General features: G+C 36.3%; 8 protein-coding genes and 2 long non-coding RNA genes across 30 annotated transcripts in view; 7 read left to right on the top strand and 3 right to left on the bottom strand.

Moving 5' to 3' along the window:
• The window catches only part of bgna (biglycan a), a 23,887-nt gene extending 316 nt beyond the window's left edge, over positions 1 to 23,571 (top strand). Inside the window, exons 2-10 of one of the 2 annotated variants that reach the window (XM_087263108.1) lie at positions 1 to 103; positions 2,074 to 2,214; positions 6,453 to 6,710; positions 12,657 to 12,769; positions 13,164 to 13,377; positions 13,545 to 13,655; positions 15,190 to 15,283; positions 15,547 to 15,685; positions 22,969 to 23,569. The exon at positions 1 to 103 is cut by the window's left edge and continues 14 nt beyond it. In XM_087263108.1, coding sequence (XP_087119234.1) covers positions 6,470 to 6,710; positions 12,657 to 12,769; positions 13,164 to 13,377; positions 13,545 to 13,655; positions 15,190 to 15,283; positions 15,547 to 15,685; positions 22,969 to 23,166 — 1,110 coding nt within the window. In that variant the 5' untranslated portion in view covers positions 1 to 103; positions 2,074 to 2,214; positions 6,453 to 6,469 and the 3' untranslated portion in view covers positions 23,167 to 23,569. 2 annotated transcript variants of the gene reach the window in all.
• Positions 23,572 to 23,749: 178 nt separating this feature from the next.
• Positions 23,750 to 27,328, top strand: plaat1l.1 (phospholipase A and acyltransferase 1l.1). Its single transcript, NM_001123263.1, is given in 4 exon segments — positions 23,750 to 23,851; positions 24,948 to 25,068; positions 26,349 to 26,647; positions 26,741 to 27,328. Coding segments are annotated over 4 exon segments (513 nt in total). The 5' UTR covers positions 23,750 to 23,833; the 3' UTR covers positions 26,816 to 27,328.
• Positions 27,329 to 32,207: 4,879 nt separating this feature from the next.
• On the top strand, positions 32,208 to 38,080 carry plaat1l.2 (phospholipase A and acyltransferase 1l.2). Its single transcript, NM_001123322.1, is given in 4 exon segments — positions 32,208 to 32,267; positions 32,678 to 32,798; positions 37,374 to 37,672; positions 37,763 to 38,080. Coding segments are annotated over 4 exon segments (513 nt in total). The 5' UTR covers positions 32,208 to 32,249; the 3' UTR covers positions 37,838 to 38,080.
• Positions 38,081 to 43,433: 5,353 nt separating this feature from the next.
• On the top strand, positions 43,434 to 61,118 carry dedd (death effector domain containing). Of its 2 annotated transcripts, XM_087263147.1 has the most exons (6): positions 43,434 to 43,640; positions 47,537 to 48,214; positions 53,193 to 53,297; positions 56,139 to 56,276; positions 58,411 to 58,836; positions 60,794 to 61,118. In XM_087263147.1, the coding sequence occupies exons 2-5, from the start codon at positions 47,653 to 47,655 to the stop codon at positions 58,818 to 58,820; spliced, it is 1,215 nt and encodes a 404-aa protein (XP_087119273.1). In that variant the 5' UTR covers positions 43,434 to 43,640; positions 47,537 to 47,652; the 3' UTR covers positions 58,821 to 58,836; positions 60,794 to 61,118.
• Positions 60,878 to 67,322, bottom strand: ugt5e1 (UDP glucuronosyltransferase 5 family, polypeptide E1). 3 transcript variants are annotated; one of them, XR_015496721.1, is made up of 3 exons: positions 67,097 to 67,322; positions 62,186 to 65,080; positions 60,878 to 62,115 (listed from the first exon to the last, which is right to left on the bottom strand). XR_015496721.1 is itself a non-coding variant. In XM_087262541.1 (2 exons), exons 1-2 carry the CDS (start codon positions 67,265 to 67,267, stop codon positions 63,479 to 63,481), a joined length of 1,773 nt encoding a protein of 590 aa, XP_087118667.1. In that variant the 5' UTR covers positions 67,268 to 67,322; the 3' UTR covers positions 60,878 to 63,478.
• Positions 67,323 to 71,301: 3,979 nt separating this feature from the next.
• Positions 71,302 to 119,417, top strand: atp2b3a (ATPase plasma membrane Ca2+ transporting 3a). 13 transcript variants are annotated; one of them, XM_087263135.1, is made up of 23 exons: positions 71,490 to 71,933; positions 74,043 to 74,596; positions 80,309 to 80,506; positions 82,719 to 82,976; positions 84,563 to 84,688; positions 93,928 to 94,056; positions 94,311 to 94,376; positions 94,575 to 94,613; positions 96,746 to 96,910; positions 100,058 to 100,272; positions 100,721 to 100,963; positions 101,311 to 101,552; positions 103,295 to 103,529; positions 104,138 to 104,317; positions 105,216 to 105,303; positions 105,648 to 105,754; positions 106,685 to 106,876; positions 108,283 to 108,496; positions 108,617 to 108,828; positions 112,100 to 112,207; positions 112,292 to 112,474; positions 114,735 to 114,821; positions 118,015 to 119,417. In XM_087263135.1, exons 2-23 carry the CDS (start codon positions 74,389 to 74,391, stop codon positions 118,417 to 118,419), a joined length of 3,900 nt encoding a protein of 1,299 aa, XP_087119261.1. In that variant the 5' UTR covers positions 71,490 to 71,933; positions 74,043 to 74,388; the 3' UTR covers positions 118,420 to 119,417.
• Positions 89,224 to 98,932, bottom strand: LOC141375590 (uncharacterized). 3 transcript variants are annotated; one of them, XR_015497705.1, is made up of 4 exons: positions 96,717 to 96,885; positions 92,285 to 92,354; positions 90,169 to 90,357; positions 89,224 to 90,088 (listed from the first exon to the last, which is right to left on the bottom strand). It is a non-coding gene; the product is annotated as an uncharacterized LOC141375590 (long non-coding RNA). The 3 variants fall into 3 exon arrangements; XR_015497706.1 differs by lacking the exon at positions 96,717 to 96,885 and adding an exon at positions 98,864 to 98,932 and having other exon boundaries at positions 89,243 to 90,088; XR_015497704.1 differs by lacking the exon at positions 96,717 to 96,885 and having other exon boundaries at positions 89,243 to 90,088; positions 92,285 to 92,407.
• Positions 119,418 to 122,856: 3,439 nt separating the features above from the next.
• si:dkeyp-110g5.4 lies at positions 122,857 to 129,531 on the top strand. Of its 2 annotated transcripts, NM_001123261.1 has the most exon segments (5): positions 122,857 to 123,012; positions 123,409 to 123,997; positions 125,559 to 125,678; positions 127,097 to 127,216; positions 128,858 to 129,528. In NM_001123261.1, coding segments are annotated over 4 exon segments (1,182 nt in total). In that variant the 5' UTR covers positions 122,857 to 123,012; positions 123,409 to 123,424; the 3' UTR covers positions 129,227 to 129,528.
• Positions 129,532 to 135,821: 6,290 nt separating this feature from the next.
• On the top strand, positions 135,822 to 142,773 carry igf3 (insulin-like growth factor 3). 2 transcript variants are annotated; one of them, XR_015497181.1, is made up of 4 exons: positions 135,822 to 135,937; positions 137,768 to 137,915; positions 140,356 to 141,931; positions 141,977 to 142,769. XR_015497181.1 is itself a non-coding variant. In NM_001115050.2 (4 exon segments), coding segments are annotated over 4 exon segments (582 nt in total). In that variant the 5' UTR covers positions 135,834 to 135,868; the 3' UTR covers positions 142,263 to 142,773.
• LOC141375589 (uncharacterized) overlaps positions 140,200 to 144,179 on the bottom strand; it is a 9,321-nt gene continuing 5,341 nt past the window's right edge. Inside the window, exon 2 of the long non-coding RNA XR_015497678.1 lies at positions 140,200 to 140,531. This is a non-coding gene — a long non-coding RNA (uncharacterized LOC141375589). The remainder of the gene's footprint in view (positions 140,532 to 144,179) is intronic.

Here is a 144,179-nt window from a genome sequence, read left to right as displayed (position 1 = left end):
CCTCAACCATGAAGAAAAACTTCCTTATATTAAAAGAGCATATCCTGAAGTAACATCAGTCTTAGTGGGAAAACCTGGAAGTCTGTGGCAGGATGTGTTTATTGTATGTCAAAGAGCTGAGCTACATCTATATCAATAGAGCATTTTAAAGTGTCTAATGCGTGATATCTATCTATCTATCTATCTATCTATCTATCTATCTATCTGTCTGTCTGTCTGTCTGTCTGTCTGTCTGTCTGTCTGTCTGTCTGTCTGTCTGTCTGTCTGTCTGTCTGTCTGTCTGTCTGTGTCTGTCTGTCTGTCTGTCTGTTTGTCTATATATATGTCTGTCTGTCTTTATCTGTGTCTACATATCTCTCTGTCTTTGTCTATATATCTATCTGTCTATATATCTTTGTCTATATATGTCTTTTTGTCTCTATATATTTGTCTGTTTTTGTCTATATATCTCTTTTTTCTGTATATATTTGTTTGTTTTTGTCTATATATCTGTCTTTGTCTAGATATCTGTCTTTGTCAATATATCTATCTGTCTCTATATATCTTTGTCTATATATTTGTTTGTCTTTGTCTATATATCTGCCTGTCTTTGTCTATATATCTATCTGTCTATATATCTTTGTCTTTATATTTGTCTGTTTTTGTCTATATATCTGTCTTTGTCTATATATCTGTCTGTCTTTTTCTATATATCTATCTGTCTCTATATTTATGTGTCTATATATCTGTCTTTGTCTATATATCTGTCTGTCTCTAAATATCTGTCTGTCTTTAATTATATATATGTCTTTGTCTATATATCTATCTGTCTTTATATCTTTGTCTATATTTGTCTGTTTTTGTCTAAATATCCGTCTGTCGATATATCTGTCTGTGTTTTTCTGTATATATATCTGTCTTTGTCTATATATCTGTCTGTTTTTGTCTGTATATCTGTCTGTCTTTGTCTATATACTTGTCTGTTTTGTCTATATGTCTGTCTTTGTCTATATATCTGTCTATCTTTGTCTATATATTTGTCTATTTAGTCTATATATCTGTCTCTCTTTGTTTATATATTTGTCTGTTTTTGTCTATATATCTGTCTGTCTTTGTCTATATATCTGTCTATCTTTGTCTATATTTGTCTGATTTTGTCTATATATCTGTATGTCTTTATCTATATATTTGTTTGTCTGTCTATACATCTGTCTGTCTTTGTCTATATATCTGTCTTTGTATATACTGTATATCTATCTGTCTGTCTGTCTCTCTCTCTCTCTCTCTCTCTCTCTCTCTCTCTCTATATATATATATATATATATATATATATATGTCTATGTATATATATATATATATATATATATATATATATATATATATATATATATATATATATATATATATATATATATATATATATATATCTGTCTTTGTCTATATATCTATCTGTCCCTACATACTGTATCTTTGTCTATATATCTGTCCTTGTCTATATATCGGTCTGTCTTATTCTATAAATTTTTATGTCTCCATATATCTTTGTCTATATATTTTGTCTATACATCTGTATGTCTTTGTCTATATACCTGCCTGTGTCTGTCTGTATACAAAAATATCTATAAACTATACAACAGTTTATCTGTCTGTCTGTCTGTCTACAACTATATCTGTCACTATATTTGTCTGTCTCTGCCTATCTGACTGTCTATTAATTTATATATTGTCTGTCTCTATCTGTCTGTCTATATGTCTTTCTGTCCTTTTCTGTCTTTCTGTCCTATTTGATTACATGTATAGCGATATATGCATAAGCCCGACTGTTTTGCAGCTGGACCCGTAGTGCTTAAAAATAAGTAAAATAAAGGATGATTTTAAACTAAATTAATTCAAAAGAATTACAAAAACTGTGCTAACTATAGTATTTGGGTGGAATTATTGGCCCACACACTCACACCATCCAGTTCTCTCTCTCTCTCTTTTTACCCATAAGAAAGAGAAACAGTGGGAGGGAAAGACAGCTTCAGTGGGAATGTCTCAAATACAATTTTTTCCCCCTTTTTTTTGCAAGCTGTCCTGTATTTTGAATTGCAGGTACTTCTCAGTGCTATGCGACTGCTGGCAGCCGAGGACATAATAGACAGTAATCAAAAACAATGATCAAACCTTAAAATCTGCTTGCCATCAGACACCTCAAACGGAAGAATTCATCTCCAGATATATCTCACACAGCAGGTAAGGAGCTTCAATGCTCGTATTTATCTTGTTTCCTTTTTAGTTTTGTGCTCCTGGTGCATTTCTAGATGTTTCCGCTGTGACCAGTTCAGTTTTAAAAGCTTCTTGAGGTTGAAAAATAGAGACTAAAGTAGTTTTTAAATCTTTGAGCAATACTGTTTTTATTTTTCATCACTCTCTTATCCACATCAAGTCTTTAGATTTCTAACATTCTATAAATGTAACATTAATTATCCAATCTCATTTCTTTAAATGAGAGATACAAGTCAGATTTGCCTAACCAGTTGGGATTATCTAAATATGTTATATATATATATATATATATATATATATATATATATATATATATATATATATATATATATATATATATATATATATATAGATCGATCAAGCACTTATGAAATTGCTGACTGTTTTATTAGACTAAATCAAAGACTTTTAGAAGCTGAAAAACAAAACACATCTTTTATTCATTAGTAGGATTGTTCAGGGCGGCGGTGGACATCATCAGGCTGTGCACGTCATCATTTTGTGAGCTTAAATCAGCTACCAGTTTATTACATAAGAGTGTTGTCATATTTTAAGAGGATATGACTTTGGGACATTCAGTTTCTTTATTTCATGAATCAGGGTGGCTCTCCAAAAACACAATCTGTTAAACTGCCAGTAATGTGGTTCTTCTGCCATTCTGTGGTAAAGGGTGTGGGAGTGAATTTAGAGAGAGGGAGAAAGAGCTCAGAGGTTGTTTAAAACCACACGCACAACACGTGGCACACAAAAAAGAGATTTTTTTCTGCAGATCTGGACAGTCACAGAATCTAATATAGGGATTAGTGTGTCCACAAAATAAAAAAGATCCACATATTGTTAATTTATTTATTTATTTTTTGTGTGTGTGTTTGTGTTTTTAATAAGCTTTTAGTTTTACAGACTAAAAGCCAGGAGTTTTCTATTAATAATTTACAGTTTTGTATTTTTATTTTTCTCATTTTTAGGAATCTAGATATAATTTAAACAACATATTTAATTTTTACTAATTAAATGTTTAATAATTATTTAATACTTTATTATATTTTTAATTTTTGGAAGTTTTATTTCCCAACTGAATATTAAATAAATAATATTTATTTCGGTCATTTCAATAGTGATTTTAGTACTTAAATCTATTTATTTAATTGAATTTTAATATTTTTAGTTACTCAATAACAATTTAAAAAGCAAAAAAAAAAAAAAAGAGATTTCCTTTATTCTCAAAATGTTTTCTTTAAATCTGTCCTGTTTTTAGCATTCTTTAACAAACTGTGCTCAGATTTCTAAACAAAAGGTGAGTTTGAAACATTCTTATATCTCACTAAACTATCTCAGCTATGCAATCCACATCTATTTAAGAGCTTTATGCTCTTAATATATCAACAATTCTCAAATTTATTTCCGTTTTAAAATCCCCTAAGGAATTTTAGACTAAACACGTGAGATTGTCGATGTAAAATAAGAAACTAAACACAGAGTCTGTAAGATAAACAATCAAAGAGCAGCATCTATGCATGCAGGATTAAACTCCATTGCATCTTAGTGTTATTAATAAATCAAGTTGCATTATGTGCATTTATTACATACATCTTTTATGTTTCTACTGAAGCAAATGTATCTAAATAACAGGATGTATTTGTGCTCAAGTCTAGATCTTATACTGACGTTGCATCAGTATGGTTTCAGCTGTAATTCAGCTGGGCAAATGACACCAAAATACACTCAGATGATGTTACACCCGTTCTGGGGTGGAAGGAAAAAACTGACTGTAAATATAGCACAAAGACAGGTTACGAAAATACACATTTGCACACGTTGATGCATCTGACCCAAACACGTCCTTCCCTGACTCAGGTTTTAGTTTTAGTAACAATGAGATTTTTTCCTATTGTCGATGTGGAGAGCAGATTGGTTTATTGTGACAATCAGCTGCATTTACAGGGCTTAAAGGGACGGTTATATAAAAATGAAATGTACTCACCGTTTAATCACCCTCAAGTGGTTATAAACCTTGATGAGTTTCTTTTTCTGATAAAATAACATTTTTAGAAACTGGTAACCAGTTGCATTTAAGAAAAAACAAATACTCTAGAAATCAATTGCGGTTTCCAAAAGTGTTAAAAATGCCCTTTTTGTTGTCTTTAACTGAAAATAGAAACACAAATAGCTTTGAGCAAGTGAGTGGAGAGTAAATGATGACAGAATATCCAATTTTAAGAGAATATTAGAACTATCAGCTTGTGGACACAAAGAACCATATATACAGTTGAAGTGAGAATTATTAGCCCCCCTGAATTATTAGCCCCCCTGTTTATTTTTTTCTCCAATTGCTGTTGATCGGAAAGAAGCTTTTTTTAAACACATTTCTAAACATAATAGTTTTAATAACTCATTTCTAATAAATATTTTTTTTCATCTTTGCCATGATGACAGTAAATAATATTTTGCTAGATATTTTTCAAGACACTTTTATACAGCTTAAAGTGACATTTAAAGGTGCTAACTAGGTTAATGAGGTTAACTAGGCAGGTTAGGGTAATTAGGCAAGTTATTGTATAATGATGGTTCTGCAGACAATAGAAAAATAAAATAGCTTAAAGGGGCTAATATATTTGACCTTAAAATGATTTGAAAAATTTTAAAACTGCTTTTATTCTAGCCGAAATAAAACAAATAAAACTTTCTCCAGAAGAAAAAATGTTATCAGATATACTGTGAAAATTTCCTTGCTCTGTAAAACGCAGAAAAGATAATTCAAAGGGGGGCTAATAATTCTGACTTCAAATATACACACACACACACACACACACACACACACACACACACACACACACACACACACACACACACACACACACACACCAATAGGGCCAATTTCTTCTAGTCTATAGAAAGTTGCAAGCTGAAAGTTGAAATGCACCGTTACTTCAGTCTATAGATCTTGGGACCATCGAGTCTCTCTGCTTAGAAGACCTCAGCGATCAAACTGATGTTTTGGGGTCTAAAGATCACAGAGATATTTAGGAGCCGTTCCACTCAGGGTTTGAAAACAAACTATGTAATTTTAAAGCCAGTGTGATCTGGAAGTTGCTGGGTTCATCTAAAGAACAACATGGTGCAAAAGCAAAACAAACATTGCACATTTCACAGAGACTTTAAAACTTGATTCTGGTTTGGACTGTCAGCTAGTGAAGAGAACATAATATGAGGGAAATGCGATCAAAATTGTGCGTGCCAGCCATTTTGAATTGGCTTATTCCCATATAATTCAAATTTGTGTGTGCCAGCCATTTTGAACCATCTGAATTCATGTTTTATTAGCTTATTTCCATATAATTGGAATTACAATAATCAATCCGCAATCACACTCTTAAAATGATCAAAAACTCTTGGTTTTGATAACATAAAAGTGGTGGAAACTAGGGCTGTTCAATTAACTGAAATCGAATTGCAATTTGAAACATTGTGATCATCTAATCGCAGGAGGCAGCGATATGGAATATATATGTATTATTTAATTTACCTTGCCCATAGCAAATGCATGACTGTTGTCTGTATGTGATAGTCTTACTAGCCAATTGAATGAGCCTACTTTCATTCTGCCCAATCAGAACTGTTCAATCTGCCTCTTATCAGCCATGTTAGTTTGCAGAGTGTTCTGTATTTTTAAAACTATTATTTTTTTGGTTTGTATAATGAGCTACGTTATCTCCATTATTTGAGCTGAACTTGTTTACAGAAAGGTAAGGTCATTTTATTTACTCCAAAGAACAATGAGTTAAATTTTTGAATATTTATAAACAAATTTGAATAAATGTTTAACTTAAGTAAGTTAATTTCTTTTAAGTTTCTTTTTTAACACTTAAGAAGCTACGATACAGATTATTGAGCTGAGTCTTGGCTACAAAATTAAATCGCTAATCAAATCACAATTGCAATGTCTGTCAAAAAATTGCAAGAATATATTTTCCTCAAATTGCACAGCCATAAAAGAAACTCAATTTCAAGGGGCAACAGGAGATCTTTAAAATGCTAACGTTAGCCTGATGGCATTGAAAACATTCGTCCTTAATGCAAATTGCCATCCAAAGCTACGCTTCCTCCATTACATTACACATTACACATACAGCATCACTATAATACGTCACTCAGGTACTTTTTTATAATACGTTTTTCCTTCTCTGTCTTTGTCTCTTTGTTTGCAGATTAAAAAGTAGCAGCCATGTTGTCAGTCTGTGTGGCGTTTCTGTTTCTCTGCACTGCCCACCTACCAATAGACTCCAGTGCTCTTCCCTTCGAGCAGAAAGGATTCTGGGACTTTGGCAAAGATATCGATGTGAAAGAGCTGATGATGATGATGGACCAGGAAGAAGGGTCTGCCGTGGAGCCATATAAACCTGAACATCCCACATGTCCATTCGGCTGTCGGTGCGAGCTCAGAGTCGTACAGTGCTCAGATTTAGGTGGGCTTAAAATGATATGTGTTTGCAATGCGTCTTGGTATAGACAGACAAGATAATGACTGTTTAGTCTGAGAGGTTTTTCTGCTAGACCCAAATTTTATATTGAACAGCACGGTGCCAAAGTTTTTTTATGGCACAAACGCAAACAAAATATTCTGCAAAGCATATATGTCTACTAAAATTGCTGCTAAACTGTAAATCAGTCCTGACAGCATAAGTTTGTAGTTCATTGTTCATGTTATAACTTAATCGTATAAGTTATGCAAGCTGCTTAAGGTCAGTTTCACATAATATAAGTTCAATAGACTCATAAAGTTAATTTGAGCTTAAAAATGTAAGGCAAACAGGATTTGTTTACAGTGTATGATATGCAAAAACAAATTGGAAAAGGTTACACTTTATTATGATGGTCCCTTTTCAATTTTCTGTTGAAATGAATTAACTTTTCTAATGCATGTCAATTAATATAAGTCCTAGGTCGCAAACTCGATTCCTGAAGAGCCGCTGCTCTGCACAGTTTTTCTCCAACCCTAGTCAAACACAGCTAATTCAGGTGTTCAAGACTGTTAAGCAGGTGTGAGTTGGAGGTGGTTGGAGCCAAACTATGCAGAGCTGCAACCCTCCAGGAATGGAGTTTTAGACTATTGATCTAAATAGAGTTGGAATATTGGTATATTGGAATATTGGTAAGTAGCAGAGTGTTAGTAGACTTATACTAAGTTAGTTAATCAATGTTATTCGAAAAATTAAGTTGATATAACATTGCAAAATTATTGTTAGTTTGTAGAATACTTATGCTCGGTTTATAGTTAGTAGAATATTCTTACGTGTACTTAAAGTTATTTATAATCAGTAAAAATTTTATACTAAATTCTTTGTTGTAATTTAGGATTATTAGAATACAAGGCAGTAGAATTAGCATGGACGAAGAGGATGTGTCTCTGCCAAAAACTACCAATAGGGTATATGTGGAAGTATGCTGAAGGACTTTTAATTTGTCAGTAACCTGGGTTAAACGTTTCAGCTGAACTGTATACCATCGCAAAATCAGTCTGTTTTCTTTAAAAATCAGCGATCTCCACTGGTCTGAGTGATATCTGATATAAAGTGGGTCTCTAATTGCACAAGAAGCACTGCATTAAATCACATTTTTTCCTGCCATGTCTTTAAAATATGAACATTTATTTCTCTCCAGTAAATTCAATGATGGACATGTGCGAGTAAACGGCTTTTCGTCTAGTTTTACGCTTGAGCAACTAAATGAATGCCAAGGTCTATTTAATTGATTATATTTAAATCACATTACAACATTGAAGCTGCAAAAGAAACCATATGAAATGGAAAAAAATTCACATTAACCGTTCACCAAAAGTTTATCACTATGGTAAGAAACACTAGCTCGGCATATACCCTATTACTAAAATGCCCTACCAATAATTTAATCGACTTCAAAATAAAATAATTCTCCATCAACTCTTAGTAACCTACTTGTTCACAAAGGATTAAAGTCAAGTTTGCTATGAGTTCACTATAATACTATTAACCAAGGCTTGGCAATTAATCGAATATTCAATAATCAAGATTAAATAATTAAATTGCGTCACACACCTCTATAAATTTCTCTACATTCATACATCTTCAAAGCCAGATTGCAGTAAAATAATGTAAATTGACTCTTGCAGCATGGACTGTGATTCATTTATTGTTGTTTGTATTATTACGTGTTTATTTTATATTATTATGTTCTTTAATAATGTTTTTGAAAGTGCAAAAACAATTTCCACGCAAACCCCACCAATGTCAAGAGCGAGTCTACGTCCTTGTCAAGATAATTTTTACTAATTGTACTTGCAAAGAGGGCGGCTTAGTCGTTAGTCCTGTCGGCTCACAGCAAGAATTTTGAGTCCCAGTTGAGTCAGTTGGCATTTCTATGTGGATTTTGCATGTTCTCCCTGTGTTAGTGTGAGTTTTCTCTGGGTGCTTCCGTTCCCCCCAGAGTCCAAAGACATGCACTATAGGTGAATTGAATAAACTAAATTGGCCGTGGTGTGTGAGTGTGTATGGGTGTTTCCCAGTACTGGGTTGCAGCTGGAAGGGCATCCGCTGCGTAAAACATATGCTGGAATAGTTAGCGGTTCATTCTGCTATGGCAACCTCTGGTAATTAAGGGACTAAGCTAAAGGAAAATGAATAAATGTACTTGCAAAGTTACTCATAGCCAGTAGAACAGTTTTGCTCAGTAATCAGTCTGTAGCTGGAAGATCATCATAATAAAGTGTTCGTGGGGACTTCCGGAGGAGGAGGGATGAGTAGGCACAGGTTTAGTCTCACTCTCATACCTTTTATACTTCTTATTTACTCTAAACCCCACATTTTACTCCTCTTTAACTTCTAAATGGACAAAATCTTTACACTACACAACTAAACTGTGAATTATGGCAACAAAATCAGCTAAACCGAACAAAAAGAAGCAGAGAACGGAGGCAAATGGAGATTAGGGCAAGGAAGTTAGCATGATGGTTGTCGCCAAACTCTTAGAAGACCATCGAGCCACTCTTTCAGCCGACTTTATAAATACAGTTTCACTCGAGGTAAAACTGGATAAAGTGTTCGCAGATATTAGTCTGGCAGTTTAGTTATAGTCCAATAACTGCTAGTTGATGTTTAGTCAATAAAATGTCTAAAATGGAGGCAAGATTTGTTGTAGAAACATTTTTGACTCAGAAATGGGTATATTACACTGTTACAAAAACTCTACTCTATTTTGTAGCACTTTGAAAATGTAGGTTTTATTTACAATTTACAAATAAAAAAAATAGTTTACCAAGGCTGCACGGGGAAAAAAATGATGTAGAAAAACCTTTCCCTAATAACAACAAAAAAATGGCAATCCACACTTTTAAAAACTAAATTTTCTTATATAATATACTCGTATAATGTGAGGAAAAATGTGGAATTATTTAGATTATTTAGCGCTATTTTTTGACGGTGTAATCAAAGAAAACTTGTGACCCCCTTTTTAGGCTCTATTTGATAACCACCAGTGTAAAGAATGAAGCTACCCTGGTTTGTGATTAGGTTGGATGAGTTACATGATATCCCCTTTATATCATCCATGTTATCCCAAAATTACTAGTCTGTGACATGGAGCAAACATCAAAGACCTGCCTATCATTTTTTCCCATGAGATTTAAAAAATGTGGTATGAATGAACAGACTGTAGTATGAAACGAAAAGATATGAATGTGAGTCATGAGTTTTATCTATAAAATTAAAATATAAATCAAAGTTGTGGCTGAAAGTAGGGAAAGTGAGGAGGACATTTTGGCTGAACGCTGCATAGAAATGTCAGGTTTTACCATCCACATCAAAGGCCAGAATGAGATCAGGATCAAATTTTAGCTTGAGAACGGATACCAATTCAGACACACCGCTAATCTGGCCTGTCCACATCAGACAGCACATGTGGTGTGTGGTCGGTCACCTGAGAAGACAGACATTCTGGTTACTCTGCTCGGTACAGCAAACGTGCCATAAACTATGATGTCGGTTTCACCAGGAATGATGAATTTAAAAAGCTAAATGGACAATTTCTGCGGATGCCAGGTACCACCCAAGCACAGTTGCCCTCTTTTAAATCGGTCTTTTATGAAGTTCATAAAACACTCCTCTTTCTCTCTCTCTCTCTCTCTCTCTCTCTCTCTCTCTCTCTCTCTCTCCACGTTGTAATGTGCTACGTGGAGCCATGGTCATCTGGCTCCATCTTAATTATATGGGAAGCTCAGATGGGAATGCTAGCACACAACAACACGGCACAGCAAACACACGAAGCCCAGAGAATTACCAAACATTTCCAAAATTATAGCCCGCTGAAAAGTTTACTAGTGACCCTGAGTAACCCAAAGACTCAGATGGTAAATACTTAAGAAATTGTTTCTTAAATTTACTGCCTACTCAAAGCATCCTAATGTTATAAGCAAAGTCCGGTGAATATTCAGCTTATTTTTATGAATGAATGCAAATATATTTTCCTTCAGTATGCGGGCTGTCCAGAGATATTCACTTCACTAAAACAGTTTGTTAACTTGTTAACACGAATGACGCAGTGGCGCAGTAGGTAGCGATGTCGTCTCACAGTAAGAAGGTCGCTGGTTGAAGCCTCGGCATGGTCAGTTGGCTTTTCAGTGTGGAGTTTGCATGTTCTCCTTGCGTTCTCGTGAGTTTCCTCCGGGTGCTTCGGTTTCCTTTACAGTCCAAAGACATGCGGTACAGGTGAATTGAGCTAAATTGTCCGTAGTGTATGAGTGTGAGGGATGGGTTGCAGCTGGAAGGGTATCTGCTGCGTAAAATATATGCTGGATAAGTTGGCGGTTTATTCCGCTGTGGCGACCCCAGATTAATAAAGGGACTAAGCCGAAAAAAAATGAATGAATGAACTTGTTAACACATCTGTTATGTTGGAATTTATCATAATTTATTATAATCAAAACTACACTGGTGTGTATTATAACTTCCCAGGTAGCAAAGAATTCCAAACATGGCCTGGGTTATCAGATGTGGCTCCATCTTTAAGGTGAAACACAACACTTGGAGCAGATGTCAAATGTAGTATTTGGCCCAGATGTAAAAAATTTATATGTGTGCCACGTAAGTTTGACCCACTTTTAAAATACCTTTTTAATTATTTTTGAGTAAAGAAAAAATTCTACCAATCAGGTCACTTCGAGAAAAAATGCGGCCATAAAGCAAAATGCTTCATGGGTTTATCAAATTCATTGCAATCGTGACACACCAACATATCTGACCCAGTTCAGGCTCAGTTATGGGTTATTATCTTGGCTGAGACTTTGCCCAGATATGGTCCATGTTTTGCCCTTGTATGGAACCCAGACTTGGTCCAATCATGTACTGTAATTCACTGCAGCCTATGGGCCAAGCAAAAGCTGGTAGAGTGGGCCATATCTGGGCCAGAGTTTTACAGTTCGTCACATTATTATGATTTATTAGCCTTAACGAAGCAGAAATAAGGAAGCAGATTACCAAGAAATTGCAATGTAAAATATAGTTATCTGGAATACTCAGTCCTGATTGGTCAGTCGTAACGGGGAGCGGATGTATCTAATATTTGCAATGGCAGGGTACGATACAGGGGTGTTAGGGGGAGATTGAACCCCCCCAACATTATCGAAAAAGTTAACCTCTCCTAATGCCCAATCAAGCTTCAATGTATAATTTGCACCTAGCGCATCAGTATCACACACATTTTACCAGTACTATGGTAGCATCGCTATACCAAGGCCTCAGAAATACTGGCGGTGCCGATTGCACATTATCTAAGGCTTCAGTTAAAGCGCACACCTGAATCTGTTAATTTCTGTTCCTGGAAATATGATTTAGTAGCTACCACAGCCGCAACAATCTCTTAAAAGAACCACTCACAAAGTGAAATTTTGGATTAATCTGGATTGTTACCTGATAAGACTATGTCTTTGTTATATTTGTTACATTTTGGCTAGCAACATTTTTGATTATATAAATATAACTCTCTTTTTTCAATCTTCTTAACGTGACTATAGAAACAGGGCTACATTTGATCCATCAGGCATTTAGTGAAGTGTGGGCATTACAGGTGCTGGAAAGGAAAGGGTATAACTGATGTCAGCTACAAAGAAAAGTCATTTTAGAGAAAAAGCATGTTCCTCAAAAAACTAAATATTTTTTGGAATTACTTGCATTAATAAATTACACAATGACATATGTGTAATAAGAAAGTAAAATAGATTTGTTTTATTTCATGTGTTTTGTTTAAACTATATTGAAATGTATTAGTTACCATGGAAAAATATCAAGTCAGCCTAGATGCATTCTGTTTTATTTATTTTTCTTTCATATCTAACTTCTCAGAATTGATCATTTCATGTTTCTTTGTTCATTATTCTCCAACAGGTTTAGGTTATGTGCCATATGATATTCCTGCAGACACACTGCTGTTGGACCTGCAGAGCAATAGGATCACAGAGATTAGGGAGGGAGACTTTAAGGGACTCTCCAACCTCTATGTGAGACTTAACATATTTTTATTTCATAATTTGCATAAAGATTTGGTGAATGAACTAAGAAATACAAAATTGTGTGGATACTTTACCTCATTATTTACTCACTCTCAAGTCACGAGCTTCCTTTTTTCTGCTAAACTCAAAAGAGGATATTGAGAAGAATGTTGGAAACTTATAGCTATTGATATCCATAGTAGGAAAAATACTATGTAAGTCAATGACAGTTTCCACAACTCCTCAAACAACTCTTATTTTGTGCTAAAAAAGAACCTTAAATATGTTTGAAACAAGTGAATGGTGAATAAATAATGACATATTTGAGTAATTATAACTATACTTTAATAAGTTTTTATGCCTTTCCTCCAATCAGTTATTTATAACCCCTGTCCAATTTCAGGCCCTGGTCTTAAGATATAACCAGATCTCCAAAATTCATCCAAAGGCATTCCTCCCTTTGAAACGTTTGCAGAAGTTATACATTTCACACAACCTTCTGACATCCATGCCCAAAAACCTGCCTTCATCTCTAGTGGAGCTGCGGATCCATGACAATCGCATCAAGAAAGTGCCGGCATTTAGCTTCTCAGGCCTTCACAACATGCATGTCATTGGTAAGACTGTGCTAATCACCTCATGGATGATTCATGAACGTAATGCTGAGGTTATACAGCAGTTATGTAAAGCTGCTTTTGGCAGTTTACTCATAAGTTGTTTGATATAAATAAAACAAAAAACTGTGTCTGCTTCAAACATTGTTTTTTTGTTGTTGTTGTTGCAGAGATGGGTCGTAATCCACTCCAGAACAGTGGTTTTGAACCTGGAGCATTTATGGGTCTTAAACTGAACTACTTGCGTATTTCCGAAGCAAAACTCACTGGGGTTCCCAAAGGTAACATATAGTCTCAAAAAACTAGTCATTTTGAAATACATATATAGTCATATATACACACACACACACACACACACACTCAGTTGAAGTCAGAATTATTATTATTTATTTTTTTTAATATTTCCCAAATTATGTTTAACAAAGCAAGGAAATTTTCACAGTATGTCTGATAATATTTTTTCTTCTGGAGAACGTCTTATTTGCTTTATTTCGGCAAGATTTTTTTTTAAAAACCATTTTGTAAATGAAACAATTTACCTGTGACTTTACGCTGTATAGAAGTGTCTTGAAAAATGTCTACTAAAATATTATTTACTGTCATCAGGGCAAAGATAAAATAAATCAATTATGTTTAGAAATGTGTTGAGAAAAAAATCTTCTCTCCGTTAAACAGAAATTGGGGAAAAACATAAACAGAGGGGCAAATAATTCAGGGGGTTTATTCATTCAGACTTCAACTATGTATATATATATATATATATATATATATATATATATATATATATATATATATATATATATATATATATATATATATATATAGGAATATATAGGAACAGTGCAATGTGTACGTTGGCATAAGGCCGCAGGCGTTGGCATAAGACGATACAGTATTACAGTCTATTACAGTCTACAGTATCTGTTACAATTGGTATTTCACAATAATTAACCCAGAAAAAAAGCAACGCAATCACTCTCAAATTGCTGTTGTGTTTGCGATAAGAAAAAACGCTAAACATATGCAGACATTTCTTCTTTCTTCCTGCCAACACAACACACATTCCTAATATGTGAGTTCCTTTTCACACTCAATACACCACAATTATATGATATAACTTCAATACAGCACTACAACATGCAAAAGAGAGAGATCGACATAGAAAAAAACTTACCTGTTTAATAATGATTTGATCAGCTGTAGTTTAAAATTACGCTGTTTGATTCCTTCTCCAAGGTCTTATAATGTGGTCTCTGTCACCATCTTGTGGATGAACATTGTCAACTGTCTTTGCTCAGTATGACAGGCTAATAGCCGCTGACGTGCTGTCTCTCAGAAATTATAAATATTTAAAATAGGCACTATCCTTATGAATAAACCTCATAGTTGCAATCTACAACTACATTCTCAACTAAAAAAAGCCTCATAAATACATTATGTTGTCCAACAACTGCAATATTTGTCAAACTGTAGAGTGTCCTGTGACTGTTGCTGTATGTGGGCGGAGTAATACACAAGGGAGAAGGGTGAAGAGGCGGTATGAGTGCTGTTACTGGCAGAATATTGCATATATATATATATATAGAGCAGTTGCTGCTTAATATTTGAAGCTTTTTATTTTAAGCTGTCGTGTGGTGAATTTAATGTCTTTGCTGAATAAATGTATTCATTTCTTTTCTTTTCTTTTTAAATCTTTCTTAACTTTAGCATCACAGTTTTCACCAATAAAAAGAGCAAAAAAAGCAGAAAAAACAGTAGCTAATAATAATAGCTCCTGCATAACAGTTTTTTTGGAATGTGTCTTATTTTTGTCAGACCTTCCCGGCAGTCTTCATGAACTTCATTTGGACAATAATCAGATTCAAGCCATTGAGCTGGTGGATCTCAGCCAGTACACCCAGCTGCAAAGGTGAACTTTACACATCTCTATTTATTTAGTGTCATTAGCATACAGTAGTCAGCATTTGAAGTGGATCAAAAAGGGTTTTTCAGAATTTACCCAAGACAACAATGGGTGCCGTTCAATAGTTTTAGGACAAGTTTGATGAAAGGTTTTGAACCACTTTAAATGTTGACTATACAGCATGTATGTAAACAGATTGCACTTGTATTGGATGAATTAGTATGTTTTGGGTGTCCTCTAGTGGTGAAATCCTCCATCTTTGTGTTTAGGCTGGGACTTGGCAGTAACCAGATTCGCCACATTGAGCACGGTGCTTTATCTTACCTCACCAACCTGAGAGAGCTGCACCTCGACAACAACCGCCTACCCAGTGTGCCCAGTGGTTTGTCTCATATGAAGTATCTGCAGGTGTGTGTATACTGATTCAACACTTTGGTATTTCATTATTCAGTTTTTTTTTTTTCTGTTTATTTATGGTCTGTTGGCTTTTCAACTGCAGAAGATTTAACTGCACTTTTGCAAAATGACTTTCACTGATATTTTAGCAGTTTGAAACAATGTGGTTGATATGATACGGTTATCAGCTGGAGTGCCCACAAGTCACACTATAGTGCACTCCAGCTACTGTATACTTCAGGGGTCACCAATCTCGGTCCATGAGGGCCGGTGTCCCTGCAGGGTTTAGCTCTAGCTTGCCTCAACACACCTGCCTGGGTGTTTCAACTATACCTAGTAAGACCTTGATTAGCTGGTTCAGGTGTGTTTGATTAGGGTTGGAGCTAAAATCTGCAGGAAACCGGCCCTCCAAAAACACGTTTGGTGACCCCTGCTATACTCAATCAGCCATTCACTCGGCAGCTGATGATCATCTGATACCAAGAAGACTAAATGCTGGTCAATGTAAGCTCTGTTTTAAATTCATTCATATTGAATGATTTTTTCACTGCTAGGGGTTTGTATTTCTTATTTCTGACTGAAACTAGTGCAGTGGATGATTATCTGAGCACATATTCCGAACTTGTCCCAGTAAACTGCACTTATTTTAATAACCCGAGATGCTCTGGGCATGGAGGAGGTCTTGCAACCATTTTTAAAAATGTGTTTGGTTGTCAGCCTATGCCTGTTGATACTTTCTCTAGCTTTGAGCTACAACTGTTTCAGATAAAAGAGCAGTCAGGATCTGTCCTATGTGCATTAGGCTATCAACCTCCCAGATCAGCTAATGACTTTATTAAACAGTTTGGTAATTTGATGAGCAGTTTTTACCCAGATATGATAACATTTTAGTTTTGTGTGATTTTATTATTCATGTCTGCTGCCCAATTGATAATCTAGCAAAGGATTTTTTCAATCTTATTAACCCTTTTTATTTGACACAGCACGTAAAAGGGCCCACCACAACTGTAGGCACACACTGGATTCGGTTCTGTCATATGGTCTGTCAGAGTGCAATATTGCTCTACACAACGAGGCGTTGGCATTTTCAGATTATGAAGAAGTCACATTTGAGATTGCTTTCAACCATAAAATAAGCAACTCTTCTATGTTTTCCTGGTGGTCTTGTAGATTTTAAAGCTCTTCTGTTGATGTTTTTGATCAATTGTACTTTAATAATTAATAGATAAGAACCTTCACCTACTCTTTATCTGAATGTTAATCAGCTGCTTGATTTCACTGCTCTTCCTCTTCAATTTTAGACTGTTGCTCCAAAAAAAAAAATTAACTATAAAGCCTACATCTGAGCCCTGGCTGAACGAGGCCACTCAAGCAAGGAAAAGGGAGATAAAAAGCTGTTGTCATTTGAGATCTTTAAGAAAACTCTCTCCACTTATCAGGCTTCTGTGAAGGAGGCTGAAAGGAAATATTTTTTTCTGACTTATTAATAATCAAAATAAGCCTGATGTTTTATTTCGCTGCATAACTTCTGTTTTTAACCCTGGGACAAATATGATGAATGATGGAGAGGAGAGACGGTTATACACCCAATTCAGTGGATGGGGTTTATTTGGAGGCAATGATGGTAAGGGCAGAGGGAGGGAATTTGGCCAGGACCCCAACTCTTTTAAGAGAAGTGCCTTGGGATATTTAGTGACCACAGAGAGTCAGAACCTCAGTTCAACATCTCCTCCAAAAAACAGTGAGGTGAGCTGTTCACTGAAACCTAGGGGGTTTATTTTGATAGTGATCTGAAATTCCTGATAAATAAACAAATAAATATTGATGTAAAATCCATTTGTTTTTTCATTTACGACTTGTGGCAGAAGTTGCTTCTCTGTTTTTATGATCTTGAGACTGTGTTTGATGCTTTTATTCTGGAGATCCTTGACTATTGCAACTCTTATGTGGGTGTCTGCCAAAATGACCTCAATAAACTGCAGTCATTGCAAAATGTGGCTGCGAGGCTTCGATCAGGCTCTTGTAAGCTGAAGCATTTATCCCCAGTTCTATCCTCACTGGGCTGGTTGCCTGTCAGGTTTGGGATTGATTTTAATTTATTAGTTTTTGTTTAGAAATCCTCTAAAGGCTTGGAAACCTGCTTATTTATCAGGTCTCCTGCATGTATACAGATCCAGTAGTTTATTTAGGTTAACAGAACTGTCTTTGCTGTCTGTACTAAGGACCCGGTGAAAGCAAAGAAGGGGATCAGGCTTTCACTGTTATTGCTCCAAAGTGCTGGAATAAGCTTCCACCACACGCTTCAACTTTACATGTTTTTAAAAACCTCCTGTAATTGCATCTTCTTCATTTAGCTTTTGAGCCATTAGAATCTTGAAGGGTTTGTGGTTATGTTTTAGTTAAGTATTCTTATCGTTTTGATTGTGTTCAGCACTTTGGGCAATGCTCGATTGAAAAAAATGTTATCACTCGCACATTTAATGAGTATTATCAATGGTTATCAGCTGATAGATATGGGCCAGTAGGGGCCTTCTGCACCTACTAGGTGATAACAGAAGGCTGTTATCATCCATCTTCATGGTTAATCAGCAATACTAATAGAGAAGACTCCTGATCCGTTTTTAGATTACTGTGATGGTTGGGTTTAGGGTTTGGGTAGGAGTAAACGTTAATAAAATACAGTTAATGGGAAATTTCATAAATAATAAAAATATCTCTTGTTAACGTCTGGCCGTAGCCGTATGTGATCTATAGGTGATTACCATATGGATGGATGACAACAGCCTTCTGAACCTAGTAGGCGTATATCTATCCGCTGATAACCACTGATAACACCATTCAGTCGAGTGATAACATTCAAATCAGTTGAAATGTGCTATAAATAAATAACTTAGTACATAAATAATAAACTTTGAGGTCAACATAATCAAATACACTTCACTGAACATGTAATATACATATAGTAGGGGTGTAACCACTGTTTGGATTCATTCCGAACTATTATTATACATAGGTGACTGCTCGGTTCATGCACTCCCACAATGAATGCAGTCAGTCCAGATGTGCCAATTACTGGAGTTTGACAGAAAAGACCACAGCAGAGCAAATTCACAAAGAACGCATCTTTGCATCTGAAAACACAAGATGCAGCATTCAGAAGTGGTTCCGCCTATGCCATGTTGCCATTGTCATGCCAATTTCAAGTTCTTCTCATTGGTCCACTGCTGTGAGACTGACATTAATGAGCCCCACTGCGTGTAAATCTGAAACTTTTGCATCTTGACACATTAACTATGTTTCCATCCTCCTATTTTTATGTGCACTTTGGATATGCACATTAAAAAAAACGATTTATGGAAACGCCAAGATTCGCATCAATTTTAAAAATGCGTGTAAAAGATGTATGCGCATAACTGAGTAGGATCAACTTTTTATTTGATAAGATGCACATAGACTATGATGGAAACACTTTTACTGAACAAATTCCAGTATGTGCATTAAAAAAGGTCTTGTGATTTTGTTATGAGATCATGTGATGATAAAAATGTGTTTGAATATACAAACCAGCAAGCTGAGCACACTGTAGAACATCTGAAATATTGTTTTAGTCATTCTAAAACGTTGTAACCATTTCAGTATTAGTGTTATTCTATTTTTAATTACCTACAACTGTCGAGAGCGTCTGCGCTTCGCATCTCACACCTTCAAACGCCACCACGCGATCACTGCATTCCAGCATTGTCTTCTAAGGTGCAAATCATTTATTAAATAAGGAAAAGATTGACAGAGCTTCTCCAACCGCAGCAAATTCCATTCATACTTTTGATGTTTTGGTGGCAGTTATTCAGGAAGTGATGATTTTGTTCTCTCTGACTCGTTGGATGGAAAAAATTGAGTTTTGTGCATAGATTTAATTTGCATCTTTGGATGGAAACATAGCTAGTGTCTATAAGTTGTCCAAAATCATGCTCATTGTTGGCGCAAAAGGCTAGTGGTTAGCGCACTGACATATGGTGCATTAGCACTTCAGGGCGTCCCAGTTCAAACCCAGGCTGAAGGACATTTCCCACCCCCTGAAAACTGAAAAGCAAGCACTAGGGATTTTTTATTATTCCCGTTGTACTGTACCGATATGGAAATGTAAACTCTGTGTGCTGTAACACGCCTTACACATAGACATGGAAATGTTGGACACTATAAACTGTATAACTTCAGGTTAACTATTTAATATACTTTCCAAACTATAGAGCTGCTTTGTAAAGATAATTATTGGGAAAAGCGCTATACAAATACAACTGAATTGAGTTGACTTGCTTACATATTCTATCGTGCATTGGGTTAATCATCCTGCACATTACACGCACACACACACACACACACACACACACACACACACACACACACACACACACACACACACACACACACACACACACACACACACACACACACACACACACACACACACATCAGTGCCAAGTCATTCATGTTATGTACATTACATAGTGTTCCTTGTTCCTGGATCCTCATTCCTTGTTTTGTCATACATTCATTTTCTTTTGGCTTAGTCCCTTTATTGATCTAGGGATCGCCACAGCGGAATGAACCGCCAACTTATTCAGCATATGTTTTAAGCAGCAGATGCCCTTCAAGATGCAACCCATCACTGGGAAACATACACACTCATTCACACTGCTACACTACGGACAATTTAGCTTACCCAATTCACCTACCACATGTCTTTGGTCTGTTGGGGAAACCGGAGAACCAGGAGGAAACCCACGCAAACTCTTTTGTACCTCAAACATCTTTCCCTCAGTAGCATATGCAGCCCTAAATGAGAAGCAGCCGTCCATCGTTAGGTTTAATCGTACCTTCCGAAAATATTGTCAACGACTAAGAGGCATTATATGTTTAGTTTTAGGATGAACACATTCGTTCACAGAGATAATCAAAGTCAGTTTTAAATCTGTCGTTATGCTGATGCACAGGCGTTTGTATCTCCTTTTTTGAGAAGAGCACAATTTCATTTGAATGTAAAGCGACAGTCACCAAAACAGCACAATTTAGCTCAAAGCCTAAAAGGGCTAGTTTCAAAGAGTTATGAAACTAAAATTATGTGCTATTTTAAGCTGAAACTTCATATACACACTCTAGGGACCTCATAGACTTTTTTACATCTTGTAGAAGGGGCATCATAGGTCCTGCTTTAAATATAAAGAATCAGTAAGACATTAATCTGTCAGCAGAAAGCAAAATTAGTTGACATTTTCTTACTGAATCAAAAATTGTACAATGATAAATTCATACATCAAAAATATTCAAAACAGATGTACTAATAATAAAAGAAATATATAATAATAAGATCCAATACAGATAAATATGTAAATACTAATATACCAATGGTACAGCAATAAAAAAGAAAAGGAAATAAATCTAAATCAAATAAAAAGCTACAGCATATAAACATGAACATTTTCTTTGTGTTCTCCATTTATGAATAAGTCAGGGCCAATGAAAATAGACCAGGTGTAGGGTTTTTTTTTATCACATACTTTAATTTTTTTTTTAACATTTGAAGGAAGAGTTGACAATTTTGCATATTCATTTATTCATTCATTTTTGGCTTAGTCCCTTTATTATTCTGTGGTCGCCACAGGAGAATGAACCGACATACTGTATGTTTCATGCAGCGGATGCATTTCCAGCTGCAACCCATCACTGGGAAACACCCATACACACTCTTTCACACACATACACTACGGCCAATTTAGCTTATTCAGTTCACCTTGAGCGCATGTCTGTGGACTGTGGGGGAAACCAGAGCACCTGAAGGAAACCACGCAAACACGGGGAGAACATGCAAACTTCACACAGAAATGCCAACTGACCCAGCTGGGACTCGAACTAGTGACCTTCTATCTGTGATGCCATTACCGCATACAGTAAATCTGATCTATTACATTTTAAAAGTCTGTATCAGATCATGCATCAAATGAATATAATTGTGTGGAGAAGGATTTTTCTAGTTCAGCGTTATAAGCCTTGTAGCAATTATTAAATAGAAGGAAAGTTTATTTGTGAAGATATTCACCGGCTATTTTAGTAGGAACAACTTACTAGTACCTGGTTGGACCCCTTTTGCCTTCAGAACGGCCATAATCCTTGGTGGCATAGATTCAACAAGGTACTGGAAATACTCCATAGAGATTTTGGTCCATATTGACATGATAGCATCATCATGATGCAAATCTTATGTTCCACCACATCCCAAAGCTGCTCTATTGGATTGAGAACTGGTGACTGTGGAGGCCATTTGAGTACAGTGAACTCATTGTCATGTTCAAGAAACCAGTCTGAGATGATTCGCTCTTTATAACATGGTGCGTTATTCTGCTGGAATTAGCCATCAGAAGATGGGGGTACACTGTGGTCATAAAGGGATGGACATGGTCAGCAACAATACTCAGGTAGGCTGTAACGTTGACACGATGCTCAGTTGGTACTAATGGGCCCAAAATGAGCCAAGAAAATATCCCCCACACCATTACACCACCACCACCAGCCTGAACTATTGATACAAGAAAGAATGGATCCATGCTTTCATGTTGTAGACACCAAATTCTGACCCTACCATTCAAATGTCGCAGCAGAAATCGAGACTCATCAGACCAGGCAACGTTTTTACAAACTTCCATTGTCCAATTTTGGATGAGCCTGTGTGAATTGTAGCCTCAGTTTCCTGTTCTTAGCTGACAGAAGTGGCACCTGGTGTGGTCTTCTGCTGCTGCAGCCCATCCGCCTCAAGGTTCAATGTGTTGTGCTTTCAGAGATGCTCTTCTGCAGACCTCGGTTGTAGTGAGTAGTTATTTGAGTTACTGTTGCCTTTCTATCAGCTCGAACCAGTCTGGCCATTCTCCTCTGGAATCAACAAAGCATTTGCGCCCACAGAACTGCCGCTCACTGGGAATTTTCTTTTCTTTTTTTGGACCATTCTCTGTAAACCCTAGAGATGGTTGTGCGTGAAAATCTCAGTAGATTTCTGAAATACTCAGACCAGCCTGGCACCAACAACCATGCCGCGTTTAAAGTCACTTAAATCACTTTTCTTCCCTATTTTGATGCTCGGTTTGAACTGCAGCGGATCATCTTGATCATGTCTACATGCCTAAATGCATTGAGATAAATTGGAGGACATTATTCAATATCTTTGAAAAAATTCAGAAATTGATTATGGATATTTTTGCAGTGTATTTATTGTATGGTAAATAAACTGAACTGTGCTTTCTTTACAGGTTGTTTACCTTCATTCAAACAACATCACCAATGTTGGGGAGGATGACTTCTGCCCTACAGGATTCGGGCTGAAGAAGGTCTTCTACAACGGCATCAGTCTGTTTGACAACCCAATCAGGTACTGGGAGGTGCAGCCCTCTACGTTCCGCTGCGTCAGTGACCAGATGGCCGTACAGTTTGGCAACCACAAGAAATAAACCACTAACAAAACCAATCCAAGAGGAGAACAAGACAAAAATGAGCCCATAATTTGTGTAAATCGTCAAGATATTTGAGCGAATAAGATGTACAGAGGCATAAATCAGAAGAAACGTGGACTTCATTTAAACAAAGGTGGTTGTATAACCACTGGTGTATTCAAAACTATTGATGTGTGTGTAATTCCCTGCTAACATTAATGAATATGTACTCCACAAGAAGTGCCTTTTTTGATCAGTTTAGTTGACTTGAAATATCTAACAGCTTCATTTGCTTAGTTTCGATTGATTGCGTCTTTAACTAATGAGATAAATTCTCAGTTTGTCATTCTGGCTGGCTGATTGTCCCTCATTCATTATTGTAATACTGTAATAAAGTGGATTTATTACGTGGATCACAAAACAGCCGGTCTTAAAGGTGACCTTATTTTCTTCTAATTTAAATGTTGTGAAATGATCCTAAGAAGTGCATTTTGAGGCATTATTAAATACGCAGAAGTGGCAGTACATTTGAAGGTGGAGTAAACAATTTAGACTGGAGGAAGACAGTCTTCTTAAACAAGTCATTCTGCTGATTGTTTTCGTGTGGCCACACTTTAAAGGCTTGGCAGAGAAACTTAATTCCTTTCGCATGCAGTTTCTACTCTTAACGACTTAAACAGGAGAGATGGACTACCAGGAACAGGTAAGACTGCACGTTTACTGAATCATCTGATGTGTGGTTTAAATATTTCAACTTCAAGTTTAGAAACTTGTCAAATCTGTATTATTTCATGTCACGTTAAGATTCACAAGGATCCATTATATTCTTCATTTAGAATATACTTGCAATATTTTCTAAATATTATTTATTAAGCAACAGAATTATTTCAAGTGGCTTACGATTTTTATGCAACTATAGTACAACTCAAGTTTTATGTTGAAGTTAAACATTAAAAAAATAAATAAATAAATAAATAAACAATGTATTTTATTTGGAAATTTTCAGATTTTTTTTACAATTACTCCACATTAAAATAAATATTCTTTTATTTTTATGAAAGCTGTACACATTTAGGGTACAACAGTCATCCTTTTGGTCAATTTTGACCTGTCTGAAACATTTTTTTACCACAGTCTGGCACACACATTCACACTTCAACATCCGCCCTCAAACACACACAATAACCATCTGCTTCTTTAACTTTTACAAATACTTGCTAAAAACATTTTGCTGGTACTTTTACCATTAGAAAATAGACCCTTTACTTTAGTCAAAAGTGAAAAAGTTTGCCTCATTGATGAAATACTCCAGCGATGAGGGAAATCTTAGACCAAGGAGTGTGCATATTCTGTCCTGGAGGGTCGGTGAACTGCATAGTTTAGAACCAACTTCCTTCAACACACCTTTCAGGAAGGTTTTGTATACCTAGAATGAGCTTAATTAGCTGCCTTAGGTGTGTTTAAATGGGGTTGGAACTAAAATATGCAGGACACCAGTTCTCCAGGACTAAGTTTGAGCATCCCTGACCCAGACATTCAAAGTTTATGATAAAGATAAGGTTCCTTCATGCAAAATAGATTTGAGAGCTTAAAGATGGGTCATTTTTAAGCTACATGACTTGTAAGAAAACATGAGGGTTAAACTATTTTCTAGTTTCACTGTAACCTTATGCCACTATATGATTTTAAGAATTAAGTTCCTGAAAGAATGCTGCTGTCATGTTGTCAAACTTGTGAAGCCTGTAACTTCAGCTGCGTACTGGCAGAAAATCCTGACTGGCTGAAAATGTGATGCACAGGTTGAAAATGTTATATCCAGTGCGCAGCTCGGAGATTTAATCGAGTTTGCGTATCCCATTGGCTACTCACACTGGGGCGTGTACGAGGGAGACGGATACGTCGTGCACTTTGCTGTTGCTGGTAAGTTAATAATTAATAAATAATTCCTTACTTCCAGCAATTGGGAAGGGGGATATCCTCAACCACCACCAGTGTGCAGCATCCTAGGTTTAAAGGGTGATGGGGACGGTCATGATATGGGAAGTATTAGCATAGAAGGTGGACAGATAATAGGCATGTATTAACAACGTTCCCCAACTAATAAGCATGTTCTTGCAAAGTGTCTATGACAATATTAAATGTTAACATATTTTATAACTAAGAATGTTGGAAACCCATGTCAACATGGGGAGAAATTGCAACTCCACACAGATATGCCAACTGGCCTAGCCGGGACTCGAACCAGCAACCTTCTTGCTGTAAGGCGACAGTGCCAACCACTGAGCTACCATGCCGCCCCTACATTTAATATTTCATACACATAAATACTGAGACTAACATTTTAATTGTTAAATGGTTGAAATGTTGCGGGCATGAAAAACTATTTAATTAATTATGAAAGATGTTAGCTCTGCTGTCATTTATAGATTCCAGTTGGATGTTGTGCAATAAGGAAGTCAATTAACACCTCTCTTCCCCATTCTGATGCTCAGTTTGAGCTTTAGCATCTTGGTTGCACTCCACCCCACTTTTACTCATCCTCCAACTCCCCTGAGCACTTCCTTTCAGGGGAAATTCCCACCATCATTAAAAAAAGAGCATTCCACTTTCATTTTGAGCATATGTCCACTTGACACACAAATGACAAATTAAAAAAAAAAGTAACAAACCTAAATGTCCTGTGTGTGTGTGTGTGTGTGTGTGTGTGTGTGTGTGTGTGTGTGTGTGTGTGTGTGTGTGTGTGTGTGTGTGTATATATATATATATATATATACTTTATAATAACTACACACTATGAATCATTTATTAAGCATTAGCAAATAGTGAATTCATTATTTGTTAAGCATTAACTCTACATTAATAAATGTTAGTAATCAGTTTATAACTGCAGCTATTAATGCTGTATTCTTGACTTACAACCACATGTATAATGTGCTTAATAATTGTACTTTCATACTTTGTTAATGATTTATTTTTCATTACTTAAATAAAGTATTGCATTATTTACAAACCAGTTATTTAAGCATAGTTGGTGGTTTTTTAAGATCATTCAGAATGAGTTAGCAAATGGACCCTTTGCACAAATTTGTATCTTTTGAAAAAGTACCACCCCAGTGACAGCTCACACACCTTTATTTCTGAGAGTGTGTGTGTCACTTTATAAGTAGGCTAGTCTTCAAATTTGACTTTTTTCATTCCAGATGAAAGTAAGGTGATGAGTAAATTTCGGGGATTTCTGCAGACCATCTTTCCTGCTTGTGGTGATCTTTTGCTGGGAGAAACTAAGATACGGCGTCAGCTTCTGTCAGAAGTAAACGTACCTAAAGGAGCGATTGTTTCAGTAAGCAATAGCCAGCACGATCTACAACCTTCACCTCCAGAAGAAATCAGAGGAAGACTAAATGGCTTAGTGAACAAGGAGTTCACTTACAAACTCCTTACTTTTAATTGTGAACACTTTGCCACATTTGTACGCTCTGGAAAAGCTGTGTGCAATCAGGTGAATTCATGAATCATGTATTCATTTTCAAATAAATTGTTCTGTGCATTTAAATTATTCTAACATGCTTAAATTGACTGCTTTGTTTTACAGATTCCAGGAAAAGAAAAAGACAATGAATGTGTGGAGGCTACAAAACTATTTAGTCTCTTTGTGCCAGCATGCTGACCTACTGAATGCCAAAGTAGAGATTAGCACAAAAATAATTTGTTTTATTATGAATATTTTACCACACAACTCAAATGCTTCCAGAATGTTTTTTTTCTATCTTTCCTAATATTCTTCTTCAATGACACAAGATGTCTTCAGTATCGCTTGCATTTTTTTGCCAGTTAGATCTGTTGGCTGATTTTAGGCACTTTGGAGAGAGTTTGCAGCTAAACAATCTTTTTTATTTCCAGAAAGAATGTAATCAAATTGTATGAAGAATAGTTTTTTTTTTTCTGACTGTCCCTTTTCACTTTTTAAACTGGCATGGCACATATCTTTACTTATATTTTCAACTGCATACAGTACTTATATTTGTGTGTATAGAGGTAGCCTCACTGTAAAACCCAATAAGTGAAGGTTGAGGAAACTGATTGCAACAAACCATTTAAGTTTAAGAACCAATCCTAATGAGTACTGTGAACTTAATCCATTTGAGTAAACAAAGCAATTTGAGCGCAGTAAACCCCAATAAATAGAGAACTCAAACCAACTGAGTACTATAAAACTCAATAAGTTAAGACAACTCAAACCGTTTGAGGAAACCGATTGCAACAGACCATTTGAGTTAAAAAACTAATGTATATGAGTACTGTGAACTTACCCCATTTGAGCTGAAGCATTTAAGGTATTTAATTAACTCATTACCTTCAACACTGAGTTCAAAACTCTTTTCAAATGAGTAGAATTAATTTTCAGTCAATTTTGAGTTAATGAATGTTGGAGGACCGACACGGCGGAAAACACTTTCTTTTTATACAAATGCAACTGGCGCCATCTGGTGTTTATGAATTTATCTATTGTATTATTTTTCTCTGAATGTTTGTTATATGTTACATATCAATACAATCGTTTTCTAGTGTTCATCTTTGCAATACCGATAGTTTTAGATGTTTTGTACAACATTTTGGTCAGCTGGAGGTTATTTTTTTATTATAAACACTTCAGTTTCTTTTTTTGAAATATGGTTAATATGACAAAATTAAAAAAAGAAATAAAGCATGGCTTCATAAATCTGACTTCTTACATTTCTGTTGGAGGACTTAATGATGGCAGATGGAAAGAAAGGTAATTTCAGAGCAAGAGCATGTTTCTACAAATTAATATAGTTATAAAGAGTATACAGGAACTACCCATTAATCACACATATATGGTCACACAATAAGGTTCATTAAATAATGTTAATTAATGCATTTACTAACATGAACAAACAATGAACAATACATCTACTACTGTATTTGTTCATTTTAGTTAACGATAGTTAATGAAAATACAGTAGTTCATTGTTAGTTCATGTTAACTCATGGTGCATTAACTAATGTTAACAAGCATGGACTTGGATGTTTTTAATGCATTAGTAAATGTTTAATTATGATTAATAAATGCTGTACATTTTTGTGTGTTGTTCATGATTAGTTCATGTTAGTAAATGCATTAACTAATGAACCTTATTGTAAAGTGTTACCCATAATATAAATACAATGTGTAATAACCATGTAAATAAGTTAGCTTTTATTTCCTGTTAAGTTTCAGCTATCTTGTTTTATTTAGTCTACAACATTAAATTTAAAACCGAAACAACATTTGATCCACATAGATTTTTTTCTTCTTCAATTATTTAGCTCTGATCATTTTAAATGCACTGATTTTATTTTCAGATCTCCATTCTGGGAAATGTTTTTCTTCCTGTTTGTTCATTATTCTTCAACAGGTTTAGGTTATGTGCCATTTGATATTCCTGCAGACCTGCTATTGGACCTGCAGAGCAATAAATAGGATCACAGAGATTCTTCAACCTCTATGTGAGACAAAATATTTTTATTTCATTATTAATTGTGTGAATGAATTGAGTAATTAATATTGTTAATATGCGTGTCAAATTGATTCACCTCATCATTTACTCACACTAAATGATGAGTTTCTTTTTTTCTGCACAAAAATACTATAGTGTAAGTCACTGGCAGCTTCTGCTACTCTACAAAATATTTGTTTGTGCTAAAAAAAAAGAGAGAAAAAAAAGAACAAAAGACAGGTTTGAAACAAGTGGATGGTGAATAAATGGTGACAGAATTACATATTTTAGATGAACTATACTTTCAAAAGGATTTGTTTTTACACCTTTTTTTTCCCAATCAGCTATTCATAACCCCTGTCCCGATTCAGGTCCTGGTGATATAACCAGATCTCCAAAGTTTATCCAAAGGCATTCCTCTCTTTGAAACATTTGCAGAAGTTATACATTTCACACAACCTTCTGACTTCCATGCCCAAAAACCTGCCTTCATCTCTAGTGAAGCTGCGGATCCATGACAGTTGTAATCCAGAACAGTGGTTTAGAACCAGCAGAATTTATGGGTCTTAAGCTACTCATTATTTTAGGAAAATTCGCAGCGGTTCCCAAAGGTAACATATAGTCTCAGAAACAAGTAGATTTAATTTAATTTTCAATTCTCTTTTCTTATGATTATCAGTGTTTAAAACAGTTGCTGCTTAATATTTTTTTTTTGTGGAAACCATGCTACATACATTCCTTTTACTTGGTCCTTTGATCAATTTAAAGGAATAGTTCACCCAAAAAAAAAAAAGAAAGCAAAAAGAAAATTATGCCATCATTTACGCACCCTTACGTTGTTCCAAATCAGTTTTGTGTACAGCACTTACCTTTTAAATTGTAGTATTGAAGTTTCTACCAATAGAATAAAAAGATATAAATATCCATATTTTAAACTGTAACACTATTCCACAATATTGCTTTCATTCATTCATTTATTTTCTTTTTGACCTAGACTAGTCCCTTTATTCATCTGGGGTCGACACAGCAGAATAAACTGCCAACTTTTCCAGCATATGTTTTACGCAGCGAATGTCCTTCCATCACTGGAAACATTCATTCACTCTCACTCAGACAAATACACTACGGACAATAGCTTACTTGACCTATGCCACATATCTATAGACTTGTGGGAGAAACTGAACACCTGGAGGAAACCCACTCAAACACGGGCAGAACATGCAAACTCCACACAAAAATGCCAACTGACCCAGCCGGGGCTCAAACCAGCTACCTTCTTGCTGTAAGGCGATTCTGCTACCCACTCTGCCACCATGCTGCCACAATATTACTGTTTTTACTGATTTTATTTTTGAATTACATTGTGCCTGGTAGGGTAATTATAAGGAATAGAGGTGTATTTGTGTTTCACAAAATTCTCTTCTACACAGACTGCTCCTCATTCTTTTCTGAACACAATGCAGCTCATTCTGACCCATATGGAATGTGTCTCATTTTTGTCAGACCTTCCCAGCAGTCTTCATGAGCTTTATTTGGACAATATTCAGATTCAAGCCATTGAGCTGGTGGATCTCAGTCAGTACAGCTGCAGAGGTGAACTTTACACATCTCTATTAATTTAGTGTCAACAGCATGCATGCAAGGAGATTGTATTATGATAACTTCTACAGTAGTATGTTTTAGGTGTTTTCTAGTGGTGAAATCCTCCATCTTTGTGTTTAGGCTGGAACTTGGCAGTAACCAGATTCACCACATTGAGCACGGTGCTTTATCTTACCTCACCAACCTAAGAGAGCTGCACCTCGACAACAACTGTCTACCCAGTGTGCCCAGTGATTTGTCTCATATGAAGTACCCACATTTCTACTGATTCAACACTCTCCTGTTTCATTATTCATTAAATTTCACGTTTTTTTTATGGTTATGAGTTTCATTATGGGACTTTGAGCTCTGCTCTGCTACTTTCAACTGCAGTTTAACAAAATTACTTTCACTGACATGTTTTAAAACAATATATTGTATAAGAAATAGAGAATTCAATGCAATCTCACATCAATTTGTAATACTTTAGTTATTGACTATTTTTTATTAATTTAAACAATCCTATTAAAATATTTTAGTATGATTTGCTTAGCCCCCAATAAGGGGTGCATTTTAGGCTGGGGTTTGGGGTAATGTCTCCTTTAAAATATTATGTTTTTTCATCCGAATGAAATTCTATCAATTCAAGCAAATTAGCCACTTTCCTAACAAAACATGATATAGTTATGTTTCCTCGTAATATTAGGCTGGAGAATTAAGTCTTTAAAGTAAATAACATAAAATGTATACTGGTAGTTTATTACCAGGTTTTTACCATAATTTACAACACAGTCCCAGAAAATATTTCTCTTCAAACAATTAAAAATGTCAATGAAAATCACCTTTTTCTAAACTTTTTAACATCTAAACTTGTTGGAGGAACAATTAAGGTCCATGATACAATTCAAAATCATGAATGGAAGAAAACAAAACATTAATCACAAAATATGGAAAACTTTAAGAGTACATGTATTTTACAATGTATGTCATTATGGCAAATAAACTGAACTGTGCTTCCTTTACAGGTTGTTTACCTCCATTTAAACAACATCACCTAAGTTGGGGAGGATGACTTCTGCCCAACAGGTCTTCTACAATGGGATTAGTCTCTTTGACAACCCATCAGGTGCTGGGAGGTGCAGGCAACCCTGTACAAAGACGCTGATGTATGGACATCATTCAAAAGAAAGAGGACACCATTTAAACAAAAGTGCTGAGACCACTGGTGTATTTAAAGCTATTGATCCCTGCTAACATTAATGAATATGTACTCCACAAATGAAAGTGTCTTTTTGATCAGTTGACAATTGATTAGTTGAAATTTATGAGTTGAAATATCTAACGTCACCGAAAAAAATATTCAAAGATGATCCAAAGATTGATTTTTTTAGGTTAAGTGATTGTAAACAATCAGCAGCCAGAATGACAAACTGATAATAAATCTCATTTTTTAAAAGATTAAATCAATGAATAAGCAAATGAACTTCACTAAAAAAACGATGTCTACAAAAATGTTGCAAACAATTTATTTGGGCTGAATTTAAACAAACAAATTAAGTTAAACTTTCGTACTTAGTTGAATTAGTTTGTTTAAATTTAGCCCAAATAAATTATTTGCAACAATTTTGCAGACATTATTTTTTAGTGAGCTTCATTTGCTTATTCATTGATTTAATCTTTTAAATAATGTGATGGATATCAGTTTCTCTGGTCGGCTGGTTGTCATTCATTCATCATGGTAATACTGTAAATAAAGTGTTTAGTTGTGGATGTTTATCACAAAACAGCCAGTCTTAAAGGGGACCTTAATTTTGACCTTATTCTAACTTAAATGTTGTGAAATGATTCTTAGAAGTGCATTCGACATGATTCATTTAGCAGAGGAGGAGCAGCTAAACTGAAGAAGTCATCTCAAACAAGTCATTCTGCTGATTGTTTTCGCGTGACCACGCCTTCAGTGCGTGACAGAGAAATTTAAATCCTGCGTGTAGTTTCTGCTCTTGACGACTAAAAACACGAGAGATGGACTTCAAAGAACAGGTATGTTTGCGCAATTACTTTATCTGAGGAATTATCTGATGTGATGTTTGATCAAGTTCAAGTTTAAAAACTAATATATGTATCACCTGTATTTTTATGTCACGTTAAAACCAACGAGGTTACATTAGATTCATGTCAGATAGGCTATAGGTTACTTGCAATATTTATTTTGCGACAGAACTATTTAGAACGAGCTGAGAGTATTATGTAAATAGCCTACCTCTATAGTTTAAAGTTAGTGGCTTTAAGATGATCTAAACAATAATTTTTACCATAAATGTATGCCATAAAAAATGACATAAATCAAGTTCCTCAAAGAATGCAGGCGTCATGTTGTCAAACTTGTGAAACCTGTAACTTCAGCTTCTTACGGGCGGAATCCTCCTGACAGTTTGAATTGTCATGCACAGGTTGAACACCTCATAACCACCGCGCAGTTCGGAGATTTAATCGAGTTCTCGTATCCTATTGGCTACGCACATTGGGGCGTGTACGACGGGGATGGATACGTCGTGCACTTTGCTGTTGCGGGTAAGAAGCATACGATATTATAGGCCTATATACTCTACTAATTATACAAAAACAATGACAATATCATGCTGCTGTGTAGCCTATTATACAAAGTGGACAGCTAGTGACAAACTTACCCCAACTGCTGAGAGTGCTATATATTTCATTGATATAAATACAGCAGTCAACATTCGAAGCAAATTAAAAATGCTTTTCAAAATTGTTCTAGGACTAGAATGGATGTTGTTCTATTGGACAAGTTTGACAAAAGGTGGGGATCCACTTCAAATGTTGACTTCTGTGTTCAGTGTTGCGTACTTGGGTAAAAAAAAAGCAATATATTACAATTTGACGTCTTATCTCTTTAAAAAAAAGTATAAAAAAGGCAAATAACAATAAAATAACATAGCACATATGCCTGTATATTTACATTGCATCCTTTAAAAGAAACTTACACATTAAGTTTTTTTTTTTTAAAGTGACTACAGCTTGTAATATATAACTTTTTTCTCAACACTGTATTTGACATTGATATGTTAAATATTGATGTAGCTATAACATATGGCAATATGCAGATTACAAATATTACCTACAAGTTCATGTTTGAATTTCACAAGTCTAAAAGTGTCATATGAGCTTAAACGTATATGCAACATCTATTAAAAATATTGTTTACTGTCTATTTACGTACATCATTTCTAACCATTAAAATGAGACATATGTGCATATGTTAAAAATATACGTCATAATAAAAGTGCTAATAGTTCACCGCAAAATAAAAATTCTGTCTTTATTTACTCACCATTAACTTGTTCCAAACCTGTTTATTTTTTTTCTTCTTCTGTTGAACACATAAGAAGACATTTTGAAGAATGTTGGAAACCACTCACTTCCTTAGGAAAAACAAATAGTAGGTAAGTCGGCGCTTACCGGTTGCAATCATTCTTCAATATATATTTGTTTGTGTTCGACAAAACAAACAAACAAACAAAAAAAAGCTCAAAGGTGAGTAAATGATGACAGAATATTCATTTTGGGGTGAACAATCACTCAAATCTGGAAACATTCCTTTGAGATTTTGCTCTACTTTGACATGATAGCACTGCACATTTGTTGGCTGCCCTTCCATAATGTAAATGTCCTGTGGCAAATCTGGTTTCAGCACCTCAAAAGGGCTCAAATGGATTTAGATCTTGGGATTGTGACGGTCATTTGAGAATAGTGAACTCATTGTCATGTTCAAGAAACATGACACACTATACCACTGGAATTAGTCATTACAATATACAGCCGCTATTGTATACACTACCAAACTAAATTTTTGTCATCGATGCCAGTTGTTGGAGCAACAAATAATAACTTGACTTCTAGTTGGTTATTTGTAAGGTAGATCATTTGTAGCAGAAGGTAGATTTTTCAGATGAATCATCTGTTGAACTGCATCCCAATCATCACAAATACTGCAGAAGACCTATTGGTCTTACATCCAACATCAACAGCGTGAGGTATCAAGACATTTGTGCTGCTCTTTACATTACAAACCACATGAGTGGGCAATTTCTTCAGCAGGATAGCGCTCCTTCTCATACTTAAGCCTCCACATCAAGGCAAAAATTGTCAAGGTGCTCCAGGATTGGCCAGCCTAGTCACCAGACATGAACATTATTGAGCATGTCTGGGATAACATGAAGGAAGCGATATTGAAGATGAATCCAAAGAATCTTGATGAACTTGATGAAATGAAAATATAAAATAATTGAAGCTAGCTTTAGATATTCAGATGCATAAAATTAAAATATGTTACATGTTGATTCTTTAACATGATTCACAAAGAGGGTATCATCCCATACAAGACAAAACTATAATTCATCTAAGTTATGTAAGCTGTACGGGTCCAATACCAGAAATGATTACTTCAGCAGTCTAAAGTTCAAGTTCCTCCGGGTGCTCCGGTTTCCCCCACAGTCCAAAGACATGCACTTGTTAGTTGGTGATTCATTCATGACATATACATGCCATTACCACAAGAAAAATCAATACTGTCGTTTATAGTAAATACTGTTGTATACACTATAGTGGTTTTCAAACCATTAATGTGAAGTGTATTACACAGCTTAATCTCTTTATTAATCTGGCGTTGCCAAGTGAAATGAACTGATAACTTATCCAGCACATGTTGGAGCTGGAGTCCTTCCAGTTGCAACCCATCACTGGGAAACATCCATACACATTCATTTACACACATACACTATGGACAATTTAGCTTACCCAATTCACCTATACCACATTTTTGGACTTGTGGGGGAAACTGGAGTACCTAGAGGAAACCCACGCGAACAAGCGGAGAACATGCAAACTCAGAAATGCCAAGGCTCGAATCAGAGACCTTCTTGCTGTAAGGCGATTGTGCTACCTACTGTGCCACCGAGCTGCCCTTCATTATCTATATAATAGTTAAAAACTCTAGTCTTTACTATAAATATTATTGTTTTATATGGGTGTGTAAAATCATATGGTTTACATGATTTACCACAAATACTGCAATAAACTGAGGAATGTAAACATTTCATTTAGTGAAATGTTAAATTATTGTCACCTGACATGATTTACTAACTATTTATGTTTTCTAATTTTGAATACACATACTTTTCTAATCATCTCGACTTACATCAATCTTTTGGCATCAACTTACATCAAAAAAATGTGTTGTAACCTGATTAACATCAAATTTTTGTTCATGATATTTTGACGTATACAGCTAAAGTTACAATTCTTAGCCCTCCTGTGATATTTCTTTTTCAAATATTTCCCAAATCAGAGCAAGGAATTTTTAATAGTATTTCCTATAAAATTTTTTCTTCTGGACAAATTCCTGATTGATTTATTTCTGCTAGAATAAAAGCAGTTTTGACTTTTTTTTTTACATTTAAAGTCAAAATTATTAGTCATGGGGCGGCATGGTGGAGCAGTGGGTAGCACAATCGCCTCACAGCAAGAAGGTCGCTGGTTTAAGCCCCGGCTGGGTCAGTTGGCGTTTCTGTGTGGATTTTGCAAGCTCTTTCTGTGTTCGTGTGGGTTTCCTGTGGCGACCCCAGATCAATAAAAGAACTAAGCCGAAAAGAAAATAAATGAATGGATTATTAGTCATTATTAGCTGCTCAACCTCCTGTCTGTAAGCAGACTCCAGTCCATCTTTGATAACTGTAGTGTCCTTCACATGCTTCAGAACTTTCACAGAGGGATCTGTTGAGGTGCAGTTATTTGTATAGATGATGAAGAACAGTGGGGAGAGAACACAACCCTGAGGAGCACCAGTGCTGGTAATGAGGGTCCTATATATGCGTTTGCGCAGTCTTGCCTTTCTATCAATTAAGTTAAATTCTTGTTTATTTGTAAAGCACTTTTACAATGTAGATTGTGTCAAAGCAACTTAACATAGGAGTTCTAGTACATTGAAACTGCATCAGTCCAGTTTTCAGAGTTGAAATTCAGTTTAGTGTGGTTTAATTTTCACTGCTGAAAGTCCAAACACTGAAGAGCAAATCCATCAATGTGCAGCTCCACAAGTCCCAAATCAAGCAAGCCCATTCCTCCTCTGGCTGGAGAACACTGGATGCCCATCGTGGAGAGTTGCAGGTGTGAAAGGGAGATCAGGGAGAAGATGATCCAGAATTCAGTCACTTTAAACCTGTTTCTTTCCCATTCTGATGCTCAGTTTGACCTTCAGCCGTTTGTCTTGACCATGTCTAAATGCATAGACTTGCTGCCATGTGATTTGCTGTTTTAATATTTGGTTTACATCTTCAACACTACTTCTTTTTTACATTTACTAACCCTCGACTTGTTTTAAACCATTATAACTTTCTATATTTAGCTGAACACATAAGAAGATATTTTAAAGAGAGTTGGAAGCTGGTTATTATTGACATCTATAGTAGAACTATCCCTTTATGAAGCAGTTAAGAAGTAAAGGCTATTTGTAAAGCAATTTGAAATGATGTGATGGGACTCACTGTGACACTTTATTTAGACAATGAAGCTGATGATGATAATAATAATATAATTACAATACCATATTTACATGTATAAATGGATATGTGAGTTCATTATAAACTATAGTTTTGTATAATTTTATAAATGATTTCGGTCCCACTTTATATTAAGTGTCCTTAACTACTATGTACTTGCATCAAAAAGCAAATACAATGTACTTACTGTTCATAATGTATTTGAGAACACTTGTGGTGCTCTTGAGTTGGGATAGGGGTTGGGTTATGGACAGGTTTGGTGGTATGGGTAGGTTTAAGGGTGGGTTAAGGTGTAAGGAATGGTCAGCAGTGTATATACAAATGTAATTACAGATGTAAATACATACAGGTATTTAATCAAGCATAAGTACATAATAAATACATGTATTTACACAATAAGTACATTGTAATAAACTTTTAATTCCTGTGTAAGTACATATTAGTTAAGGCCACTTAATATAAAGTGGGACCGTGATTTCTTATTCTTGATTTCTTATATTGCTCTTATACAATTAGCAGCTCTCTTGTGCTCTTACAACAGTCTCATATTTAGCTTTTTCCATTCCAGATGAAAATAAGCTGATGAATACATTTCGGGGATTTCTGCAGACTGTCTTCCCTGTTTGTGGTGATCTTCTGCTGGGAGAAACTAAGATACGGCGTCAGCTTCTGTCAGAGGTGAACGTACCTAAAGGAGCGCGTGTTTCAGTGAGCAATAGCCAGCACGATATTCAGCCTTCACCTCCAGATGAAATCAGAAGAAGACTAAATGGCTTAGTGGACAGGGAGTTCACTTACAAACTCCTCACATTTAATTGTGAACACTTCGCCACATTTGTACGCTCTGGAAAAGCTGTGTGCAATCAGGTAAATTCATGAATCATGCATTTCAATAAAAGTGTTGTTAATGTTTGAATTGTTCTAATATATGCTTATATTGACTGCTTTGTTTTACAGATTCCAGGAAAACCAAAAAACAAGGAATGTGTGGATGCTACAGAACTATTCAGCGCCTTTGTGCCAGCATATTGACCAACTGAATACCACAAAAATAGTTTTATTATGTTTCACTCTGGATATTTTACAACAACACATGAATCCCTCTAGAATTACTTTTTTAAGACATAAGGAAATGTTTCTCACTTTCTTCAGAATCTCAGCTTTTTTGGTCTCCCAGGCTGGCCAGGTGGATCTTTTAAATGGGTTTAGGCACTTTGGATTGGAGATATCAGCTTATTCCAGCTAAGGAGTGTCTTTGTCCCAATAAAAATGTACTCAAATTGTATAAAAAAAATGTTTCTGACTGCCAATCTGATTTCTCCAAGTAGGACGTGTTTCTGGATTAACATTTACAGTATGTTGATCCTGGAGCAGCATTCCAATCAGAATTAAGGGATATGTTTACAGTTTATGTTCAGTTTACTGTAGGTTTACGGTTAGGTTAAGTCCTTCTTAGGGCTCGAAATTGCAGTTTTTTTGCTTGCATTTGCACCCAAAATTTTATCTATGCGACCTCAAAATATATTTGGGAGCATTTGTGCGAGTGAGTGCATAAAATTGGTACCGTGCGACAGGTTTTCACTGCAAAATGATCAGCGCGTGCATGTATTTAGGACACATTCACGCAGAATGCATCTTTGCATCTGAAACGCAGCGCTCAGGAATAGTTTAAAACACTTGTCATATCAACTTGCTGCAATAAACAAAGTTTGTAATGCTGCGATGGAACTAAATACAAATTGATTAGTTAATATCAGTGGTCAATCACTCAGTCAATGCCTTCTGCCTTCAGATGACAGGGAGCTACAACCGCAAAAATGTAAAGCGCTGAAGATGAGGGAATGAAATCTATACTGACAGATTTTGTTTTAGTAACCACCTAAAGTTACAAATAACGGCACATCTGATCAGTGATCATAAGGTGAATGTTGATCACTTTTCAAAGAGTGGATAAAAGATTTCCATTGGGTTAAAGTCCACTATGAAAATGACTAAAGCATTTACTTTAAAGCTTGTGGGAAGAACTTTGCAAATAACATTTGCCACATCTACACAATTTAAGTGTGAGAGGTTCTGTCTAATAATTCAGTCCTTCATCATTCAAATGGAACAAATATGTTAATATAAAAATTGTAGTAACAGTGTTCCTAATTGGTGGTGCGACAAAATTTTGGCTGGTGCAGCTAAATTTTTCAAATTTAGAGCACCAGTGCTACCAAGCAAAAAGGTTCATTTTGAGCCCTGCCTCTGATTTTGAGAATAATTTACATTTATTATTGGGTTTAGGGGTAGGGAATAGGTATGGATTATATTTTCCAACAAAAATGATGTTCCAGGATCAATACTGTTAATCCAGGATCACAGCGTACTTGGCAAAATCATGATGTTCGTTTCTGGCAGCACTTGTTTTTTTTTAACTAATATGGCACATACCTTCACTAATATTTACCATAGTATACGCTACAGTTACTCATTTCTGTTTGTGTAAATGTGTGTGTTTGGTTTTAGGGAAGTTTTGTTTTGAAACCATAAGAATGTCTAATGTCAATTCTTAGTTTTTTTTTATTAATAACCATAAACTGATGAACATTCTATCAACTAAACATTCAAAAATGTAAATGGGCTTTTAATTATGACACACCCATACTATCTTTCCCAGAATACATTATATGTTATCCTATTACGGGGTTGTTGGTTGCTTGATTACAAGTAAAGTTTATTTATAAACTAATTCTGAGAGGATCACATGCTTATGATTGACCATGGCTGGTCGTGCATTAGCTAACACATGATTCTCTGATCAGATGATTCCCAACACACTATAAAAACCCAATTTTCTTACCTCAGTTATCTTCAGCTTGAAGAATCCCATTTCCACCCCTATGCCTCCTCTAGTTTCCTGAGTAGGACGGCATGGTGGCTCAGTGGTTAGCACTGTTGCCTCACAGCAAGAAGGTCACTGGTTCAAGAGTTTACATGTTCTCTCCGTGCTCACATGGGTTTCCCCCGGGTTCCTCCCACAGTACAAAAACATACGATATGTTAATTAATTAAACCAAATAGACACAGAAAATTAACTCTTAATCAGGCTCTTATTTATACCTTTCAGTCAGCAGTTCATCCTTCCATAGCAAAACCAGTAGTCCTAATAATCTGTCCTAACTAAACCAGGGAAGTTCATGAGACCAACCTGTTCAAACTCCCCTCTCGCCCTTCAAATTGGAGGGAGCCCTGGGCTGGAGGATCTTCTGAGCTCAGGGCTCTCTCCCAAGACAGCATGCCAAAACATGCCTTGTTTCAATCATCAGCTAATTGTGAACTCTTAAACTGGTTGTTGAACATCTAAGGTGTGTAATTATTTTCATGACACAGCTAGTTTCAGTCATGTCTTGACCAATACAGTACCATACAACTATACTCTACTAGTATATAACTAAATACTAGTTATTTCACAGCCTGTCAAAACAGCTAATAAAAACAAAACAAAAGGCTTTGGTTGAGATGCGTATGAAATTAGTCCAACCCACAGGAGCAGTTAAGGAAAAAATCTAACAAGTCTTGAAATACAACATGTCAACTCATCTCATCTCTAGGTGTGGTAGACCATTTTGAGGGGTTGTAAACAAAAACAATGGTCCCAGTGTGTTTCCTGTTTTATATTTTTAATTTCTAGAGCTTCCGAGAATCCAAAAAGAGCCACATACTGATAAATAATGTTATGGTAGATGTTTTAAATTAAGTTATGATTGAATTGTCTTTGAACAGTTATAAACAAACAGGAAATGTTCATAGGCCAGTGACATCACCATATTGAAATGGTCTTCCATTTTATTGGATCATTAGAAAATAATGCTTACCACCTTGGATATGGATTACTTTCTAATAATAAGGGGTCAATTGTCAATTAAAGCTTAATTTATAAGTATATTTGCTAAAATTATATTTTATGTTGTACATTTTTTATCCATATGCATCTTGAAAAGGAATGAAACAGAAAAGCCTCCTGCAATGATCTATTATCATGGAGATCTTAAAATGGGCTATATGCACAGGTAGTGTTTTTGAGCCATTGATAAACTTCCAGTGAAAGCTTAATGTGACTACTTTTAATTTCATAAGGTTCCTTTTACAGCATTAATGTTGTAATCTAATTACAATATATTCAATTAAATAGACTTGAGCATTCATTTAGTTGCTCAAGCGTAAACGCGATGAAAGACTGTAACCGCAAGTGCTGTCAGGATAAGCAGGTGAGTGCAGAAACGGCATTGAAAATACTGGGATAAAATAAACTGTCATATTTTAAACACATGGCAGGGGGAAATGGAATTGAATGCAGTGGTTCTTGTCCGGTCTGAAACCCACTTTATACAGTATATGGCTGTGAAGATCGCTGATTTTTAAAGGAATAAGACTTTAAATGCGGCAATGTTATAATAGAAAGACAGTTCTCTGGAAGCGCTGAGGCTGGCTGAAATTCAAAGTCTATGTGCATATACCCCATTGACAGCTGTAATAATAACTAGTAAGCTAATCAATTTATTGTGTTTTGGATGAAATTGCGGTTATCATGAGGCTTTTTCTTAAGGTGAAGTGGGCAATGTTGTGTTTTTCATAATTTTCCTACACCATAAAACAAATATTTCTGTTCTTTACATTGATCCATTGTCAGTTTCCTTTTCCTTACTTAATACGTGTAATTGCTGAAAATTACACTTGTTTTATTTTCATTTTCATCCGCTTTTCCGAGACTGAAACGCGGGGGAAACAATCTTATGAGTGAACCCGACTTCCCTCTCCCCAGACATTTCCTCCAGCTCCTCCAGGGGGATTCCATGCCGTTCCCAGGGCAGCCAAAAGACATAGTCCCTCCAGCGTGTCCTGGGTCTTCACCGAGGTCTCCCACTGGTGGGACATGTCTGGAACACCTCCCTAGGTAAGCAACCAGGAGGCATCGGAAACAGATGTCTGAGCCACCTCAGCTGACTTCTCCCGATGTGGAGGAACAGCAGCTCTACACCGAGCTCCTCCTGAGTGGTAGAGCTCCTCACCCCAGGGGCGAAGCAACCTAAAAGTGACGGGGAAGTATCCCCCCGTCCCCCTCACTTTTAGAGACCGATCAGTTAGAAACAGGTAATTAAAAATGTAAACTTCTGGATTTCGTACAGCTACCCCCCTGCCTCACCCTGTCTATAAGGGTGGGCCCTGCCACCCCAATAATATCTGGATGCAGCCTTTTTGATGCAAGCTGAGATTGCGTCACTCAGCCATGCAACAATGCACTTGGAGTTAGTGACGTCACTGTGACGGGGAGGGTTAGGGGTGGGGTTTGGTGAGCCCATTAAAAAGCATTGGATGCAGCTCAAATTGCACTGCACCAGGTCTGCATCCAGACCCCCCTCTACCACCCTGCGAAGAAAACTAATTTCAGCATTGAACTCCTCTGCCTGGGGTAAGGACTTTCCTTCAATTTGGAAATGGCAAACCACCTTTTTCCGTTGGAGCATTATGGCCTAGGACTTAGACTCAGGTTCTCATAACAACCGCGTCACACTCGGCACAAACCGCCCCAGTGCATGCTAAAGGTCCATGTTCAATGAAGCCAACAGAACAAAATTGTCTGTGGATAACATGAAATCCTGTGGTCGACAAACCGGACCCCCTCCAGCCCAAGGCTGCGATTTGAAATTCCATGCAGAAAAATTATGAGCATAATTGGTGGCAAAGTATTGGTGACTGCAGGAGTCCAAGGTGCACTGGAAACAAGTCTGACTTATTGCCGGCAATGTGAACCAAACTTCTACTCTGTTCATACAGGGACTAGAATGCCCTTAGCAGAGCGCCTCTGACCCTATACTCCCAGAGCACCTTCCACAGAATGCCATGACACGAGAGACACGGTCGAATGCCTCCTCCAAGTCCACAAAACACATGTGAACTGGTTGGGCATACTCACAGGAAGTGCATAATATGTGAATTGAGAGGTCCCGAAACAAATCGTGGTAACAGATCCGGCATGTTACCTGCGGATGTTGAGGTGTCGTGCATTGAAAGCGTAGAGCGGTGGTTGGGGGATGTGGGGCATTGGATGGCGGAGAGGGACGAAAGTGAGTAAGGTTGGCAAGTCGCGGAAGAAAGTGAAAGTGAACAACGGACGGGAGAGGAGGGAAGTTGAGGAGAGGGATCGGGTAAAATGAGGTGTCGGATCCAGCGTTTTCGGGCACAAATTAAGCTCTACTCCCAGGCATGACATTCATGTGTGTAAAATTTAATTCTACTCTTTATCAGCCATAAAAAGAGATTAAACTAAATTGCAACGATTATAAAGCTTTATACAATGCTTAAGGATTTTAAACATATTTTTATAATACACGATAACAAGTAGGCCTAATCTAATTTTATTTTGATGAAACTGTGGTTACCATGGTGATTTCACAAAGTAAACGGTGTGATGTACTGTAGTGATTTTCATTATTATAATTAAATATTTATATTCTTTACAAAGACCACTGATTAACTGTGTTTTTTTCTTGTGAATTCATGAATAACATCAGTGAAACCTTGTTTAATACCCACCAGCAGAATGCATTGTCTTTTCAATAAAGACGAACTGTTTCCTACATTCCCCGGATGTTGCCCCACGCTTGCTCATGTCCCGGATGTACCTACATTTTAGTAGAGGAACAAAAAATGGGCTCATTACCAAGCTTCACCAAACCGTTTAAATTATCCCCACACACGATTATTGTAGATGTATGAGGACCGGAGCGCACTTTTGAGCAGAGTCCACGTCTGTAGTCGCCGTACCTGTAAAGTGATTCATGAAATTGAAGAGGTAAGGCAGTTGTGTACATTCAGTGTTGCTACACGCTGTTGACGTTAGCAAGCCAGCAGTCGGTTGCTAAGCGAGTTTATATCGATACCAAATAACGTTTAAGTATATTTCACAACATTAAAACACTCGAGAGGATCGCAGTTAAATATTGACTTGGAAATTATAAAGAATCTTAAAATAACACGGTCTTCTTCAGCCCCTCCTTGTGTATGCTAAGCAGCAGGCTAACACAGCTGTGTGGATAGATTTCAGGAGATTGCTGATTGTAACTGCTTCATCATCTGTCTCTCTATTAAGAGTTTGTTTAAAACCTACATGTAGTAAACAGTACTTTGTTACTGTTTCGAAAGCCATGATATGGAGTCAAATGTTTGATTCATTATCCTGTTATTTTGATTGTCGCCATCGTAAACCTGCTAGGTGTTAATTAGTAAGCTAACTTAATTATGTTGTAACACTGTTTCTCTGCCTTAATATTTAATCTGGAGTTGTTTAATAGTTTAAAAACATAACAATTGACCAAGCATGCTTGTTTTCTAGGGTAGCTATACCCAATCTAAAGCACTATTTGTACATAAGGTTATTGTAAACATGTATAAAAGGTGTTCTTTACAAGTATAGATATAGTATAATAGTATATATATATAGTATAATACATTTAAATATTAATTACACCATATGAAATGTTATAGACATGTTATAACATACTTTTTATTGTCTATGCAGATGATTTAAAACCATACAGATAATTTATTCCAGTGCTTTCCACAGGTTTAATATATACTTGCGGTTGTGGCAGAATTGAAACACATTGATCCAAATCACATAAATAGTTAACTAAATGTGACAAACAATACATATTAAATTTGTAAATAATTTAGTTTATTATACACTGTTATACTCTGTTTCTTTTCAATGAGTCAAAGTAAAAAAAAAACATCCACAATTTCTCTTATTTTTATGCTATTCACGAGCCATGTGCACCCACTGACAGGTCAAATCTGCTTATCTTTCTTTCAAGTTCAAAGCAATGTTGAATGCCAAAGCATTTTAAATATTTCTCCAACATGGACCACACCACACTTTGAGCTAGACTTTATTGTAGGGATGAAAGGGATGATAAGGAAACATAGGGTTGAAGGGAAGTAAGAGTATAAGCAGTAAACAGGTCGGTAAGTTGATCGGGCGTCCCACGATGATACCCAGAGACTCAGTGTGTGAGTACTGTCTCTGTAATATTTTGGTAGAGTAATTGAACCCCCCAATTCAACCTAGGAGTGAAGAGAGGGTTATAGGATTGTTAATGGGAAGCAAGAAATTAGAGGCAGGGAGGGTGAGTTTGAGAGAATGAGAGGAACAGTGATAGAGGGCTGGTCTGCCTTATATAAGTTTTCAGGGAGTTGGTCATTGGTTAAGGAGAAAAAGTGGTTCTGCTGCTTATCCTTTGTTAACAAGTTAACTCCATATAAAATAGCCTTTGTAATATATTAACATGATCAAAATGAAATAATCAGCAAATTAAAAATGACATCAAAAGAAATAAAAACAGACAATATCTCTAAAAATGATCATAACTGCAATATTAAAACCTGTAGATTTTTGAAATAAGGCAAATGCATTGATTAACCATTACTAATGGTGTACATTTATTTTGCAGCCAGTTTAGAACAGTTGTTTTGTCCTCTTCAAGCATATAGTAAATTTTTTCTATAGAGTCGTAAAAGATGGTAATAACAGTAAAAAAAAAAAAAATGTTACTAAATACCATAAATGTATAGATATCGCTCTGAGCATGCGTCAATAGCGTTGACACATTTCTAAGTCACGTATGTCATTCAAACGCACTAGTCAACCACAAAGCCAATATGAAAATGCTGTACTTTAGCGCTGTGTACGGGTGTAGTAATGAGCAAACAAAGAAAACAAAGCATAAAGGCAGAAAATTTCATGGATAAGATTTTGTTTTTTACGTTTTTGTGTTACGAACTTTTATGCTGAACAAGTAATGTTATTGATGATAATACAGTCACTTACTGCATTGACCATCAGGCAAAATAGCACCAACTCGCAATAAATACAAGGCTTGTACTAGTTTTGTTGAATAAAATCAGCAAACAAGGTAAATGAAATATGACAACAAGATGCTGTAGTGCCAGAAACTTGTATTATTGTCGCCTAAGTGAGCAAGTCGTTTATAATGAAGATTAATTCACAAACGAATTGCTCTCTTCATTAGAATTAGAAGGTTTCAGGACATGAATTGTACCAAATTTAACAGGACAGGGGAATAATACATTTCCATGCACACTAACACAGTCTGTTTCTCAATGCGCATTCTTCAGCGGTTTTGCAACCTTGGGTTCTCGCGTCATCATCAGCTGCCAAAGTTCAGTACCAATACCGCAAGAACAGGACGCATGAAACATTCCGGATGTGTTCTTGATATGGAGGACGCTCCAATGCAGACTTGAGCACCGAACTCGCTCTAGAAGTCACAGAAGTCAGGCCTCCAGTCTGGTGGGAAGTGCAGCATTTTATTTAGATTTATTATTAAAGTTCAGAGATAATACTTATTTATCTCAGGAGTTTCCCTAAATGAAACAGATAATATATACATCACCATTAACATGGTAATAAAGAAATAAACAAATTAAGACTGTTTGCTGAAATTCATATTAAAATCAGTTTTATTTAGGATGTGCAGTGTATATTAATAATGTTTTTAAGCATAGTATATATTTTGAAAAGGGGAAAAACAATAAATAGTTGTATGAATGCTGTGATGTTTAAATAATTTTCCATATAAAACCCGTAAAGGTCACGTGACCATCAGGAAGAACGCAGCATCTCATTCCTCTGAGGTTCTCCCTCAGAGTTCTTCTGAGGAGTGAGGACATCTAGCAAGACCGGTCTCCAGAAGAACGCAAGTACGTTCTCAGCGTTCTTGGAATTAAGAAACTGTCACAGTCTTTGTCGCAATGGTCACTTATCCATCGATGTACAAAAGTGATGTAAAATGCTAATTTTCGCATTTTAAAATAATATTAAGGGAAAATTCCCTATCGTAGATATATGTATATCTGGCTCCCCATGGCCAGACCTTCACTACACCTTGGTCCCACATTCATTTCAAAGGAGCACTACCCTGTACTAAAATGGCAGCTCTATTGACCCATTCCTTTCAATAGACAACAACAGTGTAGGTGACATCTAATGTAAATAATATCTATGATTAAATATACTTTTGCGACTATTAATGTACCTGGGTGGTTGGCCCAAGTAAAGTCTATATGTGGAAAGCACTGTATGCTGATATAATTTTGATGTGAATGTCTTTAGTGTGTGAATGTCTTTAGATGCTAGCAAAATTACGGGTTACAGGTTTTTATTTTTGACATTTTGACTACATATAAGGCTGAACTAAAAAAGAAGTAAACCAAAATAAACCCCTTTTTAATTACTGATGATTATACAGTAGATTATAATTAGAAAATAATCTGAATGTTTAATGTGTAGTAGATGTAAGAATTTAAGATCTGTAAAACTTCTGTAGATGTGCCATCAGAATATATAATCTACATGTATTTCTATTTACAATAGGATTAGGACTGTAATCAAAATATAATCAGTGTTTTAAATTTCTGAATATAATTTAATGTGACATCTGGATTTTGCATCACTGCATGATTGAGCAACATCAGGTCTGACAACAAATCTAGAAAACATAGTTGAGCAATAGACCAGCGTCAGCTCAAGTAACAGAGTAAAATTAACCAGACTATGCAATTATTTGTCCTAGTTTGATTGTCATCTTTATTCATCATGTCTCATGTATATATGATCCTGCATTGGAGTCAACACCCCAAAGCTTTAACATAAATCCTGTTGTCCTGCAGAGTGAAGTTGGAGGTGAGAGTTGCGGCCGAGCGTGTTGACACAGTTGGAGCTGCTTGACACCACTGACAGGGCCTTCCTCCATCCCCCTCACCCGTCATCCGCCTAGCGAAGAGTGATGACCTCACAGCAGCATGGGAATGCCAACCCTGCCCTCCTCTCGCCACAGAACTCCTCATCCAGTCAGGGCAGGCAGCACATTTCACGTTCCCCGATAGAGTCGTACTCCCGCTCCGGGCTCTCTTCTCCTCGGAGAGGCTGGGTAGCGGCGTCTTCATCTGGAACAACTCATGGTAACTCTCTTGCTCTTTCTCTAAGCCGACTGGCTCCAGCATCCAGCAGTAATTCCTCCTCGACTCGGAGACCTGCGTCTGGCCGTGTGGAGCCGTGGCCAGAGGAGGCTGTGGATGACGCGTATGGGCTTTACTCTCTTCACCGCATGTTTGATATAGTTGGCGCACAGCTGACGCACCGTGACGTGCGCGTGCTGTCCTTTCTCTTTGTGGACGTTATTGATGAGTATGAGAGAGGAGGCATAAGGAGTGGACGGGACTTTTTGCTTGCGCTGGAGCGTCAGGGGCGATGTGATGAGACGAACTTCCGGCATGTTCTTCAGCTGCTCCGCATCATCACTCGCCACGACCTGCTGCCGTACGTCACGCTGCGCAAGAGACAGACAGGTTTGAGATCTTGCCATTGTTTTTATTCATGCAGAGCTTATGACTAGAAACAGAGAATCTGTGGCCAGATTTTTTTTTTTTGGAAATTATGGACCCTTTTCACTAGAGCTGCGCAAAATATGCGCAAAAATGCGTTTTAGCATTGGTATCGCAATGTGTGCATTAGGGTGGGCTACTGAAACCCGGTGCCACAAATATAACTGGTATGCACCAGACCAAATCAGCATGTGAATTTTGATGCCTTATTTCAGTGCCACTGGTGCTGCAACAAGGGCGGAATTTGTTCTTGTTGCTAAGGTATAGAAGGCAAAGCGCACAGTACGACTTCCTTCATCTACATACATGATCGTGTTCTATTTTTATATATACAGGGCTAATAGTATTCCAGCATCGTGCCGGATCTCTGGCGTGCGACCGTGAGGGAAAACAATTCTATATTTTAGAGTTTGCATATGCGGTTTAATTAGGGATGCTCAAAATAACCAATTAACGGTTAGGACAGATTAAAGGCTGATTGATACTTCTGCGTCAAACGCCGGCATATGCTATGGCGCTGACGCATAGCCCTTCGCCGTGGCCGTCGGCGTCGCTGACGTGCACCTCTCAAAAATTGTAACTACACGTCGCAAAGGAAAACAGCAGCGAAGAAACTCGACACAGTGGAACATTTACACCTCACTGCCAACTAGCGTTTTGGAAGTGTTAATGCAGACCGACAGAGACAGTGCGCAGAAGTATAAATGCACAGCTACGCGCGTTGCATGCGCCGTGGGTCACGCTGGTCACTTGACGCAGAAGTATAAACCAGACTTAATGGGAAGCGTGCTTTTGTAACCCCGATTAATGGTATCAGTTAAGCGATTAAAAAAAACAACATTATTTTAAATATTTTTAAAATTTGGCTGCATAAGGGACCGATCACAGCGAACACAATTTTTACGTTGAGAGGAGCATCTGTTGAATGGTTTACTAACGGCAGTGAGTGTTTTATGCGCTGCTTATTCGGCCTGGGCGCCTCACATTTTGCTGTTGCATGTTGCGTGCTCGAGCCGAAAAAGCGTGTTACATCAGTCGCGTCTTTTTCATTCTTCAGTCAAATGAAAGCACTGCAGGGTTTCTGTTGAGGTGACAGCAGGGTTTTTGTTGTCAAGGCAACTACGGCAAACTTTTAATGATGGAGGAGAGATTTGTGGTCGCTGTTTCAAGTTATCCAGAGCTGTATTACTTTACAGCTCTATCTTGAATATCACAATATTATAAAAATTTACAATTATAACATCGACAGCAACTCGCGCCCAATACGGGTCAGCTGATTTAGTCGTTTTCTAGTGACAAAAGAGCACCGCGCTTTTTTTTTTTTCTTGTCAACATAAAAGGCAGTGAGGTGCGCCTCGCGCCAACACATATTTGTTAACCCTCGAGACAGTAACACGTGCAAACACACTTGTCTACAGACGTGTTGTCAAAGAAGCAAAATGAAAGAAGGATATTTCTGGTCACAGTTTGACACGAATGCGTTGACATAAACCAGCGCTGATGCTGATCACCTCTGTGCTGCAAGGAGCCACGTCATAAAATTAACAAACAGGCTATTGATGATTTAGTGTACAACCAATCAACCAACCCTTTTTCCATTAGAACAGTTATTAATAGTTCTTATATGATATCAGTTTTTAAAATAGCCTACATAATCTACAAATCAAACAAATCCAAAGATTTTCTTGATTTTTATGCTAACTGATTTTTATGCACCAAACTGAGGCTTTTATTTTACAGCTTATAAAACTTGTATGCAAATTAATGCAATTTCATATATAAACAACAAAGTTGTTATACAAAAAGTCAACATATGAGCCTTGAGGTTCATTGTCATTTTCTTTCATCACAAACAAGTCATAATCGTGAGACAATCTTTAATCTAATGACTTTTATTAAAAACGTTGACAGAGGTTTTGTGAAATAATAATAACAGCAGAGCATTCATTAAATGCATATTTCCTGTGAAGTGATCGATTTGAGCCTGAAATTTATTTGATAAAAGAAAAAAAAAAACATGATTGGACAAACAGCAGACTCTCAGCCTCCTCCACTGTACTAGCTCCATCTTCTGGTCCAAATGTCTTTAAAAAAAAAGAGTTTGCAGGACTTTGCTTACAACCCAAAAAAAGAAAATATAAGTGAAAATGGGCTTGATTTAACTTCTAATCTTCAGTTTAGCAGTTCAGTTCTTAAGCACTTTCAGCACTTGTTATTTAAGCACTTTAAGCAATGGTGTTACTGTTTAGAAGAAAACACTTTATTTGACATGGTACTTTTAAATAAACGGTGCAAAGCATAATCATTGAAGAGAGTCTATCTCAGTCTCAGTTTACCAGTTTTTAAGCACTTTAAGCTCTTGTTACTTTATTTTTGTTATTATCATGAATATTTGAAGTAAGTCCTTCTGTGCAGTTTCTCTTCAACCCCTCAGTTCAGGCTCAGGATTTTTAAAAACTTTAACCCCTGTATATATGACTATATTTTACAAGCAAAGTTGCGTGTTGGGGGGAAACATGTCAAACTTAATGAAACATTTAAGGGCTCATGAATTAACTTAAAAGTCAGAGAAATGCAGTTTTTGACAGTTTGCGACATCATCTGGCACTTTCACTGACTATGTTCATATGGACATCAGTACTCTGATTTTAATATGATTAAGAAAATACTCTGATTAAAAGTCTACCATGTAAATAGATTTTAGATTACCTTAAAGGACCACAGACACTCGCACCGTGAAATGCAGAAGTTTTTTCTTTCCAATCGGGGTTTGCACCAAACAGCAATCCTTACTTCATACTTCAATACCTCAGTTTGTCTCGGGCCATGATAAATTATGTTCCTGAATAAAAGTTAATCTGCCGAACTGCAGTTAAAGTCGAAAAATGTAAAATAAAACCGAAATTACATTAAGTTTCCGAGGAAGCGTGGATAGCTTGCTGATGCAATGACCTTAATTGATCTATGTGCTTTAACATGAGAAACGGGCTCATGAAAGAAACATTTAAGAAAGGAACTCATGTAAGCACCCTAATCATATTATTGTCGTATTCAGATTAAGGCAAATCACTAGATTACTGATGTCCATGGCATATAGTCACAAGCAGCAACAATAGAAAAAAGGATTTTACTGATTTTGATGGCCACAGCTTAGTAGTAAACTAATGTAATATTAATTGTATAATGCAAATCTTGCATTCATGCTAACAAACAAATGATAAAAAGAAATATATTAATTCAATTTAAATATATCAAATATGAATTGATGTATATTTGAAACGTATATATTGTTCTATTACAATGATTTGTCAAATAATTTTGTGGCTTAAAAGTATCGGTCCAGGCACCGTTTTGACACCGGTACTGTTTTAAAAGTATCAATTTAGCATGGGTATCGAACAAACCCCAAACGATACCCAGCCCTAGTGTGCATCCACTATAATCACATCACATAGATATGCAATTGATTATATTTGAGCGAGAGTCACAGTTCTTGCCGAGTTTAACCATAATGGAGTAAAATTTTATCATTTGGATGTTTTTAAGGCTTGAGAGAGATTAAAGTATTCAGACACAGGACATTTTACCATTTAATTTAATACAAAAATAATTGTATTGAATTAATTATACAATAAAGACTTTGCAGTGTAATGTTTTACATTTATATATATATATATATATGTATAAAACCACAAAGGATGTACTGCTTATTTCACTTTAAACTTTGCTTTTTTTTATCTATGCTTGTAATTTAATAAATTGTATGCATGATTCACTTCCCTACAGAATCATTCCGATCAATCTAAAGGAATACATTTGATAATACTTTAGTGACTAATTCTCACTATTAACTAGTTGCTTATTAGCATGCATGACATTGAAATATTGGCTCCTTTTAGCATTTATAAACTACATAGTCATGGTCACTACATGGTCCTATTCTACGTCATATCCAATACCTACTTTAATATTTATTAAAAAATTAAAAGCTTATTGAAGAAAAAGTCATAGTTAATGGATTTCTAATAGCGAGAATTGAACCTTAAAATGAAGTGTGACTATAAATTCTTTACAAATAGTTCCATTCAATCAATTGTGTATATCCAGTATATCACAATGTATATTGCAAAAAAATAAAATACCGGAATGTCACATTTTTCCAATATCGTGCATCCCTACTTTTCACATTTCCGGAAGTCATCATAGTTGGGTAAACGCTCAACAGCAGTGGATGGGCGAGTAAACAAACAATATTTTTACAAACCTTTTTGCTGAAATAATAAAAGAAAAACTGAACAATGGTGTTAAGACTTTCAGAAAAAGGAAAAAAATTTGTGAGACTAATTACGGCAACCAGATAAAAGAGGCAACGTCAAAATTACCGTCCTGCCCCTGTACACACTGCACTTGAAACACTTTGCAGAAGCGGTAAATAGTTTTTTGTAATTTGATGCAAAGACGATATATTACTTATAAATATTAAAAACTTTCAGGGAAATGCGTCAGAATTCTTGTGAAAAGGGTCCATTGTGTCCAATTCATTTACTTGTGTAATTTGTGTAAAGTATATTTATTCTGTTTTTAAATTAATAGCAGTAATAGTCAGTGTTTATGTGATTTATGTACAATACAGTTTGTAAAGTCAGATTTTCTGTCTTTTAGTAAATATATTATATGAGACAAGTGGTTCTAATTGGGTTTGTTTTGGTAAGCTTACAATGCAAAACTTTTATTTTTTTATTTTTTGCATGTGTTTAGTTACTATACTCTCAAGCAAAAAATCTGTTTTCAAAGTTCTTCACAGGTATAGCAAAAATGTCTGCAGTTTCTGTCCAGCTCTTGCTTATGACAGTTGATTGTTTGCACTGAGGCTACAGTTGCATCACACAATTTGTTTTTCTTGGTAAGGGAAGTATGTAATATTCTGGATATTCTTTTCTAGTGTGTCCAGATCCGGTGGATAAATATTTGGAAGAGACGTCAGTCCGTTATGTTTCTCCCAGAGGAACAGCAGATGCCCAGCAGGGAACTCCTCACAGAAGAACAGGTGTGTCCTTCATTTAGGATCTGAAATTATACACTGGTTTGTGCACCAAATGTGAGCAAAAAATTAGAGATGATGACCAATGATTGGTTTTATTAAAAACTAAAAGGATAGTTCACCCAAGAATAAAAAAAATCTGTCATCATCATTCATCCTTCACTTATTTCAAACTTGTTTGAATTTCTTCTTTTGATCACAAAAGAGGATGTACTGAAGAATGTTGAAAAAACAGCCATTGACCTTCATTGTTTTTAATTTCTAACTATAGAAGATTTGTCAGTGGCTGCTTTTTTTGCAACGTTCTTCACAATATCATTTTTTTGTGTTCAACAGAACAAAGAAAAATACATAAATGTTTTGAACCAGTAAATGGTAAGGTAATTTTTTGTTTTTTTTGGTGAGCTGTCCCAAAAATGAAGCATATTTCTATAATTGGTAATAGGTATTTTAATGTCTGATTCACAGATTAATGACTCCATCTTGTGGAGTTTTATAATAATGGGCAATAACACCATTACTGCACTGCATTTGGGAACAAATAGCTCAACTACTTTCACAGCAACTTGTTCTGGTTTAAACTTTATGTAACATAAGAGGCATTAAAGGCATAGTTCACCCTAAATTCAACATTCTGTCATTATGTACACACCCTTGTTTAAGTCATTTTTCTTCTTTCGATAACAAAAGAAGATTTATTGAAGTATTTTGCGAACTTGTAACCATTAATATCCATAGTAGAAAAGTTAAATACTATGCAAGTCAATGGTAAACAGGTGTTTTTAAAACAAAGAAACTTAAACTGGTTTGAAACAAGTAAAGAGTGAGTACTTTAATATTTAAATATAGTTTGAAACTGAAACAGTGTAGGGTCACATAATCATTGCCTAAACAAATAACTTGCATAAATTAAATAAAAGGGCCTGGTGTGTGTTAGAAATAAAGCACCTTAATTAATTCTCTCTCTCTGTTGTTTATGCTTAGCATTAGACTGGTAAAGTCCTTCTCATCAATAGTGCCATTTACTCACTCGGTTGTGGCTTTGGCATGATCCACCTTGCCTAAACCTCCACAATATCTAATGATAATAAATATCATATAACTTTAATTTAATAAGCATGCTTTAATAAGCTTGCAAATAATTACAGGTCTGTGGAAATTAGTTATTTTTTATCTCTGCTTATGTTCGCTAATTAGTACAGGTTCTTTAAGCCCAGAGATAGAAATAATGCTGCATCAGCAGGGGTCTTAATTAATATTAAAATTCTGATAAACATGCTGGTTAAAATAGACTCTCTTGCAGTGATGTATTTCTTGTTTTGTTTAGTACATTCTGGACAATGTATACTTAATCCAGCCAAACATACCGACTAATATACATTTTTTCAATGCATATTGGTTGTTGAGTAATAACTTGTATGTAGTATTAAAAATAGATCTTTTGAAAAAAAATCTTTTTTTATTAGTATTTTTTTTAGTATTTCAAACAATTTCTAAAAATGTTTGGTTATTATTTTGTAAAGGGTCCAATGTAATTGTATAAATACATAATCTTTTGTTTAGCACCGTGGTCTTTTGATATGAGCAGCTCATATGAACTGTCTTGGATTAGTTTGGACGGATCTATAGCTAAGTTAACAGTAAAGATGAAGATTTACTTTTGATTTTAAATAAAAGTCCACACCACAACTATAAAGAAAATTATTTAGTTTGATTCACTCTTTTTTTTTGTTTGTTTGTTTATGCTGATGAACAAAAAAAAAGACATCCAATCAGAAACTATCCTTGTCTAACGAGCTCAAGCATTAAAAGTGACAGACAGCACAACTTCATCATATATAAAAAGTCATTTTTGCACTGATGATTTAGGCCGGGTCTGTGTCTGCTCAGAATTCATTGTTAAGATACTATGCCACACTAAATGGTCTGAAAAATCATAGTTTTGTGGTTTTGTGCAGTTTCAGATTTGGATTTGGATTCTGTACCTATATATTGTCTCTTGTTCTAGGACTGGCCAATAGTCAAGATAAAATACCTTTTCTGAGAATTCAATTAATTAAATTTGAATTGAATTTTATATATTGGTCACATAGTGTATACATACATAAAAATGAACTAATTTATATGCATTTATTTTTCTGTTTTCATTAAGAATTTCAGGGTAAATATTTTATTAAGAATGTAGAAATATATTTAAAAAAAACTGATTACTAGCCCAGCATTAACCAATGCTAAATAAAGTGCAAAATGTAAACCATTGCACTTTCAAGCTTTCTCACAATGCTTTTATTCACTTTTCTAACTGCATTTCCATAGTGTCATATGATAAAAAGTAATAACATAAACAATGTATTTTGTGACATCACAAAATAAACAATAGAGCGTGATATGAAATGACATAATTTTTATTTTACCTATATGATATACACAATACACCATCATATTGCACAGCCCTACCTTGGTGTTGACATAAATATTGTTATAGTTAATGATTTTGATGTGAAAGAGGCTTAGTTAAAGCTGGCAGAAATTCTAGAATGATTAAAGGCTGGAATATAAAATACAATGTTTAAAATATGAACTTTTTTACTCTAGGCCTCCAACACTTCAATAATTACTGATAAGACTGGACATAACACACTAAATAAATAACTCTGGTTTTCACAGGTTTTTAAAAAAAAATAAAAAAATCACTCTCAAATGTGAAGAAAAGGGCACGATTGCTAGGAGATGCTAGCTCATTATAATAAACGTTTGATATTCTATGATTGGATGGATTCAGTCTGAAACTTGAGCATTCTGAAAATGAGACCTTGGTAGTGATTTTTATTATGTTTTGTTTGCCAGGACCCCAGCCCTTAATATGCTGTCCTCCATCAGGACCCCAGGTATGTCCACCACGTGCTAAACCCGCCCCACCTCCACCAAGCAGAAAAAGGAAGAGATCTCACACAACTGCTGACTGCAGAGAAAAACAGACCTGTGGTAAGATGACAAATCTGCTCAACTTAGAACGGTAAAACTGTGTGCATTGGATGTCATGAGTCATGACAACTGCAAAGTTTATGACGCAAAACAAGAAAGTTTGGCTCTATAGAATGAGCCCATTAATCATAGGATTTACACAAAAATGTAAAAATGTGCCATTGACCTGTGCTTGTAGACAAATAAACACATTAGTTTAATAGCTTTGTCTTACCTTTTTAAACTTTTTTTCTGTATTCATAAAATGAATAGTCTAGTTATTTATTTTTTTATTATTAAAGGTGCCATATACTGCATTGGTTTAATAAGGCCAATTTTTCTATGATATCTACATAGTAGGTTTATGGCTTCAGTAAGTTCAAAAAATCTTCTGAAACATTTTTAAAAGCTCATTACTCCTGATACCTTTGAATTCAGAAGGCCCATGATTGACCAAATATGGCTCGTGTCGTGAATATTAATGAGCTCCGCTCTGACATGCCACTCGAACGCCGAGTTCAGACTGCATAATTTTCAAAGTAGTCGTGTCACAGATGTTTTCACACTGCAGGACTATCTGGGCTAGTGTTTTGTCGCTGCTTTGTTAACACTGCAAGATGTATCTGCGACAGGGGCTTTCACATTGCATGACTTTACAATAGGAAGAATTGTCGATAACTTCGTCCAAATAACGTCTCATAGCCAAAAATACGTAGTATATGTTTTGTAATTAACTACATAACGAGAGAAAGCTTTAATAGAAAATGTATATATTTGCTCACCTGGGTTTGAAGGGAATTAGCAATTTCTCTTCAACTTTCTTTTTTAACTCTCTGTATGAAACGTCAAACAGACACTGTGCCAAATTTACACTAGTTTTTCCTCCATTTCTTGGGTCCAAATAAATCAAAAAAGAGCGATTTTACTTTCTCCCTCATCCTCCCGCTGGCCTGCAGGTACACACAGACAAGTCAATGCTGCTCTGTAATTGGCTGTAGGTAATCGCTGTTGTTATTTTCAGTCAAAACTCATTTCACACGGTCTGATTTAAATCGCAGACAGCTCCAGATATTTAGCACGCCAAATATTTCACAGGCATCTGTGACTCAACGGCGATTCTCTCAGATTGCGTCTTTGATAGTTCATACTGTATGATTGTCACTCACGTGCACGAGCACCGATTTGCCTGTGATTTCAGGAACTTGTCGGCGAGTCAAAATTGGGGCTAAAATCATGCAGTCTGAACTCGGCATTACAGACACACACACACACACACACACACACACACACACACACACACACACAGAGCATAATATACGCTGAACACAGATAAATATAAACCCATCAGAGTAACGTTAACTTATTTTGCTCAGCAGATCTTTTGTGGATAAAGTCTAAATCACAATTAAACTTGACAAAGTGAGAGTGATAGAGATGTATTACATTGTATTTTAAAGCTAGTCAAAAAAACTTCTGCATGAACAGATGACAGTTGATCTGAGTGATTTGGCATGATTCGGCAATCTACATGTGTTGGAAACATAGGCGTCACTCTGCATATGAGTTGTGTTCTTGATGATGTAGCTGCTCGTCAGGTCCGGATTAATGACCTAAAGTAGGCATACATGCAAATGCAAAGGCCTTGACACAAGTTTTGTCACAGTTTGTTTTGTCCTTTAATTGGCCCGTTGTTCACTGGGGTTTTACACTCGTGCAATTTACATCAGAACAAGGAAACAGTGGTGTCTGAGGCTCAGAGTATGCACATTCCATATAATGATCTCTCATTATTCTAGCTATCCCTTGGTATACCCAGATTTCCATTTTAGGGCACCTTTAAGTAATCCCTATGGTGTTTTCCTGGCAGTTTCTTTTTCATAAGTAGCTTGTTTTTGTGCAAGAGCATCCGCTGGCCTTGAGAGGAGATTTACTATTGATCAAAGAATCATGCTTCCCTGACAAGATGTACATGACAATCACAGTTTTTAATTGTGACTTCATTTTGAATTCTGATGGAGCCCTACAGAGCAGCTTCACTATCAAATAGTTTTTCACATGTATGTGCCATTTGAGTGTTTGACCACAGACAAGCAATGTTCTTAAAACCCAAGTATGCTAATCCAAGATGCTTTGAATCTTGTTTTTCATTTCACAGACATAAGACTGAGGGTGCGTGCCGAGTACTGCCAGCACGAGTCTGCTCTTCAAGGCAATGTCTTCTCCAACAAGCAGGAAGCTCTGGAGAGGCAGTTTGAGCGTTTCAATCAGGCCAACACCATCCTTAAGTCCCGCGACCTAGGCTCCATCATATGTGACATCAAGTTTTCAGAGCTGACCTACCTGGACGCCTTCTGGCGGGACTACATCAACGGCTCCCTTTTGGAAGCCCTGAAAGGCGTTTTCATCACAGACTCTCTGAAGCAGGCAGTCGGTCATGAGGCCATTAAGCTCCTGGTGAACGTGGATGAGGAAGATTACCAGGCTGGCCGGAGGAAGTTGCTGAGAAACCTGGTGGCAGGAGGTGCTGGTGCAGGAACAGGGAGCAGGGAGAGTCCCTTGTCCTAGTGGTGGGACTGACTCGGTAAGTGGAGGAAGTTCAGAAAGACCCCGATGAGCAGAGTTCGGACACTAATAAGAAGGTATACATTGGGGGGAAAAGAAGAGTGAGGAATGTAAACAGAGAGCAAGTGACTCTTAAAAACAAACAAAGAAACATAAAAAAACAAGATACCCTTAAGAGGCCGGGATTTGCATCTTTAGCAAATGTGGTTGGGAAGAGGTGTTAAAAGTGTTTTGGAAAGTTGCGTTATTTCTATTTTATTTTGAGTATCTCAAGTTGTGGAAATAAAAGATGAAGGGGGAGGTATTGGATAAAGAAGGCATTTAGTTTCTTTTGTCTTTATTCCTGCGTAATTGACACTAATTTGTTTTTAGGCTTGTGTGAATTAGTTATTTTTAATTTTTACATTTCCATCAGTTCTTGCACAACCATTTGCTCTTAGTGAACTTCTCCTCTTTAAATGACGTTTTCCTCAAAGTTGAACAAATTGAATGGGTTGCATAAAGTTTGATTTGACTGATTGGCCTGTGGAATATCGCATTGCTTCAACACATTATGAAACTTTTCACGTGTCAATGAATAAGCATTTATGTTCAAGTTTTTCTGAATGTTAACTTGCATTTCATTCTTTTCATCATGAAGCAGAATCTCCAGCACAGAGTTTTCACATTAAATTTTCATTGCACACTGCAACATTGCACTTCAATTCTGATTTGTGACTGCTTTAAAGAGAAACGTTGCACAACTGTGTTCTTAAGATTCTGGAGCATGGAGAGTTGTTTATTTCAGAACGGTTTATGAAATGCTGTGTTGCAGCTTGTTTTGATGCACGTCACTGTAATTTTCTTGAACTTTTTCCTGGAAAAAACTCACTGGTTTACTCTTGTTTTAATTCACATTCTTCATAGGTGCTCTTTGCCCGCATTTGTCTGAAATGATTGAGACATTTGGTTCTTTAGGCTGATTTAATATGAGTGTTTGGACCAAAATGTAGCTCTCAAATTAATCTTCATTGTTTATTATTGGTTGGATTTCTGAGCAGAGAGTTTGTTGCACCACTAATAGTATAATACAGAGAAATGCCTTTGTAAAGTTGGAATGCATGTGACAGCAGTGTTTGATTAAGGCTTTGTATATTCCCAAAGGTGCAAATTGGCTGCTACTTCTATTCAGTCTCAAAAAGAAATATGATTTGGTAGTTATGAGAGCCCCAGTTATAAATATTTGGACTGTTTTTGGACTTGAGGATGCAGTATATGAGACTGCAACGTGTTCTTTTCACAAAACTTTATGCTGCTCTTTTATAGATGTTTTGATGTGCTGCATTTATCATTTGTGTTGATTTGGAATTCAAGAAAATGAAGGATTGGCCTCTCCCAGGGTTTTTAAGTCCAACATGTCTTAAAAGTCAACACAAAATGTGCCAACCTGAAGCGCAACCCTTGACTGAAGTGAAACTAATATACCTGAGCAACCTGCAATCGCAAGAAGATGTGTAATTTTGACTGACTTGATGTTTTTGCTATACTTAAAAAAAAAAATACCAAAGCTGTTCCCAGACATTCATTCTCTCCTTAATCTCTCTCTCTTTCTTATTCATTCTCTCCTCTTCCATCTGTTAAGAAGTAATGAAACTGTTGAAATATTGAAAGAAAACTGGTGACTTGTGGGGTGAGTGGAACAGATGTTTAGAAAAGTTAGCTGTGGATCAATTACTGCTATTATTATTATTATTATTATTACAGAAGGAAGAAAAGCGTTTTGTAATGTTTTCCTAATGGAACTAAACAAAGTTACAGACTGGTATCTATTATATAGGTTACATGTTCTATTGATTGTGTTCAAGTGTTTGTCTTTATATCTTGCATGTATATGACATCGGTCCCCTTAAATATCACACAGTGCAAATTGAGCTGTGGTCTGTAGATTTGAGATACCTAGACATTTCTAACCCCCTTTTATACTTTGTTTTTCATAGAGAAAGAAATGGGATTGCTACTTTTTGGAGAGGTGAGATGAGTTTTCTCAAAGTGACACAGTAGAACAGATGAAGACGGAGCACTTTATTTTTTACTCTCTCTCAAGTATTTCACCTATTGTAACCATATATAGTAACACACCATTCCAAAATGTAGGAGCATCAGCAGCATCGGCCATCTGTCGCATTATGACTCTGATTTTTGACTCATTTTATTTTTGTTGACCATGCCGGTGGTTGTGTTAAGTGAAATATTTACGTGCAAAATAGACAGCTGGTTCATTCAATGTCTGTACAAATCAATAAAACAAACTGAAAAACACAATCTGTTGCAGTTCCTTTTTTTTTTTTAAACAGAAAACAACAACAACACTGTTAGCAACACATTAGCCGACAAACATTTTTCATAAACCTAAAAAATTTCCATAGATCAGTAGTCTCAAATTCAGGGCCTACTCACACTATGCTGTTCGAACTGCGTCCAGGCCCGTTTCCCGGATCGCTTGAGAAGTGTGAGTGCTCTGAATTAGGTGTGAGCGCGGTTTACTTGGGCTTTGGCGCAGTACGCTTGCGTAAGTAAAAAATGTGCCAGAGCCCGAAACTAAAAGCGAGATTTGACTTTTAAGAAACTGTTTATTAAATTTATTAATCTTTTTTTATGTTCAATGATCGCAAACTGTTGTAGTTTATTAAAGACGCAAACCCCTTACTGCACAACAGCTGCACCTTTAGCAAACCTACTCATTCCTGCAGCACGAGGTCTTTATGATTATGAGCGTCAAAAGTGGCTGATCTGTTCGGTGAAATATTTGACTGCGTGTCACTGCATATCAAACGACGATATAACTAAAGAAATCTCCATTGTGCTGTGCGAGAGCGCCTCTAACCAGCGCATCATCGATGACGTAAGCATGCCCAGGCCCCGAATGTAATGTGAGTCTGGACCATCGGGGGAGACAGGAAGGGGGACAAGCGTGCTTTGGCCTGGTTCAAGGCAACTGTACATAGTGTGAGTACGCCCTCAATTCCTAGGGGTTAAAGCTCTGCAATGTTTAGCTCCAACCACCTTCAACTCGCACCTGCATAATAGTTTCTAGTGGTCTTGAACGCTTTGATTAGTTGGATCAGCTGTGTTTCGTTAGGGTGGAGCAAAACTGTGCAGAGCTGCGGCTCTCCAAGAATCCAGTTTGAGACCCATGCCATAGATGAACATTTCCTAAAAGTTTAAGCAAACGCTGTCCAGTCCTACTCCGATAGGACTGCTGTCTTGCATATTTTAGCTTTTACTCTGATTAGACACACCTGAACCAGCTAATCAAAATCTTAAGTTGTGGTCAAACTGGACTTTACTCCATATAGACTTCCATTCATACACATGCAAATGTGTCAGACCAACCAACCAGGACACCCGGAAAAAACCCCACACCAACACTGGGAGAACATGCGAATTCCATACAGAAATGCCTACTGGCCTAGCTGGGACTCGATCCAGTGACCTTCTTGCTGTGAGGCCACAGTGGTAACCATTGAGCCACTGTGTCATCCTTCAAATAGGACGGTTTACCCAAAAATACAAATTCTGCTATTAATTACTCATGAGTCATTGTTGTTCCAATCACCTGAGATAAAAACAAAAATGACTTAATCTTCTCTCCTGCATCAGGTAGCCAGGGTGCCCATTTAATACAGTATGACCTATTGCTATTAGAGTGAGCAGCGCAAGCATTGTAATGCTCATAGTAAATGCACACCGTGTCCTGACATTGATGAACAAAGTTGTTCTTGAAACTTTATATGTTTACCAATAAACCAATAAAGTCACAGAATGTTTTGGTCCCTTTTCTAAACTTTGATCATTGCTGTATGGGACGTTCTACCAGAAACGTACATTATCTGTCTCTGAAATTAAAAACAAATAGTCAGTGAGTAAAAAGTATTTCATCTCAAAAATTTCTAGAATGGAATAATAGTTGATTTCTGCAAGCTGTTCTGTAAATGAATATGTCCTTCATTTGGTTCTCAGAGTTTTGTTCTTTATTAAAATCACTTTACAAACGTAGAAATACTGTCATAGTCCTTGTTCTCAGCCCAACTGAACCTACAGCTTTAATAGTTTTGTAATGTTAAAAAACACTTCAAAAATAGCAAGTTTAAACTATCATTCACATAAAATTATAAATAAATTCTACAAATAAATACTACAAATATATAATAGCCTACAAATAAATTTACAATTGCCCCCATGTTTCAGTCAGTCCTGTCAAATCTGCATTAAATTAAACATACAATGCATGTAATAAACCTTTAAGGCTATGACTTGGAAGTGACAATCTTTGATGGAGAAACTGACAATGATCAAGGATGCGTTCTATCAATGAACTGTATGATTTGATGCCTTGTTTTTGTATGATTTTTTTAAATTTAAATGTAAGACCCCGTCACATTTTTTATAAGTGAAAATGTATGTTTGTGGAGTGTCCCATATAAGGACGGTCAGAAAACTTTTGGATTTTATCTAAAATATAATAATTTGTGTTCCGAACCTGAATGAAGGACTCAGCAACATGATTGGAACATCATGACGGTGAGTAATAAATAACATAATTTTCATTTCTGGGTAAACAATTTAATGGCACTTAACTAATATAAAAAAAAAGGAAAACTAGTGTTTCCAAAGTTGCCTCTTCACTCTTTTTTAGCTTTTATTTTCCTGACACACGCTCTCAACAAAGCTCTGCTTATCAAGATCAAGAGAAGACCTGCTGCTGTACACAAACTCATTATTAATGCTAGCACATCCAAGCAGTGGTAGGAATACCAAGGCAGCTTGTAGGACTCTGTGCGCAAGTGCGCTGCACCCTTATGCCTCATGACGAACTCCAGCCAGAAGATGGCACTGTCCAATGGCTTGAGTGGTGTGTCGCGATGCAGGCTTGACATCTTGCGCATGTTTTTCTGGTACGATTGTTTTTCATCTAGGATGTCTTTCAAAGCTTGGGTCAGGATATCAACATCTAGGGTTGCGACGTCAAGCATCCGAGCCACCCCTCTGGCTTCCAGGCGAATTATGTTGTCAAATTGGTCGAAGATGAGCGGTAGTCCGAGCATGGGCACTCCGTGGTAAATAGCCTCATAAATTCCATTCGTTCCTCCATGAGTGACAAAAGCTTTAGTTTTAGGGTGGCCCAAGAGGTCATTCTGAGGCAACCAATCCACTACAAGTGTATTGTTGCCCAATGTAGATGGCTTTTCCCCAACGTGCCTCCAGATTACTTTTTGGGGCAACTGAGCAAAGGCAGAGGCAACAATCTCAGATATGTCAGGAACCAGACTTCCCAGAAGAGTACCCAAAGACATTATGACCACCCCGTGCTCTCCAGAGCTCTCGACGAACTTATTTAGCTCATCTGGTAGAGGCTTGGAGGGTTTGCATTGGAAACCCCCAATGTAGACCACATTGGGCATAGTAGGACGAGGAAACTCGAAAACAAAATCGACTCGCATGAGCCACAGATCTGCTCCTTGGATAAGAGCGTATACATTGGTGTTGGGGTCTATGTATTTACTGATAACTCCTTGATACAGGGGCCTCGTCAGCATGTGGTCTATGTATTGGCCAATTCCGAAGTGCAAGATATTTTTTAGTTTGTTTGCAAAGCTCATTTTGTCTGTCACTCTGGATCCGATAGTCGGGATGTAGGAAAGTGGCGAAGGTGCGATCGCAAAGTGCCCTTCTGCGTTTGTAATCCATCGGACGTTGAACACCATTGGCAGACCCAAGTATGCACCCAATATGACCCCTCCTGCAAAACCAGGATCAGTTAACATCAAATCATACTTGGACTCTTTAAGTGTTTTGATAAGCTTTTCATCCTCCAGGACGACCCTCACCATCTCAGCTGTAGACCTGTGAGACTCTTCTAATAGTGTTATTATCTCTTTCTGCAGGGCTAGGAATGACCAAATTGAGCCTTTTCCTCTTTGAATGTCAATATTCCTCTTCAGAAAGGATGCCATGTACTTGGGGTCCTCCAGGCTGCTGAGGTGATTGACTTGGATGGTTATGGATGTGTAGTGGGTGGCGTTTTCTGGGATATACCAACTGTTGGCTGAACGGACCACTGTCAGTTTATGACCTCGCTGATGAAGCTCTTGTAGAAGAATGTTCATGTTAAGCCAATGACTTCCATCCACAGGGTACACTAGGATCTTTCCAGCCAGGGAAAGTGATGGGAGACTCCAAATAAACGCAACAAGGACACTGATCTGAGGATGCAGCAGCATTGTCTGAAAAAATATATAGGATCAGTTGATCGTTTTGACTGGGAAACACAACTTTTTGCATTTGTAAGTAATTTAAATATATATTGTGATGCCTCTGTTGTTGTATCCGCTTGATAAGTCGTGACGTATGAAAGACTGTTTCCGGGTCCAAGCCCATACCCATTTGAATTGAGAAAATATTCATTTATGGCCACTTTTTAGTCATATCGCACAATAAATTTAAATTTCTCTGGACTTGCTACATCACAGACACCAATATTTGAACAATTTGTAAAAAATAAACCACTTTCTGGCCATCATATATATATATATATATATATATATATATATATATATATATATATATATATATATATATATATATATATATACACACATACACACACACATGGAGTGGGCCATTTATATGGATACACCTTAATAAAATGGGAATGGTTGGTGATATTAACTTCCTGTTTGTGGCACATAAGTATATGTGAGAGGGCAAACTTTTGAAGATGGGTGGTGACCATAGTGGCCATTTTGAAGTCGGCTATCTTGGATCCAATGTTAGTTTTTTCAATAGGAAGAGGGTCATTTGACACATTAATTTTATTGGTATTTCACAAAAAAAAAAACAATGGTGTGCTTGGCTTTAACATAACTTTATTCTTTCATGAATTATTTACAAGTTTCTGCACCTAAAACTACGGATACTGGAAGCCTGAGCTGGCTTTTCTCCTGCGGTGTTGCTATCAGTGTGTGAAGAATGGGAGAAGAGGGTTGCATTGACAATCCAACGCAATGGGCAGCACATTGAACACATTTTATAAGTGGTCAGAAACTTGTAAATAACTCATGAAAGAATAAAGTTACGTTAAAACCAAGTACACCATTGTTTTTCTTGGGAAATTCTTAATAAGTTTGATGTGTCAAATGACCATCTTCCTATTGAAAAACAAAAGTTGGATCCAAGATAGCCAACTTCAAAATGGCCACCATGGTCACGACCCATTTTCAGAAGTTTGCCCTCACACATATACTAATGTGCCACAAACAGGAAGTTAATATCATCAACCATTCCCAATTCATTAAGGTGTATCCATATAAATGGCCCACCCTGTACATTGCGATTATGAATTTCGAAAATATTACATTGCTTTGTAAACGTTTATTTTTACCATTTGTTGAGTCTCACCATACAGTTTGATAGAGTGCTTGGACCTGGAAGGCCGATTTGCGTCACGTCACACTTAACAATCGGATAATATATTATATCTTGCACTTGGATAAAAAAAAAAATGATTGCAACATGTTTGTTCTTGATCTTGTTTTTATAGTAATCGCTTTAGGCTACCCTTTACTTAAGTCCATATTATTATCTGAAAGAGTCTTTAAATGTTGACCGGACACTGTTTTAAGATCTCAGTTAAACCCTACAGATTGATTGTAAATGAGCAACTAAACATACATGGGAAATGTAACTAGATCAATTTCCCACATGTTTGCTAAACAGATGAGTTATATAAAGGCTATTTAAACAAGACTAAGTTCAGGTCAATTCATGTTTATTTCTATAGCGCTTTTACAATGTAGATTGTGTCAAAGCAGCTTAACATAGTTCTGGTAAAATCCAGATTTCAGAGTTTAAGTTCAGTCAAGACTAAGCATTTGAATACCAATGACTGCAGCCCCAAAATCTATGTGCTTGTTTAACAGGCTGCACAGTTAAAGTAATTTGCACAAATATGCAATACTGTGTAGTACTACTGAATATCCTATTACATACCTAAAAAAGGCTGCAGTTGTACATTGTTCTAAATGGCATTATTTAATTGTCTTCATTTTATGTTTAAATGCACACTAACTGAAGCACATCTGCAGAATGAAACATTTTAATGTACAAAAAAGCTGACGTTGTATATTGTTCTGAATGGCATTGTTCAACAGTCTCCATTTTATGTAATATGTTCTCTAACTAAAGTACTTCTGCAGAATTAAACATTTTGAAGCATGCAGGCAAGTAATGAGACCTTTTACCTTGTCCTTGTTGACGCCCTGAAGTTTTGCAGTGTGGAAGAAATCCTTAGCAGTGCAGTTTGTATTCCTGATCTGGCAGGCAGACTCGTGAAGGTTTACTGCCAAGAGTGAGCGATGTCTTGCGCTTATGTTTTCAAGTCCTTTTCTTGTTTTAAAAGTGGTGGCTAGCATAGGTATTGGACCAGGAACAGGAGTAAGGTGTGAGGATGAACTTTGGCCCAGAATTGTACTTCCTCTGCATGTTTGTTTAGCTTAGCCTCAAAGGGGGGGCTTGATCTGAATCATGTGTTTGGTGGAGAGGCAATGGAAAGAAAGTGGGAGAGGCATACAGCACATTCCTTTATTGTTAAAACCTTAATTTGACTTATTAAAACAGGGATTTGAGAACAAGTATGAAACAAAAGAAGCATAGAACCAAAATGAAACTGTTCCAGTCCTGACTGAACAAAAATTAGTGCAATTATGAATATCCATTATTCAGAACCAGGCAATCTTCTTAGAAAGAAATTAAATCCTGAATAAACTCAGCTGCCTTTATTACAAAGTTTCAGTACAGTGAGGCTCCTATATTCAATATTTATGTTAGAAAATGGCAATGACTAGCTTTAGAAAGCATGTAGCCCTGCTGAAAGCAGAATGCGATGTAATTCCTCTCCAGTAGAGGGGCTAACATTGCCAGAATTAGCTTTTTTAAGCAGAAAACCTGCACACAAAAACAAACATTAAAAAAACGCGGTCCACTCCACACAACTTTTTTTTTTTAATCCTATGTAATAACTTATCACAGGGCTGAAACCACCATTTCGTGATATGTATAACTTGCACATCACAATAAAAGATATATCCCAGATAGCAAAATTCATTTGACTCAAATCCAGCCCACACTAAACACTTACATCCGTCCGCATGCCACATGGAATGATGGCACTTGATCGGTCCGCTCCTGTTTGCCAGATCTGGGCCACAGTTAAGCCATAGCGATATCGCATTTCAACCAGAATTCAACTAAATGAATCAGAACTGACCCTATTATGGGCCACAGTTTGCTTTTATTTTGGCCCATATCTCACCCACACGGATCTGACCCACGTAGCCAGAGTTTACTGTGCTGAATATTTGCCAAAAGTGGCCCACATATGTCTTAAGATAACTGGGCCACATTTGTCATATCACATCTGGGCCACTTTAGGCTCTCAGCCACATTATCCAGAGCTTACTGTGCCAAATATTTGCCAAAAGTGGCCCACATATGTTTTAAGATGACTGGACCACATTTGTCATATCACATCTGGGCCACTTTAAGCTCACGGCCAAATTAGCTAAAGCTTACTGTGTTGAATATTTGCCAAAAGTGGCCACATATGTCTTAAGAAAACTAGGCCACATTTGTCATATCACATCTGGTCCACTTTAGGCTCACAGCCACATTAGCCAGATCCTACTGTGCCAAATATTTGCCAAAAGAGGCCCACATATGTATTAAGATGACTGGCCCACATTTGTCCTATCACATCTGGGCCACTTTAGGCTCACAGCCACATTAGCCAGATCCTACTGTGCCAAATATTTGCCAAAAGTGGCCCACATATGTATTAAGATGACTGGGCCACATTTGTCATATCACATCTGGGCCACTTTAGGCTCTCAGCCACATTAGCCAGATCCTGCTGTGCCAAATATTTGCCAAAAGTGGCCCACATATGTCTTAAGAAAACTGGGCCACATTTGTCATATCCCATCTGGGCCACTTTAGACTCTCATCCACATTAGCCAGATCCTACTGTGCCAAATATTTGCCAAAAGTGGCCCACATATGTATTAAGATGACTGGGCCACATTTGTCATATCACATCTGGGCCACTTTAGGCTCTCAGCCACATTATCCAAAGCTTACTGTGCCAAATATTTGCCAAAAGTGGCCCACATATGTCTTAAGATAACTGGGCCACATTTGTCATATCACATCTGGGCCACTTTAGGCTCACGGCCAAATTAGCTAAAGCTTACTGTGTCAAATATTTGCCAAAAGTGGCCACATATGTCTTAAGAAAACTGGGCCACATTTGTCATATCACATCTGGTCCACTTTAGGCTCACAGCCACATTAGCCAGATCCTACTGTGCCAAATATTTGCCAAAAGTGGCCCACATATTTATTAAGATGACTGGGCCACATTTGTCATATCAGATCTGGGCCACTTTAGGCTCACAGCCACATTGGCCAAGAGTTTACTGTGCCAAATATTTGCCAAAAGTGGCCCACTTATGTTTTAAGATAACTGGGCCACATTTGCCACATTACATCTGGGCCACTTTAGGCTTTCAGCCAAATTAGCCAGATCCTACTGTGCCAAATATTTGGCAAAAGTGGCCCACATATGTATCAAGATGACTGGGCCACATTTGTCATATCACATCTGGGCCACTTTAGGCTCACAGCCACATTGGCCAAGAGTTTACTGTGCCAAATATTTGCCAAAAGTGGCCCACATATGTTTTCAGATAACTGAGCCACATGTGCCATATTTTCTTTGGGCCACTTTAGGCTTACAGCCACATTAGCCAGAGCTTACTGTTCCGAATATTTGCTAAAAGTGGCCCACATATGTTATAAGATGACTGGGCCACATTTGTCATATCACATCTGGGCCACTTTAGGCTCTCAGCCACATTAGCCAGATCCTACTGTGCCAAATATTTGCCAAAAGTGGCCCACATATGTATTAAGATGACTGGGCCACATTTGTCATATCCCATCTGGGCCACTTTAGGCTTACAGCCACATGAGCCAGAGCTTACTGTGCCAAATATTTGCAAAAAGTGGCCCACATATGTTTTATAATAACTGGGCCACATTTGCACAGACACATGTTAGCCTTAAATGACTACCACGTTTTTGCCAACTGTGGCCCACATTTGTCCTCTGTCATTTGGACCAAATTTACCATTTTCCACATGGGCCACATTAGGCTCGCATTCAGATTACATTTTACCATAAGTGCTAAATCTTTGTCTTAAATGGCCCATATATGAATTGAAATCTTTGCCATTGTACAGAAAGAAGACAACTAGTGCAACAACACAAAGACAACACAAATTGATTAAGTTAAATTAATTGTTTTTCCAAGTTTAAGTGGATTGAACATTAAACAATAAAGTTGGCCAAAAAAACCTTAAGAATTGTGTTGTTTCAACTCATTTTAAATAAATTGTTTAAACAAGCAGAAAAAAGTCATTTTAGTATACATTTTAAAACATTAGGCCTAGCTTCAAATAGTTTGATGATAAAAGATTTTGGAATCTTTTTCTTCTGCTTTTTTTGTTGTAATTTATATATATATATATATATATATATATATATATATATATATATATATATATATATATATATATATATATATGTGTGTGTGTGTGTGTGTGTGTGTGTGTGTGTGTGTGTGTGTGTGTGTGTGTGTGTGTGTGTGTGTGTGTGTGTGTGTGTTTTAATTTAATTCTTTACTGATTTGTTCGATTGATGTGAAAAAAGGTAAGCATTGTATTCCCTATTTTTGTACGCTATTGTTCTTGTTGTGCAATAAAAAATAAATATAATAAAAACAATAAAGTAGGCTTCTTTGAGATTGAAATTAATATTAATTGGATCAAAGCTCTCCGTTTCTCAAAACCTTTGTTAGAATGTTTTATTAATGGAGCAAAGGGGGCAGACTGCATGAGCACTCGCTTTATAATTAATGCTCAGAAGGCCAGCCGAATTTGAGAGAGAGGTGAATGAATTAAAGTACCATTTGTACAAGCAATATCTTATGTCTTTTTAATTTTTATTCTTTTTAATGTGTAATTATTAGGATTGTTTGGGTTGTCTGTATAGAGCATAACATTTTCTCCCAATTTAGAGTCAATTTTTTGTTTGATAAACAGAGCGTAAATATCTCTCAAATCCTGTCCTGTAAAGCAATTCTATGATGTCTACATGCACATTTTATTAATCTGTGGTGCTCAAATTAGTGACAGTGATGACTAAAACCTAGCTCATGCATATTAATAGGCTTACGCTGACGCCGCATGCTACTCCTCCAATGCTGAGTGCTTCTTCGTGAATATTAAGCGTATCGCTCTAACGTTTCGCGACAACCTCCCAATAGCAAGGAGCGTTATTATGAATATTGATTATTCGCGCTGACGTCGCGTTGTTACCTTGCGTGGTTACCTTGAGGCAAATCCTGGGTTATGAATATTAAACAGCAAGCCTTCACCATAGTAGTTCTCGTGATTTACCAGGAAAACCAAGGGATTGCGGAGAGAGAGGGAGGCCCGGAGAGCGACGCTTATTCGCCGCCCCTCCCCCATCGCCGTCCTCCAGCGCTGGGATGCTGCCGCTGCTGCCGCCGCTGCCATCACCGCGAGATGCGCGTCAAACGGGCATCATCATCAGCATGTAGATCCACATCTCTCCTTCACCCATCACTCTGTCCAACAGCGCCAAAAATAACAGCAACGATGTGACCAAAACGACCCTCCTTTACGTCCCCGACAGCACAACACGCCGTTTCCAACCGATTAATTAATGCGGACATGGTACAATCTCATCTGCATCATTCAGGTTTCCGTTCGCAGAAGATGAAGTGCTCACCGCCGTCTGCCGCCTCCTGCACCCGTCATTTGATTCCTATTCTGCACCGATGCGCATTTGGAAAAGCGTAAAGGTCAAATGATGTGACTTTCATTTATTTTATCTCCATGATGGGCATGATTTGAGGATAAATCACTGTGTATCATTGCGACTTTTGCTGCCTTTTTTCGACTCCACGTCAAATGTCCTTGGAACATGGCCTGCGCGGTGAGTGGATATTTTTATTCGTTGATTGATGTTAACAAGTGTGGTGTTTTGTGTTAGGTTTGTTTATTCCCAGTGTCTGCTTATTGAAGTGCTTTATGATAATGGTAGATATGCATCAAATGGAAATGCTAATAATTTGCGGCATGCCCAGCACATTTATGCAGCAATATGTTAAGCATCATTGAAGTATTACTGATTGATCAACAATTGTTTTTTCAATATCATTCAAATAAAATAATAATACATCATCAGTATTATGAAGTTATGAAAGATACCATTATAATGATTATTAATTTTAGCATTAAAGTGTTTTATTAATATAATAATATAACTCACATTAAAAAATAATAATACGAATTTCCATTCATTTGCTGTAAACTTAATTATGATCTTAAAGTTATAGATCTACTCGTGGAAAAAAAAACTAATTATTAGTTTTTGGTAGACTGAAAAAAGGCTGATGGATGGTAACCTTGCTGTCTGGTTAGCTGGATCTTCTTTTAATCAGATGTTTTTAATACATCTTACTTTTTAATACGTGATTTAACCGCAAAATCATAACACAACATGCCACAGGCACTGCCATAAGCTGCGAGCAGCTGTACAGTGGTGACCAAGGTGAACATCTGATTCCTGAAGGTTACCAGGAAAGGGCATCATCTCGCATTAAGCGCATGTGTGTTGAGAAATCTTCCACTCATTTTGAATCAAATATGAGGTGGCGATTATGGGTTTAAATGTTTAGTAACCTAAACTTGCTGTCACCGCAGGGAAATGGAGGCGCAGAGCTCAAGCGGATTGTAATGTCATCCAAAATTGCAGGCCTGATGGCTGGTAGTGTTGCCTTCGTAAATCTGTTCTGCAGTGGGATTGGGCAAGTGTTTATGTGCGCATGCGCAGGCGTCTTTTTCTGAGAGAAGGCAGCAGATTTTGCGTCGAAACGAAAGGCGGTACATGGGTTGGGGAGAAGAGTGCGCTTTTATCCGGAGAGTGTTTCAAAAGGCGTTTAGATGTAATAGTTCTCGGTTTCCATCAGATATTACGTACACAATCCATTGCAGTAGGTGTGAGTGATGAACAATTGGCTGCTTGTTTCCCACAAACTACCTACACCTGTGACACCTTGGTGAGCAAACTGCCACCTTCACATTTCGAAATGCTGATCTTGTCGACTTTTAAACGTTACCCTCAGGGTAAACACTAACTAAATATTAACTCATTTGTAGGTAGATAGGCGAACGTGGCTAGTTGTCACAGTTGACCCCTGGGTAGAGAGTTTACCTAATGTAACGAATTTAAACAATTCATTATTGTTATTCCACTTCAAACAAGTCTTGTTAATGAATTGATATTTTTAGGTTGCTTTTTTGATTCAATTGTTTTATAATTGTTATAAAATAGCGTTTCATATTGTTTATTTTAAAATCATAATGAATATAAGTCTATACAATATTTAGTATTTCATACAGTGTTGTTTAAATTTGTCTAGTTATTTTTATTTCAAGATAATCACATTGTCATTTACATGTATTTTGTTGAATTTGTTTATTTAATAATATGTTTATTCATATTTTTATACTTTTTACATTTAAAAAGTTCTTTTTTGAGGTGTCAGCTTGGCATGGGGCGGTAACTGTTTTCAAGGTATACCGCGTTTGGAAAAGTCAAGGTTTTAAGTAATACCGTTCCTAAGGTGTATGTAAGACGTTTTTTTCAGTTAGGACAACAGTATCTTTAGCAGAAGAGATATCCAAACATGTCGTTTAAATGGTAAAACTGTGTTTTTAAAACAAATGAAGACAGCAGAAGTCAATGATTCATTTGAATTATTTAGCCTGACATGTTTACTGTTCCAAAAATTCTAAATGTTTCTCAAAATAAAACATATTGTGTTCAAAGAGGGGAAAAGTGATTGTTTTTTACCCAGACATTTAAAAAGAATATACTTTAAAGTAGTAATCACAAAACCGTGAAACCGTATATTTATATCCAAGGTTATCATACCTTTAGAATCTTATACCCATGCCTAGTGTCAGCTTGATTACTTTTGTTTTGAGCAATTTTAGAGATGAATGTTTAACATTTTTATCCCTTTTTTTTCTTCTACAGGTTTCTTACAGATATTATTCCTGTGTCAATAGATCCCCTTTATTTTGTAATAATCAGTAACATCGTTTGATCTTCATAGAGATGGATTGGCACAATGGCTACCACTTTATTTGTTGACTTTTCCTTTATGGGGGGATATTTCAGAGCAACCCCAGCCACCACACCCTAGAACAGAAAATCCCAAACAATTCATGTCTCACAATGGAGAACTACACACAGAACATCTTACAAATAGGTAAGAAGGAAAACAAATAGGACAAAAGAAAACATCTTCACAGGTGAACATCTCTTAGCTAAACGCCTCTGCTAAAAAAAGCTACCAGTCTTCCACCACCAACACAGCACCATGGGGGATCTGGGCAATAGCACAGTAGAGTTCCACCCTAAAAAGCCAGGAATGGACCAGGGAGGCCATGAGGGGGATTTTGGGGTGTCGGTGGATGAGTTGTGCTCACTGATGGAGCTCAGGGGAGCCGAGGCCCTTCAGAAGATCCAGGAGAACTACACAAATACAGAAACCCTTTGCCACAGACTCAAGACTTCACCTGCAGATGGTGAGTACCACAAGTTCAGCTTTGTGACCATATCACTTGCTAAATTACTTAAGATCACACAAGCGTACTAAAGACATACTATACACTTTTGGCTATTAAACAAGCTATAATAATATATCTGTCATTTGCATACTCTCAGGTCGTTCAACCTGTTTGGTTTTATTTCTCGACTGGAAAACAAATGGAGAATTGTACTGATTTATTGTGCACCATTTAGCTAGTCTGAGGCTTTTAAAGGAAAAGAGGCACAAGTGTCATAAATCCGGTCCATTAGACTTGTCCAACATATTCTTATAGGAGTTCTCTAGCTGTATTGTAGTTTTATGTCAGGAATAGACCAAATCTGATGTTGTAATTTACTGATAAGACCTAAAAGTTTCAGTTTTATGATGATTATAGTGCTTTCATTTAGTTTTTAAAGCTCATTTCAGTTTATATTTGTTGTAATTCCATGTCAAAGGGCAACAAGTTCTGCCCATTTTGTGGTCTGCAGAAGAAAGTCATAAAGTGTTGCATGAACATGAGGATGGCTAAATGATGATGAATTTCATTTGGAGTGAATCAATCTTGTAAATTCTGGAGTCGATTCTTGTATATTCACTATTGATGCTTTTCACGACTTGTTTTGACTTCATGAAAATAATACCAAGTCCCAGTCAGCTATATCTGCTTTTGATTAGCTCTATCCTTGAAGAGCAACTGGTGATAACATTTTATTCAACGCTTTGCTGTAAATATGAACACATTTTATGTTTCATTATACCTGAACATGCTGATTGGGATCAAAGTTCTGCAAGTGACCAACTGGCAATGTGCAAGTTAAAAAAACACAGCTGCTCAATTTCATTATGATAAATGCAGTCTACCAAGTTCTCCACAAATTATGTTGCTATTAAACAGAGCCGAAACAAAGACTTCTTCACTAAATTTTCCTGTAACATCTGACAGGTGTATTTGCAAAAAGGTCAACCACACTGTCCACATCTTTTCAATGTAATGTAAGTCCTGACTGTAGTTTTTAACGCTGACACAAGCTAAAATATTGTTCTGCAACTAAAGGAAATACCTTAAGTACACAGAGCAGAAACATTTTCAGACTGAAGAGTATTCCAGGATGAGGGGGCGTTATGACTAAAAGCTTGCTTCCCTATTTCAGTTTGAACCCGAGGAACAGACAAATGATAAATTTCAGTTGGACATAGGGCATAGTGGCTTTTTGACCTATGAATAAAATAACATGGATATGAAGGTGCCAGACCAAGAAGAGCTATGTAGACCAGAGTCATCCGGTGGGTGTACCTTCTTACATTCAAAGAAGACTGCTCAGCTTGTGACTGCGACAAACCTTGAAGCGATTAACTGAAATAAGTTAAAGTTTCAAAACTGAAATAAGAAGTATTAGATTTGTATGTAAATATAAGAAATATAGAAGTTAATAATTTCTGCTATAGTAGTGTATAAAAATATAGGGCCCTATTTTAACGATCTAGACGCAAAGTCTAAAGCGCATGGCGCAAAAGCATTAAGGGCATATGCGAATTCGATTTTGCTATTTTAAGGACAGAAAAATATGCTTTGCGCCGCAGCGGATGGTCTAACAGGGTTGTGCTTATTTTATTTATGATTTATGGGTGTGTTTTGAGAATAAACCAATCAGAGTCTCATCTCCCATTCCCTTTTAGGGTCAGTTGCGTCACGTCATGGCACATTTGCTATTTACATGGCAGACTTTGTAAGGGGAAGAACTGAATGCTTCACCAGCGCGAAAAATGTAAAACAGACCATCTGCAGTGCGAGGATAAAGAACGAGCACCTCTATTCGGACTCTTTACTTTCTCTTTACTTTACTTTTACTCTTTACTCCTTTACTTTCCTGGATAAGGAAATGGTACACACTCTACTGAAGACATCCATTAGCCTATACATAATTAATTTAGTTTGTTAAGCGCGGAGATTTGTTTCAAAACAATTTCTAAATTCAGTTCTAATTTCCAGCAAACGAATAAATGAGCAATCATTACAACGTGTGGTCAAAAACCATTATTTCTAGTTATATCAGTTATATCCAAACACATGTCCTATGCTCCATGCTCCAAAACCCGACAGGTTTACAAATCTAAGCTTGTTTTAATAAAACCAATACAAATATGCATATAATAAATAATACTACTAATAATACAAACGTTATACAAAATTAAGTTGTCATGGATAAACTGAAAAAAGCCCTTTGAGATGAAGAAGGCATGGAGGCAGTGTTTTTTTATATTTATGTAGAAAATAATAATTTCTGTAATATTTTAATATTTAAATTCTTTTTCATTTGTAAAGATATTTGTGTATTGCTGTACATCCTGTGTGTATTAAGCAACATGTAAGGATTTAAGGTGCACAACTAACGTGCTCAGTCTGTTTTAGTTCCTCAAAATAGCAATGTGGCAACAATGCGCCTTAACACACCTCCTTTCTAGACCTAGATGAGTCCACAAAGTGGTGCAAAGCTTATGGTTGCGTTGGTTTGAAATTATCAACACATTGTGCCAAACATGTCTTGCGCCTTATTGTGCCGGGTGTAAGATAGGGCCTATAAAATCAGAAGCTCAGAAGCTCACACTCAAACTGCACTATAGAACTAAAGCTCTAATAGTAACACAAAACTATAAGACAATATCCAAGCTCTTGTATTTTCTCTGCCAAAGCATGTTGCATAATACATCTCCATGCATAATACAGGAGGCTTCAGATAGGCAGATGTGCTTGCCCATCAATTTTATTTCTACAGTTTCATGCTGTCCTTGATCAGAAATGGCTTACAGTTTAGTGTTACAGAACACTAAAGAATGTAAAATAATATTTTTTCTCCGAATCTTTTATTGCTGTGTCTATTCTGGCTAGATGATCCCACTTTGCGCTCTGATAATCACATTGATCTTGTTCTGACCACTTGCTTTCAGACCAAGTCATGCGGTCTGCCTGCATCGCTATTCGCCAGCCACGTTGAGGTTGCTTTAAGTTGATTGTAAAGCTCTTTCTCCTCCTTTAATGCTGCTCTTTGAAAAAGCTCTGACAGGGATACAAAAAGAGAAGCTTACGGGCATGGATGGAGAGATGAAAGGGGAGAAGAAAGGCCTGGATGTACCGGACAAGCCTTTCAATACTGCTTGTCTGTGGAAAGAGGATTGCACCGGCATATCTTACTTGTCTTAATTACTCTTGAGCATATTGTGCCTGAATGAATTAATTGGGGCAATTGGAATGAGTTAGGGAAATGATTTCCTACAAACCATTGGAGTAACTCAATTAGGTTTTGCAGTGAGTGAAAGGGAAGCTCTGTTGGGAGATGAGAGGTTGCCAGGGGCAGCAGGTGATGATTGGCAGGGCGAGGATGCAGAGAGCGTGACAGTCTGTCTGGGTCTCGTTGCCAAAAATCACACCCTGTGGTGCATCCGAAACACACTGACTTAACCATCTGTGCCCTGTGTTCTCCTGTTATGTCCTCTCCCCTCCCTTCCTGTCACCCTGAGAGGTCAGGGATTGGTGCTAAAAGAATTGAGCGATGACTAATGAGCATTCAGGAAGTTGCTAAAAGCATTTACATGGAGAAAAGCCCATTAATAAATGAATTTGTGACTCCGCTAGTATACACTGCATCCGGAAAGTATTCATAGCGCTTCACTTCTTCCACATTTTTCTTATGTTACTGTCTTATTCCAAAATGGATTCAATTAATTGATTTCCTCAAAACTCTACACACAATACCCCATAATGACAATGTGAAAAAAGATTTTTTGAAATTGTTGCAAATTTATTACAAATAAAAAACCTGAAAAATCACATGTACATAAATATTCACACCCTTTGCGCAATACTTTTTTTGATGCACCTTTGGCAGTGATTACAGCCTCAAGTCTTTTTGAATATGATGCCACAAGCTTGGCACACCTGTCTTTGGGAATATTTGCCCATTCTTCTTTGCAGTACCTCTCAAGCTCTATCAGGTTATATGGGAAGCTGCGGTGTACAACCATTTTCAGATCTCTCCAGAGATGTTCAGTAGGATTTAGGACTGGGCTCAGGCTGGGCCACTCAAAGACATTTGCTGAGTTGTAGTGAAGCCACTCCATTGATATTTTGGCCGTGTGCTTTGAGTCATTGTCCTGCTGGAAGATGAATTGTTGCCCCAGTATGAGGTCAAGAGCACTCTAAAGCAAGTTTTCATTCAGGCTGTTTCTGTACATTGCTGCATTCATCTTCCCCACTATCCAGACTAGTCTAGTTCCTGCTGCTGAAAAACATCCCCACAGCATGATGCTGCCACCACCTTGCTTCTCTGTAGGGATGATATTAGCCTGATGATGAGTGGTTCCTGGTTTTCTCCAAACGTAACACCTGGCATTCATTCCAAATAGTTAAACTTTAGTCTCATCAGACCAGAGAATTTTGTTTCTTATGATCTGGGAGTCCTTCAGAAGCCTTTTGGCAAATTCCATGTGGGGAGTGGCTTCCGTCTGGCCACTTTACTATACAGGCCTGATTGGTGCATTGCTGCACAGATGGTTGTCATTCTGTAAGGTTCTCTCTCCACAGAAAAACGCTGAAGCTCAGACAGAGTGACCAACGTGGTCTTGATCACCTCCCTGACTAAGTCCCTTCTCCCCCGACCACTCAGCTTAGATGATCGAGCAGTTCTAGGAAGAGTCCTGGTGGTTCCAAACATCTTCCTTTTACTGATGATGTAGGCCACTGTGCTCATTGAAACTTTTAGAGCAGCAGAAACTTTTCTGTAACCTTCCCCAGCCTTTTGCCTCAAGACAATCCTGTCTCGGAGGTCTACAGACAATTCTATTGTCTTCATACTTGGTTTATGCTTTAGCATGCACTGTCAACCCTGGGAGCTTATATAGACAGGTGTATGCCTTTTCAAATCATGTCCAATCAACTGAATTGTGATTTTTTTCAGGTTTTTTATTTTTTAATAAATTTCAAAAAAACATTTTTTGCCATTGTCATTATGGGGTTTTGTGTGCGGAATTTGGGGAAATAATTTAATTGAATTTATTTTGTTGTGGTAAAAAGTGGAGTGAATACTTTCCGAATGCGCTGTACATGTTTTTGGACTGACAACTTTCATATTTTAAACCTTAAATTAAAGCAATATTTCAGTACATTGCTGTTTTATAAAAAAAATGAAACAAATAAAGGCATAGCAAATTCTTTGTAAGTCATTTAAAAAAATCAAAGAGTTGTTTCGACCAAAAATGTCGTTGAACCTCATGTCGTTCCAAACACCTGAGGCCTCCCTGTCACAATAATCAATATATCGACTTATCACAAAACACATGGACATGACCTCAATGATTTTTCCTGTTGCTATATATATATATATATATATATATATATATATATATATATATATATATATATATATATATATATATATATATATATATATATATATATATATATATATATATATCACCCATACCTAAAAACCAATTGCACAGCCTGTCATCTCTATTGAAGATGTCAGTGTCACTGTGGGTAAAAAAACACTATAGCATTTACTATAACTTACTATAGTATATTTTCAGGGGAGCGCCTAACATCTGAAAATAGATCTATTAGAGGATGTGGCCTGTTCAGTGTACCATCATCTTACTTGTGTCACTGAATTTCTGTTAATAAAATTGTTAATAATGTCTTTCCATCACAAAGGGCTATCGGACAATCCTGCGGATCTGGAGAAACGTCGAAAGGTTTTTGGAATGAACTTCATCCCTCCTAAGCAGCCCAAGACCTTCCTTGAGCTCGTGTGGGAGGCTCTACAGGATATTACCCTCATAATCCTGGAAATAGCGGCCATTATTTCCCTCGGACTGTCCTTTTACCAGCCGCCAGGAGGGGACAGTGAAGGTGATTTGGCCTGATCACACCAAGGATGATAGCAAAAAAAGATATAATCGAAAAAATTTTTTTTTAAATAAAATTAAAAAATACGTTTAAAAAAGTACACAGAACAAATATAATAATACCAGAATATTGAAGCAAGATTTGTTTTAATTGCTACAAGAATGAGTTGAGAAACAATACAATATGAATACCAATCAGACCTTGAGCAAAGACAGCCTGAGTTAACCACAGAGTTAATGTGCATTGGTGTGTGGTGGATACTAAAAGAGATGTGAGAATAAACCACAAAGCCAGTCACAAGGGTAAATGTTTAGAAATTGATATATTCACATAATCTGAATGCTGCATAAATAATTTATCAGCATTGGACAATTTCTGGTCTACTATTTTGCTATCTGCAATTCTGGAATCTGAGGGTGACACAAAAATCCATATATTGTCTTTAAGGTTGTTTAAATTAAGTGGTTAGAAATGAACATTACTAATTAAAAATCATATTTTGATATATTTACAGTTGTAAATTTAAATACGCTTACCGGACACTTTATTAGGTACACCTATTCAAGGGGTCATTTACAAAAATTTCTAATTAGCCAATCACATGGCAGCAACTCAATGCATTTAGACATGGTCAAGCTGATCTGCTGCAGTTCAAACTGAGAATCAGAATGTGGAGGAAAGATGATTTAAGTGACTTTGAACTTGGCATGGTTGTTGGTACTGCTTATCTACTTTTAACATACATCCATCGGTAGGATTTACAGAGAATGGTCAGAAAAATAGAAAATATCCAGTGAACGGCAGTTCTGTGGGTGCAATTGCCTTGTTGAGGTCAGAGGAGAATGGCCAGACCGATTCCAGCTGATAGAAAGGCAACAGTAACTCAAATAACCACTCGTTACAACCAAGGTATGCAGAAGAGCATCTCTGAACACACAACACATCGAACCTTGAAGCGGATGGGCTGTAGCAGCAGAAGATAACACCAGGTGCCACTCCTGTCAGCTGAGAACAGGAAAATGAGGCTACAAATAACACAGGCTCACCAAAATTTGACAATAGACGATTGGAAAAACTTTGCCTGGTGAGTCTTGTTTTCTACTGCGACATTCGGATGGTAGGGTCAGAATTTGGCATCAACAACATGAAAGCATGGATCCATCCTGCTTTGTAACAACAGTTCAGGCTGGTGGTGGTGCTGTAATGGTGTGGGGGATATTTATTTTGCACACTTTGTGCCCATTAGTACCAACTGAGCATCGTGTCAACGTACTCAGCCTACCTGAGTATTGTTGCTGGCCATGTGTATCTCTTTTTGACCACAGTGTAACCCCATCTTCTGATGGCTACTTCCAGCAGGACAACACACCATGTCATAAAGTGTGAATTATCTCAGACTGGTTTATTGAACATGACAATAATTTCACTATACTCAAATGGCCTCCACATTCACCAGATTTCAATCCAATAGAGCACCTTTGGGATGTGGTGGAATGAGAAATTCGCATCATGGATGTGCAGCCGACAAATCTGCAGCAACTGCATGATGCTATCATGTCAATATGGACCAAAATCTCTGAGGAATATTTCCGTTGCCTTGTTAAATCTGTGACATAGTATTAAGGCAATTCTGAAGGCATAAGGGGTTCAACCTAGTACTAGTAAGGTGTACCTAATAAAGTGGCCAGTGAGAGTATATTTTATACATAGAGATGAAAGTAAATTGTATATGTAAATTCACAAATATTCTAATTGTCTTTGGCATAAAAAAATATCAATCATTCTGACCCGTACAATGTGTTTTTTACCAAAAACTGACACAAGCAACATGCTCTAAGACATTTTTTCATAAAAAAGATGATATGATAAATAGAAGCCATAGTCCTATTAAATTAAATAATTTAACTCTTTATTTTTCTAATCCGACCTCTGATACCACTGCATGTTTTTGAAAATATTTATCCCTAAATAGGTCTTTTAATGTTAGTTTGAAGGTTTTGAATATATATAAGAAACTGTCTCGTATGTGGTTTTAAGCACCAGTATAGATGGATGTACAGATAAAAAAAGCAAAGAACAGAAAGAATGGAGTGAGAGGTAGATGGATCGATAAAAGAATATAAAGGATCACAAGTATACACTCATACTCCCTGTCCTCCTACACATTTTTACCTTTCCATCTCTGACTCTGTTCTCTCTCCCCCTCTCCGTCCAGCATGTGTTGAAGTGAGTGAAGGTGCGGAGGACGAGGGAGAGGCGGATGCCAACTGGATTGAGGGTGCAGCTATCCTGCTATCGGTGATCTGCGTGGTGCTGGTGACTGCCTTCAATGACTGGAGCAAAGAAAAGCAGTTTCGTGGCTTGCAGAGCCGCATCGAACAGGAGCAACGTTTCGCTGTGGTGCGCAACAGCACGGTCATTCAAATCCCTGTGGCTGAGATGGTGGTGGGGGATATTGCCCAGGTCAAATATGGTCAGTAGAGTTTCAAATTTGTCCCTCAACTTGTCCCTTGTTTTTTTTAAACATCTGGAATGGAACAGGGTATATCAAATTGCTGAATAAATATCTGGTTCATGAATATGTTAAAATTGGGTTGAACACTTATTAAAATATTAAAATCTGTAGAGGTCTTACATATGATGCATTCAAATAGCAAATCAATTATAAAAATAATTTATCCTCAAATTCAAAATTAATTTAAAATCAGTTTGTGTAATTATTAGTGCTGGGCAAAGATTAATCACGATTAATCAGATCCAATATATATATATATATATATATGTGAATGTGATACACGCATAAATAGAGACAAAACTATATAAAAAACTATTTTGTTGCATAGATATTAAAATTTATATATGATGTGTATCACATACATACTTTATATCTAAATATAAATAAACATTTTCTCAAATATATGCATGCATATGTGTATTCATAATAAACATACTGAGTAAACACACATACACTACATGACAGAAGTCTTGTTGCCTATACAAGTTTTAGGAACAACAAATAATAACTTGACTTGTTGATAATTTGGTATAAGACGTGGCTTATATTGAAGGCAAAGGCCTCTAGATTACGCTTATTTTACCAAAAGAAAAATACGATCATGCCTTGATTTTCAATTATTTGTTTGTGTATGACTCTCATGAGCTTGGAGGACTGCATCAACACATCTCTGCAATGACTCAAATAACTGATTAATAAAGTCATCTGGAATGGCAAAGAAAGCGTTCTTGCAGGACTCCCAGAGTTCATCAAGATTCTTTATATTCATCTTCAGTGCCTCCTCCTTCATCTTACCCCAGACATGCTCAATAATGTTTATATGTGAATGGGCTGGCCAATCCTGGAGCACGTTGCCCTTCTTTGCCTTCAGGAACTTTTGATGTGGAGGCTGAAGTATGAGGAGCGCTATCCTCCTGAAGAATTTGTTCTCTCCTGTGGTTTGTAATGTAATTGGCAGCAAAAATGTCTTGATACTTACGGCTGTTGATGTTGCCATCCACTCTGCAGATCTCTCGCACGCCCCCATACTGAATGCAAAACCCAAACCATGATTTTTCCTTCGCTAAACTTGACTGATTTCTGTGAGAATCTTGGGTCCATGCGGGGGTTCCAGTAGGTCTTCAACAGATGATTTATCTGAAAAATCTACCATCTGACACTTTTCCAGATGATCAACTGGAAGTCAAGTTATTATTTGTTACTCTTAAAACTGGGATCAATGACAAGACTGTTGTCAGGTAGTGTAAACTATGTCAATTTTTATTTTGGATGCGAATTAATCTTGAAATTTGTACAATAGAAGATTAGAAAAACGTTGCCTGGTCTAATGATTTTTACCCCGCATTTATTTTTATATAAATAATTCTTACAATTTAGCTTAATATTATGCATTTTAAATGCATACTGTACCTAATAATTCCAGTACACAGAGAGAAACACATTTCAAGTGGCCTCTGGATTGATATATATGTTGTCCATTAGAGATAGTAGTACTCAATGGTAAGATGTAATTGATCTGTTGCTGTCACTCTGGCGTCTCCTAGGCGACCTCCTGCCTGCGGATGGTGTTCTCATCCAAGGGAACGACCTAAAGATCGATGAGAGCTCCCTCACTGGAGAGTCTGATCACGTACGCAAATCCATTGACAAGGATCCCATGCTGCTGTCAGGTAGGGAGTAAAGGTTATATAAGCTAACATATGTTTGCGTGTGTTTGCTTGGAGTCGTGTGGACTGGGACGGCCATATGGTCTTAGGTTGAGTTTTGTGTGTGTGTGTGTGTGTGTGTGTGTGTTTATAAATAGTTCTGGTTATTCTAAATACTGCTTTTTAACATCTTTTTCTAAATTTGCGATGGTTATTTTAGAAGTGTACTTTGTTTATTCTTTAGGTGAACAGTTAATTTGTTAGTTAATCCATTGAAAAAAAAAACTTAGGTAATCTTCAATTAAAGTCTGACAATTTGCTTTTGTGTTGGGAATGGCGGCCTTTCTCTGTTGATAACATTATTCTTAATAGTGGTGTAAGGGATCACGGTTATTTGATTTTTAGTTCGCATAGGTCACAACCCACGGTTCGGAACACACGTGACCCGTGTATTAGGCTAATACATTTTTTTTACCTGTAGATTAATCCTACATTTTTAACGATTGCAGAAAGATCACCACTAGTGTCATTAAAATCACATGTATGAAAACATATAGGCTTTCATGTTAAATATAACGATGATAGAAGAAGTTGTGGTTGGTTATTCGGGATGTGCAGGGTATCCTGGTTTATTAAGGTGTTGGCAAGGTGTTATTAGGTTATTTCTGTCACTAATTGTTTAGCCTGCATTAATGCATTTAGTGTAAGCTGCACAATTAATCATTAAAAGATTGGGATCTCAACACCCACGCAACACAAATTATAAATGATAGTGATTTGCTTATGTTAATTATTCTTTATTAATCGCTGCATTCAAATCTGTGCTTGAAAATGCAAAAAACAAAAAAGAGATTGAGTCTTCAGTCTTTTGAGTTAGTTATGAAGTTTCAAACAGTCAAATAACACATAAGTACTGGGAAAACAGTTTATAGTTTAGATAAAACCACCAATGTTTATGGTAAATATTAAACTCACCAACATATGCATTTAAAGGGCCATGAAATCCCCAACCTCAGTATTGTTTAAATAAATGCTTCGAGATGGGAGTGGAGCGCTGTGAGCAGTGGGAGGAGTGGGCGTGGTCGTCAGAGTAGGGGAGAAAAAGGGAAGCGAACAACTGTCAACTGGCTCACAAAATGACACCCAAACCTTGAGGAAACCCAGTTTACAAAGTTAAAATACAAAGAAATAAACCGTAAGTAATTTAATGTTCTGCTACATATGTTATTCTTAATTTCATATACACACAAGAACAAATTGTTATATCATCATAAAGATAATTGTGTTTATATAAACACTATAAATGAGGAGGACTTCTATCCACAGTGGATAGCAGTGCAGCAGGTCTCTTTCCCTGTCTATTCCAAACATTAACTCTGCTGGTAATCTGGAGATTTTAAACATATGGCGAATAGCAGCACAGATATAGGTGATGTGTCTGAATGGTAACGAACTCAACTGATAAAAGACAAAGCCATTCTCCAATTCTCATATAGCTCTCTCGACAAAAATGCTTGCTGCAAACCAACAACTTTGCTGTATCAGCCGAATCGTGGGGAAAACATGCAGCAAATTGTGTGAATCATGGAAACAAGCACATACAACTAGTGTGCAGACGCGGTCTCACCCAGTCATTGGGTCTTACAGCTAGGCAGGTCTGCCTGGGCTTCGGAAAGCACTCTCACGAATAATTAAGAAGCAGGTTCTTCCCATAGGATAAGAAAACTTTGCTATAAATAATAATAAGAAACCGACGCGTCATGACTAGTAGATTTACGCTACATAACCGTTTTTGATCACCCGCCAAAAATTATTTTAAACCCAGAAGATGACATTAGCTGACAAAAGCTCCAAATGATCCAGTTTTTCCCACAATTAAAGATGACAGGTGCTAACGTTGTCTTTACTGATCCTCAACACACACAAATCTGTTAGAATCTTAAATAAAGTGCTCGAGGGTGTCTTGAACCTTCAAGTTTTAATACTCAATGAAACTTGTATTCAACAATTAGGTTATTTAATTAATAGGTGGCAACAACCAGCCATCAAAAAGATGCCACTGAATAATTCTTCAAAAATTATCCATCTAGCAATGAAACAAGAAGATTTATGATTGAACAACCGAATCATTTATTGCAAATTAGACTCAAAATAAATACGGGTTGTACAAATTATAATGTTAGATTTCTAGATTTAGCATTATCAGCGACAGAAGTAGTAACAGTGAATTCTTCACAGAACATTTTACAATTTATTTTCATTCAGCTGATTATTTCTTCATTTTATTTTTAATAAAATTACAGTTTCAGTTCTGTTTGTTAAAACCAAAGTTTCTTGCAGTACTGTTTTTGTAATAAATGGAACGCAAATTACATTTGTCTCCTCCCCTTTTTGGCTGATCTGAAAAATGGTCCTATCCATGACTAAAAAACCATGTGATTCAAACCGTGAGATTTGTGACCCGTTACACCACTAATTCTCAACCACGCTCATTTTGCTATAAAGAAATGATGTTCAAAAAATAAAGCTCCGGCCACTACTCAAAATTCAGTTGTAATTAAATCAACAGATGAAATAAAAGTCCCAGCAATTTCCATTTCACGTGACCTTTAATAAATTTGATGATTCAGGATTGTGTTCGAAAATCCAAGCAGTTGCATGCTTGAACATGCACAGCTTGTTTAGTTTGCCTGAGCAGGATGCTTAATCCCAGGGGTGCCATTTTCTGTCCGTGCATGGTTCGTATCACGCATGTAGAGTACTGGAAATCTTCATTCTGTTTGCGAATTACCCATATCAGTTCATTTAAACTGACACTGTGCAATCCATCTAAATAGAACCAATTTGCTGTTTGGCGGGGGGGAAGGGACCTTCACAAAGTATTCTGTCAATACTTTTAACACTCAGGTGATACAGCGCTTAGGCTAAATCTCATTGAGTACTTTAATGAGAGAATGTCCCTGAGGTCTGATAAACAGGTTAATCAGCTTCCTCCCTCATCTCTGCTTCCTGGAGGAAGGATTTGTATTAGGTCCTCCAGAGAGCTGCTCTGCCACTTCTTTCTAATGATGGTAGTTCACCAGAGCAGCATCTGTTTCTCTGCTTGGCCACACACGCACTGCTACCCCACGACCTCGGCATGATGAAGCCAGGGAGACAAATGGGAAAGGGAATTTATGGAAGCGTAACATGCTTTTAGATATTTGATGTGAAAAATGCCAGCGTAATGCGATTAGAATGGACTTGCACGACTCAATTGACATTAATGAAGAATAATGAAATCTAATTTGTGCCCAGAGAAAAGGTTTGAATATTGTTAATGCCATTAAATGTCTAGTTCAGATCTGCTTGTATTTTCAGTAAATAATTAATCAATGAATTAAAAGAAAGTACATAGTGGGGCTGCACGATGCTGGAAAAATCTGACATTGCGATGTTTTGTTTTTATGCAGTATATATTGCAATATTCTTTTTTATACATAATTAGACTTGGAATTTTTGGTCACTTAATTTTAAGGTTCGATTCTCGCTCTTAGCAAACCATTTTGACGTTTGCTTCAATCGACTCCTAATTTGCTTCTTATTTGTAGTTGATAAGGTAGTTTATGTATTGGGTAGGATTACAAATGTAGAATAAGATTATACAGAATACAGGCTTTTCTAAGCATCTCAATAACATGTACAGTATGCTAATAAGCAACTAGTAATAATGAGAATTGGTCTCTAAAGTGTTATCAAATATATTCATTTTGATTGGGATGATTCTGTAGGGAAACGAGTCATGCATAAAATGTAATAAACTATAAGCATAGATACATGCAACAGTGCAAAGGTAAAAATGAAATAAACAATGCATGCATTATGGTTTTGTATAAGATAATATAAATATTACACTGCAAAGTCAACTCAACATTGCATAACTATGCTATGTGACTATTGTGGACACATTGCGATATCGATGCTGAAAGGATATGTTTTGCAGTACTAGTACAGTCATTGTTTCTTTTAAATAAATGAATAGTTTTATTCAGTAAATACACATTAAATTGATCAGAAGTGATCGATAATGTTAAAATTGAATGTGCATTTTTATACTACCATTTAAATTTGTTTGTAGGATTTTTTTTAAAGTAATACTTTTATTCTGCAAAACTGCATTTAATGTGACCATAAATAATATAAAATAAAATAATTCATATTCATTGAAATATTTTATGCAAGTAATTAAACAGGTTTCTTAAGTGAAATCAGCACAGATGAGTAGAATCTTTCATCAAATAGATTGATGATTAGTTAAGTGATTGCAGAAAATTCACTTTTATCCTTTATTGCATATATGGGTCTAAAGTCACTTGACTGCATCAGAATTTCTTTATCTTTGCTATAAATGAACTTCTTCACTTGGTATTCCAGGAATTCCTTAATTAACTTGTTTCTGACCATCACAAATCCATATTCATTTCCTGCATTTTCAATAAAAATAATATTTGTTTGTATATTGAGGAGGATTTACATAAGGGAATGAGATAAACGAACTAAAAAAAATCCAAGCCAAGTGTGAAATTACATATAGAATGTATGTAGGGTCACTTTGTTCTTTAATATTTTTATGTTTGTTGTTAACACTCACTTGGGTACAATTATGCAATATTTCAAGTTACATTTGGATTTCAGTATGTGACCTTTACATACATTATTGCCAAGTCTACTAACTATACATAGTACTTACATTTTCATAAATTATAAAAAGTAAAACAGCATTAAATTCAAAAGAAAGCAATAATAAAACCAAAAATTACAATACTATTTACATCCAGGGTGATATAATTCCTATAATTACCCAGGGGTATATAATTCCTTCTAGAACAGTCTTAAATGACCCCCTTCATTACATACAGTACATAGGTATTACACAGACTACATAACCATATACATATACGCACATTAGCATTTATTTATCTGTCAGTTGAGCATCTTCTATTTGTTTACAGAATCAAAATCAGGTCTTTTATTTAAAATATATTCAACCCAACTTCTACATTTTCCCAGGAACATATCCTTCTTTGAGTTGTATGTTGGTCATTTTAGACTCATGCTGTACATTAGAAGTAGTTTTACATAACTTGTGCATCAAAGAGTTTAAATAGGAATAAATAACATTTTATACAGACATCATGTGATTTATAAATATTTAATCTTGAAATCTTAAACTTATACTGATAGTTTCCAACTAAAAAAAAAAAAAAAGGTTATCTAATGTCTTATTTTTATACTCCGATGTGCTTGATGTATGTGATGTTAGATTTTAAGAGTGAAACTGGATTGGTTCCAGTCAGTTCTGAAGGTCATTGTGGAGGTGGTTGGCCTGAGGGAGAACTTGTTTTGAAGGCAGGAGCTACTTTATTTAAAGCTGCTTTGATTTATCTGGATTGAGTAAACGTTTCATGCAAGCATAAGATATCCACGTTGCCAAAGTTAAGCTCTCTTATTTTATATTTCCTTACCTTTAAGATGTTTGTTTTCCATGGAACTCTCTTATTACATTGTTTTAATATTGACAAGCTTTGTGTTGTTCATCATCTTGCGCAATTAATCATCAAGGGGTGCATATTATTTTCTCAGTCATTATGGGAGAGACGTCTCTTCTCAACAGGAATGTTTGAAGGCTTCTGTTGTGAAGAGGGAAATTCACGCTGCAAAATATAATTGTCATAATCAGTCATTTTGTCTTGTTTGTTCCTGTAAAAAGCAGTGACAATAGGCATAAACCTCTTTTAGCTTTGTTTGATGTAGTTATACAATGTAAGTAAAAATTTATTTCTTCAAGCATTTATTTTATGTATTTATTTTATGTATTTACACATATATAATATAATAATTTAAATATATATATATATATATATATATATATATATATATATATATATATATATATATATATATATATATATATATACATACATACATACATACATACATACATACATACACATATATATATATATATATATATATAATTTTTTTTTTTTTACTCAAAAGCAACTCCAAAATACAGGCAAAGAAAGCAAGAATTAATGTGCAGTGAAGCAAGGCACGAAGAAGCAATCTGGCTCAGTTTAATTGTATTACGCTGTAAAAGGCCATGGAGGAGACTTCAGCCTTAATCTTGATTGTTTTATTAGACGAGTGGTGAGGCTAGTGTGAGCACAACAAACAACAACAATACATTAACTCTGACTCATACTATTGATCGGACAATGATGAAATGAAAGCACAGGCTATTGATTGGAATGTAAAGACATAATTGGCTGAAATAATTGCTTGTTTATACAATGATGTTTTTTTTTTCCTGTTGATTCATTAATGATAAGTTGCAGATCAAAGGTTTGAATGTTTGAATGTTATCATGGTGTTACTGCATTTACACAGACCATCATTTTCATTATGAGATTATGAATAAATACATTTATTTAACTTTCACTTTTACATGAAATACAAAACAAGTATGGATTTAAGAAATTTCAATCCTAGAAGTGTGTTAGATATGGAGAAAAGGCTAAATGTATTTTACAAATGATTGATGACTCTGTTAATGTCATAGATAGTAATTTAGTCACTTAAAGCTGGTTTGTAAATGGCCAAATCTAAATGACACAAACTCAAATACTCATTTTTGTAGTAGCAGCTATCTAATATCTTGGGTAAAAATAGTAATAATAAAATTACTATTTAATAAATACAATTTAAACAAATTACCAATACTGAAAAAATTATTATAATAATCAAACTATTACTTAAAACATTTTAAATAAATGAATACAAATAAATATTTTCAGTGAACCCTTATGTACTTGTTACGGGTCCACGGAACTCGTAGGCAGAAGTGCCTGAATTATCAGGAGAAACAAAATGACATTGAAACTTCAATGTCTTTCCCCAGGCGCAGCTTAGTAGCATCTGTTTATTAAAAGTAGTCATATTATAGCAAACATATCTTCACTAATCATGCAATGCAAAAGTATCCTCAAAAATCATGTTTCATTTAATCAAACATACAGTTTTGTTCTCTTTTTACAACAATAAAGTCTTCAAATACTTATACGCTCTGTACTCTCTCATCATAACACATATATATACCTTCTGTATATTTATCAGTAGGGCACAGAATACACTTTAAATTCTTTGTCAACTATCTACTTCATTTTTCTTTCTCTGTTAACACCTCTATATGTAACCATTTACCAGAAAACTACTAAACTCACAGAATAAGCATGCGTCTGTTATTTATATCATTTAAATTGTAACAGTTACACTTGACACCAATTACCAATGTTACTCTCTACTCTCATAAACTTTATACATTAACAAATCTATAACCAATATATACAAATAATAAGTCCATTTCTGTTCAGTTAGCACATACTGTAAAATACATATCATTTACTGGGGAGAGAGTTATAACAAACTCAGACCAACTGTCATTTTACTGGTACCTTCATCTGAATCCCTCTTCTCAATTAACTGTAAATAAGCTTGATCGCTTTAAAACACATAGGGGATGTGTACTCGCATGTTTTTACATGAATTATAATAAACATATTTACATTTTATCAAACATACCTGAATTATCAGGAGAAACAAAATCACATTAAGACTTCAGTGTCTTTCCCCAGGCACAGCTTAGTAGCATCTGAATTAAACACAACGAGTATCGAGTTTCAAACACAGTCATTAGTAGTGATAATAAATGACTTTTAACAGTGTATACATAAATAAATAGACATATTAATAACAAAACAAACATTCCTATTGTGGATACACAATGGCGTTTTAAATACTGTTGGGCATGTTTTCATCCACACTAGGGTGATTTACTCTTAATTTGGCAATAACCTTTTCTGTGTTTCAGCTAGCAGGATAATTTTTTGGTGACATCTTATTTTGACACATATTCGAAGAAAATGCTTTGATTAAAAAAAAACCTCAACCATACACTCTGGGCAATGGGGATGGAAACATGCACTGAATTAAAGTGCTGTAAAAATGCATCACATACATATTTTATTTATTTTTGCATAAATCTGTTAACCAACCTCAGTCCTGATTAAAACTACTTAATGGCTTAGAAAATTACAGGATTTTAACTCTTTAATTGCCAAATTCAAAAATGATGTCACTCATTTGGTAAAAAACACATATAAAATTATGGATTTTCAATATAAAAAGTAATTGTGGACTGGATTTATTTATTTTTTTTTTACCTTTTATCAGTCTTGGACAAGTAAACAACATTGCCTTTGATGCATTGTCTTTTGGCTGAGTTTCATTTTTTCTCCCTAATTTACTGGTTTTGCACCATTGACTTACATTATAACCACTTTTTAAATTAAAAACTATGACACTGCATAATCATGTGTTTTTGATTGTTGGTGGTTTTCCCTGGTGGCTATGCCTTACTTTCTGGATTTATATGGAGTATAACATCAAATTAAAGTATGTGTGTCTGAGTGTGTGAGAGTGACCTGTACAAACTTACCTTGATGTGTCTGAGAAAATCTAAATATGCATCTCAGCTCTCAGAACTACATGGAGTAAACAAAAACAAAGACTATGTATTTATGCACCGTCATATGTGGTTATAATGGAAGTCAATGGGGCAAAAACAGCCACCAAATAGAAAAAATGAAAATTTAACAATGCATTAAAACCAATGTTGTTACTAATTGTTGACATGTCCACGACTGTGATCAAAAGTCCAGTACACAGTTACTTTGTATATTTAAGAGACGTCTTTTTGTGTGTGCTTTTTCATTTCACCAAATCAGTGACCTAATTTGTGAACTTGGCAGTTAAAGAGTTAAAGTCCTGTAATTTTCTAAACAATTTAGTAGTTTTAATCAGGATTGATTGATTAACAGATATATGCAAAAAAAAAAAAAACTTGAAAAAGAATTCGTATCTGATGCATTTTTACAGCAGTTTAATTCAGTGGATGTTTTAATCCCTAACATAACAAAAGGGTAGTAAATTTCAAGAGTGCACAACATTTACAATTTTATTTGTATTTAATTGCTCTGAAAACAACTGCAAATTTTCATTCCTTTAAACTATTTTTAAAATGTCTTATTGAAGATTAATATTGAAGTCCATTATTTGTAGCGAAGCATTTTTATCAAGCTATTGTAATCTGTTTTGGCATAAACATTAGAGATAAGATTTATACAACTATAAAAAGTCTTGTCTGTCTCCCCCTTAATTTGCAGGCACTCATGTAATGGAGGGGTCAGGGAAAATGTTGGTGACTGCAGTTGGCGTCAACTCTCAAACGGGAATCATTTTCACCCTACTGGGGGCCGGAGAAATGGAGGAGGAGAAGAAAGACTGCAAGAAAGGTTGGTTTCTGACAACTGCTAAATGTTTGAAAGGTTGAGCATGATTAAACCTTCACATCATAAAAGAAAAATCAGTTTTGCTTGAATACTATCAAATGTCTAACGGTGTGGGTCTTTGTTTGGATGCACTGAAATGTTGCTCACTCATTTGAGTTGATTTCTCATTGTTTTTGTTCAGCATTTGGGTTTCATTTTATGTCTTTACATACCACCTTCGTTTTTGTCCTATCCTCTGTTTCCAACATTTCTATCAGAGGTCAATAGTAATTCATCCACGCAGTTCCCCAGTGTTGAAGCCAAAGAACACAACATCATAAATGGTAGGTGACATTCACTACAGAGAGATGTCTCATAAACCGACATCCTGGTTTAAACTCTCCATATCTGTCAAATATTATCCCTCCATGTTTTATGTTTTCGTTCTCATGCACTTTATTGTTGTCTCATTTCAGCTGCAATGACCTCAAGCAACAGGAGCTGTATTTGTTTGCTTTAAATCTCTGTATTAACTTTCACAGGGAAACAAGATGGAACCCTGGAGAACAACCAAAATAAAGGTGACTTTGAGTGCTGATTTAGAATTGAGTTAACACGGGCAGGTTCAAATATAAATATGGTTAGATTAAAAGATTGTAAAAGGTTGTTTATAGAATGAGATGCTTTATATTGTACAGTACGTACTTCATACTGTCTACCATTTCCACTAGTTGCACTCCAGTTTTCACTGCTTGTTCTTAGACTCCTGCACACGTACAGTTGGGACAATTAGGAATAACTCGCAGTTTAAATTTCTTTGCAGCTAAAATTGACAGCAGTTGAGAAATTGATTGTAGATACAAATATGTTTACACAAGTTGTACAATTCATTATTTTGACAGATAGATTAAGTAAAATTACACTCCAATGTCAAAAATTAGGCCTGTGGTTGTGATTTATATATTTACACCATGAATTAATCTCTTTTTTTGCATGACACATTGATAATAAAGTACAGAACATTATAAACTTTCCTTTCTTTTGTCATATAACAGAAAAGAGACTCTCGGGAGTCTATGTAAACATCCTTTTGATTTTCTCTGCACAATAAATCTTGTGCATCGCATAAAAATTAGCTTTTACATATTGCCAATACAAAGGTAATAAATAAATTTACATAAAGCCTTTTCAGTTATTTAAATCACATAAATCTAAAATACTTTGTTACATTGCAATTATCATGTTGCATGTAAAGTGTTTCACATTTGTTTTTATTTTAAATTATACTGAAAATATGCATTTTAAAAGGCAACAATTTTAGTTTTACCATTTTTGAATACATTCAACCAGTCTCCTGGTCTGTCTGGGCACTTTTAGCTTAGAATAGATAATTGAATCAGATTAGACCATTAGCATCTCGCTTAAAAATGACCAACTCGTTTCTATAATTGTTCAATTTAAAGCTTTACTCTTTTGTAGTAATATTGTGAGACTAAGACTGACAGAAAATTAAATGTTGCCTTTTTATAGGCTGAAATCTATAACTATATATTCATACATAACCAGTGTTGTGGAAAGTTACTTTAGAAAGTAATGTATTACAATATTGAGTTACTCCCCCAAACAGTAACTAGTTGCGTTTCTTATAACTTTTAATAGAAAATAATGCTCTGTAACTTTTGAGTTACTTTTCATACCTGGCTGAGGCTTATTTTGTTTCAGAACTTGCAGGGCATTTTTCTTTTTTAAATAGAGGAGCTCTGCAATTAACGACACACTTTAAAACTTAGACCTTCATTTAACTTTGAAAAAAAGACTAGTATAATGTTATCTTCTGAGAACTTCCTGATGCTATATGCTGTATATACAGATTAATGAAAGTTGAAAGTAATGTGTTTGCTACTTTTGTCTTAATAGTTCTGTAAAATCACTGTTCATTGAAAGTATGATCCCCTTTTTCTTTCATGTGTTCAAAATAATGAGAATACTTCCATCACAGAAATGTAAGGTTTCTTGGTTTCTGTCTGTTCCTGCATTCTCATTGAATGTGATTCAACGTTATTACACTAAATTTTAATCAGGAAATTATTTTTAAAAGTGAATTAATCACTCTAAAAAGTAACTCAAGTTAATTTCTTTTTAAGTAACTCAGTCGGCACAATAGCCTAGTGGCTAGCACGCCGACATATGGTGCAGTAGCACTTCAGGGCATCTTGATTTCCAATTCCGGCTTAAGGACATTTCACGACCTTACCACCCTCGCTCTTTTCCACATCACTTCCTATCTCATTAATGTCCTATCTAATTAAGACAAAAGGGCCAAAAATAAATCTTAAAAAATAAAAAAGTAACTCAAATATTATTATTTTTTAATTTTTTTCAAGTCATTACTTTACTCCTTACTTAGAAAAGTAATATTATTACATAACTTGTCATGCGTTACCCTCAAGACTGTATAAACAGTAACTATACTTTCATTCTGGTGTATGTGCTATGGCAGCATTGATATTCTGCAGCACCTAAAAATAAGATTATAGTGTTCTTTTAATGCATTTTATATATTTTTGCAAAATTTCACACAGAACAAATAAGGATAATGTACTTTTTATGCATTGTATACAGTAAGCATACAAGCCACGACATAGTGTCTCCTATTTCCTACTATTAGCTCTAATTCTACTTGCCTTGATCAATTTATCTCCACCCTCCACAGCTAAGAAACAGGATGAGGCTGTTGCCATGGAGATGCAGCCTCTGAAGAGTGCAGAAGGTGGTGAAGTGGAGGAGAAAGAGAAGAAAAAAGCCAGTGTGCCCAAGAAGGAGAAATCCGTTCTTCAGGGCAAACTCACCAAGCTGGCAGTGCAAATTGGGAAAGCAGGTGAGGAGGTGTTAGACTCTTTTAGGACAAATTCTTCTTTTTATATTAGTATCAGTTTTGTTTTTACATTTACACTTCACTGAACTTCTGAATAATACATTTAAATATGTTTTAATCAAGTGATTACGCTGTCTGAATTCAGAAAATAAGCATTGGGCACTTTCATCTAAAGTTTGGTAACACTAAAAGAATAAATCAATATTTTGTTATTGGGATAGTTTACCCAAAACTGAAAACTGTCATCATTTACTCACCCCGGATTATTCCAAGTAAATTTGAGTGTTTTCTATTGAACGGAGGAGATTTTGAAGAACTGACATCCGTTGTAGCCTACTGTCGATGTCAGTGGTTACAGGTTTCACCTTTTGTATTTGTTACAACCTCTTTGATGTTCGTCTAGGGCAGGGGTCACCAATCCTGGTCCTGGAGGGCCGGTGTCCCTGCAGGGTTTAGCTCCAACTTGCCTCCACACACCTGCCTGGATCTTTCAAGTATACCTAGTAAGACCTTGATTAGCTTGTTCAGGTGTGTTTGATTAGAGTTGGAGCTAAAATCTGCAGGACACCAGCCCTCCAGGAACAAGTTTGGTGACCACTGGAACGACTTTACTGGTAAATTTAAACAAGCGTTGTTCACACAGGCACGGACGTGCTGCAATTTTTCTGGAAAAGACCGTTCGCACATCCATTCCAAAATATCGTCAAATTCTGACATCACCAACCAGAAATGACCTCTAAATGACTGCACTTGTATTTGTAAACATATAAGGGGTCCTGTGTTTGTGTTTTGTGTAGAAGGGGTCCGACAATTTAACTTTTATTTAAAGCTTTATCATTTATGTAGCTGCTCTGTGAGACATCCAAAGACAGAAACGCGAACCGCAGCTAAATGTTTACACACTTGACTACATTACAAATTCTGTGCATGGATAGGTATTGTGAACAACTTATGTGAAAACATATGGAGGAACACTTTCAGATGTCGAGATGTTTATAATATACGTGTGTGTGCTGGCGCTTACCGGCTGCTTCACGTGCTCACGCGTCAAGTAACTGAAGCAGAGCTTGAAGGTAAACAAACAGGGGTTTATCATAAGCATTTTATCGATAATTTTTTTAGACAGTTGGCATTAAGAAGGAACATAGAAACGTAATCTGACCAACATCTAGCAGCTAAATGTGTCTGGAAAAATATTCAAAGGCTTTTATTTTCATCAACAGTGCGGATATGAACACGTCTGAATGTTCTGATTGGCTAAAGTAGACGCTCTAGACGTGAATGCGCTCTTTCCGGCAATCTTCCTTCTGCGTTCACACAAAGTAGCATTTCGGGAAATTACCGGTAATGTTACAACTTCTCTTTCTGGAAAATTGCCGGAACAAATTTACCTATATTTTCAAAAAGGGCCTGTTCACACGTACAGACCTTTACGGAAAATTGCCGTCTGAAAGGTCTGTATGTAAGGGGCTATTGATAACAGATATGCCAACAAAAGAGATTTAATTTACAAAAGTGAAACCATACAAATATCCAAATATACACGAAAATAAATATTTAAAGTAATGAAATTTTTTTTATAAAGTAGCAAGTTCAAAAATAAAGTATCAAACAAAATATTAGTTCAACTCAGGAGTAAGGGGGCGCTAGTGATGCCAAACATTCATTCATTCGTTTTCTTTTTAGCTTAGTCCCTTTATTAATAGGGGTCGCTAAAGTTAAATGAACCACCAACTTATCCAGCATACGTTTTACGCAGTGGATGCCCTTCCAGCTGCAACCCATCACTGGGAAACACCCATACACACCCCCATTCACACACACTACGGACAATTTAGTTTGCCCAATTCACCTACTGCGCATGTCTTTGTACAGTGGGGGAAACTGGAGCACCCGGAGGAAACCCACGTGAACACGGGTAGAAAATGCAAACTCTACACAGAAATGCCAACTGACCCTGTCGAGGCTCAAACCAGCGACCTTCTTGCTGTGAGGCGAATGTGCACTGTGCCACCCTGCTGCCCCCTGACACCAAACAAAATAAAGAAATATCAGAAAACAATTCTAACTCGAGAGTAACCTCTTACCTTGCTATAAAGCATACTGAAACAAAAGTCTTCAGTGCCGCACGCTGTATTCTTCCCTATTCTCAGCTGTTAGATATATAAAAAACAAAACATGGTGTTCACCTCTTATCTGGTGTCCCTAACAATAGGTTAACTACATGTTTGCAAGATGGAAGTCGTACAACGTTTTCCCTATCCACCTTACTCTCTGAGAAAAGCTCAGTATAAAGCTGGAAAGAGCTGGGCCATCAAAGTAACAAACAAATCAAACGAAATACAAATGTACAAAAGGCACAGAAGTCTCTAAAGTTGGCAAAATTGTGTAAAATAATTTTACCCAAACGAAATTTAAGCAAAGTGATCAAAAATCTAAATAGTGTCAGCAAAAATCTACAAAAACAAAATCAAAGATAAGTGCGCTCCTCTCCCCTCTGCCAGGCATCCTTTTTGTATTGCTGTGCCACGTCGCCCAATAATGACAGACCAGTCTCCTATCCAATCAGCTGTCAGATTAGGCAGACCTAATGAAAATGACTTGCATGGAGAGGGAGAGAGAGAGAGAAAGCAAGAACGGGAGCAAAAATACAAACAATATATGTCTACGGATGTAACAGTATTCAATAGGAAAAAAAATCTCAAGTTGGTTTGGAACAAGTCAAGTGTGAGTAAATGATACAAGTTTGATGTTTGGGTGAACTGTCCTTTTAAGTGGATTTTTCTGATGCAGGTACTTGCATCATAAAAAATCATTCTAAATAAACTAAAGTCATTTTAGTTTATTTACAAATATATGTGCTTTTTACTGTATATTAAATCTTATTCACTACCTTTAAAAAAATGTTTTGGCCCAATTATCAGTTTGAACACTTTTATTACATTACTCAAAGCAGAGTGAAGACATTTAAACATTACATTATGCTTCTATTTAAAGTGTAAGTAATCATTTTCTGCTTTCTATTCAACGTTGAATCCTTAAAGTGTTTCAACCTTTTTTAATAAATATACTGTAGCTAAAACTGTGTGGCTCTTTGCAGAGATGTGTGCTATTTCTTTCCTAAGCAGTCTGGTGTATGATTTGTTTCAGGTCTGGTGATGTCGGCCATCACTGTGATTATCTTGATGCTGTACTTTGTGATTAAAACGTTCATTGTTCATAAACAGCCATGGCTGACAGAGTGCACACCGATCTACGTGCAGTACTTTGTCAAGTTCTTCATCATTGGAGTTACAGTTCTGGTAGTGGCAGTGCCTGAGGGTCTGCCGCTGGCTGTCACCATATCACTGGCCTACTCCGTAAAAGTAAGTCCGTAATTAGTCATTGCTGTTCTGTCAAATTGTGTCAAAGAATGATGTTGACTCAAAGTAGAGTTCATCATTCATTCATTTTCCTTCAGCTTAGTCCCTTATTTATCAGGGGTCGCCACAGCGGAATGAACCGCCAACTACTTCGGCATATATTTTATGCAGCGAATGCCCATCCAGCCACAACCCAGTACTGGGAAACACCCATACACATTCACACATACACTTGTACACTACGACCAATTTAGTTCATCCAATTCACCTATAGCACATGTGTGGGGAAACCAGAGCATCCAGAGGTAACCCACGCGAACACAGGGAGAACATGCAAACTCCACACAGAAATGCAAACTGGCCCAGATGGGACTCAAACCAGCAGCCTTTTTGATGTGAGGTGACAGTGCCATCCACTGAACAATAATCCTGTTCATTTTTTTCTTCACAGAAAATGATGAAGGATAATAACCTTGTGCGTCATTTGGATGCCTGTGAGACTATGGGCAATGCCACGGCTATTTGCTCTGATAAAACAGGGACCCTCACCACTAACCGGATGACAGTAGTCCAGATTTATATAGGGGACCAGCTCTTTCGGGACATCCCAACGCCAGACCAGATTAACCCAAGGACTTTGGAGCTCATCAGCAGCGCTATTGCTGTGAACTGCGCCTACACCTCCAAAATAATGGTCAGATGCTTTTACTTTAAAGGCTAGTTCACCCAAAAATGAAAGTTACCTCATCATTTATTCTCCCTCAAGTGTTTGTAAATGAGTTCATTAAGCACAAAAGAAGATATTTTGAAGAATGCTGCTGGGATCCATCGACTTCCATATTAGAAAAAACATTATTAATGAAGGTCACCAGCATTCTTTAAAATGTCTTCTTTTATGTTTAACTGATGAAAGAAACTCAACTGAAGTGTACATGAAGACAGAATGTTTATTTTTGTGAACTATCCCTTTAAAGGATACTGCATTACAGGTTGCAGTTATCATTTGATCTTCTTACTCACTCTGTCTTACTCTTCCTCCAGCCTGCTGATAAGGAAGGTGGGCTGCCCAAACAGGTGGGTAATAAGACAGAGTGTGCTCTGCTGGGACTCGTCCTGGACCTGAAGCAGGACTACCAAGCTGTGAGAGAGCAGATCCCAGAGGAGTTACTCTATAAAGTCTACACCTTTAATTCAGTCCGAAAATCCATGAGCACCGTCATTCAGATGCCTGATGGAAGCTTCCGCTTGTACAGCAAAGGAGCCTCTGAGATCCTGCTCAAAAAGTAAGTTGTGGTCAGTGAATCCTGAAGAAGATACTGTACTAGTTTTTACAATTTATTTAGCAGCACAATCTGGTAGCCAAAAATATTTGTTGAGTACCAAATCTGCCTGAACATAAGATATAATTACTGATTCCAAACTTTTTTTTTTTGGTATGATATTGATATCTTTTTAATTTTATTAGCTATTTGTTAAAACTAAGAACATTTTTACAGCATTTATTCCGGGTTTAATTTATACCTGTTTAATGAAAAGCGCTAATTATAAATTTGATCTGACTTTTAAAAATACTTTTACAATAAACTGCTGGATGAATGCACGTCTGGAATGTCTTTGGGGTTCTGCAATTCCCTGATATACTTCAAACTAGTTGTTTTTATTCTTTGTTTAAGGGCAAAAATAAGTTAAAAAGGCTTTAATATTTCATAAGTTGCGACGCATGATTTGACAGTGTCCTGAAAAGTATATTGCCATATAGGGTTGTGCTGATAAACGATATTGTATCGAATCGCAATAAAATTTATGTTAATAACAATAATGAGCTCTGGACTTTTTTACTCTATATTGATCTAAGAGCCAATCACACATCACAAATGTACAACAGTGGGAATCTAGAAGTGCATGGATGTTAGATGTACCAGATTTTGCCACCCAAAATTTAGTGGACGGAAATATGTTGTCATTTAATGATCCCTCTAATTTTTTGTTTCATTGTTGGGGTACTCTTTTTAAATCTGGAAGCATTAACAACTGATATTGAAAGATATATAATTAACATTATATAATTATCGAGATAGCATTTTTGCCATATCGCCTAGTCCTATTGCTGTTTGTAAAACATGAAAAAGGCACAGGACACTGATTTCCACTGTGGAGAGACGGGCCTTGACACTATAAGTTCAAGCTTGTCAAAGAGGTGCGGATATCCAGAACATATCCACTGATTGCCAAATCGCCAATGACTAATGGTAGCTTAAAGGTGTTTAGAATTAAATTTACCCCCAAAATATTGCTTTAGTGAGCTGTTTTGAAATGCCAACACAAACTCAAAACAAATTTTTAATAATTACCTCCCCATCAGGTACAGGACGTTAACATGATGTCAGATTGATGTTGTACCCCAATGTCGTGAGGATGTTGCATTTTGTTTGGAAATGAAAGTCAGGTTGACGTCAGAACCTGACGTCCAACCTAAAAATCAACCAAATATCAACGTCTATTGATGTTACAACTTGACGTTATGTGGACGTTGCCACTATGACGTCTATCAGATGTTGGATTTTTTTGCCATACTGTACCTGACAAACAAATGTTAGTATTTGATGTCAAAATGACGTTGCTTTAATATGTTTGCTCGATGTTGGATTTTGGTCACTTTCGAACACAACCTAAAATCAACCAAATATCAACGTCATTTGATGTCGTTATTGGACGACAAAATAATGTCCTCTAGACGCTGGCTATACATTGTATTTTGGTCACCTGATATCATGACCTAAAACTAACCTAATATTAGCATCTTATGAAATTGTGTGCGTGCTGGGTCATTTCAGTTCATTCTTCAGTTTTGTTTGTAGTATATCGGAGCCTTTAGGTTGATGCAAATTTGATATTTAAATCATGTTCACACTTCATTTTGTTTAAAAACAGTACTAAATTTAATAGAAGTTTTAACTGTGTAACACGATGTACCGATGTGTATCCTTTGTTTAAAAAAAAGTAATTAAGTTCTGCTTAATTCCAGATGCTCGTTCATTTTATCGCGTGACGGCGAGGCTCGTGCTTTTAGGGCACGGGACAAAGACGAAATGGTAAAGAAAGTGATTGAGCCGATGGCATGTGATGGCCTTCGTACGATTTGCATTGCATACCGGGAGCTGCCAGCTGATCCCCTGCCAGACTGGGACAACGAGACCGACATCGTCTCCAACCTTACCTGCATCACTGTGGTCGGCATTGAAGACCCTGTTCGACCAGAGGTATTACCACTTGTTTACGAGCTTTGTTTATGTGTGTATTGTCTATATTTAGACTTTAGCTCTGCTGTTTATACACTGTAAAACCCCAAAAGTTAAAGTAACTCAAACGATTTGAGGAAACCAATTGCAACAAACCATTTAAGTTTAAAAACTAATCCTAATGAGTGCTGTGAACTTAGTCCATTTGAGTAAAGGAGGCAATTTGGGCACAGTACAACCCAATAATATGAACTCAAACCAACTGAGTACTGTAAAACCCAATGAGTTAAGGCAACTCAAACCGTTTGAGGACACCGATTGCAACAGAACATTTGACTTAAAAAAACAACAACTAATCTATATGAGTACTGTAAACTTCATTTAGGTTAAAGTATTGAGGTATTTAATTAACTTATTACCTTCAACATTAAGTTCAAAACTCTTTTCAAATGAGTAGAATTAACTTTCAGTCAATTTTGAGTTAACTACACTCATTTCATTTCATAAAGTTGACTGTTGGGTTTTACGGTGTTGAAGAAACTTCACATATATTATTGTGCTGTATACAAGAGATATTTGTGATAATATCTTATCTGTTTTGGTTGGCTAAATGTCATTTAATCAATCAGGTCCCAGATGCCATCAGAAAGTGCCAGCGAGCAGGCATCACTGTGCGTATGGTGACGGGTGACAATATAAACACTGCACGTGCCATTGCTGCCAAGTGTGGCATCATCCATCCTGGCGACGACTTCCTGTGTATGGAAGGAAAGGACTTCAATAGGCGCATCAGGAATGAGAAGGGAGAGGTATACATATGTTTTGCAGTTATGAATGAATCTTACTATTTTATTTGACCATGATTGGAATTTCTAGTTTAAATCTTTACCATATAGCATGTTAATAAGTATATGACATGCAGAATTATTAATTATTAAGAAATTAATACTTTTATTTAGGAACGATGTGTTTAATTGATCTACAGTGACACGTTTTCTATTTAAAATACATCCTATCGTTTTGAACTTATACTCATGACAGAATCTTAAAAGGGTTTCCAGCAAAAATATTCCATAATGAAATTAGAAAGATTTCTGAAAACCACTGGGATACATATTTGCTTTGCCGAATAAATTACATTTTTAATGTATATTCAAATAGAAACAGCTCTTTAATTGTAATAAAAGTGTATTTAATTAAATGAGTGCATAAATGATGTGAATAAATAAATAAAAAACTTAATAATTTATTTATTTATTCACATCATGTATGCAGACTCACTCAACTTTATTATCCCGTTTAGGGAAACTAAAATTACAGCAAGGTGCCATACCAAAAGCATAATTCCATGTATACCTTAATAAGTTTTTAACCATAAAATATACAATAAATCAATTTTCAGATGTATTTCCCTCCCCCCTGGACTCATTTAATAACCTAATGACCACCATAATAAAATTATTTTTAATTCTGTTTGTCTTGTGTATATAGGAACTCTAAAAAAAAGTCCTGATGGCAATAATTGAAATACAAAATACAATGGGTTGTCTGGGGTACATAAGATACCCTGGGCTCTCTTTAAGACATAATTTAATCCAAAAACTATGTTATAAATCATAAATGAATGCATTGATGTGTACATACATACATACACTGGTCTTAGACTTAGGATTGGAAACTTCAAGATTCTTTTAATATTTTTTGCAGATTGAGCAGGAGCGCATTGATAAAATTTGGCCCAAGCTCAGAGTTCTTGCTCGCTCCTCCCCGACTGACAAACACACTCTAGTTAAAGGTGAGTCTTTCCCTTGTTTTCAGTGGAGATTCATGAAACTAGAGCTGCTTTAGAGCAGAATTTGACTTGTATTTGAAGCTTACATCACTTGTTTTCCCATTTATTACTGTTAAGGTTCATTGAAGTGGTGTTGAATAAAGTTTAATGTAAATAAATGTCAGTAGGACTATTAGATTATAATATATTTAATGAATAGTTAAAAGCATTCATGTGATAAGATGCCATTTAAGCTTGTATTGATATTGTTAAGTTTTATTTGAGCATTTAAGCCAGAAATGACAGCTTATATGTGAAAACATCTTGAATGTAGAATGAATAATTTTGTGTGTGTGTCATGTGTTCAGGTATTATAGACAGCACTGTTGTGGAACAAAGGCAGGTGGTTGCAGTCACTGGTGACGGCACAAATGATGGGCCTGCCCTGAAGAAAGCTGATGTGGGGTTTGCAATGGTGAGAAGATTTATCCTCTAAATGTGTGATGGATTTTGGAGGCTGATAACCACAGCCAACACAATCTGTGCACGTTTTTTGCTGTTTTCTTGCAGAAATTTGTAATATGGAATAATATGAAATGATTGTGAGAATTTAGGAGCAAAAATCTCAACAAATAAAGTAAATAAAAATTTTTCTACATTTTTATTTAAGGTTTACAATGCAAATCCAAGTTGAACCAATTGGTAATCAAAGCTGCAGCAGGTCCCTCATATATAGACTAAAAAAATTGTATTGTACACAAATCATCTTACCTTTTTTATAATATTATTAAGGTTTTTATATTTGTTTCATTTATATTTACACAGCTAAATAAATAGAACGACAGGCTTAACAATCTGTGGAGTTTCTACATACTTTTCTGCAGATTTTTACAGGCGCAGATCCGTGTGGGCCTACTGATAACTGTATTTACTGTTTTGTACAAGACATTTAGTTTACTTAAAAGTTGCTTTTACATTAGAGGTTTGTGTTGTTGTTCGTTTCGTAGTTTTGCAACATGTTTGAATTTTGTGATTTAGTAACAATTAGTGTAAAAGCCATCTTCCAGATCCAGACAAGTGGTTCTTGACCTTATTCCTGCCCTTTTTCTTCCCCACCAATTTCAGGTCTTGCAGTCTTTGCTAGTGAGCTGATGGTAGAATCATGGGGAGTTTATTAAAAGGATGTTAAAAGGGCTGAAAGTGCAGAGCTGATGGTCCTTCAGGAACATGGTTGAGAACCACTGATCCAGACCATACGTCAATTATTTGTCAGTCCAAAATCTTTATCAACTGTTAAATTAGACAAGGAACTAGGAAACTACAGATGTTATTTCTATGTGGTGCAATTTTAAAACACCAGATTATGAATACTGAAGTATAGTAATGGATTCCTCTGTTTGCACAGGGCATTGCTGGTACAGATGTGGCCAAGGAGGCGTCTGACATCATCTTGACCGATGATAACTTCTCCAGCATAGTGAAGGCTGTGATGTGGGGACGAAACGTGTATGACAGCATCTCAAAGTTTCTGCAGTTCCAGCTCACAGTGAATGTGGTGGCTGTTATAGTAGCCTTCACCGGCGCCTGCATCACACAGGTACATACACTTAAATCTATGTGCACTCAGGGTGCGATAAACAGCGAAGTTTGAGGGAGATTGACCCCCCTAAATAAGGCTTGATCCCCCTGAAGAACAAGATGTATAGAGGATCAGCCCTTTAAAATTGAGAAAAAATTCACTCTGATCTAAATTTTACATATTAATGTTAATAATTAAAACAATAGATATCCAATTGACCACCCCAATCACAGTTCATACCATTGTGAATGCATAATGGCACCAATCAGTCTATGTGAGGAAAAAGTCATTCAACAGTCTGAAACCGGCAGACTCAGAGCACCGACAGACACTATAAGAGTTCACAAGACTGTTTTCTCTTAAAATAGGAAAATAAAATAGTTTGCTTCTACATACAGCCTGAAAGTAAAGTCAAATTAGATGCGTAGTTTATATAGTTTGACCTAAAGAAAGCCAAAATAGCTAATCGGGTCAAAATACACTTAATAGTCTATCCCACAAAACACTGAAAACTTAAATACATTTATTCAATTATAATTCATTATAACACATTGATTTATCAATATTTTTATATAATAAAAAAAATACATTTGATTCACTGAACCATGTATTACACAAACTAACATTAATGAAAAAGTTGAACCCCCCCCCCGGTCATCAATGTATAATTCCCACACTGTGTGCTCTTACATGGACAGTACAGTGTAATTACCTAGGAAATAACTGTTAATATACAGTAACTAACATGGGATAAGGTTAGGTTTAGGGGGAGGTTCAGGGGTTAATATTTAGTTAGTACCTAATTTGAGTACTTGAACTGGACTATAAAGTGCTGTTCTTAAGCATGTACACGTTTAGTTTTTTTTTTTTTTTGATAAATTTTGTTAAACTAAAACACATTTACTCTTTTGTGTTCCAGGAATCTGCCAAAGGTACACTGAGCCGTTAGTTACAACAGGGGTGTCCAAACACGGTCCTGGAGGGCCTGGAGTTTAGCTCCAACCCTAATCAAACACACCCGAGCCAGCTAATCAAGCTCTTACTACATATACTAGAAACTTTCTTGCAGGTGTGTTGAAGCAAGTTGGAACTAAACTCAGCAGGACACCGGCACTCCAAGACTGAGTTTAGACACCCCTGAGTTACAGGAATCCAGAAATGCCAAGGGATTAAACAGTCAGAAATGAATTCATTAAAAAAAATAATAAATCAAGGTTTAAGCCAAAACACAGAAAAAAAAAACTGAAAATGAAATGTTACATCACAGGAATAAACAACATTTTGAAAGATGTTTAGTTTTAAATAAATAAATAAATAAATAAATATTTTTAAATATAATAATTACATTTAATTTAATAAAAAATCTCATCCTAAAGATTTTAAATGATACCTGGCATTCAATTTTTTTATGCATTTGTGCATAGGATTCACCCCTGAAAGCTGTGCAGATGCTTTGGGTCAATCTGATCATGGACACATTTGCTTCTCTTGCTCTTGCTACGGAGCCACCAACGGAAGCTCTGCTCCTGAGGAAGCCTTATGGCCGAAACAACCCTCTCATCTCCAGAACGATGATGAAGAACATCCTTGGACATGCCGTCTACCAGCTCGTCATCATCTTTACCTTGCTCTTCGCCGGTATGTTCCTTCACTGCTTCTGTCAGAGGATTTGTTGGATACAAGTTCTGCTCTATTTCATCTCTTTTTATTCTTGTTAAATGTACCGGTATGTGATGAAGCTGTAATTTTTTTGCACAGGTGAGAGGATCTTTGACATTGACAGCGGCCGTGATGCTCCGCTTCACTCTCCTCCATCTGAGCACTACACCATCATCTTTAACACGTTTGTCCTCATGCAACTCTTCAACGAGATCAATGCCCGTAAGATTCACGGAGAGAGGAACGTGTTCGATGGGATATTCTCAAACCCCATATTCTGTTCGATCGTGCTGGGTACATTTGCAATACAGGTAAAAACGCACAAATCTCAAGATTCAGGCTTGATTTCTGACTTATTTAATGTCTCTTAATTTAAACTCAGTAATTTAAAGTGTCTTAAGCTCATCAAGGTTGCATTTATTGGATCAAAATGCAGAAATATGATAAAAATATATACAGTCGAGCCCGAAATTATTTATAGCCCAGGTCTATGTATGTATGAATAATTTCAAGCTTGACTGTATGTAATTACAATTAAAAACAGCTGTTGCTTTTGTCATGTAATTTAAGGAGGTGAATTTTCAGCATTATTACTCCAGTTTTTACTGACATGATTATCCTCAATCTTTAATCCTGCAAAATGCTTATCTATAATATTTTTAATAGTCTCTGTTGTAAAAACATTGACACATTATTTCAGGATTTGATTTATAGAACATTTAAAATATTTTTTTTTTTTGTCTTTACTCTCACTTTTAAAAAATGTGTCCTTGCTTTTTAAAAGTATTTAATTAACAAAACATTTCTTTTTACTTACTTTTTTGGTTTGTTTTGAAGCTGTGAATTATTGACAAATCTGCCAATCTGCAAACATGAATAGTTTATATCTGAAAAAGGGTCACCACTAGTTAAAACACCAGACAGTTGTGTGAGCACGAGCACCAGTTATAGGCCTGCTCCAAATGCTCTCATTGGTTGAGAAATGGGATTGATGCCTTTCCCAAGCCAACAATCATAATCCACCATGTTGTGACCTGTGGCTGCCCAGTATGTGTATTTAAAGCCAGTAAACAACAGAGTTTCCAAATATTAAAAACTAAAAAACAGCTCTTTAACGCATGATAAAATAATTGGTGGAAGTAATTAATTAATACATTAATGCGATAATAACGTGTTAATTTGCCCAGCCTTAATATATATATATATATATATATATATATATATATATATATATATATATATATATATATATATATATATATATATAAAAATTATATATAAATTATATATAGGATGACGCAGTGGAACAGTAGGTAGTGCTGTCGCCTCACACAGCAAGAAGGTTGACGTTTCTGTGTGGAGTTTGCATGTTCTCCCTGCGTTCTCGTGGGTTTCCTCCAGGTGCTCGGGTTTCACCCACAGTCCAAAGACATGCTGTACAGGTGAATTGGGTAGGCTAAAATTGTCTGTAGTGTTTGTGTGAGAGTGTGTTTGGATGTTTCCCAGAGATGGGTTGCGGCTGGAAGGGCATCCGCTGTGGAAAACGTGCTGAATATATATATATATATATATATATATATATATATATATGAGCAATATTACACGTGTAGCATGTAGCTGTATATCGGCACTGGTGGGATGCGTGCATTGGCTCAAGGCTGCAGTCCGAGTGCCTTAGTGTCTCACCAGTGCTGATTTACAGCCATACCGCACTGCTATGAGTGTGATATTGCATTTATACAACAGTCCGATGGCATAATCGTGTACATTAAAAAAGAAAATCAAATCCTAAAAAACCCTTTTGTATGAGGATCTACTTTTTTTCGCCATTAATTCACACCTGCAGCATAGCGTCAGAACAGCAGAAACCGTTGCCAGTTCACAAACGTCACTTTAGAGCTAGTGTTTGAATGATTCTCAAGCGTAATATCTAAAGTGATGAGAAAACAGGTGATTTTGTTCACATTTCAAGAGTATAAGTCTGAACAACATGAAATGGCATTAATTTAGAGAGATTTCCTAGTATTTCTCTGTTGCAATCAGATCACAATAATTATCCCTGAAAAAGCCAGAACAAAGCAAACACTACCAGTTTCTGTGGTATAAATTCTGCACTACAAAATACAAAACAGAAAGACTGACTCAGAATGTCACTTAGCTGATTTATAATGATTTGTTTAGCTGTAGTTTGAAATGTATGCTGAGAAAATGCTATTTTTATCTTTCTAAGAACTCATGTGATCTCTGTCGCCACCTTGTGGCGGAACGTCAACTTTCACTTTCTTACCGTACGTTCACACCGAAAGCGGCGAGAGCGTCAAAGTAGCCGGAAGTCATTCATTTTCAATGAGAGCCGGCGGCGATAGGCGACGATAAGCGGCGAGGAGCAGCGCGGCGCGTCTTCGCCGGCGTGAGCGTCGAGGAGAGTTGAAATGAAGTCAACTTTATGGTAATGAGCTATGACGCGTTTCGGCGGCAAGCAATCAGAATGAAGACGTCCACTGCTTGATAGCAGTTCAGGGAACACAGACCTGTGAACTTTGGTTCCGACCACAGTTGTTCCCAAGGGTTTGATAATTGCGGTCGCCGGATTTCCAATTATTTACAATGTTTTCTTACAGGAACATACATTAAATAAGTCACTGGCGAGTTACTGATGTTCATTAATGTTATATAAATTTATCTTTAAAAAGCGGGAATCTCACGCGATGTGACAGTACAAAACAGTATTGCTGCTTCAGGATATTTCAGACATACGGACACATATTGGATAAATAGAGCAAAGCCACACCACACGCAACTTGATCTTCCATTGTTATATGAATTTGATAAAAAAGTGCGCAACATTTTCACGCTAAAAACATGCCTTATGCAGGAATGTAACTGATATGCTGCAACGGCTCCTTTAAATATGAGATCAATGTAGCGAGTTTTGACGCTCTCGCCGCCGGAGCTGAAGGCAGTCAGCGTTGTCGCCAGGGCGGCCAGAGCGACCTTGGACGCTCTCGCCGCTTTCGGTGTGAACGTACGGTCAGGTGAGCTTGGACAAGCTGATGGCGGCCGATGCACTGAATCCGATGCTCCGAAATTATGAATATTTAAAATAGACACAATCCTTTTAAATAAACTACACAGTTTCAATCTAAACAACTACACTCTTTTTACTGTCTAAAAAAAGCCTCAAAAGTACATTATGTAGTCCAGCAGCGGCAATATTTGTCAAACTGTAGAGTGTATCTGCTTGTGCTGTATGTGGGCGGAGTAATACACAAGGGTGAAGGGTGAAGAGGCAGTACTGGTGCTGTTATTTGCAGAATACGGCGCGGTTATCAGACAATCAGATTCAAGAACCAGACAGAACTGTTGTGTAAATATAAATACATATAGACTAAGCTCCAATCCTGTATTTTGTAATTATAAATTATGATTGTGCAGTTATTTAGCAAAACAGACGGTTTGTAAAAATGCTGAAAATGCAGTGTAAAACACTCAAAACACCAAAAATTTACACTCTCTCTCTCTCACACACACACATGCACAGAGATAAACCATAGCTCCACTCTTGTGTCCTGTGATTTGTAGATCGTGATTGTTCAGTTTGGAGGGAAGCCCTTCAGCTGTTCCCCCTTAAACGTGGAGCAGTGGCTCTGGTGTCTGTTTGTGGGAATGGGAGAGCTGCTCTGGGGTCAGGTGAGTGCTCCATTCAATCCTCCATTCAAGCTGTTCTCAGAAGCAGAAAGCAGTGTCAGAAATATCAACCTTTTTTTCCTCCAGTTGATTTCTTCAGTGCCAACGCATCAGCTGAAGTGTCTGAAAGAAGCGGGCCACGGGCCGGCTCCAGACGAGATGCTGGATGAAGATCTGGCCGAGGACGAGGAGGAGATTGATTATGCTGAGAGAGAGCTAAGACGAGGACAGATCCTGTGGTTTAGAGGACTCAACCGCATTCAGACTCAGGTGATGTTCGCTCTCCATCATTTCCTCCGTGTTTTAACTCAGCTTTTGTGTTGTTTTCTGACAGAGACCGCTGTTCCCGCGTACACACGCACTGCCTTAATATATACCAGATGCCTTCTCTGCCACATGCTCTAGTTTGCACCCTTTTTTCTGAACTTTTACTTTCCTCATAACTCAAATATATTTTCCTTTCTTCACCAGCCTTTAGAAATTGATGAAATGTTAATATTTAACAAGCTTTCTATGTTGTAAATCTTAACTTTTCTCTTTCCCTCACTTCATCCTTTATTCTCTCTGCTGCTTGTCCATGCTGTTTTATTTAGTACTTTTTGCTCTTCTGCCGCTTGGTAACTATTATTGGCCTTTCTGAATCTTTATTGTCATGGTTTATGTAAGTAGTGTTTCTTCAAGTATAGACACTTTTGCACTTGCTTTCTAAATTGACTAATGTAGTTCCTGCCCTATCTCAATGTACACTACCTGTTGTTTTCGATAACATTCATTTTTACTCATTCGTTTGTTTTGCATAGTCTCGTTTTGTTCTGAGACTCTTGTTTCTTGCATGGCTAGAAATTTTTTTTTTACACTTTATAACATTATTTTACAGAATGCTTAATTTTTCTGATTATTTAGTTCATTAGGTTTCTCATTTTGAGCATTCTTTTCACTGGTGCTGATGTCTGTAAATTGTGATTTTAAAAGACTTGTCCTTTACTTAAGGGACTATCCATTAAACATGTTTATTAAACACATTTTAAAAATATGATTATTTTACCGTTATGAAAGATAACTTTAAAAATGTAGATTTATTTCTAATATAAATAAATTTAATATTGCTATATTTCAATCATATTCAGAGCAAAAAATAACATATTATATATAATATTAACATAATTGTTAATTTTGATTAAAATGATGCCACTTGTAAAATGACAATCAATTAAAAATGTGTGTTAAACACATTTTTAAAAATGTTTATTTTACTCTTTTGAATAGATTTATTAAAGGCAAAATTTGAAAATTCATTAAAAAAAGAAAAATGTCAGATTTATTTGTAATATAAATCAATGTAAAATCAAGGGCATTTTTATATTTTAACATCGTTTTGGTTTCAGTTACAACTAACTTAAAAAAATTTAAAAGGCATTTGAGTTTTATAATAAAACATTTTAAATTACTTTTATTAAAAACTAAAGTGCTCAAAGTTAGACAAAAGATAGTTTGTAGTACACAAAATATATATATATTTATTATATTTACGCGTTTTTAAAATTTATACATTTCAAATATAAATAAATTTAATAGTACTTATACATTTTAAAAGGCATTGAGTTTCATTACAAAAAATTATATAAATAGACACACACACGCACACACACACACACACACACACACACACACACACACACACAACAGTGGGGGAAATGACTATTCTCTCAAAATCTTTCAGAGAAAGAAAATCAGGCTGTGGAATGACCAGACAATCATCTGACTTTAATCCAATAAAAAAAATACAAAATAAAGACCAGCCTGAATAGACAAAACCCAGAGAACCAACAAGATCTTTACACTGAAAAACTCACTCCTGAGCAATGCATGTGACCTCATTCTCCATATGAGAGTCAGCACCTGACAGAGACCGCTCTGGTGAAAAATGATGACTTGTTGAATACTTATTTCCCCCACTGTTTGTTTATATACATTTAAGTTTTTGAAAAGATTAGGATAAAAATGTAGATTTATAATATAATATAATATAATATAATATAATATAATATTACATAAGATAATATAAATGTATTGAAGTGCTCATAGTTGAAGAAACACCCTTAGACATTGGATGGTTTGGTGTGCGCATTGGCGAGTTTTAAAAATGTCAGATGTATTTAGAATAAAAATAAATACAATCGTGTAATATTTAAATTATATTAAAGGTATTTTTATATTTTAACGTTGTTTCACTTTTCAGAACAGGAATTCAACTTTAAAATGTCATTCCAGGATACATTTGAGTTTTTTATATATATATATATATATATATATAAAAACTATCCAAACCCAAAGTGCTCATATTTGAAGAAACACCTTAAGGCATAGGATGGTTTGGCGTGTGTATTGGCGGGCTAAAATAAAATGCTGCTTTTCCTGCAAGCCGTTCCTCCCCAAACCCCCCTGTTTCGAGTGATTAAAGCCAAATCCCGTTCATTTCATAAAGCTCATTCGCCTGTCTGTGTGATGTCCTTCTCTCTCTCTCCTGCAGATGGAGGTAGTGAGTACCTTCAAGAGAAGTGGTTCGTTTCAGGGTGCAGTGAGACGCCGCTCTTCAGTGCTCAGCCAACTCCATGACGTAACCAATAATTCTACTCCCTCTCACGTAGTTCTCTCCACTGCCAATGCAACTGGTGCCCCCGGGAGTGAGTCCTTACATTCCGTTAACGGCACCTCGTAGAGCCCGTGCACTCAGATGCCTAGCATATACACCAACACACACATGCATTGTTGCCTGCCTTCAAACGCAACTCGTCTGCTGAATGTTGAGTGTGTGTGTGTGTGTGTGAGAGAGAGCAGATTTTAACGGAAGCATCTGCCTCATCTCTCTACATGTGCATTTTCAGTTTGTTTTGCTTATTTATTTGTGGCCTTTCTATCTTTCTTTCTTCCTTCCTTGCTACCTCATAACTTATTTCTTGCTCTCGCTGTTTATTCTTGGTTAGTGCTGCCAAGATGGAATTTTCTTTTTCTTCTTGCCTTTTTTTGTTTGTTTGTTTGATTCAATCCCCCCCCTCCCTCCCTCCACTGTTGCTTGATTTGCCAGTAATTCATCCTCAAATCAATGTTGCCATAAAGGGCTACCAGAATTTCTCTCGAAAGAGCCAAATAACAATTGGGAAATTGTTTCATCTGTTTGCTAAATCAAAAGCTGACAACATGGGAACAACCAAAGCCAATGTTGACTGTTGTAAACCTGCGAGTATAAGCCCATAATGGTTTTCATAGTAGGGATATATTAGCATTGATAGTGCTAACGTTTTTCTATCCCGTTCAGGAAAACATAAAGCATACTTGTGTGTTTGCTTGAACTGTTTTTGTGCACCTTGTTCAGATTCTCCTCTTTCTCTTCACAGGTTTTACTGAAATGTCCTGCTAATTGTTTCTGCTTGAGTTTCTAATACATTAGAAATCTGCTGCTATGATTTACTGTCTGTAGCTTTGCTCTTCCTGAAAGTCAAGAGATTTGTTTATGAGGGTTTAATGCACCAAATATAACGTAAACGTTGCCCTCCAGGTTCCAGAAGCGATCTTTTCTGTGGTCGAAAGAAAGCAGCTGCGTCTTAGCATTTCCAAATCCCTTCAAAGAGACCACCGAGCATTAGCCCAGCTGGAACCCCCTCAGTTTCATCATCACTTCCCCTTCAGTGTTAATCTTCAGTTCCTTTTATTTACGAACATTCGACGAAAGTACGGCTTTATATTTTGTCCCTTTTTTTAATCCAATGGGTTTTTGTCTTGTCTTGTCCTGTCAGTTTTGTCCCGTTTTTCTTTTCACGTTTGTCTTCGTTTCATCGTCGTATAGCATTTTGTGCTATGCTAGCTTAATTCCGACAGAGATAGGAAGATCCAGTTAAATGACTGCATTAAATAACTATATTTTTATAGTAATAGTTTTACCAAAATAAAAAAGAAACAAAGTTGCTGATGCTGCACAAGAGGGCTGCTTCTCAAAAGCTTTTGTTAGGCCGTCATGCCTCAACAAAAGAAAGTGTGCTGTAGATTTAGACCTCCATCCATCCATCAAACGTCTGTCTTTCACCTGCCTTCTCCTGCCGTCTGTCATGAGGAGTCCCGATGTGATGTGTTTGGAGCTATTCAAACACAATCCCTTTTCTGTTTTTCCATCCAGTGCCTGAATCTCGAAAGACTTTCTGATTTCTTCACTGGAGTTAATTCATAACGGGGTTTTTTCCTGTTCGATATCATCCCCATCGTGAATTCTGGGCCTTATACTCGAAAGTTTACAATGTCAGTGCTGTGTATAGCTAAACGGCTTTTAAATTAAGCAGGAACCACTAAACGAATGGCTCTTTGGAAAAACAAAGCCGCAGGAGCGCTGTTGTGTCCATGTTGTGTAGTCTTTCCCTCTGTCAGTCACATTGCTTTGTGGTCATTCCTGAGCGTGGTTTGGCTATGCATGCAGTATGTGGAGAACGGGGGACGAAAAAAGAAAGGCTCAGATGAATGTGGACATGCATGGTCACACACACGAACGGTTTCTTTTCAAGAAGATGCATTTCACCCTGGCTGCTGTAGAATCACACGTGATGAGAACGAGGATGTCAGGAAAAAAAGGAATATGGACCGATTTGATCGATGTTTATACAGAGTTATTTCTACTGAATGTGTACTTGCATGCCATGCATGAACGGGAAGAGGAAACTTGAATTTTTGTGCATGGTTGCATGGGAGAAAAGTCCCATTTAATGTGTGCATATACTTTTGAGGGCATAGAGAGTTTTAGTTTTTCATTATCTCCAAAAAGCAAGGCAGTCATGATCTTCTAAATGTCCTCATATTAGAGTGAGCTAATATAATCCAAGACACTTTGCTTTCTTTTTTTCATTGATTTAATAAAAAGCTTACCGAGATACAGAACCCTATAAATGTAACATAGAAAACTGATGTCAGAACAATAAATACTGCTTGCAGTCACTAATGCAATCTGTTCTTTCAAGACTTTTTTTCAAGTTGAATCTGTATTACAGACTTTGTCGACAGCAACAGTATGTGAATCCGCATGTCTTAATTTCCTGTGTGTTTTCGTGTTTGTGCATTCTGTGCACAGCCGTGTTCTGTCAACCTCACTTTTGTTTTGTTTTCTGTGTGTGTACTGTGTACACTGTGTGTATGTGTTCGTACCACATGGTGGAGTGTGCCTTCTCATTTTTTTCTGGTGTTTACTGTCATTTGTTTGCATGTGTTCGTCTGTTGAGTTTTTCTTAGAGTGTTTTCCATGACTTTTAAATCACTTGGTATTGAACTGGCAACAGTGAAAGTTGTAATTCCGTTGCGAGCATACACTATTTTATTTATTTGTCTTTTTTTTTGCTTACTAAATTGACGCCTTTATGTTCATTAAAGAAGAAAACTAAACGCCGCTATCACAAATATGCAATTAAATCAAAAGCAGACAGGGGGCTAAGGCTGCTTTGACAGACCACTGTTATTGGAAAGACTTGTGTTTGCCGTCTTGTGTTACCTTTTCATTGTAATTACAACTTGGATTTGGATTATTTTTGGGGCGTCATTCTATAGAGGCCTATAGAATGGCTGTGGAGTTTTGTTTGTATTTGTTTTTCAAAGGCCTCCTGCACCCAAGGCCTTAATGGATGTGAAGCTTTCAGCTCTCGCAGGTCAGCTAGCTGAAAGTGTGCCAAAACTAGTGCAAAAGGGGGTCTAAACTTCTCTCCACCTCTCTGTCCCTTTTGATCCCTCCATCTTTCTTCCCCCTTTGACATCTCCTACCCTGCACCCCTGATGTATAGATCCGGGTGGTGAAAGCTTTCCGTAGCTCCCTGTACGACGGCATCGAGCGGCCCGAGTCGCGCAACTCCATTCACGACTTCCAGGCGCACCCGGAGTTCATCATCACGGACTCGGTCCACAACATCCCCCTGATCGACGAGACGGATGTGGACGACGAATCTGAGCGCTCCAATCATAACCACGTGCGCGTGGCTCTCCGACACCCTCACTCTCAACCCCAGGCGCCCCAGAGGCCCCCTCGATCCCGCTATCCATCCCGTCCACTAAGGCAGCAGAGTCTGCCGGTCACCCTCAACTGCAACAACAACGCCGCCGTCGAAAGCAGAGTCCACCTGGGCACGGACGGCAGCGGGGCGCCACACACTCCTGCCAGCCCCCTGCACAGCCTGGAGACCTGCCTCTGAAGCAAAGTCAGACTGCCTGCCTGCCAGACGGACAGAATAAGCGCTTAGGATGTTTCTGTACCTACTCTTTGTTCCTATCACAGATTCACTGCTTCAAAATGTTTCAGTGGTTCTTTACAGTATCTTGTGTGACCCAAAGACAATCCAGCATGAAAGTGACCAATTTTGTTCTCATACAGTATGTTGCACTTGAACAAACGACACCCAAAAACGACGAGGTGGATCTTCGTGTATCTTAAAGCGTGGACTCTTGACTAAAGATTTTAAAGACTGAGCCTAGCGAAAGTGTACAAATGAAAAAAAAAAAATAGAGAAGAACATATGTTTATTTGGGGATAACTCCTTTCGCCTTTTAATTAAAGGGATAGTTCAGCCAAAATATGAAAATGTACTCACTGTTTACTTGGCCTAAAGTGATTCCAAACCTTATTGGTTTCTTTCTTCTGTTAAACACTAAAGAAGATATTTTGAAGAATGCTGAAAACCTGTAACCATTGACTTCTGTAGTTAGAAAAACAAATACTATTGAAGTCAATGGTTACAGGTTTCCAGCTTTCTTCAAACTATTACCTTTTGTATTCAACAAATAGTCAATAAGGGTTTGAATATGAGGGTTGAGTCAATCATGGCACAATTTTCTGCATTTGTGTGAACTATCCCTTTAATAACATTATTGTTCCAATTATTATAGTGGTTCTATTTCTGCGAAAACTACAAACATTAATACTACAGTTACTATACTCCAGTTATTCATCGTTTAGCTTTATATAACTAAGTATGTTTGTATGTATGACGCAAGTCTGTATGTATGTGTATTCGTTTGTTTGTTTGTTTGCTGTTGTTAAATTCCGTGTCTATGTTCTCATTGGTTCCACACGTGCCCCTCTCTCTGTTTTCTGTGTTAGAGTGTGATGTGTATGTCCAATTTAAAGAAGAAAATGAAATTACAGAGCATATATCAGCAGCATAAATAAAATAAATCTAACCATTGGAGGAAACTCTTATAATGCTTGCTGGAAATCATGGGTGAAGGTGCAAGAACGTTGAGTTCACCCTTTTTTGAAAACACCACATATTGCACTATTCAGGAAGAAAGATGAGTTCTCAATAATGCAAAGGTGATGATCTGTAGTCTATAGACCGTGTTGAGGGATGTAAAAACAAAAGAAAACAATAATGGTCCCAGGATATTTCCCGTTTCACAATTTTGATTTCTAGAGCTTCTGAGAATCCAAAAAGAGCCACATGTTGATAAATGATTTTATGATTGCTGTTTTGACATTAGGTTATGAGCAGGGCCAGACGGAATCTGCAGACTTTTTTTGCTATTTCTGCAGAGAATTTTAGTAAAGATCTGCGGATTTCTGCGGAATTATTTTGGGAGTATCTAGCGGAGTATTATAACTAAAACCGTAATATATTAAATAAAAAGTAATAAATTACGGAATAAAAACGGAATAAATTCAGATTTACACATTTACTCAAGTAAATAAACAGAATTAATAATAGGCTAGAAATCTGCGGAATTATGCGCGCGCAGATTCCATGTGGGCCTAGTTATGAGTGAATTGCCTCTTGTTACAGTTCTGAAATAGTTTGATGACAAGCAGGACATGTTCATGGGCCAATGATATCACCACATCGAAATGATCCATAGATCAAGCATTGTTATATATTGTATTACATGTCTCTGCAGTGAAGCAGAACAGAAAGCTAACCAAGGATAAAAAAGATTGGTCTAATATCAGATAGTATAACAAACCTCACAAGTGAAATAGAAAATATTTAAGCTTTATGAGAAATAAAAACTGTCAATATTATTTACCACCTTTTAAAAGGAATCTGCCCAAAAATTGTAATAGCTGTAAAAATAATGAGACAGAAGCAAAGATTTTTTTTTTAGTCCCTTATCCGTCACACCACATTTGGAATTCACTCATTCATTGTCCTTCAGCTTAGTCCCTTCACCAGGGGTCGCCACAGTGGAATGAATGAACTGCCAAATTATCCAGTAAACGCTTTACACAGCGGATGCCCTTCCAGCTGCAACCCAGTACTGGAAAACACCCATACACAGACACATATAGAGACCCCTTCAGGAAGAAAATACTTAGGCTATAATACAAAATAACTGTACAAATGCGCCAATTTCCACAAACCTGTTGTCAGAATTAGATTTCAATGTAAAGCTCCTGCAACTTCAGCAATCCAGAGCACTTAACTAGGCAACATATACTTAAGATAGTGTGCAATCATTTAACTCGCACAAAGGGAATCCATTCATTTTCCTTCAGCTTAGTCACTTTATTAATCAGGGGTTGCCACAGTGGAATGAGTCATCAAGTTACCCAGCATATGTTTTACACAGCAGATGCCCTTCCAGCTGCAACCCAGTATTGGGAAACACTGTATGGCCAATTTCATTCATTTTCTTTTCAACTTAGTCCCTTTATTAATCAGGGGTTGCCACAGCAGAATGAACCACCAACTTATCCAGCATATGTTTTACGCAGCGGATACCCTTCCAGCTGCAACCTATCACTGGGATACACCCATACACACTCATTCACTACAGAAAATTTAGCTTACCCAATTCACCGACACCACATTTTTGAAGTTGTAGGGGAAACCAGGGCACCCAGGGGGAAACCCACCCAAACATGGGGAGAACATGCAAACTCCCCACAGAAATGCCAACTGACCCAGCCTCAAACCAGCGACCTTCTTGCTGTGAGGCAAAAGTGCTAACCACTGAGCCACCGTGTGACACAAGGTTAATTATAATGATTAGACACATTAAAAACAATGATGTTTGTAATATTAAGCACGCATAAATTACCAAGCAGCAATAATTGTTTGTAATATTCAGCCACAAACAACTGACTAAACTTGTCGTAATGTTGATTATTTTATGTTATCGGTTCCAATGATATTTCAGCTAATGGATCAGGCGACATAACCTATCGTTCACATTATTAAAAACAACGTTGTTGTCCCTTGTACCAGTGGGCTATATGCACACAGACTTTTATATTCAGTCAGCCAGCCGCAGGGTTGCTGCTAGATCGGATACGTTTGCGGCCGGAAGTTAACAAGAATTATTTATATTATTTATTAAATTTCTCATTTATTGTATTTTATTAACGTCTACCCCCACCCCAACCCTAAACCCAACCATCCCAGTAACGTAAAAACAGTAGATGTACAGAGTATTATTTATGTTATCTATTAAATTACCCAATAAACTTTATTTTTTAACGCCTACCCCCATCCTAACCCTAAACCCAACCGTCACAGCAATGTAAAAATTATTAATTATTGTTATACAACGTCATCAAAAATGCTGCTATACTAATGTGCATATCACACTTCCGCCGGCCGCATATCCGATCTAGACTTTACCCAGCCCCCAGGGCTTTCAGTGAATTGTCATCCCATACAAAATCACAGTGTTTAAGATCTGACTTCTTTAAAAAAAACAGCAATCTTCACTGACTGGATGTGATATAATATAAAGTGTGCATCAGACCAAGCAAAAGCACTGCATTGAATGGTATTTTCCACGCCATGTCTTTAAAATATGGAAATCAATTTTACCACAGTATTTTCAATAGAGTTTCTGCGTTAGCCTGCTGCTAATGATGACGCCTGGGCTTAAGCTGTCTTTCGTATCTTTTTATGCTTTAACAACTAAATGGATGCTTAAATCTATTAAACTGAATATATTAAAATTACACTACATCATCAATGCTGTATAAGGAATCTTATGAAATTGAAAAGGGACACATAAAGCTTTCACCGGAAGTTTGTCATTGGCTGAAAAACACTAGCTGTGCATTTAGCCCAGGGATGGGCAAACTTGATCCTCGAGGGCCGGTGTCCCTGCAGAGTGTTGTTCCAACACTAGTCAAACACACCTGAACAAACTAACCAGTGTCTTCAAGATCACTTGAACTCTATAGGGAGGTCTGTTTGAATAGGGTTGGAGCTAAACTATGCAGGACACCGGCCCTCCAGGATCAAGTTTGCCCACACCTGATTTAGCCCAATGTCATTCCATTCACAATTGCTGCATTTAAGATCTGATTTCTTAAAAAAAAAAATAATAATAATTGTGATCCTCACTACCTGGCTGAGAAACAATATAAAGTGGTATCAGACCAAACAAGAAGCACTGCATTAAATTAGCTTTAACATGGCTTTAACAACTAAATGAATGCTTCAGTATATTTAACTGAATGTATTACAACACCGATGCTGTAAAAGAAACCCTATGAAATTGATGATCGTCCCCTAAACCTTTCACAGTTCATCATCTGAAAAACTGTAGCTGTGCACACATAGCCCATTTCGACCGACTATTTCAAACTGATTTGCGTTTTGTCAGCTTGATACAGCGATGACTTTTATTTTGACACAAAACACCGGACGCATTCTCCGGAAGTCCGGGAGTTCTGCGCTGAACCTGCAGATATTCAAAACAATCATGTTTATTTTGTTTTAAAACAAACAAACACAGTGAAATAAATGCACGATCTTTAGTGTGGAGACAGAATGTGCCAGTTATACTGCGATACAAGTGACCGGTTTTAGGTACATGACGACCTTTATTTTATATTATATTCAACATTGCTTTATTATGCTACGATAAGTCTATAAAATGCACTGTTAATCGCAGCTTCCGACAAATAGCTTATTCACTGCCGTTAACGCTGTGTAAAGCGTACATTAGTTACTATGTCAATGTAAGAATAATGTTTAAACTGTTTACACTCATTTTGTTTACTGTTTAGTGAAAAACGAAACTATTATAAACGAAAATGAATCTATTTTTATGATGTCAGTAAGTTGGCACAGTTAGCTCAGTTTCTTTCTGTTATATTAAACTGAAATGTTTATTTTTTGTATTTTAGTTTGCTATTTAGATGGCTAAAAATACAAATATAAAACTCCATGCATGATTACAATATGTTTATCCAAACCCTGCAGGTGTAAACTCTTCAGCATGGAGAACACTGTTGTTTATATTCCTAAGGAAGCGTGTGTCAAAAACATCCCTTTGCAGTCTCTGTCCAGCTCTTTATCCAGGAAGATCAGTGTGGCTCTGTTTCTGCGTGAATCTCAGAAGCAGACAGTGACCTGGATCTGCCCGGTCGAGCTGCGGCACAAACAAGTGTCTCTGGGCAAGGAGAGCAGCAGACTGAGGCTCACCCAAATAACCCCAGGTCAGTTTCTACTGCCGGTTGTGAGCTCCAGCATCACTGCCTATAAGGTCTTGAGGACAGATTTGAAGACAAATAAACCTGAAGTCCAGTTCTCGGGGCAGGAGGAGACTGAAGTGACTTCTCTGGCCAGCATCAGAAACTCTGTTCACCGCAATGCCATCATTGTGTGCAATGGTCAGATCTTCCTTTCGGTCAGGAAGACACGCTGTAGGAGAGTTAGACTGCAAAACTGTCCAGCAGCAACGGAAGGTGTGCGTTCTGCTTCACCAGGTCAACATCAGCAGATAAACAACATAGATAGCTGTCAGGCTCAACCATTGAGAGAGACTTCAGACACACCACAGCAGAATCAGGTATGATATGTTCCTGCTTTTTATGCTTTCAGTTTTCAGGATTGAGGTAAATTTAGTTTTATATTCGGACATTCGTTTAGTGACAACTTGTGACACAGTGCCTATATTGTTTACTATGCTACTTTGAATATTCGTTCCGAAATCTTATGTAAGAATGACTTCAATGCAACATTAGCACTATTTATTTGACTGTGAACAATGTTGTTCTTTGATAGACATCGACAGCTAATAGGAATTCCCTACTTGGAATATTTTTTTGGAATACTTTTTTTCAAATTATATTAAAGAGAACATCTGAATGTTTGAAAGTAAAACCAGCTTTACCTCAATGTTTTTATCCTTATATCCTAAAGCAAGCTGGACAGTGTTAATTTGGCTTTTTAAAGAAATTGTTTGCACAAAAATAATAATTCTTCCACCATTTACTCACTCTTTACCTAATTAAAAAGCTATTTAAGTTTCTTCTGTCGAACATAAAAGAAAGTCAAAATACCTTTTTTTGTGTTCAACAGAAGGAAGAAACATTTAAAACAACATGAGGGAAAATAATTGTATCAAATGATTAAAAAAAAAATGGTTATGCATTATTTCTGAGACTTTTCAAATGCTTTACTATTCTCCTAAATTGATTCTGAGTTTAGTTTTAAACAGCAGATGGAGCTCTAGGCTAGTTTTTAACCATACACTTGAATGCTCATCATGAGGAAGAGCACTTGAGCATTCAGCTGTCATGGAAATTGGCTTTTGTGTTAGGAGATTAATGTAAACACAGCTCACTATGAACACTCTTAAATCACCTAAATCTTTTCTAACATTATTAATGAATAGTATAGGTTCAAGTGGTATTTGTAAGGAATCGGATGCAAGTAGTGTATGGCTGTTCTTAATGCATGCAGCGCCATCTGCTGTTCAAAACCAAGATCAGAATCAATTTAAGAAAGAATAGCAGTGCATTTTGAAATTATTTTATGGCCTGTATTATGCGACTAAATTTACCAGACATCCAAAAATTGGTTTTTTTTTCCTGGAAAAAAAAACCTATGAAGAGCTTATAAAATGTGTACAGGAGTCAAAACAGCACCAGACAACCTTTACTCCCATACAGCCACATAGTAGAAACACTATGGCATTATATAATGATGAATGGCATAAAATGGTCTTAAAATGACAGTAATATTGTTCATCTCAATATATTTTGGTGCAATTTATCGTACAACAAAATATAAGTACAATGGCAGGCCTACATATACTTAGTGGTTCTTCTAAAATCAGTTAACTGACCTCTTGCTAAACGTTATCAGTCATAATCTTTTTCTCCATTGTCGTCAATCTTACTGTAAAAAAGGATTTCAGTGTCATGCTGCAGGAAATCTAGAAGCAGTGTTTGATAATGATGACTATCAAAAAGCATCACCAGCTTTGAATTAAGAAGAATTTCTAAAGGACATCTCATGCATGACATTTAAATCATCTGGCTAATAATGAAAAATACAAGTGTTTGTGCTATATTAATTGTTATTTGCTCTAGGATTCATGGATTTCTTATTATTTTATATCACAGGTTCAGGATGTTCAGCCTCCAGATCAAGAACTTAACCTTAACACAGAGAATTCTGCACTTGTGCAGAAAATCCCTGAAGAAATGCCTGAGCAATGCTGGACAGAGAAAGAGTGTCAAAAGGTCAAGCTTTATCTTTAATTTCACTTTGTATACAGTCAGTTTTGCTTTAAATGTTTTGAAAATACATTTATTTTTGCCTTAAATATCCATAGAACTAAAATAAAAGTCTATAAAAGCCACCACTATCTGTTCTGCTTTTTAAACTAATCTACAGTTACAGAATTAAATTTTTTTTAATATTTCCCAAGTGCTGTTAAACCAAGAATTTTTAACATAATTGAATTAAACACAATTTAATTGAATTGACTCAATTCCCAGTGTGCCGCAACTCTGCACAGTTTTGCTCCAACCCGATCAAACACAGCTGATCCGAATAATCGAGGTGTTCAAAAGAGTCATAAACACCTTAGCTGCGTCCCAAATCGCATACTTATGCAGTATTCTACGCCATTTTGTAGTATAAATAGTTTAAGTAGTGTGTTCACACTGTAAACTCTAAAAATAATAAGTGCACTTTAATTACCCAGATGATGCACTCATTCAGCCAGTAAGATGAAGTGTGGAATGATGGACACTTCATGCACTCTACAGCCAAAGGTTTGCCTACGTTGCGGAAGGAGCGGAGCTATCGGGCGCACATGTTGGATAACTTTATTTATTTTGGATGGTGAAAGCAAAATTCTCCAACGAGAGTGATTATAGCGCCTCCCAATAGTGAATGCGGTTATAATCACGGCAGGTATTATTTGATAATTCTGTCGTTTATTTCACTGATTTGGCAACCGTCAAACGTCATTAGGGAAACGGTTTGAATTTCCGCTTAGTAAAAAACCATTAGAGTGCCATTTGGGATGACACTACATACATATACTATCCTGTAAGTGCGTAAGTACATAGTGCATGAGTGTATAGTGTGCCATTTGGGACGCAGCTATAGATTAGTTGGATTAGCTGTGTTTGATCAGGGTTGGAGCAAAACTGTGCAGAGCTGCGGCCCTCCAGGAATTGAGTTTGAGACTTAAGGCTTAAAGTGTAATGTAAAGGTTTAAGTAGGCTAATTCACAGGCAAATGCTGTTAAAAATTGTTTAACTGTTGGGTAAAAGAATTTTAACTTAACAGGACGTCTCAAAATGTACATGGATTATTATTAGCATCCCTTGGTATCATGTTTTGTTTTTGAGCAAATAACCTGCAGGGTCATTTAATGTCAGGGTCATTCAATTTAAGACGATCTAAAATCAGTTAACTGACCTCTTGCTAAACGATATCAGTCATTATGTGTTTTCCATTGTCGTCTTACTTTAAAGTAAGATGACAACTCATTACTCATTACTTTAAAGTAAGACTTTCACACTCATGCATGACATCTTTTTTATATTACCTGGCTAACACTGTTCAGGAAAACACAAGTGTTTTGTGCTATATTTCATATCTTTTAATCTAGGCTTCATGGATTTCTTATTATCTTATATCACAGGTTCAGGATGTTCAGCCTCCAGACCAAGAACTTAACCTTAACACAGAGAATTCTCCACTTATGCAGAAAATCCCTGAAGAAATGCCTGAGCAAAGCTGGACAGAGAAAGAATGTCAAAAGGTCAAGCTTTTTCTTTTATTTTACCTTGTATGTAGTTAGTTTTGTCAATTAACAAGTTTTAAAACAGCATTTTTTTTGCTGTGAATAATTACAATACGAATCCTTAAAAGTGACCACTGTCTGTTTTACTTAATTAAATCTACAGTTATAGATTTTTATTTATTTTAAATTTTTTAATTTCCCAAGTGCTCTTAAACACATTTTTTAACACGTTTTTAAGCATAATACGCAGTTAAATTAAAATGCATTACTGCAATCATAATTTATAATTTAACTAATTTCTAAGAACTAATTCTTAAGTCTTTGCCATGATGGCAGTACATAATATTTTACTAGTTATTTTAAAGATACTAGTATTCAGCTATCAGTGGCCAATTTTATTTATTTATTTTTTGGTCAACAATTTTCAACAGAATCTCGCTGGAGGCAGTACGTCATCTGAGTACTTCCTACCTACTTCTTGCCTCAAATTCTATGAGTTTGGATATACTACACACTACCTGACAAAAGTCTTGTTGCCTATCCAACTTTTAGGAACAACAAATTATAACTTGACTTCTAGTTGATTATTTGGTATCAGAAGTGGCTTATATGAAAGGCAAAGGTCTCTAGATTACGCTTGTTACCAAAAGAAAAATATGATCATGCCTTGATTTTTATTTATTTAATTAGGACAGTAAGGTCTGACTTTGCTTAGACAAAAGTCTTGTCACTTAACAGAAATAATGTACAGTATAGAATATAAAAAAATTGCGCGGTGGAAAAATAATTAATTTTGTGAATGACATCCATGAGCTTAGAGGACTGCATCAACACATCTCTGCAATGACTCAAATAACTTATTAATAAAGTCATCTGGAATGGCAAAGAAAGCGTTCTTCCAGGACTCCCAGAGTTCATCAGATTCTTTGGATTCATCCTCAAAGCCTCCTCCTTCATCTTACCCCAGACATGCTCAATAATGTTCATAACTGGTGACTGGGCTGGCCGATTCTAGACCACCTTGACCTTCTTTGATCAGAAATTTTAATGTGGAGGCTCAAGTATGAGAAGGAGCGCTATCCTGCTAAAAGAATTTGCCCTCTCCTGTGGTTTGTAATGTAATGGGCAGCACAAATGTCTTGACACCTCAGGCTGTTGATGTTGCCATCCACTCTGCAGATCTCTTGCACGTCCCCATACCGAATGTAACCCCAAACCATGATTTTTCCTTCACCAAACTTGACTGATTTCTGTGATAATCTTGGGTCCATGTGGGTTCCAGTAGGTCTTCTGCAGTATTAGTGATGATAAGATGATTCATCAGAAAAATCTACTTTCTGCCATTTCTCTTTTTTTCCAAATGATCAACTAGAAGTCAAGTTATTATGTGTTATACAACTGGGATCGATTGTCAGGTAGTGTATAGCATGGGAAGTTTGCGATTTCAGATGCAGCCAGAATTTTTATTTATGGGTAAACTATCACTTTAACACAGAAAATAGCAAATAGTTTTAATAACATGGTTACTTATAATTAGCAATCTATGGTAGAATATCCTTTTAGAATAGTATAATTATGACAAGTAATTAACTAATCTGGTGCCATTTTAAATCCATTGCACCCCTTGTAATGAATGTTTTTTTGTCTGTGATTTAACAGAATGCCGAGATGACCTCAGAGTCCAGGTCACAGAGCAGCACACCACTAGAAACTCCTTTGGATCTGGAGTCCAGTCACGAGGCCTTGTCTATTGAAGAGACTGATTGCCAGCCCAAAATCCTCCAGCAGATCCTCCAGACCTCCTCTGGCATCTCACAACAGCCTGAAGCAGCAGGTGGAGAGGGAGAGACGGATCAGGATGACAGTGAGCGTTTAGAGGCCCTGGTGCTCCCCAGGGTCGAAAGCTGTCTTGCGTTTGATTTTGAACAGTTGGCCCACGAGGAGAGGATCAACCGCCTACGAGCTCAGTTGAGGCAGAAGGAAGCCGCGCTCAGCATCTTTAATTTAAAGCCCACAGATCAGATTTAGAGGATCAGGGTGTCGCATAAAATCAGGTAATAAAGTTCCATAATATGCATCATTGTGTTTAAATGCAACCTTTAAAGGACGAGGACGTTCTTTGATTGATAAATTTGCACAGATTTTGTCACTTGAGTATTTGAGTGAAGTGATCACTTGCACACCATTGCCAGACAAATTCACAAACATTATATGCGGTAAATATAATGACTTATTTAAGAATTGCATGTTTGGTTTTGCACGGGTATCATAAGAATCTTGATTTGCTTTAGCTGCTTTAATTCTCCGTTCAAATAAAAAAGCTTCCTATCAAACTGAGCGTTAGTCATTTTATTTTATGAACCAATTGGTGTACCCACACGTCTGACGGTTGACATAACGTCTTGTCTTTATTTTATCTGTAAGCATGTACTTTGTTAGTACACTGATTGACTGTGAACGTGTTCCTACATCTATCTTCGTGCAGATTTATCATTAGCTCAAGCCTACACACTACAAAATCACCCAACCAGCTTCTGGCTGAGATATACTCCTGATAACTTCTTTCTCTGCTGTCGTCACTCTTAAGATGAAGTTCAATGTCATGCTGCAAAGAATCTTGTTATAGGAGATGATTATAAAAATGTAAAGAGCCACTTTACTAGGTATTTAACTGCTAGTTAAGAAAAGATCACACAAGCCAATCACATGGCAGTGCATTTAGGCATGTAGAGGAGGTCAACATGATCTGCAGAAGCTCAAACTGGAGATGTAATGGTATGTAATGGTATTATTTATTTAATTATTATCAATTTAATATTATCATGGTTTGTTGAAATGTTAGTTCAAAAGTAAATGTCACAGCCACATTTTAGGCATTCTGTATCTGAAGTTTTGTATCTGTTCATTAAGCAATTAGTGACAACATAAACATTAATTAAAGATTATTTTAAATTAGTTTTCTTTCATTTGTATTAGGGCTGTAACGGATCACGGTTGATCCTTGAATCGTACGGATCACAACCCACGGTTTGGAACACACGTGACCTGTGGATTAATACATTTTTTTTACTGGTAGATAAATCCTAAGTTTGTAACGATCACAGAGAGATTGCCTCTTGCATCCTTCAAATCACATATAAAAGCAATTAGGCTATTCTGTAAAACATAATAATGATAGAAGAAGTTGTTGTAGGTTATTCGGGATGTGCTAGGTTTCATTAAAGGTGTTTTCTGTCACTACTTGTTTAGCCTACATTAATGCATTCAGTGTAAGCTGCACGATTGATCATTAAAAGATCGGGATCTCAACACCCACACAACATAAATTATTAGTGATGGTGATTTGCTTATGTTTATTAATCCTTCGAATCGCTGCATTCAAATCTGAAAGCAAAAATCAAGAGATTCAGTCTTTAGTCTTTTGATTTAGTTATGAAGTTATAAACACACAAAGTTAAATAAAAAAAAAGTACGGGGATAATAATTTATAGTTTAGATAAAATATTAATGTGTATGGTAAAGATTAAAATCCCCGTCATGTGCATTTAACTTGATGCTCAAAAATGAAAGTTGTAGGCCGCAATTACATTATTTAACCAATAGGTGGTGACAACCAGCCATTCAAAATATGCCACTGAATAATTCTTCAAAAATGATCCAGAGCATAAAAACACTTGTACAAATTGTTGTACACATTATGTTAGATTTCTACATTCAGCGTTATCAGCAACAGTAGTTGTAACAGTGAATTTTTCACAGAATATTTGACAATTTATTTTAATTCAGCTGATAATTTCTTCATTTTATTTAGTTCTGTTCATTACAACTAAAAGTGTCCTGCAGTATTGTTTTGTAATAAATGGAAAGCAATGATATTGATATTGCAATTTCATTTTGTGAAGTCAAGCTTTAGCTCAGTTTTCTCAAATGCATGTTTCACACATTTTAAATGGATAGTTTACCCAAAACTGTAAATTCTGTCAGAATAGGGATAAAAGATGATTTAAAGTCCATGTGAAATTATAATCGAAAACATTTATTTTGCAAGCGCACATTGCTATTATTTAGGTGAACAATTTCATTATCACAGCTCTCAGTGGTAAGGCAGAGTGATTTTCAGAGAGTTTGCCAATTTGATGGACTCTCTCAATTACAAGGGGACCAGGAAAGTTTTCCAGGCCAAGACTTTCGGGAAGTAATTTCTTTAAAAAGGTGCACATGTCCTTCGATTTATTTATTTATTTTTTTCTGAAAGTCCCACCAGCCGTAGATTGGACAGACTGCTACGATTTTCCAGATCATCGACCTTTAATGAGAGCAGCTCTATGACGGACTGCAATTTTGCATTTGCAGCTCTGAGACGTTATCTTCTTGAGTGCCGATTCGATCCTCAGTTTCTGTTACTCTCAGTTTTCTGTTGCACTCTGTTAATCGCCTTCAGTAAATCATCAAGTCACACAGCAGGCTAATTTCATTGAGTGGATAGCCTCAAGAATCGCAGGTTCTTGGCCAACGTTAGCACCTGATGCTCCCTCTTAAACATTAGCTTCGCTGGATTTAGCATCTGCCTCGACCTCTCCAGGTACAGTAGATTTGCCTTGTTTCTGTGTTGCTTTAATTGGTTTTGGTGGGATCATGCAAGGTTAAGATGTTTTCGTGTTTAAAATGGAATCCATCTGTCAATGTTTGTTGAGATAGAGGAGTAGATTTAAATCAGCATTTGTTGCGGAGCTCCGTTTCAGGTCCACTCAATACCATGACATAACCGGAAGTCTTTAGGTAAACAATTAATCCATGATTGTAAATCCACAGAATTTTTATATATATCTTCAATAAAAGTCAATTTCTGACTTTTCGGTCCTTCTCTGTTGATATTCTTAACCACGCCCCTCTTACCTTCAATTTGCCACAAAGAAATGATGTGCAATAAAGAAAGCACCGCTTCCTAATAAATATTCTGTTTCAGTTGAAAGTACATCGATTTACTGAAATAAAAGTCTCCACAACTTCTGGTTCATGTGGACTTTAAATGACACTGAATGTGGTATGGTTGTTGGTGCTAAACAGACTGGTCTGAGTATTTTCTGGTCTGAGGAATTTTGCACACAACCATCTCTGCTATTTTTACAGAAAAAGGTCTAAAAAAAAAGAGAGAATCTCTAGTGAGTGGTGTTTCTGTGTGTAAAAATACCTTGCTGATGCCAAAGGTCAGAGAATGAATAGACTGATTGAAAGACAACAGCTACTCGCATAATTCAATCAAAGTCCGCAGAAGAGCATCTCTGAACTCACAACACATCAAACTTTGAAGCAGTTGATCTGCAGAAGCTACAGCAGAAGAAGAAGAGACACTAGGGATATTCCTGTTAGTCAAGAACAGAGAACTGAGGCTACAAATCACACAGGCTCAACAAAACTGGACAGTAGAAGAAAAGGTGGTCTGATTTCTACTGCAACGTTCAGATGGTAGGCTCAGAATTTGCTGTAAACAACATGAACACATTGATCCAGCCTGCCTTATCACTAGTAAAGTCTAGATGGCATGCAGCTGCGGATACTTGCATCAATATGGCACATTATTAGTGACAATGTACAAAAATAATTCAGATTTTTGCAACGAGTTGGGTTTTGGGTAATGGTAGACGTTAATAAAAAAACAAATAAATGGGAATTTAATAAATAATAGGTAAAATACTTTGTATATGTACTGTTTTTACATTACTGTGATGGTTGTGTTTAGAGTAGGGGTAGAGGTTAATAAAATACAATTTAAAGGTGCAGTATGTAAGTTTGACACCCGGTGGTTGAACTAGGCATTACATTGCTGGATTAAAACACAGGTAAGGCAGGTTACCAATTTGAGAACCAACAGAACCATGTCAGTCTATCAATTCAATTCAATTTCAGTTCAATTCAGCTTTATTTGTATAGTGCTTTTACAATGTAGATTGTGTCAAAGCAGCTTCACATAAATGGTCATAGTAACTGGAACAGTGTAGTTCAGTCTTTAGTGTTTAAGTTCAGTACAGTTCAGTTTAGCTTAGTTCAGTGTGATTTTATCAAACTGAAACACTGATTTAAGGCTGATTTAAATTGTGTTCTAAATAAAAGCAACAGCTAAAAGGATTTGTGTCCTGACCAATACCCCGAATTGATATATTGGAAACGGCTTCTATTTCTTGCAGCTAAATAACAGAAAACTTGATGACCTGATTACCTCAGGTACACCTCATCTGCTTTAGTCAGTGTTAACTGCTGATAATCCGAATTTTAATGCTATTTTACATGACATTTATTGCATACTACTGAAAGCAGCAGCAGATAGTTCCCCTCAGATCTTGAAAATGAAACAAACAGTTTGAAATTGAACTTCAGAACTGTAAAATAATGCAAACCAACACATATCAGTGATTCAGCATGTACATTTAATAATGTTAAAGAGGTTTAACATGTATTAATTAGATTATAAACCTTACCATTTTGTGAGTGAGTGCATATTCTGTGCTTCTGGAATGTCTGTATTTAACTGTCTGTCGTGTTTCGTCTGGTGCAAACAGCCAATGAGAAACAGTGATCATCACTGCAAATCTCATCCTGTAGCGTGTTGTCAGGACACGGTGTTACTATGTAACCAGCTCTCCTATTGTTTAGGTTCATAATATTTATATTTTTTGCTAATTAATAACCTCACGTAGAACTCTGAATCTGAGTCTCATTTCGGAGTCTGCTCTTGTCCACTGGAGGTCGCATTTCGGTCACGGACGCATGCTTTCAGAGCCTTTCTGGCTGAATGAATCAAACACGCTGCTTTTCACCAAGGCAACCCAGGGTGCTGAAATTTAATTGGCTAAAATGGTATTGGGCAGGTTAAAAAGACAAAAACAAGTTTTTAAGTTTAATATTATTATAAAAAAAACCATGAAAATTTATATGTATTTATGTCAGTAATAAATCATCTTTGCTTCAAATTACAAAAGACAAATTACCACTGTGTGAGGGGTTTCTAATGCAGCGTCTACAGGACAGGACAGTACATTTGACGTTATTCTCTCCTCTGGCTGCTGTTATTAGTCTCACACATTTTTTTTGACTTTTTAAGTCTTTATAACATTATCGTGGAGTTTGTCTTTTATTATTTGTGCAAATAAGGTTGTAAAAAAAATATTTGTTTTATTCTCCCATTCACTGCGCTCTTAAGTTTTCCCTACTATGATGACTTCCGCTACTGAGAAAACCAGAAGTGTGAAAAGGGGTCTATTGATAACTGAATAAAAATAAAGAATTATCTTTAACTTCCAATTTAATTTAAAGGGTAATTTAATAAATACTATGAGTAATACTCTGTGTAATTGGGGCAAAGCAGTGATGCAGTAGGTAATGCTGTCACCTCACAGGCAAGAAGGTCGCTGGTTCAAGCCTCGGCTCAGTTGCCGTTTCTGTGTGGAGTTTGCATGTTCTGTTTCTTGCCGGTGCTCCGATTTCCCCCACAGGCCAAAGACATGTGGTATAGGTGAATTTGGTAGGCTAAATTGTCAGTAGTGTATGAGTGTGTGTGTGTGTGTGTGTGTGTGTGTGTGTGTGTGTGTGTGTGTGTGGATGTTTCCTAGAGATGGGTTGCAGCTGGAAGGGCATCGGCTGTGTAAAAACGTGCTGGATAAGTTGGCAGTTCATTCCGCTGTGGCAACCCCAGATTAATAAAGGGACTAAGCCGACAAGAAAATGAATGAATGAACTCTGTGTAATTACTGTTTTTACATTACTGTGATAGTTGTGTTTTGGCTTGGGGTAGGGGTAGACTTTAATAAAAATACATTTAATGGATCATTTTAAAAATGTAAATAATTCTCGTTAACTTCCAGCCACAGATGATCCCTTATCAATGGTTCAGTCTGCTGCTGCGGGTGTAATAGTGTGGGAAAATTTTCTAGGCACACTTTCGGCCAGCAAACACTTTTGTTGTTGCTGACCATGTCCATTTCTTCATGACCACAGTGTGCCCATCTAATAATGGCTACTTCCAGCCAGATAACACACAGTATCCATATCACAAAACTCAAATGATGTCAAACTGCTTTCATGAACGAGACAATGAGTTCAATGAAACTTGAATGACCTTCGCAGTCGCAAGAACTAAATCCAACACAGCACTTTTGACATGTGCTGGAACAGGCGATTCGCATCATTAATGTGGAGCTAAAAAATCTGCAGAAACTATGTGATACTTTAATGGAGTACAATCTGTAGAGTGTTTTCAGCTAAATTTGTGCCATAAAGAGTTTATGCAGAATTGAAGACAAAAGAGTGCAACTCTGTACTAGCAAGTAGTAACCAATAAAAAGGTCAGTGGGTGTATAGGGTTAATGTTAGTTTAATGCATCAACTCTAATTTAAGATGGATAACATCAGTACGTCAGTTTTGGTTTGTTGATGTTTAATAATCAGATTTCTTTTATAGTTTCATGCGTCTCCAGCTTTATGATTAGGAGTGGTGTGTGTGCGTTGAAGAAGGGTAAGATATGTGTGTGTGTGTGTGTGTGTGTGTGTGTGTGTGTGTGTGTGTGTGTGTGTCAATGGCCCGTCCCTCTTGTTCCTCCTATAAGAGCAGAGCAGAGGACAATTCAGTAGCCAGTAGCTCTATAGAGACACCAAACAGTAAAAAAAAAAAAAGACATGCCATCAGACGCAATGCCAACCTGTCACGCCAAACGCCTTCAGATAATGCCAGGATTCATGCTGAAGGTAAGATTTCTACACGCACACACTTAGGAAAAAGGATCAGGCTTTTAAATCTAGTACTGTCACACTTGTTGCATCTTATCTTATTTTGAGGGCACATTTTATTATTTTGCTTTGGGGTGATGCTTAGAAAGATTCCACTTACAGTAAGTTAGTCAAAACAACTTTCCTTTTTTTTTGCCAAATGACTGGTTTCCTTGGATGAGTCAAATCACCTTTTTTTGTGAGTAACAATTACTGCCTCCAGTGCAGGTTTGCATGTTAGGGAGCTATTATGATGACGCTTTGTCGTGTGGGATGTAGAAAAATATAGATCTTTCATGCATGCCAAAAATAAATTATGTGGAATAAATGTTATTTAGATTTTGAGAAACTGAAAGGAATCTATTTCAAACATTTGTTTTTAACCCTTGTGTACTGTTGGGGATGTTTTCATCCACTCTGGGGTGATTTTGAGTCCTAATTTGGTCATAACTTTCTCTGTGTTTCAGCTAGCAGAATGATTTATGGTGACAAATCTTATTTAGACATATTTTGTGAAAATGCTTTGAAATTTTAAAGATTTCAACGGTTAACTCTGGGAATCACTTGTGAACTTGCCAATTGAAGAGTTAAATTAAAACATTTTGTAGTTTTGATCAGGACTGAGGTTAATTAACAGATTTATGCAATAAAATTAGAAAAATATATATTTATCTGATGCATTTTTAGTTTAATTTAGTGGAAGTTTTCATCCCTAACATGGTACACAAGGGTTAATCATCTGCTGCTGTTTGGGTAGAATTTAACTTTTTATAAACGAATTTCATTACTTTGTAAAAGTTTTTGCACTTGATAAAAATAAATCCTAAAATATGAGTGTATAAAATAAAATGAATCCACTGCTGTTGTTTTATTATTATCATCATTTCATCATGCAGAAACTTTCTGCAATACACCCAAACAAAATCTTATGTCATTTTTTCTTCGAGAGATCAACTTCATATCAGAAATATAACTTTGGATTCATACATTTGGTTTTCATGCAGTTTTAGAGTAAAATATGTTTAAAAAAATTTTTTATGTTGTAGATGGCATGGTGGCTTAGTGGTTAGCACTGTCGCCTCACAGAAGGAGTCCCAGCTGGGCCAGTTTGCATTCCTGTGTGGAGTTTGCATGTTCTCCCCATGTTCCCGCAGGTTTCCCCTAGTCAAAATACTATAGGTGAATTGAATTAACTAAATTGGCTGTAGTGTATGATTGCATATGGGTGTTTCCCAGTACTGGGTTGTGGCTGGAGGGATCCGCTGCACAAAACATATGCTGGAATAGTTGAGGGTTAATCCTGCTGAGATGACCTCTGAAATAGAGACTAAGCTGAAGAAAAATGAATGAAAGAACTTAATGCCATAGGTATATAAACTTTAAAATATTTTTGTGCACAATTTTCCTGACATCAGGAATTGTCTGCCTTTAAAAGCAAACCGAATTTAAGTCTGAAGATTGACATCAGCTTGAATAGTTGCTCAAAAAGTGTTTACCATGTCATAACTGTAACGAAAACAAGTTTACTAGTTTAAATTATGGTATAATAAACAATGGATTAAAACACAGTGCATGCATTTCTCCCCCCCAAAAAACATTTGGCCGTCACCAGAAGGTTAAGTCTGTAAGATCTCGCAGTGCACTGCCATCTGGACTTTTCATGCATGCTCTCAAACCACGAAGGTTTGCAAAACAAAACACAGCGAGCGCGTCATCCGTCAAGAATTGTGTTCATTGTTTCACGCAATAGGAGTGTATGTCTGAGATAAGCCGCAGGTGTCTGAGAGCTTGTTGTCTGTGCTGAAACAGGTGCCCAGCTGGCGGAGTGTGTGTGTCCTCTACTCTCTGTGCTGCGTTCTCATCCTGCCAGACAACACTGAAGGGGCCAGAGCACGCTGCGGACGAGAACTAGTGGACGATCTGGAGTTTGTGTGCGGAGACAGAGGCTTTTACATAGGTGAGAGTGCAAACTGCAAACCTACATGTGATTGTTTGAAGTTTGAGTCATTTGTGTGCCATTTAGTGAAGACACAAACATATCCAAATCTCTAAATCTTGAATCTCGCTCACAACATCATATCATATTCATAACACATATGTATTATCAGTGTATTAAAAGTGGCCTTGCCCTGAAGATACAGACTGCGCTATCAAGTCAAGCTGCTATCGCTGAGCCGTTGATGTACTGTAGATCAGCTGAGCCGACCAATAGCAAAGCATGACCATCTGCTGTTGTAGGCGGTCTGCAGTTATAGTATTAAACACTTCATAAGTGACAGTAGAAGTTACCACACCAACATGTACTCTTGATTTGCAGTTGTTGATATCAACATTTCTGCTAACTGAGGCCCTTTCACCCTGTTCCATATCCAAGGCCAGCTTGACACGTTTCTCTCCCATTTTCTCACTCCTTTTCTTCAAAAAGAACATTATGACACGGCCTCAGTTACGAGATTATTTCAAACAATTTAGCTGATGATTGTTTGTCAATGATGTTATACTTGTTAATCCTGATAATGGGATAAATCAACTCAAAGGTTTAGGGTTAGATTTTTTTATGGGTAAAAAGATAATTCACTAAAAAAAAAAAATTCTGTCAGTTGAACACAAGAAGTACAGTCGAAGTCATTATAATAGGCCCTCCTGTAAAATTTCTTTTAAAGTTTAACGGAGACAATCATTTTACAACACATTTCTAAACATAATAGTTTTAATAAACTCATTTCTAATAAATTGTTTCTTTTATCTTTGACATTTAAAGGGTTAACTACACTGTAAAAAAAAAAGTTTACTCAAATTTTAAGGCACTTTTTTTTTAAGTGACTCAACCTTCAACCCAGTTACTGCATTTTCTCGATTTTTATTTGATTTAACTCAAAAATGTCCAGAAGTTTGTTGCTATAAAATTTTGAATTTAGTTTTTTTACGTCGTTGGTTAATTAGGGTAATTAGGCAAGTCATTGTATAACAGTGGTTTGTTCTTTTTAAAAAAATCGGATAATAATAATATTGACACTAAAAGTGTTTCTAAGAACTGTTTTTACTCTAGCCAAAATAAAACAAATAAGGCTTTCTCCAGAAGATATTAATATTATTGCAAATACTGTGGGAAAAAAAAAATTCTTGCTCCATTAAATATTTCTTGAGATATATCTGAGAATAAATAATTTCATAGGAGGGCTAATAATTTTGACCTCATCTATATATACACTATCGGTCAAAAGTTTAGGGATGTTTTAAATGTATTAAAAAAAGTTTCTCTTGCTCACCAAGGCTGCATTCATTTCATCAACAATACAGTAAAAATAGTAAAATTGTGAAATGTTATTGCACTATAAAATAACTGTTTAAAAATAGTTTATCGTTTAATTTAATAATTTATTCCAAAGATTTTAAAGATGGATTTTCAGCTTCATTCAGTCGCATGATGCTACAGAAATCACTCTAATAATAATAATTATTAATGGTAATAGTAATAAAAGCAATAATGACTGGAGTAATAATTTCATTTGAAACTACATATAATAAGTAATTAATAAATATTTAATAAATATTCAACAATTGAACAATTTTTTTACTTTTAATAAATTCCTGCTTGAGAAACAGAATATTTTTATTTAAATTATTTTAATAAAATGAATTAAAAAAATTATTCTGACCTCAAACCTTTGACTGGTAGTGTATATATTGAAGAATGTAGGAAACCAACAGCTGCTGACTTCTTTTTTATTATTAAGGATACCAATGGCTGCTGGTTTCTAACATTCTTCATAAAAGTTTAAAAGCACTTGCGTGCAAGTAAACAGTAATGAAATTTCCATTTTGTTTGAACTAAATTCAGCTAAAATAAAAGGGTTAAGCTAAAAATAATAATGGAAATATAACAAATATTATTAAAATTTTAAATAAAGGTTATCTCATTCAATATATTTAACATATTCCTGAGGTTTCCCAGTACTGGGTTATGGCTGGTAGAGCATCTGATCCATAAAACATATGGCAGAACAGTTGGGTGGTTTATTAATGTCAACCCCTGATAAATAATGGCTAAGCTACAGGAATATGAATGAATGGATGATTGAATAAATATTCAAGAGGTTCAAAGGGTTTACATCATTCAGTATATGATATGTGATCCTTCAGAATTCATTCTTATGTGCTGAATAGCTGCTGAAACATTTATTTAGAAGCATGTATTATCATTTGATTACTTTCTTAAACAGTGTAGAAAGCATTTCTGTTTTTGAAATTGTTAACCTTTATTGTTTACTTATGGTAATTTGATGTAATCTTTTGGCATCATTTGTCGTTCAGCAAGATCCCACATTGGGACTATGAATGTTGCATCTAATTCTTATACTGTACATTAAAACTTCAATTTGTCTGTTGATGATCAGGCAAACCTGGAGCAGCTCGTAGCGGTGGTCCTCGCTCTCGTGGGAAAGGCATTGTAGACCAGTGTTGTGTGCGTGGATGTGACCTCCAGCATTTGGAGTTGTACTGTGCCAAATCCAAGAAAGTGCGGCGTGATGTCCCTGCATCTGTGCCGCAGACTCCGGTGAGACTTCCTGCACTACACACACACAAATACACACGCTCATTTTATCATTGTAAAGAGTACAGACAACATAAAACAACAACTAACCCATCTAACTTGCTCTATTATGGAAAAGGGAATATTTAAAAAATATACAGGTCATTGTAGTCTATTAAAAGCTCCACCCTCTTGTGGAAAGGAGGCGAGGAGCAGCAGCTCATTTGCATTTAAAGTAAAGCGCAAGAAATCAGCTTTTTTTTTTTTTTTTTTTTTTACAAATATAAACATATCTGAAGCCCATGATTTTGATTTATCTGATGCTGATTAAGTCAGTGAATTGAGTTTTTTTTAAGTTCAGTTATTAAATATTAATTATTATAACAATGTGTTTATCATATGTATTCAATTAGCATTTATTTGTATTTTAGTAAAAATGTGTTTTTTTTGAGACAAAAGTCTGAATTTTGTTTTAACGATACTAGTAGTCTTGTAGTTTTATTTTTAAATTCAAATTTAAGTTTTATTTTATTTACTTTTTATTTTATTACTTTTATTAATTTGTGAGGACACTTCCTAGAGTTGTTCTTTTATTTTCTATTTTATTTTAGATTTATTTGACTTCTTAAACGTTAATCAATTTTAATCAATTTAGTAAACAATAACAACACTGTTCAATTGGCAAAGTAATCCCTCAGATCGGTTTCGTGAACTAAATTCAATCATTTAACTGATTCATTCATGAATCTGATTTTTGCATGAACTGAAATGAACTTGTCAAAGAGACCTTGAACAGTGGTCATGATTTTTACTGAATTATTACATCAATTCCGGTTTGTTACGCATATACATTTTTGAACTTGATATTTAGTACTCATTCACATTTCACTACAATTACAGTTGAAGTCAGAATTATTATTTTTCTGTTTTAAATATTTTCCAAATGATGTTTAACAGAGCAAGGAAATTTACACAGTATGTCTGATAATATTTTTTCTTCTGGAGAAAGTATTAAAGTATTAATTGTTTCATTTCAGCTAGAATAAAAGCATTTGTTAATTATTTAAAAACTATTTTATGGTCAAAATTGTTAGCCTCTTTAAGCTATATATTTTTTCGATAGTCAAAAGAACAAACTGTCATTATACAATAACTTGCCTAATTACCCTAACCTCTCTAGTTAACCTAATTAACCCAGTTAAGCCTTCAAATGTCACTGCAAGTTGTATAGAAGTGTCTTTATAGTTTTTATTTACTGTCATCATGGCAAAGATAAAATAAATCAATTATTAGAAATGAGTTATTAAAACTATTATGTTTAGAAATGAGTCTTCTCTTCGTTAAACAGAAATTGGGGAAAAAATTAACAGGGTGGCTAATAATTCATCTTACAGACTTCAACTGTATACTCTCATATTGTTCTGAAATGAATCTTTAGTGTGTTTACCAGTATACTATCATATTGTTCTGAAACGAATCTTTAGTGTGTTTACCAGTGTTACTCATTAATGAATTATTATTTGAAATCCAGCAAAATAGTGAACATTGTACACTGTTGTTTTACAGGAGGACCAGTTCTGGCTGGTGTTTCAGCGGCGATACCAGAAGTTAGCAGATCTGCAGCGAGATGAGGAATCGGCTTCTCAGAGAATCAGAGAGCGAACGCTCTATCAGCAGAACTTACTAAACACCAAAACGAGCACCCAAACCTCCTCAACACACCTCAGTTCGACAACTGAGACGCCAACATTCATCTCTCACATCCGGTAGTCATGGCTCTTTCTGCATCTGCAGGACTCTGTCAATCAAATCCCCTAAGACTTTTCCATACTTAAACAAGTATGAACTGAGGACTATATAAGAGAAACCAGAGGACCAGAGGCCATGAAAATGAACGCTCAACATCTCAGAGTGCACTATTTTGCCAAATATAATATGAATTATATTTTTTGTTTCTTTTTTTTTAAAGCTTGTCTGCTTTGACCTGATGTTTGTGGGTAAATGGTTCAAAATAAGTTGAGGGCGCAAGATCAGAGAGAGAGAGTGTGTGTGTGAGTATGATACTCTTATAAACTTGAAATCTCGATATGGGAACACTGATGGCTTTGGTGGTCATTTTGAATGTAAATGTGATGTGTTTTTTGTAAAATATTTGTGAATATATTTTCTTAAATGCTTAATTTATGTACTGTAAAATATTTTAGGTACTGTATGTGTAAAATAACTAGGACGATTTGGGAAAAAATGTGAATAATAATAATAAAATAAGAGAGTAAACCAAGTTTTCTTTTTTGTCAATATTTCCATCCCAAGAGACTCCATGAGCCTTATTTATGCATCAAATCTATGACACACAATTGATCATTAAACTGCGCAGCCTAATGCTTTCAGATCTTCCTCAGTGAGAGCTGTTCATTTTTCTATGGATTATTAGATACAGTCCAAGTGACCTCTAAGGAAAGAACATTAGTCTGTTTATGGTGAATAAATAATGTCATCACAGCCTTGGTGTGATACCACTATCTAAACATGAAATAAGCTGCTTTTTGGTATGCAGTGGTGCATTTAGTGTTATGACTTGGACGTTCTTCACAAAGGTCTTTAATAAGAGTGCTGTTAACAGTGTTTAAACTACAGGAGAGCTATAATGACAGATTACATTTAAGCAAGAACAAAATAAAAGGCTGCAAATACACATCTTTACTACTAAAGTTCCATGACTTTTCCATGATATTTCCAAGACTTTCAAGTAAATTTTCATGACCTAATGTTTCATGCAATGTCTATGTATGCGTGGTAAAAAACAATACATTTAAAAACTTATTACAGCATATTGTAAAACACACAACAATCTATTTAGTTTCAATTTATTCATCTGGGGTCGCCACAAGGTAATGAACTGCCAACTTATCCAGCATACGTTTTAAACAGCGGATGCCTTTCCAGCCACAACCCATCACTGCGAAACATCCATACACACTCATTCACACACATACACTATGGATGATTTTAGCTTACCCAATTCACTTATAGTGCATGTATTTGGACTTTAGAGAAATCCGGAGCCGGGACTCGAACCAGCGACCTTCTTGCTGTGAGGCGATTGTGCTACCCTCTGCGCCACCGTGATACCCAATTTATATTTATATCTATGTAAAATTAATTTAAATAATTCTTACACCACACTAATAATGTGAGAGTATGTGATTGGCCAAGGACAGAAAAGAGGTCAAGACAAGTATTCAAGTATACAGAGATCTGTTTTTCATGACCTTATCAAAACTTTGTGGGTTTTTCTGTTTTTCCAAAACTTTTCCAGGCCTGGAAAACGCCATGGAAAAATCTGGAAAAGTCATGGAATTTTGACATGACATATAAACCCTAAACATGAAAGGGAAAAAAGAAAGAAAGAAAAGAAAAACTGATGTATTATATATATATATATATATATATATATATATATATATATATATATATATATATATATATATATATATATATATATACACACACACACATATATATATATATATAAATATATATATATATACACATATATATATACATATATATATATATATATATATATACACACACATATATATACATATATATATATATATATATATATATATATATATATATATATATATATATATATATATATATATATATATATATATATGT

The sequence above is a fragment of the Danio rerio genome, chromosome 8, assembly GCF_052040795.2.
Source record: "Danio rerio strain M-AB ecotype USA chromosome 8, GRCz13ab, whole genome shotgun sequence".
In the NCBI taxonomy this organism is placed as follows: domain Eukaryota; kingdom Metazoa; phylum Chordata; class Actinopteri; order Cypriniformes; family Danionidae; genus Danio; species Danio rerio.
Note: the sequence above shows the minus strand (reverse complement) of the source record. Positions and strands in the feature narration are given on the sequence as shown.

Excerpts from the sequence above, each read along its gene's own strand:
- atp2b3a (XM_087263135.1), top strand. The coding sequence starts at position 74,389 with ATGGGGGATCTGGGCAATAGCACAGTAGAGTTCCACCCTAAAAAGCCA. Across the intron at positions 82,977-84,562 it reads TATTGCCCAGGTCAAATATG|GCGACCTCCTGCCTGCGGAT; the intron begins GTCAGTAGAGTT and ends GGCGTCTCCTAG. Across the intron at positions 100,273-100,720 it reads CACTGGCCTACTCCGTAAAA|AAAATGATGAAGGATAATAA; the intron begins GTAAGTCCGTAA and ends TTTTCTTCACAG.
- ugt5e1 (XM_087262541.1), bottom strand. The coding sequence starts at position 67,267 with ATGCTAGCCACCACTTTTAAAACAAGAAAAGGACTTGAAAACATAAGC. Across the intron at positions 65,081-67,096 it reads AGGGCGTCAACAAGGACAAG|ACAATGCTGCTGCATCCTCA; the intron begins GTAAAAGGTCTC and ends ATATTTTTTCAG.
- dedd (XM_087263147.1), top strand. The coding sequence starts at position 47,653 with ATGACCTCACAGCAGCATGGGAATGCCAACCCTGCCCTCCTCTCGCCA. Across the intron at positions 48,215-53,192 it reads GCTGCGCAAGAGACAGACAG|TGTGTCCAGATCCGGTGGAT; the intron begins GTTTGAGATCTT and ends ATTCTTTTCTAG. Across the intron at positions 53,298-56,138 it reads AACTCCTCACAGAAGAACAG|GACCCCAGCCCTTAATATGC; the intron begins GTGTGTCCTTCA and ends TTTGTTTGCCAG.
- si:dkeyp-110g5.4 (XM_087263577.1), top strand. The coding sequence starts at position 123,425 with ATGGAGAACACTGTTGTTTATATTCCTAAGGAAGCGTGTGTCAAAAAC. Across the intron at positions 123,998-127,096 it reads ACACACCACAGCAGAATCAG|GTTCAGGATGTTCAGCCTCC; the intron begins GTATGATATGTT and ends CTTATATCACAG. Across the intron at positions 127,217-128,857 it reads CAGAGAAAGAATGTCAAAAG|AATGCCGAGATGACCTCAGA; the intron begins GTCAAGCTTTTT and ends GTGATTTAACAG.